Genomic DNA, 127,368 nt, shown 5'->3' with positions numbered 1-127,368 from the left:
AAAAATTCTCACGGAGTATTTTGTTTATATGAGTGAGAGCACAAACTTGTAAAAATTGGAGGCAAAGGCAAAGAAAAATTAAAGTAATTCAGCACCTAAACTAAATTGGCCAAGATGAGGGAGTTTTGTGAAGAACAAAAGGAAACAATAATAAAAAAGAAAAATATAACAAAGTAAGGAAAGGATTTTTAATATGTTTTAGAGGTTTCTAATACAAGCATGACCACGAGATGAGAAATATAAAATTCAACCACTAATTGGCTTCAACTCAATATTTTTACATCAAGATCGATAAATGAACTAAATAAGTTTTCGATTTATTGATCAATCGATTTAACCAAACACGACAGACTTTTAACTTTTTTAAATTTATTTGATTGTAAAAAAAACTAAATAATACTGAATTTAATAAAATTAGTACTCAACTAGTACGGACATCCCGACTGGTAAATTAACCATATATTCTTAGTTAGTTCATTAATGTTTTTAAGTAACACTTTATTTCCATTTTTTGTTTCAAATAGAATTATAAATGACATAATTTACTCTTTTGTTTATATGACAAAATTTTTAGATAGATGTTAATCAATGGGAGGTTGTATGCCTATTAATTTTAAACAATAAATTTTACTTTTAGTCCTTATTTTTCAGTAAGAAAAATAAGCAAACCGACCTTTATTTTTCGACGAGAAAATTGTGCTCTTTTGACTCTTTCTTCTGATTTTATCTCAAAATATTTCGGAATTTCGAATTAGTTAAATAATGTAGTGTCATAATTTGATTCTCTATGAGTAAACTAATACATTTTTATTATGTAAATCACTAAGGCGAGCACATGTTTCATAAGATGACAAACATAACATTTGTCTATAATTTAATGATATAATATTTTTCAGATGAATTGCTACACTGGCAAAATATATTAGAGCATCATAACTTGAATTTGAGTTTCACATTTAATATGCACGATATGTATCTAGACCCAATAGTTTGTATATATAGTCAGTACAAGACATATTTACCCATATTTTTTAACATAATAGATTTAAAAGACCAAATTGAAAAAATTTCTCACTTTTATGAGACTAACCTGAATTATTTAGTTCCATGCTTCAAATTGAGATTTTATGTTAGGGACCAAATTGATACTTGTTTGAATTAAGGGATTTGACAAATGATTTGAAATCTTTTCAAATCTATCTAGCAGTTAAAATTATTTAGGAAGTATTTACATTTGTAAACTACTAATTATTCTAATATTTAAAATATATTTTAATAATTAATGTATTACATATCCAAATTCCTATTAAGCAATCTAAATAGTACTAGAGTATGTCAAAGGACCAAATTGAACTTTTCCAATTTGACTGACCGAATTAAAGTTTTGGAGTTCAAACTTCAAAGGACCAAATGAAGTTTACCAACCCCAAATAGCTGTCTTTTATTACTCCACTATTTTTGGTCATGTGGGTCCCTGACACAGCACCCGGGTGTGTAAATGCCACGTTCGCATCGTATATGAATCAATTGTGTCGGCTAGTTTCTACCGCTTCTTGTAGTTTCTGGCGAATGTGTGGTCTTAGACTTATCGATACTTTATCGTCTTTGTCATCCGGATGGTAAATCCTTAGCCGAGCTCCCCCGGCCCCTGTAATTCCCACCAGCCCCCCCGCTCGCCCACAAACATGCCCCCTCCCCCGCGGCCAAAAGAAGCAAAAAAAATTTCAACAACGTGAAAGCTTGGTGGCCTTTGGCTGACTGAGGTGGGTATTTCCAGCTCGGTTAGAGCTGTTCCGACTGCTTCGGCCTCCCACCATCGAGCCTTGACTTCGGCCTAATTATTGCCTCGGCCAAGGCTTTCACTCAGCCAGCCGAGGTCAAGTATAATGACCTGGCAACCGGAGTCGACCTCTGACACGTCTGACACCGCTGACACTTCTGTTAAAGCTGCTCTGACATGCGCCGCCTGACACAACTGTTCCGGCGCACCTTTCCGCAGAGTCCATTAACTCACCTTGATATACTGACACTGCCGGATCTCTGGGGACCTGTGCAAGCAGTCCCTCTCTCCTATCTGACCCCTATAAATACTCAACGCCTCCACTGAGAAAGGGGACGACCAAAATTCTGGTAAAGGCGTATTAGTCTTCTCTACTCATTACTCTTTCATTCCCGAACTGACTTAAGATTCGGAGTTACACCGGGGACTCTAGTCCCTCCTACAATTTAAGCAGGTTACCTCGTCTGAGATAACCACCCAGGATAAGAGGCCTTCTCCAGCTCGGGTGACTCACTCCAGCAGGACAAAAACGACCTCTTCAATTGGCGCCGTCTGTGGGAACACAAAGACATCAGAGAATGAAGCCTACGCGTTCTAGGAGCAGGAAAGCTCTCGCTATTGGGGCTGAGCAGAGTAATGTAGCTCAGCAAGAAGGTATCTCTGAAGGGCAGGAATCCCCAAGGACCCAGCCCGCAAACGAAGAAGCCATAACCCGCATGGCCGAGTTTGTGACCGAGAATCCTAACATTTTCGAGGAGTTAGGGAGGTATTTCAAGAGACAAGGCAAGCAAAAGGCCGAGTCCTCTAAAAGGAAGTCGGACGGATCCCCTGAAGTTTCGTCTGAAGAAGAGTCCGATGGGAGACGCTTGAGCCGAAGTGCGTCGAAGAAAGCATTCTCCAAGGCCACCTCTAAGGTAGCCTCCCTGACCAGGTCTCTATCAAGAGGGCTTTTGGGCCGACGACCTGAGGAACCTCGGCCCACTGAGAGAGCCGGGGTGGATTACCAGAGGGCTCCACCCTTCACCGATGACATCAACGAGGAGAGACTCCCTCCCAACTTCAAGCTTCCCTCGATACCGTCTTATGACGGCCGAGGTGATCCGGAAGACCACATTCATGCCTTCATCTCGGCCTTCCGCCTATATTGCATCCCTGATCCCGTCATATGCCGGGCTTTCCCGGTATTCCTCCAGGGAACAGCTCGAAAATGGTTCTGGGGTCTAGAACCTAGGAGCATTTCAACCCTGGGGGAATTAGTGGAGAAGTTTCTTCACCGTTTTGTTTCCTCCCGACCGACGACCCGGACCTCGGCTTATCTGTTGAACATGCAGCAGAACCCGGGGGAATCACTTCGGTCGTATGTCCAGAGGTTCCACGAAGAAAGCGTGCAGATACCTAACCCTAATGAGCAGGTCACCATTGCCGCTTTCACCCACGGGCTCGTTGCCGGGGTATTCAACACGGGGATCCATAAGAAGTATCCCCGTTCACTTCACGAATTATGGTTGAAGGTCGAGAAGGGCATACAGGCCGAGGACCTCAACCGTATGAAAAAAGAAGTCCAAGCTGCTCGCCCGAGGACTGACGCCCGAAGAGGGAAGGAGCCTAGCCGAAGTGAATCGGGGACAGGAACTGGCTTCCAGAGTCCCGGCCGAGATCGCCGGAGTGTGTTCGACAGGATCTCAAAGGGAAAGTCACATATTCCTGAATCCGAACTGACTCCCTTAAACACTTCCCGATCTCGCGTACTGTCTGTAATGGAGCAGAACAACCTCGGGAGGGCCCCTCCCAAGATGTTCGGCAACAAAGACAAGAGGAACTCGAACCTCTACTGCCTGTACCACCGGGACATCGGGCACGAAACTGAGGACTGCAACGATCTCAAAAAAGAGATCGAGAACCTCATCAGACAGGGCCACCTGAAGCAGTTCATCCGCCGAAGTGGCGGACAGCCACGAAATGAACCCCGACGTGACCACCGGGGTGACCCACGCCGGGATGAAAGGCGGACATCAAGAAGCAGTTGTAGGCCCCCGGAAGATCCTAGGGAGACAAAAAGGCCTCCCCGAGACGGATCCCCAGGCCATGGGCTGGGGTATGGATCCAACATTGCCGGGGTCATCAACACAATTGCTGGAGGTCCGACGGGAGGAGACAGTCAGAACTCCCGAAAGAGGACCTACAGGCAAACCAACCCGGATCAGGCCGAGACAAGTGCTCGCCTATCCGAGGTGATCACTTACGGGCCTAGTGATCCAGTCCCGGCTGCCTCCAGCAGTCACGAGGCCTTGGTGATCGAGGTTCTCGCCAATAACTACATCGTGAAAAAGGTCTACATTGACTCGGGGAGCTCCGTTGACGTCATGTACCTCCGCACCTTTGAAAGCCTTAAACTGGCCAGGGAGTGCATGACCCCGGTGAGAACCCCTCTTGTCAGGTTCGGGGGACACATTGTGCACCCCGAAGGGATGGTGACTTTGACGGTGACTATAGGGCGTCACCCCCGCAGCAGAACCATTCCCGTCAATTTCGCAGTAGTCAAAGCTGACTCCCCGTATAACTTACTACTCGGCCGACCTACACTTAATGCTTTGCGGGCAGTGTACTCCACCTACCACTTAAGCTTCAAGTTTCCTACTTCTGCGGGGGTGGCCGAGGTCAGCAGCGATGTCTGCGCTGCCCGAGAATGTTACCTCGCCACTCTGCAAGCAGCCTCCCCATCAACCTCCGGGGCAAGGTCCGAGAAGAGGTCAAATATCCTCTCAATAGATAGCATTGATCCTCAGCGAGCTGAGAAGATCCCAAGGCTGGAGACTGGGGATGAGGTGGAAGAACTCCCTCTGGACCCCACGAAGCCTGATCAGACAGTTCGCGTTGGTACCCGACTGCCCGATCCTGTTAAAAGAGGCATGACAGACCTCCTCAGAAAGTACCGGGACGTCTTCACGTTGGCCGCGGAGGAGGTTCGAGGAGTTCCGCATCACCTCATGATACATGAGCTGAATGTCGATCCCCAAGTCCGCCCGGTCAAACAAAAAAGGAGGCACCTCGGCCCTGAGCGTAGCCGAGCTGTGGGCGAAGAAGTGGATAAGCTCCTCCCTGCAAAGATCATCCGGGAGGTCCAATATCCGACCTGGTTGTCCAACCCGGTCATGGTGAAGAAGGACACCGGGACCTGGAGAATGTGCGTCGACTTCACCGACCTCAACAAGGCTTGCCCCAAGGATTGCTACCCATTGCCTAAGGTCGACACTTTGGTAGACTCGGCAATGGGATATGAAGTCCTCTGCTTTTTTGACGCTTTTAAAGGGTACCACCAGATCGGGATGAGTCCGGAGGATCAGGAAAAGACCGCCTTCTACACTGACAAAGGCACATATTGCTACACCACCATGCCTTTCGGACTAAAGAACGCCGGGGCCACATATCAACGCTTGGTCAACCAAGCCTTTAAATCTCAAATCGGTCGGACTGTCTAGGCCTACGTAGATAATGTCCTTTTGAAGAGCCAGACAACCTCCACATTCCTTGCTGACCTGAAAGAAGTCCTGGAAGTCCTGCGGGAGACACGAATGATGCTGAACCCCAAGAAATGTGTTCTCGGGGTCACTTCGGGAAAGTTCCTGGGCTACCTCGTCTCTAGGCGGGGTATTGAAGCAAATCCGGACAAAGTTAGGGCAATCCAAGAGATGTCCCCACCACGGTGTGTCCGCGACGTCCAGAGGCTGACGGGGCGGTTGGCAGCCCTGAATCGGTTCTTATCGCAGTCAGCCTCCAGGGCGTTGCCATTTTTCAAAGTCCTTAAGAAAGCTGATAAATTCTCCTGGACGGAAGAGTGTCAACAGGCATTTGAGCAGTTAAAGGATTACCTCAACTACCTCCCAACTCTCACTTCACCTCGCCCAGGGGACAAGTTATTCTTGTACCTGTCTGCTGCGGCCGAAGCTGTGAGTGCCGTACTGATAAGGGAGGAAGGTGTCCAAACACCCGTTTATTATGTCAGCCGAGTTCTCCGAGGGCCGGAGACGAGGTACACTCAGGCGGAGAAACTTGTGCTGGCCTTGATTCATGCAGCTCGAAGGCTTAAGCCCTACTTCTTAGCTCACCACGTCTGCCTGAGGACGGACCAACCACTTCGGCAGGTCCTATCGCGACCGGAGGCCTCAGGACGCCTCACCAAGTGGGCCATCGAGTTGGGTGAGTATGACTTATCCTATAAGCCTCGCACGGCAATTAAAGCCCAGGCTCTCGCGGATTTCCTTCCCGAGCTTACTTTTGAGGAAGTCAAGGAGACTATCCCGGCTACAACCCAGGATGTCACCCTGGCCACCCCAGAGCCTCAGCGATGGACCTTGCATGTGGATGGCTCGTCCAACAGTGAGGGCAGTGGAGCCGGTTTGCTCCTCGAAGACCCCCAAGGAGAGATATGTTCATATGCCTTGAGGTTCGATTTTGCCGCTTCCAATAATGAAGCCGAATACGAAGCAGTCATTGTCGGTCTGCAAATAGCTTGTAAGCTCGGGGCCGCACATATTATGGTCTATAGCGACTCCCAACTCGTCGTGTGCCAAATACTAGGCGAATACGAGACCAGGGAAGAGGTGGTGCAGCGTTACCTCTCCAAGGTACTCCAGCTGGCCACACACTTCGAGTCTTTTGAAATTCAAAGGATACCGCGGTCACAAAACCGAAGGGCTGACGCCCTCTCCCGGCTTTCTTCCACCTCTTTCTCCGATCTGAACAAAACGGTTCTCGTAGAGGTCTTAGCTGAGCCGGGATATTTAACTGAGGTCGTGTACCCTGTCTACCCTGGGGACACCTGGATGGGGCCCCTTACCCGGTATCTCAGCCGGGGTGAACTCCCGGAAGACCGAGCTGAATCACGGAAGCTCCAACGAAAAGCAGCTCGGTACACCCTCCGGCAAGGTCTCTTGTACAAGAGGTCCTATCTCGGCCCCTGGCTACGATGTATCACCCCGGAAGAAGACGAGAGAATCCTCGAGGACATTCATGAGGGACTCTGTGGTGCCCACGTCGGCTTTAGGATGCTCGTGAAGAAAGCTCTGCTCCTCGGGTACTTTTGGCCCACCATGAGGGTAGATGCCCAGGTCATGGTCCTTTGTTGTCCTTCTTGTCAACACCATGCCCCTGAGCACCACCAACCCACTAACCTTATGATCCCCATCACCTCACCATGGCCATTCGAGCAATGGGGGACTGACATAATCGGTACATTCCCCAGGGCCCAAGGCAACTATGCCTACGTGGTAGTGGCGGTGGACTACTTCACTAAATGGGTCGAGGCTGAGCCCCTGAGAAGCATCACTGGAATGGCTGTCCAAAAATTTTTCTGGAAAAACGTGATCTGTCGCTTCGGATTACCTCGAGTGGTGATCTCGGATAATGGAAGGCAGTTCGCTGATAACCCTTTCAAGGCATGGTGCGAGAACTTGGGAATTAAGCAACACTTCACCTCGGTGGGGCACCCTCAGGCGAATGGACAAGCCGAAAACTTCAATCGAACTCTCCTCCATGGCCTCAAGACCAGGCTTCACCGGGTTGGATCGTCATGGATGGAAGAGCTCCCCAGCGTGCTGTGGTCCTACCGGACTACGCCGAGGTCAGCAACTCAAGAAACGCCGTTTTTCCTAACTTATGGGTCTGAGGCCGTCGTTCCGGCCGAGTTCATCACACCCAACCCGCGAATGGCTGCGTATGCTGCCGAAGTCAATGAAGAAGAGCGGCGAGTTGACCTCGATCTCGCCGAAGAGAAGCGTGATATGGCCGCGGCCAAAGTTGCGATCTACAAAAATATCCTAGCTGGCTATTACAATGCTCGGGTCAAGAATTTAAGATTCAATCCGGGAGACCTTGTGCTCCGGAAGAACTCGGTTAGCCGAGCTGAGTCTCAGGGAAAACTCAACCCAAAATGGGAAGGACCATATCGTGTTGTTGAGTCCAGCCAAAACGGATATTGAAAACTAGCCTACCGAGATGGTTCGCGGGTGCCCCGAACCTGGCATGCTGAGAATCTTAAGTTGTATTACCCTTGAGAGGTACGTATTTTTATATCTCATTACTTCTTAAAGTTATTTCTCACTTATTCTCATTTTATCCTAAGTGAAAAATAAGGGGACAAAGAAGTAGTCAAAAAGAAAAACTGAACTCAATTGAAGAAAAAAGGCAAAAATATGCAAGACTGAAAAAGGCCAACTTTATTGAAGTTCGAAAAGCAAAAGACCGAGATCATTCATGACCTCGACCCCCAATTACAAGAGCTAATGGCCGAGGTTATCTACGACCTCGGCCCATCTATTACAAAAATAGACGCTTCTAAGCATCTCCTCCTCCGGGGTTCTGGCCCCCCGTGGTCTTGCCGCCTGCCTCGGCATCCTGCTGTTCTTCATCTCCTCCACCGGCCTGGTCTCCTTCGGCACTATCATCATCCAGCTCGAATTCCTGGAGCCACTTGTTGAATTCAGCTCGGACCTCAGGGGTTCTGGCCCCCCGTGGTCTCGCCGCCTGCCTCGGCATCCTGCTGTTCTTCATCTCCTCCACCGGCCTGGTCTCCTTCGGCACTATCACCATCCAGCTCGAATTCCTGGAGCCACTTGTTGAATTCAGCTCGGACCTCAGCCAGGTCCTTTCCAGTCCGGATGTCCTCACCCACGCGGTCGCATAATTCCTTGGCATCCTCATTGTAGTGTGAGGCACTCTGGAAGGACTCCAGCTGCTCAGAGAGAAGAAAGGGTGCCGCATCATTAATGGCCGACGTATACCCGAACATGAAGCTCGGCCGAGTGAGTTCACCGAGGTCGCGAATGAAAGACTCCGACTTCCGGAATGCTTCCACGGCGGTGGCCCCGGCTGTGTCTATGGCCACTTTGGATGATTGCTCTTCCTGAGCTCTCTTCTCCCTCTCCTCATCAAGAGCAGTTATGAGGGAGTTGTTCGAGACCTCGGCCTGCTTCTTCGCCGCCTCGGCCTTGTCACGTGCCAGCTCGGCGGCCTTTAGTTTCCCTTCCAGATCGGCGATCTTCTTCTGGAGCTCGGCAGGTGATTCGTAAGTCTCTACGAAGTCACCGAAGCGTTGGTACATCTCAGCGAGGAACGCCGTGGTGGAAGCCCAAGAAACCGAGGCGCCCTGCATCAGCTCGGCCAGATTGAGTTTTCTGGTGTAAGTATTGTCCTGTGGCAGGACTGAATTCACCAGGAGCTCGTGCGCGACCAGGGGATTCTTGCAGCGGTCATTGACATTGACCGACCACTCCGGGCAAAATTGTGCCCCGGAGTGCCTCTTGTCCTCCCCGGCTGCTAGAGAGGGCACGTGGTGGAGGTTGAATAATGAGTTCCCCGAGATGGAGTCACCCTGGACAACGGTCGCACCTCGACCTCGGCCCCGAGGTTGAGAGGCTATTGTTACTCCATGGGATGAAACTCCCACTGGAATGGACGCTTTGGACCTCCCCGGCGTGCCCAAGGTGTGCGACCCTTCGCCTATGATCACCACGGCAGGGTCGTGAGTGACTGCCGCCGCGGTGGTCTTCTTGACCGGCCTGGAAGAGGACTCACCAGCGTCCTTGCGCTTTTTTGCTGGCCTCTTCGCCACCTCGACCTCTCCCGAGGTAATCAGGTCGGAAACCTTCACCACTGCAAAGAATGAAATAGAGTCAGTTAGAATTCAAGAAGAATAAACAAAGGAGGGGAATGGAAAATTACAAGGTATTTTTAGCCTAGTAGAAATGAGGATGGTGTGATCCGAGCTGATCAAGGCTCGGCTGAGCTCGCCCTCCACGAGCACCCTTTCAGGGAAGTCCCAACAGTTAATCTTCAGGCCCGACCCCGTCAACTTTTGGAAGTTACGTTCTTCCAATTTGCCCGGGGAGGTTTCTTTGACCGAAGTGGGAGGTCTCCACCAGAATCCCCTGGGGAAGTCCTCAGCCGGGACGAAGAAGAAGTTATTCTTCCACTCCTTTATTGAGCTCGGGGCATCATATACCAACTTGGGAACCTTGTTCCCGAAGTAGAACCACCCCTTCTCGTTCCCACTGTTCTTGAGTGAATAACAACGGCGGAAGAGGTTCACGTTCGGCTCTATCTCTTGATGTTGGCAGAGTAGCTGGAAACCGACAAGGATACGAATTGCATTTGAGGTGAGCTGAGTAATCCTCACCCCCCAGTACCTCAGGCAGTCCCGAAGAAACCTTGTGGTGGGCACCCTGAGTCCGGCCTCCAGCTGTTCTATGTAGATAGCTACCCTACCCTTTGGAGGCAGAGCGGCGGACTGATGTGGGCGCGGCAGGTAGACACTGTAATCCCTCCTCCACGGGTACTTGCGGATCACTTCGGCTATGGAATCTTGGTCCATCGCACTGATGAAGGCCGGCATCTGACCATAGTTCAGCGTGGCCACGTTTGGAGGAGTGGAGGGCTCCTGTACACCTTCGTCCCTAGGAACTTCATTCCCGAGGTCATCATTGTACAAGACCTCGGGCTCTACCTCAATCTCTTCGGCCTGTTCCTCCGGAGACTCGGCTCGGCGAGATGTCTCTGCACCTCCTCCCCGGGCTTGGTAAGAAGCTTCCGCACCTCCTTCCTCGGCGTCGGATGCAGTTCTCTCTTCGGAAGGGCCGGGCCTCTCTGCCTCGGTGAAGTCAGGCCTCACCGTCTCTCTGTGTGTGCGAGCTGTTCTAGCCATTAATACAGAAAGAAGAAGTGAACTTACTTAGAAGATGCGAAGTGAGGAAGTTGCTGAGGAAGATAGGTTGGAAAGATTGCCGAAGTGAAAAAGCAAATAGACAGAGCTCTGAGGTGATTTCAAATTTTGGTAAAGAATGGAACGGTGAAAAGAAACCCCTATTTATAGGCAATAGGGGGGGAACCGAAGAGACGCGATCTTTGGGATTCCCTAAAGCTCTCTCTCCCCTCATTAATGAAGGTGCTGTTCACCTGACAATCGATCGTATTGATCCGACGTTAAAGCTGCCAGCCCCCGTTCCACCTTCCCCCAGTCACATCTACACAGTCGTGACGTGTCCTTGCCATGTTCCGTGTTCCACACGCGCGTCAGCCTCGGGAAGTGACGACTTCGGGTGACCACGACCTCGCCCTTCCCAAGGCTGGGGGGCTTAGTGAGGTGGGTATTTCCATCTCGGCTAGAGCTGTTCCGACTGCTTCGGCCTCCCACCATCGAGCCTTGACTTCGGCCTAATTATTGCCTCGGCCAAGGCTTTCACTCAGCCAGCCGAGGTCAAGTATAATGACCTGGCAACCGGAGTCGACCTCTGACACGTCTGACACCTCTGACACTTCTGTTAAACCTGCTCTGACATGCGCCGCCTGACACAACTGTTCCGGCGCACCTTTCCGCAGAGTCCATTAACTCACCTTGATATACTGACACTGCCGGATCTCTGGGGACCTGTGCAAGCAGTCCCTCTCTCCTATCTGACCCCTATAAATACTCAACGCCTCCACTGAGAAAGGGGACGACCAAAATTCTGGTAAAGGCGTATTAGTCTTCTCTACTCATTACTCTTTCATTCCCGAACTGACTTAAGCTTCGGAGTTACACCGGGGACTCTAGTCCCTCCTACAATTTAAGCAGGTTACCTCGTCTGAGATAACCACCCAGGATAAGAGGCCTTCTCCAGCTCGGGTGACTCACTCCAGCAGGACAAAAACGACCTCTTCACTGACAAAGATCTCTAGCATGGGAGAGGGGCAGAAAAAGTTACTAATGTAACTGTTCTGAAGCATTTCATATCTTTCCAAAAAAGGCATGTCAAAGCTCTTTAACAAGCTACTCATATTTAATTACTACTGTTTATGTGGACAAACAACTTGTACTACATCTTTATTAATATATAGGACATTATATTTAACTACCGTTTATGTTAATTCATATAAGATAGTTATGTTAGAGCTACATGGCATGTGTTTGACCCTTGTAATTTAAATTTTACTTTGTTGATAAATTTGAATTCGTAAATTGATATGAGGTAGCATTAACTGAAGGTAAGAGAGAATTAAGGAACAATTCATTTCTTGTCATTTCATCCTTAATTTTGGGGGTTAATTATATTTACCTCTCTTGAGGTTTATCCATATTACTAAATAAACCTTATGGTTTGGCCAAATAACCGATACCCCCCTTCATAGTAACTTCTATTAATTGAGCTTGACGGATTTAGTGAAAAGTCGAAATTGCCACTTAAGATGTTCTTAATTTAGGGATAAAAAAAAGGAACAAAAATCTGTTTGCCTAGCTCTGGTGGCAATTTCACCTAAATCTCTTCCAAAAATGATAAGATATCATCACTTGATTGTACATCAACGGTGTCAAAAATTCACATGACGAAAAGTTAAAGATTTATAGCTAGTTTGGGAGTTTAGGAAAGAAAAGAAAAGAACAGAAACCTTAAGTTAGAAAAGAAAAGAAAAGATTATATTATCTTTTCATGTTATTTGGGAGTTTTGGAGAAGAAAGGAGATGAAATAACTTTCCTTTGTTTGGAAGGGAAAGAATTGAAAAGACAAGATTCAATTTTATGTAAAAATCCTTAAATCTTAAGATACCATGAGAATTTTATTAGGTTATATAGTTATATTTTAATCTTTTAAGGGTAAAAATGGCATATGGTATAATTCATTTAACTCACTCCACTTTCTCACGTTTTCCGCCGATTTTGGGCAGAAAGTTTTTCTGGCGTGGAAGGGAGCTGACAGCCTGCCGTTTCTTTTCAATTCTTTCCTATCCAAAGTCCCAAATGTGAGAAAGATTCAACTTTCCTTTATAATCTTTTCTTTTCTCACCAAATCTGCTCTTCCAAACTAGCTAAGGGTCATCATGGGAACTGCATCCAAAATTCAACTTCAATGCAAGGATCCATAGTCCAGGCCCTATGATTCCGACTCTAGATTTCAGGTTTGGGGAGAAAGGGAAAAAAAGAAAAAGAAAAAGAAAAAAAAATGCAATCTTCATCATCAATGACTCAGGGAACAATAGAACATGCTACCCAAATACTTGTAGTATATGTGGAATTACTAGAAATCCCATTTGAAGAAACCACACATCACTCCAATTCTCCAAACTCACAAAAACTTAAGAAAACTATAATTTCACAAAAGCCATCTCCCTAAACCCAAAGACCACTTCTATGCGGCATTTCGTCGAGTAAAGAGTAGATGACCGCGGTTGTAGCAGCATTGACAGCTAGTATTGGTAGGTATTTTTAGTACCACCATCATGTTCTTCTGGCCTCTAATCTGATTGCTATTTTCACCCATTCACTACTTGCAGAATTCTTATCAAAAAGCGAGCAAACAAATGCACTTTCCTTTCTACGATCTTAATCTATCTTGCAAGAATTAAGAGGGGAGAACAATTTGGGCAGATTGTCTTGCAAAGGGATTTCTTATTGGCTTGGTTGGGAAAATATGGAGTTGAAGTTTAGAATTTTCTGGTGGATGTTGATAAAGATGGGTAATGGAGAATACGATATTGTGGGGGTAGGATTGATAAGGATTGGTCGTGAGAAAGAATGGAAGAAGATTTTTATGGGTAAAATAAAAAGTTAGGTAGAAAAAAAAGGCCATATATTACTGGAAAGATAAGGGCATTATAGGACTCCACAACTTCTTCTTTGTTGATGTCACTATAATTATTAACGATTGATAATGGTAAGGAACTTATTGATAAATGTTTGGGCAGTCAAAGGAGTTGAATGTTATTTGATTTAACTATAAGGTTTGTTTGGTAATATGGACAAATCTCAAGGGAAGTAAATGTAATTAACCCTAATTTTGGATACAGCACAAAGTTGTCTTTGTGGCAGTTCCACCAATTCTCGGAAGAGATGACCAAAACTTTGAAATTTTTGACATTTACTCTAATAATTCATAGTTGGAAATGGTTTTGCTAGCATGAGGTAATTAATTTATTAAATGTTTGTGTCCACATAATATGACTACTCTTCTAATATTAAACTGTACTGTGCCGTAGCTATTCCTCATTCGTCCCGTGTGGGTCGTTTCGTACTCACACAGCTCATTTCATTACGTAAATATAGTAAAATTTTCTATAAATTAATTTCATTTATTAAATAATAAATTTTCTTAATTTTTATTTGGACTAACGAGCTAATTAATAATGTCGGTAAAAAAATAATAAGACAACAGATTTTTAAAACCTTACATAACCCTTTGATCCTATTTTTATCATAAATTAATCGTTCACTAATATTATGTATCATATTTGAATCTATTATTATTTATTTTTTTCTCAAAATTTGAATCCACCTGAATCTCAATTGGACACCCAAAACCTAATTGGACACTATGTTATTTGAAGCGGGCCTCCCCAGTTACAAAAAAATGTTATGGTTATTTTTTTGCTAATTTTATTATTTAAAAACAAAAATTGGATGATATATATGTTATTTTTGAACTCTAATATTTATAAAAAAAAATTTAGTTCAGAAAAAGGAAAATTTGCCAAATTGGTCCCTAACATTTGCCCAAAAAACTTTTTTAGTCCCAAACATTTAAAATCAGCCATAATTATCCCGAACATTTAAATTATGATCCATTTTAGTGCTAATATTTGCTCATTTTTTCAACTGAAAATAGCACGTCTCTTTCACGTGAGTATATTTTCAAGGGAAAAATCGAAACATACATTTTATTTTCAGTTGAGTAAAGCCATCTTTCCTTCATATTTTTTCATTTGTGTCCTAATTACCTCACTGAAAGAACGAAATTGAAGAGAAAAAACGCAGCTGCAACTAGATGACTGTGTAATGAAGGAAGAATAGTAAGAAAATGTGAAGAATAAGCTGACATATTGAAGAATAAAATGGATCCGAACAACGAGCGATGTCTTTGTGGAAAGCAGCCCATCATTGTGACTTCTTGGAAATCTACAAATCCGGAAAGAAGATTCTATGGTTGTCCAAATTATGGAGTAAGCTTTATAAACATTTCAAATCAGTTTGGGTTTAGGGTGTGGAGTTAAAATTTCGTCTTGATATGTGATGTTCTTTGTGCATTTTAGGTAACTCGTGCTTGTGGCTACTTCAAGTGGTATGACCTGCCAATGTGTAGTAGATCTGTGTCAATAATACTTGGTCTATTAAGAACAATCAACCGGCTGGAAGCTGATCAAGAACGGAGAATCCGAAGAGAGAAATTGCTTTGGACTGGTTTGGTTGCCTATTGGATGTGCACTTTGCTATTGTTAATGAGTTGGAGTTGAACTAAAATTAGAAGATAATTGTTGGTGGGTCTAATATGTTAATGAACTGTTAATGAAGTGTGTTTTTCGCTTTTGCCCTTGAAAATATACCCGCATGAGAGAGGCGTGCTATTTTTGGTGGGAAAAATGAGCAAATACGAACATTAGAACAAAAATGGTTCATAACTTAAATGTAAGGGACAATTCTGGTTGATTTTAAATATTAGGGACTAAAAAAGTTTTTTTGACAAATGTTAGGGACCGATTTAGCAAATTTCCCTCAAAAAAATATTCATGAAAGGGTCTGGGTCTAGTCAAATTTAATGGTAAATTATCAATAACCCTCCTATAGTTTTATCTATTTCCACATATTTCTCTTAACGTTTCAAAATTTCAATTCACCTCCTTATGGTTTAATGTGAACATGGAAATTTAAAGAAAAATAACTTATGTAACATCATTATTGGAAATAACAGTGGTGCCCTTACTTAAATGTTAACCAAATAACTACTTAATAACTTTGTACAACTGTAGGGGTTATGTGAATAAATACAAAAATTATAAAAGGATAAAGTGGATATCCATGCAAACTATATGATTTCATTGCACGCATTCTTACTGCGCATGTGGTCTAATCGCCATAACTAATTATGCATTCCCTCTATTTTTCATTTTACATAAAATTACAAGGAAATTATGTGACTATTTTAAAATTACTGGAAGTCATCTAGCATTAGACAAAATTATAGGAGATTATATATAATTTACTCCAAATTTAATTGGTCTGTATGGAGCAAACGAATCGACTCAGACCCTATCCATCGATTGATAGGCCACCTGCAATCAATCTCGTAACGTGTTGACCTGTCACGCCAACTTTGTCAAAACTTTGGCAAAGTGAGCTATCAGGGTGGGACGGCAAAATCGGCTAGCACCCGTAATAACTCTCTGTTTTGGCGTAGCAAATGATGGCTAAAGACGACGTTTAAACTCAATTGCATGCTGCCAAAGTACAATGTCAATTGTCAAGCAACCTAAGCAGTGAGGTCACGTTAGGGAATAGGGACTGGGATACGTTTTTCTGAAGGTTCGCCAACGAGAAGCGTCCAAGCTAATTTACCTGTCTTATTCACTGGAAAAAAAAAAAAAAGAAGAGATGAGCAATTGAGCACCTCGTTTTTCCTCCTACCTAGGTAATTGAATAGGCACGTTTGGACTCTGGAGGAGCCAGTTTTTAATCTATTTATTATGGAAAGAAGATGTGAGAAGAAACAGCCAGAGTGAGCGTCAGTGCCGGGCATCAGCAGAATTGTAAGCATATCCATTATTGGAGTTGGAAAACACAGTAGTTACTCCGCCAAGTAAAGAGATGACAGAACATGTTAGGCCAAGCTGCTCAACTGGGAAGCTACGCATTCTCATTCGATCCTCTCTCTTCAGCTACCTGATTTTGCCGCTAGTTCTTGTGCAATTATGTTCAAACCTTGCTTCGGCTGGTTCCCCTGTTAAGTTTCTCCCAGGATTCGAAGGACCTCTGCCATTTGAACTCGAAACCGGGTGGGTAACTCAATATTTTTGTAACAGTAAGTTAATTTCTGGTGCATTAATGTGGATTTAAACTTGGGAAAGATTGAAGTTGTTTTGAGATTGTACAACCAGGTATATAGGAGTTGATGAATCAGAGGATGTGCAGCTTTTCTACTACTTTGTCAAGTCAGAGTCCAGTCCTGAAACAGACCCTCTTGTGCTCTGGTTGACTGGAGGCAATTGCTGCACCTCATTCTCTGGGCTTGCTTATGAGATAGGTAGATTTAGTGCACGCCGATAATAAGTATGGAGTGTGAATTAAGAGCATGGATGATACGTAATCCCTTTTCCTGATTTCTTCATAATTCCACCATACCCTTTCATCTTTGACTTTTGCACAAGCTTGAAATCTTGAAAGATCCCTTTTTGCCAGTTCAGAAACTTAGCTTCATAAATTATGTACTTTGCGATTCTATATTAGGCCCCTGTATTTTTTTCTTCTTCCTTTTGGTTGTTTCACCAGACATATATCTAGTTGGGGAGGCCCGTATATTTGTATACATGTTTTAATTAATGAATACAAGCAAGACTCAGTAAAACATCCTATTCAAAGGATTCAGGATTGTTTTCAATCGTACGTCCAGGAAAAGAGCAAAAGAAACCATTTTTCTGACAATAGATTTTGGCTTCATCAATATCCACCCTTTTTCCCATCAGTGTTTCAAACCCAATCCTCTCTGTATGAATGATGTATGTAGTGGAGCGGAAACACGCCAAAACCCAACCAATTCCTCGTTGACCTGTGATTTTGCAGGGCCAATAAAATTCGAGCAAGTGCTGTACCATGGGACTTTGCCCAAGTTGCTGTTAAATCCCTATTCTTGGACTAAGGTAAACTCATCCTCGAGTGTCTTTCTTCCTTGTTGGTCAAAAGATATCAATGATATACTGGTAGGGTAGACTCCTCTGAAGTAAAAATAGAAAGTTCATTGTACAGTAGATTACTGATCTATCACTAGTTCACTACTGATAGTGTTTGATAATGTTTCGATTTTCTGGTGTTTAGTTGAATGCTAGACTGACCATAATGTATCGTTACTTTTCAGGTGGCAAGCATAATATTTGTCGATTTGCCAGTGGCAAGTGGTTTTTCTTATGCAAGGACTGCAAAAGCTTCTCAGTCTACAGTTTTACAAGCCTGTAACCAAGCCTATGAATTTCTTAGAAAGGTACTCTCCTACCATTAAATGATCATTAGTCATCATTTTACACTGGAGAGTGCAATTGATCAAAAGCTAGAAAGTTTCCACTTTTATCTTGATGCCACTGAACCAGAGATTTGATCCCTGCCTACGTAGACCTGGACAAGACTCCAGTACCTTTGGACCAAACTGCCAGTTATAGATGTCACCTCTAATTACTACTCAGGAAAATGCCATATTCGTAGGCAAATCTTTTACTTTAAGTGACTGTGTATATCAATTTTCTCTGTTTATATGTCGTTATGTACTGCATAAGTATCCGTAAAAGAAGTTAACAACCGCGTCCATTATTTTGGTGATTGAGAATTCGTTACATCTTTACTGATTTAGATCATAAAATAAAGCTTGCTGGTGACCTAAGCTTTAATGATCCATGTATTGAAGCACGTAGACTTCTCAATGACATTAACATGAAAAGAGTGATGATAAATGATATTCATCTTTGCTAAGTGCCTCTCAACTGTTGATTGCTTTACAGTGGCTGGTTGATCATCCAGAGTTCATTTCCAGTCCAGTCTATATTGGTGGAGACTCATACTCGGGGATTACTGTGCCAATTGTCACTCAAATTATATCAGATGGTAGGACCTTAATTTGGTTCTTTATGCAGGCACCTCTTATTGATTAGGCTCTAGTACATTCCGATGATAACAGTTATTTACTAGCCTTTGTAAAAGACTTGAAGGTATTGCAAATGCTTTTGAAATTTTAGATATCCCAGGCATCTTTAGTAGACATACTGCCTGCTTACACTTGAAGTCAATGTTTAGCAATTTAATGACCGAGCTTTGAGAGAAATAGAAATAGAAAGTGCCTCCAGAATCTGCGTACAGTTTATTTATCTTTGAAGCATTACTCTTTGGAGTTGCACTGTTCAATGTCCTTGCACTTGCTCATGTTGAAGAATTCTCTCAAAGGATTCAATGGCTCTAAAACTACTGTTCTGGTGTCTCTGCAGGAAATGAGGTCGGTATTGAGCCACATATCGATCTTAAGGTTTGTATTTTTCACAGTCTTCTCTCTTTCATCTAGGGATAGCAAGATAACTATTTTCCTGGACAAATTTTCCTCATAATGAGGTTGACCATTGTTTAAGAGATGCGCTTCATTTACCAATCTGGCGTATCAACACCATGTTTCAAAGGCTCGGCCGAGTCGTCACCGGAACGGGGCTTTCCATTCCAATACCGGGACGAGATGAATCCGAGATAATGGATCACCAAGAACTCGGTTGAGACGTCTCTGAGACGGATAGAAACGGCCGAGTAGTCTCGAGTCAACTTGATTTTTTATTATTTTTGCTAATTTTTTAATTATTTTTGTTTATCATATTTTTTTACAATTTTTAGAATATTAAATATTTCAAAAATTTGCGTCTCGCCGAGACCGATGTGGAACGGTCCGGACCACAACCGCAACTTTCAACCATTATCAACACTATACTCATATTTTGTTATTTATGCTTCACTGCTAACTTGTCACAACCCTCAAATGGCTTCAGGGATACTTACTAGGAAATCCTACCACCACTCCAGGGGATGGAAACTATGCAATCCAATTTGCTCATGGGATGGGGCTAATTTCTGATGAGCTCTATGAGGTTGTTTATTCTTTGAATACCTGAGGTCTTTTAGAACTTTCTTACGTACTCAGTACTAAATAATTTCCATAGTTTTCTAATGGGCCAAGATAACTGTTGTACAGTCCTTGAAGCTTTCCTGTAAAGGAGAATATCAAAATATAGATCCCAGCAATGCCCTCTGCTTACAAAATATGCAGGCATACAATCAGGCAAGCAACCACTTTTCTGCAAGTTTTGTGCTTCTCTATTTTGAGAAATTAGTCACTATCCAAGTCCATATACTCAACTTCCCAAACCCCTCCCCCTCTCCAAGAAAAGGGGATAACTAAAAAACTTGTCTTCAATTTCAAAATTAATGTAATCAATGCGTTTGTGCAGTTACTTACTAACATTGACACAGCACATATTCTGGAGCCTGACTGTCCTTATGCTTCCCCAAAGCCAAACAATTTATTCATTGGCAGGAGATCGACCATTCAAGTGTTCTGTAAGAAGACTCGAGAGCTGAAAATTCAGGAACTTACTGCACCATTTACGTGTCGTGTAAGATAGTAATATCTTCATGAACTTCTGCATAAACACATTGTGATTATTTGCAGCAACTCTTGTGGTTAATTTGAGTTCTCGCAGCAATTATGGATTTGTTTCTATGCTTGTTTTAGATGGATGGATATAGACTTGCTTATCATTGGGCTAATGACGAGAGTGTCCAAGAGGCCCTCCATGTCCGGAAGGTATGTCAACAGAAAACAAGCAGCTAAATATGCGTGTTGTGTTTGCTTGTCTCTGTGTATGTAATTTTGTGAAATCACATGGCAGGGGAGTATTGGAGAATGGATAAGATGCAACTGTCGCTACCCGTACATAAGGAATATAGGAACTAGTTTGCCATACCATGCAAACCTCAGCATTAGAGGCTACAGATCGCTCATATACAGGTTTGATACCTATGCTTCACAAGTTCAAGTGTTAGCACGTAGTGCAATCATTGAGTAAACTCTCAATTCTGTTAATTGTTATTAAGTCTTTGATGAAAGTAAAAATTTGTGGTTCAGTGGTGACCATGATATGGTTGTGCCACATTTTGGAACTCAAGCATGGATAAAATCTCTTAATTATTCCATAATAGATGATTGGCGCCAATGGATTCTACAGGGCCAAGTTGCCGGGTTCGTTCACAAAATGGATCTTTTACTAATTGGAGATAAATCTGCAATAGAAACAACTCACATGGATTTATTTTTCTTGAAGTGCAGTTATACGAGGGCCTATGCAAATAAGATGACGTTTGCAACAGTAAAGGCAAGAAATTCTCATCTTCCTTTGCTTCAATGCACAATTTAACAGTAAAAATTGAGAAAATACCTGAACCAATCATACTGAATTTTCACCAGGGAGGAGGCCATACTGCTCCTGAGTACAGGCCTGCTGAATGTCAAGCAATGTTTGAAAGGTGGATATCTTATCAGCCTCTATAAGCAAAAACTCCAGTCCTAAGTACGGCTGCAACTTGCATCCCAAAATTCGCTGTCTAAGTTATGTTTATTTTCAAGGGGCTGCTTTCTTATCAAAATAGTCTGAAAAAAGAACACAAGTAAAATGTAGTCGAAGCTCGAGTCAGCAAGAGGTGAGGTCGCGCGAGGTTGGAGTTCTAAGCTAAGCCAGCCCCTGCAATTCCTTTATAGATTAATTAACAAGGCGTGGATATATGAAACACGTCTTATCTATGTAAAGAATTTCCAGATTGTGCTGATGATATACGTTGATTAACACACTGCTTTATTCAGCTAAATATTGCTTGTACTCGGTTACGGCTTGAAAGTTGGAACTGGGGATCATGCAATTTATATGATCAACTGCCAAGAGGGTTGTTTAGCATTTATATGTTCCGAAAGAACGTTGGCATAGAGCAGCTGCTTTGTCCTTTATAAATAAATGGTCAGATTTTAGGGCCCAAGACTTTACAGTTTTACCTAATTCCATATTATGTGATACCCTGAACTTCAAAAATCGATAGCAATTACCATCCACCACCACCATCCCCTCCCTTTTTCTTTCTCCTCCCTCTCCCTTCTCCACTTCTTCCTCCTCTTCCCTCTTCCTAGGAAGGAGGAAGAGGGAAGAGGAGGAAGAAGAGGAAAGGGGAGAAGAAAGGAGGGAGGGGGTGATGGTTATGGTGAGTAGGAGTGGTGGTTGTTGTGAGTGGTAGTATTAATTTTTAAAAGTAATTTATTTTATTTAATTTTAAAAGTTATTCGAATGTATTTTAAAAAAAAATCTCTCCAAAAACGCTACAAAAAATATCTACAATAAAAACTTTTTATATATTTTGTTATAATAAAATATTTTAAAAATACTTTCAAAAACAACTAATGTAAAACGATGATACTTTTTGGTGCGTGCCTTTGTATATGCAACTTATTTTTATGTGTTCCTTTGTATTTTGTCTAAATTTCATGACGGGAGTATTTAAGATTGGATCTGGTGCAACTATGGCTTGCCATACACAACATTAGTAATCTTAATCTTTATACGTATTCAAGGCAATTATATGTATTGAAAGTACAATATCTTGCAATTCAGTGGTGACCATGGCATGCTTGCACCGTACCTCGCAACTCAAGCGTGGATAAGATGTGTAAATTACTCAATTGTTGATGATTGGAGACCATGGATGCTTCAAGGCCGAGTTGCTGGGTTCGTTCAAATATAATACATTCTGTTAATTACTATTGGCTTGAGATATAACTTCACAGAAACTCTTTCTGTTGGATTTATTCTTGTTTTCCCACGTGCGGTTATGCAAGGACTGGCGTGAATAAGATGTGACATTTGCAACAATAAAGGCAAGAAATGACAAATGACAATAGTGTATTATAAAAATGTTGACTTTTAACACATCTTTGTTTAGCGTGGCAAATGAAGGCCAAACTACGTTTAAGATCAATTGCAGGCTCCCAAAAGTACCATGTCAATCGTCAAGCAATCTAAGCAGTGAGGTCATGTTAGGAATTGGGATCCGTTTTTCTAAAGGTCCGCCAACGAGAAGCATCCAAGCTAATTTACCTGTCTTATTTCACAGGTAAAAAAGGGAAGACGAGCACATTGTAGGGAGGCACATTTGGATTCTAGAGGAATCACTGCTAAGTAGGTAATTGTACAAGTTAGAGTTGCAAACGAATCGAATCGTTTGTGAACTAATCGCTAGCGGTTCGAATACGAGTTCGGTAACATGAGTTCTAATCGAGTTTGAGTTGACCAAATCAAACTCGAATTCGAATTGAATTCAAAAATACTAAATTCGTTAGCTCGTGAGTCGGTTCGAATTCGATTATATTTATATATATTTTTTTTATTTTAATAGTAAAATGACATATATATCCCTAATATTTCATTATTTATTAAAAAATTATTATTTCATTCATTTTTAAAAAATAAAATAATAATTATTGAGCTCAAATTTGATACTTTGAACTGTCGAGTTCGAGCTCGATTTCGAATTTCGTAAAATTATGTTGAGATTTAGCTCAATTAGGGTGAAAATCGACTCGATTCAACTCGTTTGCACCCCTAGGATAGGCACATTTGGACTTTGAAGAAGCCACTGTTTTTAATACTATTTAGGGATAATTTTAGAAACCTCCCATGAAGTTTTTGATTATTGCAGAAAACTCCTCTCTAGTTTAAAAAATTACACCTACCTCCCTTATGATTAGTATTTCAGTAACAATATAGACTCAATCTGCTAAATTTGTTCTTCAAAATTCTAAAATACCTCTTTGTTACTTAGAAGGGAGAAAACACACTAACTTAATCCCCACATTCTCACAATTTTGACAAACCTACCATTGCTGCTCCAAAGCTTCCCATGCAAATCAACTGTGACAATTAAAATTTGTATTCAACCTAATCTTTAGCCTCAATTTTTTTTGTCTAAATTTAATGTTTAAGTTGACCAATATCACTATCTAAACTCAATCTAAATGGCTGCAACCATGTTGATGCTAAAATAATCTAACCCACCAAAAATACCAATACGGAGCAACTAAAAGCAATACTAGAGACCATATCCCATGTCTCTAGGTAAATCGGATTGCAATTTTTATCCCAAAATTTTTTTTTTACATAATTGGCATAATAACATAACCTTTCTCAATCTAGGTTTCCATTTTAACTATCACTTTTATTTTCTTGTCTATGCTCTATATCACTACCATACTTTTCACCTTCATTTAGTTTGACAACAAATTTGATCCGATAACTTGACATTTGGCAATTTCAATTCAATAATACTTACAAAAAAAAAGAAAAAAAAGATAGGAATTATTTTCATAATAATGAGAATTCGAGATGTATTAGATAGTTGTGTAAGATGCATGAGAAAGAAAGTAGGAGAAAAAAATAAGAGAGAGAGAGAATAAGAATTTAATTTATGTGGCAACCGTAACTTTAAAATGAAAGGGCAAAAGGCTAGTTGTAGTTGTAGGGTTTCTTTTTTCTGCAGGAATTTTATGGACAGTGCTACAGTGCCTATAGTTATGGTAACGATATTAGGGAAACCTGCTATTATAGGTTTCTATTACCTTTAGTGACAGATCAAATCTTTTAGCGACTTTTAAAATATTATAGTAAAATAATTAATATTAACTTTAGTAAGTTTTTAATTAAAACTAGTAAGTATATGCCTGAAAGATAAGTTTTAGTCAGAAACAGAAATTTAGACCTTGAGTAATTTAATTTACTTATTATTTGACAAAATTTACTTATGTTTAAATTAAACTTACTAATACTAAAAGTAAAAAATGTACATATTTAAGTAAAAAAAACGGTTTGGGTTCCTGAAAACGGTTTTGGGTATCACCTTTCTCTTTAAAGTCATCTACCTTCTTCTTATTCAGTTCTCAGTTCCAATGATACGATTGAATTCCTAGGCAATGGTTTTCACTTTGGTCCACACTTTCTCTTTGTTACAATTGAATAAATCTTCTCACTTCAAAATTTTCATCTTTAGTTCACACTTTCCCTCTATCCTTTCTCATTGTTCGGTTGGGTTTGAGTGCTGCCATATGCAGACACAACAAAAGGGTTAGCGACGGTGGTAGCCAGCCAAAGAGCATATGAAAAATAGCAGTGACGAAGTTAGATCATCATGTTCTCTTGAAATCGTTTGATTATATTGCTGTAATTTATTTATATTTCATTTGTTTTGTTTGTCAAGATTTTCTTGGGAAATCAAGGCTGAGAATTTGAAGATTTTATTGCAATTTTGGGGCCGAAAATGTCCGTTGAAACATCGAGGAAATGGTTGTAGTTTTGATTGTCTACGGGTAAAATATGCTTAATAGCCATGTGAAACATCTAGAAAAGGACTTGAGACCAGGCGTTTAAGTTAAATGTGATTAATTTGTGAATGCATGTAAGATGTTTGGTGAAATGTCAAAGAGAAATTTGTATGTTGTGATTGCTACTTTGTGCGGGTGAGAATTACTAATGTATTAGTAACTCAACATGAGCTTTATAACTTGAATTCTTCAGGCAAGAGAGATTTCTCCCGTTTTGGAATTCTAAGTTGATACGCTTGATGGAGCAAATGTTATTGAACTGAACTGATCTAGAATCATTGTTGTGAATATGTTGTTTCTATGGAAATTTATTATCAGCCTCTTGAATTTTTTACTCCATGTTAACGTCTGCAATGCCACGGAAATTTGGCCATCTATGGAAATTTATTATCAGCCTCTTGAATTTTTTACTCCATTGTAACGTCTACAATGCCACGGAAATTTGGCCATTATTACTCTTGTAAATCTGTGTTGCAGAAGCAATTCTTATTACCATCCTATGATACATGTAGATTTTGTAGAATCACATCTTCCCTCTTCTTCAGTCAGGAAAGGAGAGAAAATTCATAGAACAGTTTCCAAATGTAAGCAGTTAAGATTTCAAAAATAAGAGGGATCACTAAAAGGGAGATGATATTTCAAATACTAAAGGAGTATATGAATAAATTCAATCTTTTTGTTTATGGATTGTGCTTGGCAATTTTTTTCCCGCAGGTCATTTGGACATGATAGACGAAAAAGTACTAAGGTGTGCACAGATGCATATGAAACTCACAATTATGATCATGTTGGGGCACCCAATCATGTTGAGAATGTAAATTTGAATCTGATAGGATCATCCGATGGCCTATTGCAATCAGATTCACAGCATGGAAGCAATAAGGAATTAATGGATAGTAATTGGTTTCAGATCATTCCTCCTGGTCAGGTAATGTATAGCTTGCTTTTATTTATTTTTGTGTGAAGGCATGAAATATAATGGTGCTCTATTTGCATTTGTATAGGCATTAATGTGGGCATGCAATCCTTCATTAATCCAAAGTCATGTACAAAACACTAGCTTGTTAGGAGACGAAAAGTATTCAGGTACATTTTTCCTTCTTCACGCCTAAGTTTTATGTTATTTATTTGCTATGATTATGTGTTGTTGTGGCTTTTTTTTTAATACAAATCTTGTGATGGTTTTGTAGTGAATGAACCAGATTTCAGCCAAGACCATTAAGGAATTTTATTCTTGAGAGAGTACAAATGTTTTTTCACGTCTTTGCTCAAAGCTTTTAGGATGATTTTAGTTTCTTCGAAGATAGTTTAATGCGTTTTGATTGTAAATCTGAACATAATCTCCTTAGTTTGTAATTTCTGGTGTTTACTTGTTTTAATGTGAATAATTTCAGCTTGCTTGGAAAAAAGTTTGGTGATTAAATTTCAGATATTGTTAGCATCCAAGTGCTCTTGGGTTTGTAAACCAGAAATTTCAATCCAAACTGAAGCTTTTGATAGTGATATCAGAGCCCTTGATGCTGGTGATCAAATTCTCAAATCAAGTTACTAGCCTTTTGATTGCTTCAGATTTCTGAAGCCAAAGTCTTTGTGCTCTAAATTCAGTTCTTGGCCATGTAATCTTGTCATGCTTAGATAGCTATATCTAGTGTCCTGCTAGCTTAATTTTGATGCGTAAGTATCAATTATTAAAAGCTAGTAAATGATATTAAATCTCAGGTTGCTATTTTTGTTAGTGGTTAAACATTCAAACTACATGCATGAACCTGGACAAGCAATAGAGACATAAGCCGATGCAAGCATCAAATGATTGATTTTCCTTATGATGATATGCTCTGATTCTCTACCAGCTGTTGCTTCTTTCAGATTAATCTAGTTGCTGCAAGTGCGGTTCATTATAATTAGGCTGAAATTCCGATATTATAGGCCTTAGGTGGAAGAACACGTTGCATGGAAACTTTAAATCCAGCATTGCATTTCAATGTAAGGAGGTGAAATCCTATTTTCTAGTGACTTGTTGGCCAATTTGAATTAGATGGACCTTTGTTTATTCCAAGTACTAAATAAATAGGTGAGTAGATTCATTCTGATGCTCAAAATGAGCTGTTTTCTCCTATTTTGAAATACCAATTTCATATCAAATGTCTTGTGCATGTAGATTTTGTTGTTTACTTCAAATTGGACTGGCTTACTTGATGAGCAGAACTCGAAAAGCAACTCAAATACTCCATGTTATACAATACTCAGCACACGGTTTTTAGGCTTTAAACTGGATAGATCTCAGAAAACTTGAAGATGTGTTGTGGAAGTGTTGTGACTGCTATACTATACTAATAGTCTGCAATTTCCTTCTAAGAAATAAGCACGACATGAACTTTCCCGTGGAGTTTTTTGCTGTGTTAACCAAGTACCTGTGCGTTTATGTGATTTGCTTGTATCCATAAAGCAAGAATTTCGAAACTCTGGAGCTTTCGAAATGAGTTTTTGAGTTTGAAACCAAGCATATGGTTCGTTTCTAATTGTGATTTAAGTTCAGGAGGATGCCCTTACCACATTAATGGCGGTGTAACATACATTCTGTTGTAGGAGCACGTACTCTTATTTATTTCTGCGAGCATTAGAAGTTTTTACTCCTAAACGACAATCTGCCTTTCTATTTAATGACAATCTGCCAATTAGGAATAATGGGACAAACTTTTAGCTAGGCACCTGCCTCATATTAACAGTTAATTCCTGCATCCATGGACACAGAAGAACCAAGCAGGTCAACTTTCCAATCCCGCCGAAAAGAGGTGGATGGATCACTGTTCCCTTTAACTAGACCCATTTCGGGTTGGCAGGTTAAGTTCGGATCAGCGGGTTTTCTATTATACCCGATCTCAACCCGACACACCAATACGATTTGGACCCGATTGCCACCCCTAACTATATTGGTAAAAAAATAATATATTTTACAAATTGTTCCAATTAATTTAGAAAATGTTACTAATTTCATTACAAATTATGAAATGTAATCATGGTTTACTAATTTTGTACTAAACATAAATACTGCATACAAAAGGAAAAGATATTTGACTTTGTTTTACTTTGATTAGAAAAAACTTGTGGTAGTAATAACGAAATAGTGACTTTGGTGCAAATTTCAAATCAACAAACTAGTAAATTTATGCCACAAACTAGTAAGTTTTGATGATTAACCAAATTTACTATTCTTTCAACAAGATTTACTATTAATCTATAAAAACTTACTATTACTTGAACTAAACTTACTCCCCACAAAACTAAGTTTCGAATGTAGAGTAATAATTTAATTTTTAAAAAAAGTAACTTTCATTCATTTTTATTTCGATTTACTTTTTGAAACATAAATAGGATAACACTTATATGACCATTTTTAATTTATTTTTTATTTACTTTTAGCGGCCATTTGATTATTTGATAGGCCTATCCACCTAAATAGGATAATACTTAAAAATAAAAAAGTAAGTTTTTCATCTAAAATAGTAAGTTAACAGTAATAAATTAGTAACTTTTATACTTCAAAATGTAAATTGGAATAAACATTAAACTTACTTTCTAAATAAATAAATTACTACTTTATATCCCAAACTTACTTTTTATAGTGTAAGTTTAATTCAAGTAATAGTAAGTTTTAATACATAAATAGTAATTCTTACTGATAACATGGTAAAAATGATTAATAATCAAAACTTACTGATTTATGAGACACATGTACTATTTTACTTTAAAACATATTTCAAACTAGTGTTAGGGAATTTATTTGAAATAACGATAAGATGTTTTATTAATGATTAATTTTTAGTACCTTAGTTAGTAAATACTCATAATATACCTGTATAATACAAGATTATAGTTATCATTTAAAAAAAATTTATTTACATATTTTAAAATACTATGGAAAAAAGTTTGACTTTTCACATAATCTCGTAAAATATGTAATAAAATTTTGTCCTATTATAAGTTTTTAATTATTTTCAATTTTTGAAAAGTTTGAAAGTTTGGATAATAATAACAACAAATCTTCCTAGTTATATATAGAATATTACTTGTTTATGTATCAAAATTTTTATAAATTAACACCTATGAATACAATAAGATGATAAAGTTTTAATAAATTTACATTTGAGACACAAGAAATAATAAGAGTAAAAGCCTAAACAAAATGAGAAATAATATAATAACAAAAATGATAAAATTAGTATAACAATTAATATAAGAAAATTAAATTAAATTTAGAAGGTAAATTAAATAACGATGTCAAGGTTAGAGGTCATGTTAATGTTACAAATTTTAGGAGAAATTATGTATTATAAAAATGGTTTAATTATTTTCTATTAAGCATAACTACTACATACAAAAGGAAAAGATATTTGATTTTATTTTGCTTTGATTAGAAGAACTTGTACTAGTAATAAAGGAAATTTCAATTCAACAATCAACGTGCACATTATTACAGTAATTTTTTAGTCATTTAGACTAATATGTGCCATAAAGTAGTCAGATTTAGTCGTTTGTGAATTCATAATTTTAACAGTTTATATAAAATTCATCTATTAAAAATTATGATTATTATAAAATGCCCTTTTATAATAATTTACTTACCATTTGCCAATAAAAAAAAAGTTTGATAGAAAACATATGGATACAAATCCATAATGTAAATGACACAAAGTATGTTTGAAAGTCACAGAACTTAACATATGGGTAATTTTACTATAATTTTCAAAGATTATGCTATGTTAATACAACTTTAATTTTTATACTTGTGACCCAGAAAATAAATTTATTAAGATTTTACCATTTTATTAAATTCATACGCATTAATATATGAAAATTACGTACCATTTTATTATATTCATCGGTGTCCATATATGGAAATTGTGATGTATAGATAAGTGCAATTCTATATATAACTCGAAAGATTTTTTTTTACTGTCATCCAAACTTTTTAACCTTTCACAAATTCAAAAATAATTCAAAATTTATAATATGACAAATTATTCTTACATATTTTATAAGGTCATATGCAAAAAAAAAGTTTTCATAGTTTATTTAAAATGCTTAAAACATATAACATTTATAAATGATACGTACAATTGTGTATCATACATTTACATTACGAGTAATTACTAACTATAATATTAAGTTTCAATTATTAATAAAAAATCTTAGCATTATTTCAAATAAACTTCCTAATACTTGTTCCATATAAGTTTCTTTAAGTAAAATAGTAAATTTATGCCATAAACTAGTAAGTTTTGATGATTAACCAAATTTACTATTCTATCAACAATATTTACTATTAGTCTATAAAAACTTACTATTATTTGAACTAAACTTACTCTCCAAAAAGTAAGTTTTAGATATAGAGTAGTTATTTACTTAAAAAAAAAAAAGTAAGTTCCATATTTCTTCAAATTTACTTTTTGAGACATAAAAGTTACTAATTTCTTGAGTTAATTTACTATTTTTAATGTAAAACTTACTAACCATATTTTTAGGTACTATTTTATTTAGATGACCAGTACAACAGGTAATCAAATGGTCGCTAAAAGTGTTTTTACCTGTTATATCAGGTCAAAACAGTTTCGTTATCATAACGCTCGTTTCAAGTTTGGCCTCGTTTCAAGTTTTTTGATCAAATACTCTTCTTGATCTATAGTAAATATTCTGTACTCTTGACTCATTTTTCATTCTTCCATTTCTTTTTCTTTTTTGTTGCATATCCATTTTATTTCTACCCGCTTTACTTTTTTTTTTTCCAATGCATTTTCTCTCCACTAAATTTTCATTTTGTCTCCACGCAACTTATTTCCTTTTTTCCTTTATCCATCTCTTTAAAAATCAAATTTTAGCAGCATTTAAAAATCATATCTACTTTAGTTACTTAAGTGTACGAGTCTGTCAATTAGTTCAACATATATATTTATAGCTAATTGGTTTGGAGAAGAGAGTGTAAGTGAAAGGTTTTGGATTCGATCCCTCCTATTTATACTAAAAAATGTTAAAAAATGAATTGGAATATTATAAAAATTCTCACGGAGTGTTTTGTTTATATGAGTGAGAGCACAAACTTGTAAAAATTGGAGGTAAAGGCAAAGAAAAATTAAAGTAATTCAGCACCTAAACTAAATTGGCCGAGATTAGGGAGTTTTGTGAAGAACAAAAGGAAACAATAATAAAAAAGAAAATATAACAAAGTAAGGAAAGGATTTGATATGTTTTAGAGGTTTCTAATACAAGCATAACCATGAGATGAGAAATATAAAATTGAACTACTAATTCGCTTCAACTCAATATTTTTGCATCAAGATCGATAAATGAACTAAATAAGTTTTCGATTTATTGATCAATCGATTTAACCAAACACGACAGACTTTTAACTTTTTTAAATTTATTTGACTGTAAAAAAAAACTAAATAATACTGAATTTAATAAAATTAGTACTCAACTAGTACAGACATCCCAACTGGTAAATTAACCATATATTCTTAGTTAGTTCATTAATGTTTTTAAGTAACACTTTATTTCCATTTTTTGTTTCAAATAGCATTATAAATGACATAATTTACTCTTTTGTTTATATGACAAAATTTTTAGATAGATGTTAATCAATGGGAGGTTGTATGCCTATTAATTTTAAACAATAAATTTTACTTTTAGTCCTTATTTTTCAGTAAGAAAAATAAGCAAACCGACCTTTATTTTTCGACGAAAAAATTGTGCTCTCTTGACTCTTTCTTCTAATTTTATCTCAAAATATTTTGGAATTTTGAATTAGTTAAATAATGTAGCGTCATAACTTGATTCTCTATGAGTAAACTAATACATTTTTATTATGTAAATCACTAAGGCGAGCACATGTTTCATAAGATGACAAACATAACATTTGTCTATAATTTAATGATATAATATTTTTCAGATGAATTGCTACACTGACAAAATATATTAGAGCATCATAACTTGAATTTGAGTTTCACATTTTATATGCACGATATGTATCTAGACCCAATAGTTTGTATATATAGTCAGTACAAGACATATTTACCCATATTTTTTAACATAATAGATTTAAAAGACCAAATTAAAAAAATTTCTCACTTCTATGAGACTAACCTGAATTATTTAGTTCCATGCTTCAAATTGAGATTTTATGTTAGGGACCAAATTGATACTCGTTTGAATTAAGGGATTTGACAAATGATTTGACATCTTCTCAAATCTATCTAGTAGTTAAAATTATTTAGGAAGTATTTACATTTGTAAGCTACTAATTATTCTAATATTTAAAATATATTTTAATAATTAATGTATTACAAATCCAAATTCCTATTAAGCAATCTAAATAGTACTAGAGTATTTCAAAGGACCAAATTGAACTTTTCCAATTTGACTGACTGAATTAAAATTTTGGAGTTCAAAGGACCAAATGAAGTTTACCAACCCCAAATAGCTGTCTTTTATTACTCCACTATTTTGGGTCCCTGACACAGCACCCGGGTGTGTAAATGCCACGTTCGCATCGTACATGAATCAATTGTGTCGGCTAGTTTCTACCGCTTTTTCTAGTTTCTGGCGAATGTGTGGTCTTAGACTTATCGATACTTTATCGTCCTTGTCATCCGGATGGTAAATCCTTAGCCGAGCTCCCCCGGCCCCTGTAATTCCCACCAGCCCCCCCGCTCGCCCACAAACATACCCCAGGCCCCGAGAAGCCCTGGGAAGCGATCCCGCAGAGGGCGGGGAGAATCCCCTCGGCACGGGATTGAGACTATTCGTGACAGGTCCCGAAACGTACGGAAGTCGGACTCACAAGCAGGTATAAATGGTAACGCACATCCACTGCACAAGGTACGCTCACTATTCGCCAATTACTCTGGACCATTTTACTTCCCGTGAACCTCATTCATCGGAAAACTAATTTGATCGTCGGAGTGCCCTCGGGGACGACCTCGGGGCTCCCCTGCGAGATCATTCTCTTGTTCACTTTGCAGGTTTGTGACACGCTCTTCTCATCAGCACGCCGAGCTCGTCAGGTCAGCTCGGTCCGGGCAAGTTCATTGCTTCTTCAATGGCTAAAAACGACGTTTAAACTCAATTGCATGCTGTCAAAGTACAATGTCAATTGTCAAGCAACCTAAGCAGTGAGGTCACGTTAGGGACTGGGACACGTTTTTCTCAAGGTCCGCCGACGAGAAGCGTCCAAGCTAATTTACCTGTCTTATTCACTGGGAAAAAAAAAAAAAAAGAAGAAGAGAAGAGCACCTCGTACTTCCTCCTACCTAGGTAATTGAATAGGCACGTTTGGACTCTGGAGGAGCCACAGTTTTTAATCTATTTATTATGGAAAGAAGATGTGAGAAGAAACAGCCAGAGTGAGCGTCAGTGCCGGGCATCAGCAGAATTGTAAGCATATCCATTGTTGGAGTTGGAAAACTACAGTTACTCCGCCAAGTAAAGAGATGACAGAACATGTTAGGCCAAGCTGCTCAACTGGGAAGCTGCGCATTCTCATTCGATCCTCTCTCTTCAGCTACCTGATTTTGCCGCTAGTTCTTGTGCAATTATGTTCAAACCTTGCTTCGGCTGGTTCCCCTGTTAAGTTTCTCCCAGGATTCGAAGGACCTCTGCCATTTGAACTCGAAACCGGGTGGGTAACTCAATATTTTTGTAACAGTAAGTTAATTTCTGGTGCATTAACTTGGGAAAGATTGAAGTAGTTTTGAGATTGTACAACCAGGTATATAGGAGTTGATGAATCAGAGGATGTGCAGCTTTTCTACTACTTTGTCAAGTCAGAGTCCAGTCCTGAAACAGACCCTCTTGTGCTCTGGTTGACTGGAGGCAATTGCTGCACCTCATTCTCTGGGCTTGCTTATGAGATAGGTAGATTTAGTGCACGCCGATAATAAGTATGGAGTGTGAATTAAGAGCATGGATTATACGTAATCCCTTTTCCTGATTTCTTCATAATTCCACCATACCCTTTCATCTTTGACTTTTGCACAAGCTTGAAATCTTGAAAGATCCCTTTTTGCCAGTTTCAGAAACTTAGCTTCATAAATTATGTACTCTGCGATTCTATATTAGGCCCCTGTATTTTTTTCTTCTTCCTTTTGGTTGTTTCACCAGACATATATCTAGTTGGGGAGGCCCGTATATTTGTATACATGTTTTAATTAATGAATACAAGCAAGACTCAGTAAAACATCCTTTTCACAGGATTCAGGATTGTTTTCAATCGTACGTCCAGGAAAAGAGCAAAAGAAACCATTTTTCTGACAATAGATTTTGGCTTCATCAATATCCACCCTTTTTCCCATCAGTGTTTCAAACCCAATCCTCTCTGTATGAATGATGTATTTAGTGGAGCGGAAACACGCCAAAACCCAACCAATTCCTCATTGACCTGTGATTTTGCAGGGCCAATAAAATTCGAGCAAGTGCTGTACCATGGGACTTTGCCCAAGTTGCTGTTAAATCCCTATTCTTGGACTAAGGTAAACTCATCATCGAGTGTCTTTCTTCCTTTTTGGTCAAAAGATATCAATGATATACTGGTAGGGTAGACTCTTAAGTCAAAACAGAAAGTTCATCGTACAGTAGATTACTGATCTATCACTAGTTCACTACTGATAGTGTTTGATAATGTTCAATTTTCTGGTGTTTAGTTGAATGCTAGACTGACCATAATGTGTCATTACTTTTCAGGTGGCAAGCATAATATTTGTCGATTTGCCAGTGGCAAGTGGTTTTTCTTATGCAAGGACTGCAAAAGCTTCTCAGTCCACAGTTTTACAAGCCTGTAACCAAGCCTACGAATTTCTTAGAAAGGTACACGCCTACCATTATATGATCATTAGCCATCATTTTGATGGAGCATGGAGACCATGTGCAATTGATCAAAAGCTAGAAAGTTGCCACTTTTATCTTGATGCCACTGAACCAGAGATTTGATCCCTGCCTACGTAGACCTGGACAAGACTCCAGTACCTTTGGACCAAACTGCCAGTTATAGATGTCACCTCTAATTACTACTCAGGAAAATGCCATATTTGTAGGCAAATCTTTTACTTTAAGTGAAAGTGTATATCAATTTTCTCTGTTTATATGTTGTTATGTACTGCATAAGTATCCATAAAAGAAGTTCACAACCGCGTCCATTATTTTGGTGATTGAGAATTCGTTACGTCTTTACCGATTTAGATCATAAAATAAAGCTTGCTGGTGACCTAAGCTTTAATGATCCATGTATTGAAGCATGTAGACTTCTCAATGACATTAACATGAAAAGAGTGATGATAAATGATATTCATCTTTTGCAAAGCGCCTCTCAACTGTTGATTGCTTTACAGTGGCTGGTTGATCATCCAGAGTTCATTTCCAGTCCAGTCTATATTGGTGGAGACTCGTACTCAGGGATTACTGTACCAATTGTCACTCAAATTATATCAGATGGTAGGCCCTTAATTTGGTTCTTTATGTAGGCACCTCCTATTGATTAGGCTCTAGTACATTCCGATGATAACAGTTATTTACTAGCCTTTGTAAAAGACTTGAAGGTATTGCAAATGCTTTTGAAATTTTAGATATCCCAAGCGTGTTTAGTAGACATACTGCCTGCTTACACTTGAAGTCAATGTTTACAATTTAATGACCGAGCTTTGAGAGAAATAGAAATAGAAAGTGCCTCCAGAATCTGCATACAGTTTATTTATCTTTGCAGCATTATTCTTTCGAGTTGGACCCTAATGACTCGAAGTTGCACTGTTCAATGTCCTTGCACTTGCTTATGTTGAAGAATTCTCTCAAAGGATTCAATGGCTCTAAAACTAATGTTCTGGTGCCTCTGCAGGAAATGAGGTCGGTATTGAGCCACTTATCAATCTTAAGGTTTGTATTTTTCATAATCTTCTCTCTTTCATCTAGGGATAGCAAGATAACTAGATACCTGGACAAATTTTCTTCATACTGAGGTTGACCATTGTTTAAGAAATGCGCTTCATTTACTAATCTGGTGTATCAACACCATGGTTCAAAGACTCACCCGAGACTAAGATGACTCGGCCGAGTCGTCACCGGAATGGGGTTTTTCGTTCTGATACTGGGACGAGATGAATCCAACATAATGGATCGCCAAAAATTCGGCCGAGACGTCTCCGAGACGGATAGAAGCTGCCGAATCGCTCCGAGTCAACTTGAAATTTTATTATTTTTGCTAATTTTTTATTATTTTTGTTTATCATATTTTTTTACAATTTTAGAATACTAAATGTTTCAAAAATTTGCGTCTCGCCAAGACCGCGACCGATATGCCAATACTAAAGTGGAACGGTCCGGGTCACACGACCGTGACTTTCAACCATGATTCAACACTATATTCGTATTTTCTTATTTATGCTTCACTGCTAACTTGTCACAACCCTCAAATGGCTTCAGGGATACATACTAGGAAATCCTTCCACCACTCCAGGTGATGGAAACTATGCAATCCAATTTGCTCATGGGATGGGGCTAATTTCTGATGAGCTCTATGAGGTTGTTTATTCTTTGAATACCTGAGGTCTTTTAGAACTTTCTTGCGTACTCAGTACTAAATAATTTCCATAGTTCTCTAATTGGCCAAGATAATTGTTTCACAGTCCTTGAAGCTTTCCTGTAAAGGAGAATATCGAAACATAGATCCCAGCAATGCCCCCTGCTTGCGAAATATGCAGGCATACAATCAGGCAAGCAACCACTTTTCTGCAAGTTCTGTGCTTTCTCTATTTTGAGAAATGAGTCACTATCCAAGTACATATACTCAACTTCCCAAACCCCTCCCCCTCTCCAAGAAAAGGGGGATAACTAAAAAACTTGTCTTCAATTTCAAAATTAATGTAATCAATACGTTTGTGCAGTTACTTAGTAACATTAACGAGGGACATATTCTGGAGCCTGACTGTCCTTATGCTTCCCCAAAGCCAAACAATTTATTCACTGGCAGGAGATCAACTATTCAAGTGTTCTGTAAGAAGACTCGAGAGCTGAAAATTCAGGAACTTTCTGCACGATTTACGTGTCGTGTAAGATAGCAATATCTACATGAACTCCTGCATAAACACATTGTGATTATTTGCAGCAACTCTTGTGGTTAATATGAGTTCTCGTAACAATCATGGATTTGTTTCTATGCTTGTTTTAGATGGATGGATATAGACTTGTTTATCATTGGGCTAATGACGAGAGTGTTCAAAAGGCCCTCCATGTCCGGAAGGTATGTCAACAGAAAACAAGCAGCTAAATATGCATGTTATGTTTACTTGTCTCTGTGCATGTAATTTTGTGAAATCACATGGCAGGGGAGTATTGGAGAATGGATAAGATGCAACTGTCGCTACCCGTATATAAGGAATATAGGAAATAGTTTGCCATACCATGCAAACCTCAGCATTAGAGGCTACAGATCTCTGATATACAGGTTTGATGCCTATGCTTCACAAGTTCAAATATTAGCACTTAGTGCAACCATTGAGTAAACTTTCAATTCTGTCAATTGTTATTCTCTGATGAAAGTAAAATTTTGTGGTTCAGTGGTGACCATGATATGCTTGTGCCACATTTTGCAACTCAAGCATGGATAAAATCTCTTAATTATTCCATAATAGATGATTGGCGCCAATGGATTCTACAGGGCCAAGTTGCCGGGTTCGTTCACAAAATGAATCTTTTACTAATTTGAGATAAAACTACAATAGAAACAACTCATATGGATTTATTTTTCTTGAAGTGCAGTTATACGAGGACCTACGCAAATAAGATGACGTTTGCAACAGTAAAGGCAAGAAATTCTCATTTTCTTTTGCTTCAATGCACAATTTAACTGCAAAAACTGAGAAAAACCTGAACCAACCATACTGAATTTTCACCAGGGAGGAGGCCATATTCCTCCTGAGTACAAGCCTGCTGAATGTCAAGCAATGTTTGAAAGGTGGATATCTCATCAGTCTCTATAAGCAAAAGGTCCAGTCCTAAGTATGGCTGCAACTTGCATCCCAAACTTCGCTGTCTAAGTTATGTTTATTTTCAAGGGGCTGCTTTCTTATCAAAATAGACTGAAAAAAGAACACAAATAAAATGTAGTCGAAGCTGGAGTCACCAAGAGGTGAGGTAGCGCGAGGTTGGAGTTCTAAACTAAGCAAGCCCTGCAATTCCTTTATAGATTAATTAACAAGACGTGGATATGAAGCACGTCTTATCTATGCAAAGAATTTCCAGATTGTGCTGATGATATTCGTTGATTAACGCTCTGCTTTATTCAGCCAAATATTGCTTGTAATCGGTTACGGCTTGAAAGTTGGAACTGGGGATCATGCAATTCATATGATCAACTGCCAAGAGGCTTGTTGAGCATTTATAATTTGCGAAAGAAGGTTGGTATAGAGCTGCTGCTTTGTCCTTTATCATTATCATTATCATTATCATTATCATTACTACTAGAGAGAAGGCCCATGCAAAGCATTGGAGTTTATACCTGTGGTGTTGTTAAATAATTTGGTAATGTTGGACAATTTGTTTTTACCTTAAGTAAGACATATTATTATGGTAGCCAAAAAATGTCATGCCATGTGTGGATAAAACATTGCATACTATTATAATAGATAATCAGTTGAGAGAATTATAGAAGTTTACGCAACCATAGTTAAGGGATAATAGACATGGTTGTAGTTTAGATTGAGAGTTGATGCTGAATGGTTCTACTATTCAACCTCATATTATTCACATAGATAGATAGACAAAGTAGTAGTCCTGAGATGTAATTAGGTAAATAGCTGAGATAGCAGTCTCGCAATCCTTTCTATTGAAGAGTAGGTGATACAGGAATGAGAAAGGACACGATTAGATTTTTGCTTCTCTAGCTACGGTATTTCTTGGTTGGTGGCTAAGCAGCTTCTGCAGAGTTTTGAATTTTAGTAATTGTGGTCGGAGCTTGGTTTTGTGGTTACTTCTGAAGATTTATGTTTCATGAGTTCAACTAAATTTAGTAAGAAAATAACATAACATATGAATATAGAGACTTGTCTATCCAAATAGCAATTTCAATCCACACACAGCGACTCATGCACTTAACTATTGATTAAAAAATTGCATCACCTGTAATGTAATTTTAAAATTGGATCAATCATTCACACACTTATTAATGACGCAACATAGTTGTAATCAATGCAATAAAATTGTAATTACATATAAACAACAGATGAAATGCAGTAAGTGGAAATACACAATTACCTTGTACCTTGAGGAACAAAATGCAATCTGACAAGAAAATTTGCCTACACTTCACCCAATTGCAATAGTTATGACAAAAGCTAATTCAAGAATTTTATTGTGCAAACAAAGCTGTACAGTTCACGAAGCGAGAAGCACGAGTGAAAATGAGCATACCTCTGCAAATCTGACTCTGATGGTGTGAAAGAGAAACATCTAAACCCACAATTTTATATATTAATGACTACCATTACTGCCACTTAGTTCAAAAACTAATTTCCAAATGGTGGAGAAGATAGGGGGTCTTCAGTTACAGTTGTAATGTTGAGTTCAAATGATTGTTAATCTCCCACACTTTAATGGACTCTTCAACATGCTGCAATTACTGGTCCAAATGAGTGTGTTATGTTGGAAGAACTCAATTAATGTTTCTTGAGCTTTAACGATGAAGAGCACAAAACTGCCTACGATTACAATTCACAAGTCGTCTTCAAATGGTCCTTTTCCTTTAGCCCATTAATATTGTCTTAAACACATTCAATTCAATGGGATGGCTTTACCCCTACTTCCTTTCTGTCTTACCATTGTACTCAGTAGGTTGTTAAAAGGATGAAACTGTCACTAATAACGCATAAGTACCATTTGCCAATGTAATCATCATCTCACAAAGGGCATTTTAGTAAACTCATACTCCAATAAGTATGGCTTGCTTGTATTCTAAGATGGATTACTTGTATGATACTTATACAATCCCCAAATTGCCCTTAAAATGTCAGATGTAGACCACCCAACAGACAAATTACAACTCCATTATATATATATATATATAGGATATAAAAAATATGAATTTTGGTATTAGAAAGTGCAAGTGTAAGTACTTTTTTATCTTAATATTTGTTATCCCTAAATTACTCTTGTGTTTTTTAATTAGAATTATTGCATTTGAATGTGGTACTAATTAAAAGAAATAAAACATTCCAATTGATTACATCTTAATAGTATTGGTAATTATAATTAAAAATTGCTCACTAAAAACTATTTACCTACCATTGGACTCCATCCCCAATTATTATACGTATCAAAATTTCTTAATTGAATTATAAAAAAAATCAATTTCAAAAAATAGATGCTCTCTAGAAAGTGGAGCAACATACAAGGAGAAGAGAAACCTTATTCATATATTTATATTTTCATACAAATATCACTAGTAAATTTTACAATTATGCACTTTTTACCAATATAAAGAATTTTTCATGTTGCACCCAATGGAATTTCAATATACAAAAAATGATGATACCTTTATAACTAAAATAGCAATATTAAACTGGAAAAAGGAAATCCAAAATCGCATCATACAAACCACTATTATCATTAATAGTAACCGATCGAAACAAGAAAAACTGAAAAAAAAAAATTGAACACTCTTTATAAAACGACATAAAGTAAATAGCTGATGAATTAAAAAGTTAGAATACAATTCAGATAATACCAAAAACAACATCCAAATCATTGATATCTAGAAGAAGATAAACATTTTATTGACAATAATATAGTTATGCTTCATTTGTATTGGTTTAAGCAAACCAAATCCATCCATCAAGTCAGAAGCCATCTCCAATGATAAAATAAGAATTATAATAAGAGTAATTTTAAAATGAAGAATGATATCCAAATTATTTTCGGTGATGTGCAAAATACCCTTATTTTTCTAATGATTACATATATTTATTGTATTGCAATATTAGTGAATAATGGAAGTTGTTATGAAATGAAAATATTTAAAATTAAGTAAATTTCATTTATAGTGACAATCGTAATTGGACAGATTTAGTGCATTTCAATAATTAATAATAATGATAGTGGTTATGGATTAAAAGTTGCCAATTAAAAAATAAAACACTGTAATATACAAAAAATTAGTATTAAAGTTTTTAATTAGCCACAATTCTCATTCTAATTCCACGATCATAAAAAAACTAATACTAAAACCAAAAATATTGTGCTCATATGAAAAAAGTAGACTTTTTGCTTTTGTTTAGCATTTGATTGTGCTAAAAATATGAATAAAAAAAAGAAAAATAGAAAAACTCCAACTATCTCTATCTATAAAATTTTAATTGTCAGGAAGTACAAGCCAAAAAAACTTTAAGTGGTGGATCATTTATACTCCATTATTGACAAAAATAGAATTAACATAATACAAAGAATTCAAATTACATGTATGTTTATTTTTCTAACTTAATTATATTCGTTGTTTATAAAAAATTGTGATGATTGTGGTTTATATGCAATAGAATCATGAATATACAATAATTTTGGTAAAACATGATATTATCAATATTTGATACGTTAGAGTTCCAGTCATAAATCAAAAAGTATTTGGTTCATGATTAGGGCTGGAGCTGAACCAAATAGCTCGGCTCGAGCTCGAGCTCGGTTGATCAAGCTCGATCTCGAGCTCGAGCTGCTCGTTAGAGCTATCGAGTCGAGTTCAATCATGGAAATATGATACTCGAGAGCTCGACGAGCTCTATCGAGCTTTTTATAATATATATTTTAATTTTTATTATTGTGAAATGTCAATAATATCCTTTATTTAAAATTATATATAAAATATTAATTTTTATTACTTGAGTTTGATTAGGCTTGATTGAGCTCGAATAAGCTCGATTGAGCTTGATTTGAATTAATTACATTTAATTAAACTCGAGCTTGAGTTTGAGCTCAAGTTACATTTAATTAGTTATTTTGCCTCGAGTCGCACTACTCGAGCTCGACTCGACTCGACAGCACCCCTATTCATGATTCCAACTTCAATCCTAAGGAACATGTCAACTACGTTGAAATGTTTTCTATCTCTTTTCATTTAATAAAATTTTTAAAAGTAACTAGCTTAAAAAACTAAATAACATAAAAATACTATATTATGATGTTGATGATCAAAATTTCATAAAAAAATTTTAGTATCTAACAAACAATATATTTTAAAATATTACAATCAAGGGCAAAGCACATGACCTAGTACTAGTATAAATAAATGGTCAGATTTTAGGACCCAAGACTTTACAGTTTTACCAATTGCCATATTATGTGATATAGATTCCTGAACTTCAAAAATTGATAGCAATTATCACAAACCATCTAATTACGATGTGTCATAGATGACAAATTCAGCCAACTTTAGCAAACCCATGCATTTCAAAGATTAGCCACAAGAGGCTGACCAAAAAACGGAGGAGAATCTGGGTAAAAGATACTTGAATATAGAACTCTTATAAAATGAACTCATGTAAAACTATAATAAATTCTAAAGGGAGCTGAAAGTTAACCCCACAAACAGTTTACAAGTGGGTAAAAGAAAAACAACCATAACAATCAATGCTCAAATGCAAGAGCACGAGGCATCCATAGAGTTGGAGTAGGAATTCCATGTTAAGATAAGAGACGGGAAAACATGTGCACTTTAGGGATTCTTTGATCTGGAACCTGTTTTTGCTTCTAGTTCTAGCACTTCTTTCACAGGTATGTTCAAACTTGCTATGGCTGGTTTCAGGGTACTAAGGTTGATCAAAGTTCTAAAAAAAAAAAAAAAACTGGATTCCTTGTGTGATGTTACCAGGTGTATAAGATTAGATGAATCAGAAGATGTGCACCTAATCTGCTACCTCGTCAAGTCAGGGTCTGATCCTATGGACCTGCTTGTGCTTCGGTTAAGTGGAGGTCCTGGCTGCTCTTCATCTTCTGGGCTCGCTTATGAGATCGGTGAACTCCTTAGCCACTGCATTGCACTGTCGACAGCCCTTCCCCACCCCGTTTTTGAAAATGGCATTGGCCCTTACTATTTGATCAGTCCACCACATAGTAAGCCTGTGAAGGTGATTTTCTGTGACTTTGAAAACAGTCCTTCTCAGTTTTCCAGACTCCTGCACGTTAAAAACCAACGTGGTAACTGGTTTAAATTGAGTGAGATTGGCGCTTAGGTTCCGTTGAACAAAGTTTGGCCCATCTCCTGCAAATTCCAGAAACAGGCCCCAGTACTTCCCTTTATGATTTTGGAGCTTCACCTGAAATTTGTCATCGTATAAGTGCAAAAGAAAAGTATGAAGTTTTGATCCTTGATTGCATGATTTACGACTTGCTACAGTACTATTCTTCGACCATATCTCCTGGAAACTTAAAAAATAGAAAGGAAACGTTTTCTCTAGGCAAAATTTTACTTAATCTGTATTTGTCCCCGGTCTTTTTGAGTAAAGGAACAGATGGTAGACTGGAGTGGCAACATCCCACTAAATCACTGACCTCTGAATTTTTGGTGGGCCAATAAACTTCGAGCAAAGCTTTGTACTATGGGACTTAATTTGCATAAGAATAAAACATAGTTGAAGCACGACTGCACGATCGAGTCACCAGGACATAAGGTAGCGCTGGGTTGGCGTTCCAACCTGTGCAAGCCCCGGCAGTCGCTGCATAGAAAAATGAACAAACAGTAGATTTAGGCAGCCTTACTTGCATCTGCCTAAAGAACTTTCAGGATAAATGAGCAGATGATATATGCGTTGATTAATACTCCGCTCCATTCAGCCAAATATTGCTTGTATTGAAGTCTACGGCTTGAAAATAGGAACTTCGTCTCATGCAATTTACATAATCAACTGCCAAGCAGGTCGTTTAAGCACTTGTGAGAGCAAGAGAAGGTTGGATAGAGCAGCTGCTTGTTGGACCCGGTCATAAATTATGATTAAAATTCAGATATAAACAGGTTTTAATGCCTGCTGCCTGAGACCTTAACATGTCCTTTAGATTGCTAAACGTACAGATTGGATAGAATCTGATCAAAATATTGACTACAGACAAAGATAGTGGTTTTTAATCTATTTCTAAAAATTCTTTTTTTTTTCCCCTTCTCTAGTTATCTATTTCTTGACTTGAACAGCACTTACCTGAAGTTGAAGAAACACCATATAATTATTACGTGTTATAGATACCGAATTCCGCCAAACTTTACTGGTGATTTTGAAATTAGTCATACATAAGAGGTTAACAAACCAATAATAGTCCGATCTAGACTAGGAGATCATGCATATTAGGACATGTTATATATCGTCATTAATTGTCCATGAATAAAATATACCTCCCAGCCAATTTATTGTCCAAACGAGAAAAATAAACGACCAGTCTTATTGACCAAAATCATAGAAAAGAGCTACCCGTCTCTTTCTCCCATCTAATACTCGCACGTTCAGCGGAGCCACAATTTTTACATATAAAAAATGCTCGTCAGTATGCTAATATTTTCCAAATGAACCTATTCTAGGTCCCTGCACTGTCCCCAACATCCATCCCTCAATTTCTTTTTTGCTTGTTAGTTTCCTACGAGTGGATCACCATGGCCAAGACATTTATGCTGCTTCATCCTCACTCACTGCTGCACGAGTAGATATAAGTTTTCTTGTGTTCTGACAGCAAAAGATGTCAGAACAGAAATGGAAAGGAAGGCCGTTTTTCATGTTCTTCCATCAGCCTCTTTACTTCCGCTTGTTCTTTATTCTGATGTTATTACAAGGTTGTTCCAAGTTTGCTGTTGCGGGTTCAGCAGTGAAGTTTCTTCCAGGATTTGAGGGACCGCTTCCTTTCGAACTTGAGACTGGGTAAGTACTGATACTGATCATAGAAACATGTATGTGGTTCATAGTTTCTGAATTTTCTTGATCAGACAAGCTGGTGACGATTGAATTAATGCGTGATCAGGTATATAGGAGTGGGTGAATCAGAGGATGTGCAGCTGTTCTACTACTTTGTTAAGTCAGAATCAAACCCTGAGGTAGACCCTCTGGTGCTTTGGCTAACTGGAGGCCCTGGCTGCTCTACACTGACTGCACTGCTGTATGAATTTGGTAAAAGCTCACATCTTGTTGAAGTCGTTGTTTCAGCTCTGCAAAACATGGGTTGGTGTGGCAATCTAGTTAGTCAAAGCAATAATTTCAATAGTAGAGAATGCAGTGACGCTCATGGTTTTGTTTTGACTTTCCTTCCCAATATTAACTACTACTTGTCTGAATTTTTGGCATGATAAATATTAAAAAAATATATAGTGAAGGCAAGACTGGCATGTTGGAGTTTTTGCACACAAAAAAAAAAAAAAAAAGAAAGAAAGAAAAGGTTAAGAACTCAGCAATAAAAAATAGATGACTTTGATGTTAATTTTTAATACTAATTTAGCTACTTTTACAAAACTAACTTTACATTTTACACAAGTAAATTATGTCAATACACATGAACAGATAATATGAATAATATGATTATATACCGCTCCCGAAATCAAATAAATAACTCGTGGTTTTTTTTTTTTTTTTTTTTTGGGCACATCAATTTTTTGGCATAATAGGGAAAACGAAAATTAGCGCTCCAAGAAAAGTAATAATTTTACCAAATTGTTTAGACAGTTTTGTACCAAAGCTCCAAAAGGGGATTTTTCTTTTTAATTTCTTTTTCAATTTTCCTCCTTAAGTATCCGCCAAAAAGTTGCTCAGAGGACACTGAGACAACTGTTAACAGTCAACCTCTTCAGGACCCATAAAGTTCGAGGAAGTTGAGTACAATGGCAGCTTACCCAGATTAATTCTGAATACCAACTCATGGACTGAGGTAAGTGTCTTCTGAATCATAGAACTTTTCACCTTATGCATTGTCATGGGAACTGAATTATACTTGGAAGTGCCAATAAACTTTTAGGTGGCAAGCTTTATTTTTCTTGATTTCCCAGTTGGTACTGGATTCTCCTATGCAAGAACTCCAGATGCTCTACAATCTAATACTCTGCAAGCATGTAATCAAGCTCTCGAGTTTCTCAGGAAGGTAAACCTCTTGACTGCACGTCCGTAATTATGTGAGGATCATTTCAGACTAAATTTTCTACTATGTATTATCTAAGCAAACCCCAACATCCCCTGTTCCCAAAAAAGAGAAAAAAAAACAATCTTTTTTGTTTTTTTTTTCTTTGTTTCTCTTGTGGCCAACAGGCATTAGTTTTGTGTGTTTTTTGCTGTCTGGAATTTGAATGTAGCTTTTTTAATATACCTAATGCTAGATTTCACCATACAATCATATCTGTGACAACAATTGAATTGAAACATTTTGACCCTAATGTTTCCACGATTCAGTAATCAGTTTATCATCCTTCAATGCATTTTGGCAGTTCCTGATTGATCATCCAGAGTTCATCTCGAATCCTTTCTATGTTGGTGGAGACTCCTTTTCGGGTCTTATTGTTCCAATCATTACCGAATTAATATCCGAGGGTAAGAATTTTAAGAGGTTATTTTCACAAATTGTGCGGCCAAAATCAGTTGATCCCAGGCATGTAAAAGAATTCTTGCCTCTTTGGTCTGATATGCATTATAATGTGTATTACCATCATGGATTGTGAGATATTGTGCTTTTTCCTGTATCAGTAATCTTCTTGCATTCCTGGGAAAAAAATCTGCTCATACCAATTGGCAATCTCTTTCAACTGCTACTGTGGAGAATTTGCTTTCGTATTGTTTGCACACGTTCTGAGCTTTTAACACGTTATCTGGCTTCTCCTGTTTGATTATTTTTGATACAATGGTCAAATAAGTAGACAACAGACTGCATCAATTGGAAAAGCAGGTCTTTGAAGGGAGTGACAAAGAATTAGTTGTTGGTGCAAGATTAAATCCAGTTTACTTCCTCTGAGTGAGGAACTTGCTATCAGCGCATAAATGTCGAAAAAATATTGAGCACAACTGTTGTACTTGGAACCAGTTTCCATATGTTTCCCATATGTATCCAGCTATACCCCATTTTAGGTATTCCAAGGGAGTCTTTATGGGATGTGGACTAAGTCAACCTGTTGCTCATTCATGACACTTGGAAAACCAATAATATCAGATTCTAATTCTTTCTGTTTACAATTTGACATTGCATTCTGATGGTGCTGTCAGTTTCCTTTTCTCCTTTTAGCGTGAGTTATAAAATTTTATTAGTAGAGGCACTAGCATTGGAATGTTCTCATGCTTTTGTTTTTTTGATAATGCAGGGAATGAAAATGGAATTGAGCCATCAATTGATCTTAAGGTCCTAATTTTATTATCTTTATCACTTTATCTTTAAATGTCTGGAATTTTATCATGCCTTGGTCCTTTAAATAGCACTTTTAGATTGGAAGGTCATCCGTTAAGCAAGTTTCATCCTGTCAAACCAATTGACTAAATGAGTCCATGTTTGGATTTGCTAGTTTCAAAAACACTGCCATATTTCCTTGCCTTAAAAGATAAGGAGACCACAAAAAAGCTTCAATTTTGCTGTTTGTGCTTTTTACCTAATTTCTCTAATGTGGCATAGGAACACAATTTCCATGTCTGATCAAAGTATTCTTCTGAAAGTTTCTAATGTGGGCCTCAAATATCTCCAGGGATACCTAATTGGCAACCCAGTAACAACTCCAACTGATGACAACTATAGAGTGCCGTTTGCTCATGGGATGGGACTAATTTCTGATGAACTATACGAGGTAGCATTTTGATTAATTTCCCTCATTGTTTCTCCTATGGTGTTTTCATTTTGGATGTTAAGTAGCTTATGAGTCTATGATTGTCTTGAACAGTCCCTGAAGAGGAATTGTAAAGGTAAGTACCAAGACATAGATCCCAGCAACTTTCCATGCTCACAGGATTTGCAGGTTTTTAATAAGGCCGGTATTTTTCCTTTTGGATACCTTTTCTCTACTTTCCCTTTGTCGTTTCTGTATATTTATTTTATTGAAACCAATCCTGTACTTATTTTGCAGTTACTTGACAATATACAAACTGCAAATATTTTGGAACCAACGTGTGATTTTTGGGCACCAAATCCACTAAATCTCTTCTTAGAAGGATCTCTTGATAAAACGTTCCTGGGGCTGAACAGATTTGAGAGATTTCTTGCATTTAGGTGTCGTGTAAGACCTTACTGAAGATTCTAAGAAGCTAAATCAGTGGTTTATTTTACTTCTGTGGAGCCTGATAATTCATATAATTCAATCAACTATAACATATTCATTGTTCTGCCTACATTATTAGGCTGACGGTTACAAGCTATCCTACGCATGGGCAAATGATGATAATGTCCATGAGGCTTTGCAGATTCACAAGGTACATAATGCTTCTTGAGAATTACATACTAACTAACAGAAAACGTAGACATTCTGCTCTCAGTTACTCTATGGGAAAGGTTGAATGCTAGTGGTGCTTCTCCTTTTGCTCTCTTGTTGAAAGTGGCCATTGATAGATATAGTTAACACTTAGGATTTGTTTTAACTTCCATGACCTGTTGGGAAAAGTAAGAGAACAAGCATCTATTGTTCCAGCCTTCCAGGTGTATTTGGCTGCTATCAGGGAAGATGTTCAGTAGGATTCCTGCCCAAATAGCACTCGAAGTTGAGGGAGTAGGGGCAATAGGTTTATATATTGGTTTCAAAAGATACCTACCAAATGCTAGTGGTGCATCTCCTTTTTCTGCCTTGTTGAAAGTGGCTATCTTTAGATATAACTAACACTTTGGATTTGTTCCATGAAATACTGGGAGAAGTAAGAGAACTAGCATTTATTATTCCAAATGTAGTTAGCTGCTATCAGGAAAAATGTTGGTTAGTGGGATTTCTGCCCAAATACCATTCAATGTTAAGGGAGCAGGGACAACCGATACATACGATGATATGGGAAGATACCTACAGATTGAGACACTTCATCAACATTTTGATAAAGGAAGCAAAAACTCTATTTGCCAGTTAGAATACACAAAACTGAGTTGGATGACGAATTAAGGGACTTTGCATGTCCTACCTTGGATATGTACAACCTAAAATCATGGCTTCTGAGCTCTTCGCGTGAGAACTTCCTAAATTTGGTTAAATTTAGAAATTTAATTTTGCAGCTGGATTTGGTAATGCTGGTCGAATGCAGAGTATCAAACACGGAGTGTGTTCCACTTTAAATCATAGTACTGATTATGCAAATGTATCATTGTCCTTTTGTTCAAGCATACGTGTCAGTGTAGTTGTTTTAAGGCTGTGACTATTTGCAGGAAAGCATTGGGTATTGGCGACGATGCAACAATGGTTTGCCTTACACCACAACTGTTCGGGACTGTGTACCGTATCATGCAAACCTCAGCAGTAAAGGTTATAGATCACTGATGTACAGGTTGAGTAACTTTGGTCCACGCCTACTAAACAAACAAGCTCATTAGTCTATTGACAGAACTGAATTAGCAATTCAACCTTTTCCTGAGAGTATCAATTTTGTGATTCAGTGGTGACCATGACTTCATTGTTCCATTCTTTGCAACTCAAGCTTGGATTAGGTCTCTAAACTACCCTATCATTGATGACTGGCGACAATGGGTGGTTGAAGGGCAGGTTGCAGGGTTGGTTGCAAAACTTTTTTTTTTTTTTCAAAAATTAACTTTAGACATTAGCCCTTTTAAAGTTAAACTGATTAACATGAAATATCTATCCTTGTAAATGTGATAGTTATACGAGGAGTTATGCCAACCGGATGACATTTGCCACAGTGAAGGCAAGAGACTTGCTCCTGTTAATTTGCTGATTAGTGGTATGACCTGAATCATGATTGAGGTCTAACTTGCACTGCTGATTGCAGGGAGGAGGCCACACGGCTCCAGAGTACAGACCAGCAGAATGCAAGGCCATGTTCAAAAGGTGGATATCTCATGAACCTCTGTAGGGTGTAATCAATTGGTGAATTTTCACACATCTAATCCATCCCTCAAATGTCCTGTGCTTTTAATCGTGTATAGGCGACCAATATGTACTTTTTTTTGTGTAAGATTGCTTACAGATACTTGTCCAACAACAAATACTTAATTTACCTAATATTGGTGAAAATGTCTTAGCCATGCTGTGGAATACATCAAAATAAAAAAAAAAATTTCTTGTTACTTGTTTTTTTTGGAGAGTGCATACTTTTATATTTTAGAATTCTTAACTTATTTCAAGGGCCTTTGACCATAACGTCTTAGTTCTAGCTTGGATAGACTGTCCACTGATGGTTGTCACATTTTTATCTAGTCAACCCCGCATAGAATGAGGCAGCCACTGGGCTTTCTTTGTGCTGCTCTCTGTTTTGTCCACCTTCTTGCGTACAATACATGTCTATTTTGATAGGTAGACAAGAAAAATGTAATGCGTGTATATACTTTAGTAAAACCCAACTCGACTTAGGTGATTCGGCCATCAGACAAAACAATGCATACGATGCAATTCAGAACCAATACTGTTGCAGTTAAATTTACAGTGCGTGTAGTAGTAGCACCCTTGGTTCAGGTGACTCTCTTCCTAATATAGATTAGCAAGGTGTCAGGTAGATGTTATCAATTGACATTAAAAAAAAAAAAAAAAAGAGTTATCTTATAATAAATCCTAGTGATGGAGTGGGGGAGGAGGGGAGGGCGAGAGGGTTGGATTGGATAGTAAAGTGAGAGAAATTATAGATAGGAAATCTTAAATTTAAAACCTCCCACTTACTAAAAAAAAAAAAAGTTTTTTAATATGGACTGGATATATAATGAACTTGAAACAAGGTCCGTAAGTTGGGAGCGACAGCATTATGTCATCGGGCCATGGCCATAAATATATTACTTATCATAAGATATGGTATCACAAAAGTATATTATTTTATCATAAAAAATGATTATATATTATCAACAAACAGTAATTGATCCCCAATACGTAATTTATTAAGGACTTTAATCAGATGACGACAGATTCTTCCCCTTTGCTGCAGGACTTAGAATCTCCTTTAAATAATAATAATAATACCCAAAACAATTTAAACATTTGTTTGTGAAAAAGCTCTCATCTTTTTCCGTTTCCCTGGTAAGATTTAAAATATAAACACAAAGGTTGAACAATAGTTTGTTGTGAAAAAGCCATTAAAAGTCATGTTTAGCAATAGTTAGGAACAATAACTTCTACGTACTTCATTTATCAAATAAGAAGGGAGAAAAAAGCAACTTTAACTTCATTTTGAATTTGAATACTTGTCATTGACACGAGGATTGCCAGCCAAGCTCTCACATACTTCCCTATAGCCCATCAAAATGTCATTAAACAGGAAATACGAGTTCTAATTGTGGAGAAAATAGAAAATTTTTGCAATAATCTATTCTAAACCTAACGCTGTGTAGATAAGCAACGATTTGTAAACAGGCTTCTCCTCAGTCCTCACCACGGCTATGAAATTTCGTCCATCTGACACGTCACACATATTTAGTCGCTATATATATTAGATTAATTGGAGTAGAAATATTTGTTGTAATTTAAAGCTCAAGTTCATACTTCATTACAGTCCTTTATCACAAAAACAAAATTTGGAGCTGGACTGTTAAAACAAAAATTTTTAAGCCAGCGCCAAATGGTTGCTTTAACTAGTTAGTGCATATAATCTTATATCTAGTTTAGCACTTAAATGCAAAAAGACACATTTATTCTCATGTTATATTCAAGGGAAAATTGCACTCACCTCCCCTCTGGTTCAAGAAATTGTATTGACCACCCCTGAACTTAAAGAACCCGTTGCAAATTCGGTTCAAGCTAGAAAGAGTCCCATTAAAGAATTGTATTAAAGATTGAGATGAGAAATTTATGCCAGATTTGCCCTTCATCTTGCTTGCCTAATAGTATTAGCAAAGGAAAGACAAAAGTTATTAAGGATCAACAAACTTCAGAAGGTATAAGTGCAAACCATTTCAAATGCACCTGTAACAGTTTAAGTATCATGTGAAAGTAATGGCCAGTTAAATGGCTAAATGAGGTTTGAATTTGCACCAGCTTATAAATGAGATCTGGTTTAGCAATCCACTACTCAAAACACAGCTGGTTTCCTTGACTTTAATTTGGTAGTTGGAGGTGAAGTGTTTGACTTTAATTTCTGAAAACGTTACAAGTTAGACTTATTTATAGCCTTACAAGATACAAAAATCTAATCCAAGATGAAAACAATGCAAGTTCCCTAATTGGATTTGACAACTTTACTTGACACAATTTTCTAAACTTTAACAAGACTCAATTAACGTGCTACATAGATTAGATATGCCTTAGTAGACTTACAAGATCCAAACAGACACTAGAAAGTAGAAAATAACTTAAAATACAAAAATCGTTTAAAATTAAAACAACGAAGCCCAACACATAATGGATTCTGCATTTTCTCCACTGATTTCATCAACCACTTACAATCCGTTCTATGGTTAGCTCGGATTGATCCACCAGATTTGTCCAATGGTTTAGGATCAGAATATTGGTTACTCGGTGGATTTTCCTATAATCAGTAACTGGCCGACGGATTGAACACTTTGTCCCCCATAGGGCTGCAAACGAGCCGAGCCGAGTCGAGCTTTGAGCTAATCGAGCCGAGCCTCGACTAAATTTTACCAAGCTCGAGCTCGAGCTCGAGCTCGACGAGCTGGCAAATTTCGAGCTCGAGCTCGACTCGAATCAAGTCGAGCCGAGCTCGAGCTCGAGCTCGAGCTCGAAAAAAAATAAAAAATAATTATTTTATTTTTAAAAAAATAAATAAAATAATATTTTTTTCTTAATAAATTATAAAATATTAAGGATATATACGTAATTTTACTATGAAAATAAAAAAATAAAAAAAAATATATATAATATACGTAATTTTATTATTAAATAAAAATAAAAATAAAAAATATATATATATACCCAAGCTCGCGAGCCGGCTCGCGAGCTAACGAGCTTAATATTCTGAGCTCGAGCTCGAGCTCGAGTTTGACTCGAGCCGGCTCGAGCTCGACTCGAGCTCGATTAATAGCGAGCTCGACTCGAGCTTGACTCGAGCGGCTCGCGAGCGGCTCGATTCGTTTGCAGCCCTAGTCCCCCAGTTAGGTCCATTGGTTACATTTCTTCCAAACTTGGATTCGTCCACATTTTTTAAAGGGTAATACTAAACAATTTGTTTAAGTTACTAAACATTTTTTAAAGGGTAATACTAAACAACTAGTTACTCAATTTGTTTAATTAGTAATTAATTAGCTTATTTACTCCCTTAATTCGTTCACAAGCAACATTCATTCTTTTGTAAAATTCGTTCATCAGATAACCACAAATAATTGGGGATAGCTAGGTTAATTCACACACTCTTTTGACAACAATAAGGCCCAGTTAGTTCCTAGAGGAGGTCAGTGCTATTTTGTAAATCATAGGGGAGGTGAGTGCTACTCAAAGAAATCTCAAGGGAAGTTTCTGCAATTATCCCTTGCAAAATTCCTTCATCACATAACTACAAATAATTGGGGATTGCTAGGTAAATTCACACACTCTTTTGACAGCAACAGGCCACAATTAGTTCCTAGGGAGGTCAGTGCTATTTTGTAAATCATAGGGGAGGTGGGTGCTACTCAAAGAAACCTCGGGTGTGGTTTCTGCAATCACCTTTTCAACGCGGCCGCCGAAACAAGAAAAAAAAGTTACGAGGGCCCGAGACGATGACAAAAAATGTACTTCGTCGTGTGAACTGACACGCGTCTGCACCCTAACTCTGCATTATGACTGAATCAATGATTGTCGGCTGAAGCCCGGAAGCTCAGATAGATATTTGTGCCCGTAAGCCGCACTGCAAATGTAATTGACAAGCAAAAATGGCGGAACCGAAACGGAAGTCGAAGGGAGAGTTTGTTGATTTCATAGTGCTGCTGCTTTCGCTTGTATTGCAAGTTTGTTTCAACTCAAACTCGAAGCTTCAAGTATGGGCCGGTTCTGAACTCGAGTTTCTTCCGGGTTTTGATGGAAAACTGCCTTTTCATCTGGAAACAGGGTCAGTGCGTACGTGTTACTTGTAATGATAGATCTTTTTTTCTTCTTTTTTGTAGCTCCTTCTGTATACCCTGCTCATTGCTAATCTATGATGGCTCTGTGATAATTGGATGATATATATATATATATACTTCGGCTACTTGTGAGCATCAATACAAGCAGATTAGAATTCAATATCATTATAATGAACTAAAATACAGTGAAATATACACTAACAATTAATTAAGCTAAACTTAGTACGACTTCTAAATTCCGAAACTCCAATCATGCGAGTTTTTAGTCTCTAAATATTAAGGGGTAGAGATATGTCTGAACTCAAGATATGTTACTAATGTGTGAGAATGCTTACATCAAGTTGTTAGATTGAACTTTACATATCTTTTTATAGTTTTAGAATATTTTTGTTAATTCCTATCTGGAATGGTTGATCATTATAAATCCTGGAACTTTACGATTGTTCTATCACATGATGGAGCCTAACTAGCAGTAGTTATGTTAGCCTTTCTTTGCAGTTTAAAGATGAGAGTTTGAATCTTACTCCTTCCCTCACCTTATCCCTTGCCGTTTTTTTTTCGAAGTTTGTAGGATCAGCGCATAATTTACTTGATCAAACTAACAGGGTGAATTTTTAAAGCTCAGGTACATAGGTGTGGACGAATCAGAGGATGTGCAGCTCTTCTACTACTTCATTAAGTCCCAATCAAATCCAGAAATGGACCCTCTGGTCCTTTGGCTTACCGGAGGCCCTGGTTGCAGTTCAATTTCCGGTCTCGTCTATGAAATAGGTATACAATCTTTAACTGAGAGTGAATTTGTGTATGCAGGGAAGTTCAGTATTGGAGTTTATGTATGTCTTGCAATACACGCAATGTTTTGAAAATCGGACCGGACCGGCCGGTTCGACCGGTTGAACCGCGAACCGGCCATGACACCGGTCCGGTTCTATACTCTGGTTGACTTTGCCAGAACCGGTGAACCGTGTTGAACCGATTTTTGAGTTTTCCTTTTTTTTTTTTACTTTTTGCAAAATGCTTCTTTTTTTTTACTTTTTGCAAAATGCTTCTATCAAGATTCGAATTCAAAACCTTTGTAATAAAAGACCAATGTAGTAACCATTGCACCATCACATCTTATTTGCTTTTTTTGATAACTTATTTATATAAAACAAACATCTATATTTCATTTTTCCATTTTTCTTACAAAATCTCATCCTCTCATTACTCTTTCTTTTTAATCTTCAACTCTTTCTTTTCTCTCTCATATTTTCTTTTGTCACTCCATTTTTAATCAAACCTCATTAGTTTTAATTTATTGATGTTTTCTTCTATCTTTTAATTTTGTTTTTACCCATTAAATTGGAAAAAGTTAAAAAAGAATTATTTTTCTTTAACCCAAATTATTTAATGTCACAACCACTCACTTTTATCTCATTTTTTGTTTCTTATCAAGTTTGCATTTCTATTTTCAATTCTCTTAATTTCTTTCGAACTCCAAACTTTCTTTTTTAAATTACAATCTTTAAATCTCAAAGACGTAAATTAAAATTTAAGTTCACAATATCAAATTCTCATAGACGTGAATTTGTATAATTTCAAAATATTGTGATATTTTTGGGTTGGATTTAAGATTTTTTTGGTAGATATAATTGAAATTGAGATGAAATTTATTTGTTTTAACTTATAATTTAAATAATTTATTCTTGAAAATCCAAATTATTCAAAAATAGTGAACTTTTCATCATATAAAATTTTAAATTAGTCCATTGCATGTCTTATTTTGTGCATATATATATTTATATAAATTATTTTTAAAAAAATTCATTGAACCGAGATTGAACCGGTCCGACCGGTTGAATCTCGACCCTTTCACCTCACCGGTTCAATTGACGGTCCGGGTTTTAAAACATTGCTTGCAACTGATAATTTGCTTTTGTATAATCAGAATGTTTAATTCATAATGCTCCCTTCAACCATTCATGATTGGCTTTCAAACTGCCTTTTCCACATTCAAAAATGACGTGAATATAAAAACTCTTTTGCCATTCTTCAGAATAACTCCAGCAACCTGTCATGGCTGTCCACATCTCAGCTTTTCCTTATTCAGATGGTTACACTGTACGCTGTTCATCATAATAGGAATTAAAACTCGATGAGATAACATCATTGTAAATTTCATTTTCTGTATGTTGCATTATGTCTTCAACTGCAGAATCAGTATGGGGGTATTTTTCTCAGTCATTTAAATTACTACTACATGCTAATTACCTACCAAAAAATTGACAGGACCATTTACTTTTGAGGCAGTGGAGTACAGTGGCAGTTTACCCAGATTGGTCTTGAAACCTTATTCCTGGACAGAGGTTTGATGTGTTTCCTTGAAAGGAAATCAGATACATATATGTATAATAGTAGTATAACTTTGTATAAATCATGACATTGAGATTGGCGGATTTCATGTTTAGGTGGCAAGCATAATTTTTTTGGACTGGCCAGTAGGTACTGGATTTTCCTACGCAAGAAATCCAGAGGCTCTTGAATCTACTACTTTGCAAGCAAGCAATCAAGCTTACCAGTTTCTTAGGAAGGTGAGCCTCTTTTACTGTCAATTCTTCTGGTACAACATCCACCATTATAAGGAATTCGTAAGGTTATGGTCTCCCAAAACAAATGATGCAAATATTTTTAAAGAAATCTTCCATCACTTTGTAATTCGGGTTCCAACTTGGATTCACAACTCAATAATTATAAAACATGTGGGATTGCATACCATCAAGGTGGAAAGAATGCTTATGATATTGAAATTGCCTGCATAATATATTTTATTTCTGATGTTACTGGTTCTATTTAATTTCCAGTTTCTGATTGATCACCCGGAGCACTTGTCAAATTCTTTCTACATTGGTGGAGACTCGTATTCAGGTCTTCCTGTTCCAGTCATAGCACAATTAATATCAGATGGTAAGAACTTTTGACGGATCAATATTAATCAGTTGAAAGACCGAAATCACCTAAAATTTGGCCCTGGTTTTGCGAGTGGTTTATAACTTGCTTCAGTTTTATACTTGCTTGACTGCAACTATTATGTCAGTTCTCTCCCACTGTGAAATATGATACTTTTTGCCTAAGCCATAGTGGTTTGTCTACCTCCTCCTTTTAATAACTTCTGCTAATTTTCTACAGTAAAAGAAACTTTCAACTGGATAACAAATGAAAAATGTTGCGAGCATGAGATGAAATTTTTGTTATGCTGCTCAAAGATTGTAAGGGAGATTTAGATTATTGATGGTGTACATTACATCAGCTGCATTTACTAGAGGATCGAATGTCATGTTCCTACTTGGAAGTCAATCCCTAAAAGTTCTCTCAAGACATTGCATCTTTGCAGCCTTTTAAATATGAGATATGAAGGGAGTCTTTTGTGGAAATCATCTCTGTTGATATGATATGTCATGGTGCAGCCAGTCTCTATATGTATCATGAGTTAATTTAGACCTCATTTTCATGAGTGGAGGTGGTTGCTTTAGACGGTTCAAACACTTCGTTTTCTTGGCACTGCAGGGAATGAAAATGGAAATCAGCCACTGATTGATCTTAAGGTATCAAATATTCATATGCCAATCATTGATAGAGTGATGATGGCATTCAACAAGATAACGTAACCAGTGTCATAGTAATTTATCGGAATGGTTTTCAGGGATACTTACTTGGCAATCCAGGAGCAACTCCATTGGATCACAACTATCGAGTGCAATTTGCTCATGGAATGGGGCTTATCCCTGATGACCTCCATGAGGTGGCATATTTCTTGATTTCCTTGATCATCTTTTCTCTTGTACTCCTCCTGTTGATCATAATATTCATCATTCTTAAACAGTCCTTGATCAGGAATTGTAAAGGAATGTACATAACTATAGATCCTGAAAACTTTCTGTGTATGAAGGATATGCAGAACTTTAATCAGGTACTAGCAACTGTTACCTTTTACGAGTCTTCAACTACTACATACTTGTAATATTCGATATCAAGATAATGACGTCAATTATGGACCTCTGCAGTTAGTTGAGAGCATCAAATTTTCGAACATTTTGGAAAATTATTGTGGTTTACGAGCGCCAAAGCCTCAAAAAACCTATGCTCAGAGAAGAGATCTGGATGAAACATCCCAAGAACTTAGTGGACATGACCTACTCCTTGCATTCAAATGTCGTGTAAGATCTTGTCATCTGCCACAACTCCCATAGCAATAGCTTCATATTCACCAGTTAGTTTTCTGGATCCTTACGATTCATTTTAACCCATTTTTTGGAAGGAACAAGCATTTGTGCTGGCTGAAATTTGGGCTAATGACCAAAGTGTCCGGGAAGCCCTCGACATCCCGAAGGTACTTTCAATCACCTTAACTTTAGATGCAGTATGCTTGCTCACTCAAGCTAATGCTTCTCCCTTTTCACTTCAGTCTTGACGACATTATGCATGCGGATGCAGGTTTTACTTTTACTGGGCTACTGTATTGAGTGAGAATTTGACATAATGTTTTGTGGTTATTTACAACATCACAGGAAAATAAATTCACGGCAAATGGAGCACTCTAGTTTCCTAATAATGAAAGATATCCATGTTGGCTTATTAGAACGTAATCCATGTTGAGACATATTTTTCTTACGCAGAGAGGAAAGAACGAGTGAAAGTGCATCTCAGTAGAAGAAACAAAAACAAAAAAGAATCTTCCGAAAAAGAGCATGACGACATTAGCTATCCACTGTTGGAGATTGATACAGCATGTGGAATAAATCCGATTGCTGTCTCATTGCTCCTAATTTCTGGTGATGTGAAACTTTCAACCATTAGTAAGTAAACTAGGCTGCAAAAATATGTGATGAAATTTGGCGAGGAAATAAAATCTGTAAATGCAGGATGCAATAAAAGAAATGGGCAACAGGTACTATAATGGAAAAATTGCAGTGCCAAACAGCTTTGGCTCCTAAATTTATTGCTCTTACACAATTCCGCTCCTTCTAGTCCATGAACCAGATTTCCTCTGATATCGCATCACAAACTTTTGTACACTTCACGCAGAAGCATGTTGGATATTGGCATCGATGCAACGACAACTTGCTTTATACAAAGACAATCCACAGCAGCGTACCTTATCATGCAAATCTCAGCACCTTAGGCTACAGGTCACTCGTTTACAGGTAGAGCAATTTTATTTCCACAGATGCCTTAATCATGACTATATTTAGAAGTGAATCCTTATAAGTTAAGTTAGCCAGCAGAGCAGTACTGCTATATGCCATGAAAATTCTTTTTTTTTTTTTTTGTAAATCAGTGGTGACCATGACATGGTTTTGCCGCATTTTGGAACTCAAGACTGGATAAGATCTCTAAACTACAGCATTGTAGATGAATGGCGACCTTGGTTTGTTGAAGGTCAAGTTGCTGGGTAGGTTCCAAGAATTAGCTTCTTATGCATTTTTAACTCGACGTGAAGCTCTTGACAAAACCCTAAATTTGAGGCTTTTATAATATATCCTGTGATTGTGTAGATATACGAGAACTTATGCCAACCGGATGACATTCGCGACAGTCAAGGCAAGAAATGGACTCTCTCTTTATCCCTCCCTTTTAACTAGAATAAAAATTCCCTGGGGATAACATAAAACTTTGGAATGCACATCTCATTACATTTGATTTGAGGTCTTATATGCTCGAGTTCTTGCTCAGTCTTGCGTCTGCCTACAGGGAGCTGGGCACACGGCACCAGAGTACAAGCCAGTTCAGTGCAGAGCCATGTTCCAAAGGTGGATATCCTACGAACCTTTATGATTGACCCCAGTGGAGGAAAGGAAACTAAACTATAATAAAATCTCCTGTCGTCCGACTCCAACTCTGCGATGATGGTCAGACCGACGGCTATGGTGGTCGTCCTCTTCTGAATTGAATGAATTTTATTTTGTTTTGTTAAAAATAATAAGAGAAGCTGACGAGCAGTCCGCCGCCTTTTCTCACTTTTATTTGGGTTGATAATTTAATAACGGGTCGGGGCGTTCTTGATTTTCATTTCTCTTTTCCTTTTTTTTCTTTCCTCAAAGTAAAAGATATTTTAAACTAATGTAAATATTAGATGTATCCGTATACTCCAAATAGACATACGTAGTAATGATTTTTATACTCCACTTACGGATTCACATACATAAACCTTCTCTTTAGTTAGGCAAAAAGTTTGGAAGAATATTTATTGTTTACACTCGCCAGTTGATTATTATTATTATTATTATTTGATATGACAACTTCTAACCTGCTTCGATACCATGTGGATGAAGAAGACGCAAAAAGAGTCACCACGGCATTTTACGTTGTCAGGGACCCAATACCCAGAAGGGCTTTCAAATCCTCACTGGTGGCAGCTGAATTGCATATGAAAAGTTGAAAAGTTTAGAACTCATGGGCAGTTTAGTTTTTTTACATAGTAAAAAAAAAAAAAAAAGGAATTATATGAAGCTAAATGTGGAATTGTACGAAAAAATTTTAAAAATGTCGAATTAATAAATCATTTTTCTCTACATGTCCAATTTGTATTCTCAGAAAATAATCATGGATAAGGAATACTTGAAACTCCCCAAAAGGGAAGGAAGAATGAATAACGCTTTATAACTTGGAAAATTATTGTGCCATCAGTAATTTTGCTAGTTCCGAGATATAATTACAATCAATTCGCTCCGATCCCTGGAGCGGTCACCCACCAAAACAGTCAACTTCTTCCGTAACTGGTCAAAATTGATGCGGAGAAGTGTAGCTTTTCCAGCTCTCCTCTTTGTGGTTACAAAACTACAGGGCTTTCGAACCATTAAAACTACAGTATAATGGATATCCAGAGCTCAGATGAAATCCCTTGCAATACATAATGCAAATTCCAATTCGCCTGCAGATGAGAACATAAGCAAGTCATGTATCTGAGATTAGATCATACGCACTCACAGCTGTATGCAACAGAAAAGATGCAAAATACCTCCATCAGAAAACTTAGGAGTTGGCCAGCACTCTTTGTTACTTGTCACGCAACTCCTTTTTTGGAAGTAAATCTCCTCTCCGAAATCTAAAGGTGAACCTTAAGCCTGAACCAATCGAAACAACAGGAGGAATATGAAAAATATTAATGATGTATCAAGAATAATACCCTACCATAGAAAATTATATCTCAGTCATTAGGGAAGACAGAAAAAGAAAAAAAAAGAAAAACGTGAAAACAATACTACCAGAATTTCTTGAGAAGAACTTCAGTATCTCATCAATTATTATAACCTGAACCAGAGGGAAACTCTCATTAAAAATGTGGAATGCATGTAAACTGATAGCAAACTTGCGTTTTTACGTTTATGAAAGGTTTACACTAGTCTAATATACAGTTTCTAGCACTTTCTTAGTAAGTGAATCTTATATCAACTGTTACCACTAATATGACATCAGAGTAAATGATGTTAGCCAGGCAACAACAGTCACAAGGAATTTGTTGTAAGCCAATGAAGAGGTTCTGTTCAGATGCAAATTGAATAAGGATGACTTAAGACCCCCTTTCTTCTCTTATCTTTCCAAATTGATGCCATCCCCCTCTCCCATAGAATGCTAGTAAAAACACAACTCTGCTTCATATGTACAAAGCATCAAACTAACTCAATTCACGCTATTCATTTGTCCCTGGAATCATGCATCTCTAATTGCTTTTTTTAATTATAATTAAGAAACTGAGCTTGAAAGGAACTGTTAAAGCATACATGTCCAGTCAATTTTTGTACAATTCCAGAAACTATGCAAATTGGTGCTTCTTCTTGTCTACACTCTGTATGGTGTGAAGGAAAACTAAGGGCATTAACATGCAGTACCCAAGAGCTAACACAGCTAAGAAGACTTTTTGTTGATCCACGGACAGACTTAACAATCAGTAATTAATTTAGTGAATCTGTTCTAACCTTGTGGCCATTGAGGACAAGGAATTACATGATTAGTTTTACTACTTCTGAGATATTCTTTACCGAAAAAAAAAATGGAGATCAACGTTCATCCAGTTTATAAGATCATAAGCGAAGGTGGAAGTTCGTAATATACATAATTTTTGCATTCCCATCTATATAAAGAAATTAACCATTCATGCATAAATATTTTCAAGGTATGATTGCTCACAGGAAATGAAAGGTACAACACAACTGTCCACTCTGACCAACTTAATGGTGTAACCTGCAAATAGAACGGGTAAAAATTAGAATATCAAAAGCCTACATGAAAATGGAGGAGCATCATCAGTTATAAATCACTTGAAATTGTTGGAACAAGAAAAAAATCGACTTACAGAGAAAAGGACTTACAGAGAAAAGGACTGCTAATGGCTGCACATATAGAATAAGCATGTGGAGGAGTATTGTCAGGACAATCGAAGCAACTAGCCACAAGTTACTCCAGGGAGGAATGACACTGACAATCATAAACAGCATTTGAGCCTCCATTGCAACCAGCGAAACGAAAATGCATTACAAGATCAAGAAACAGAAAGAGAGTACCATTCGAAACAAAGGCAGCTCAGAACTGAAGGTAAATATAAGTTCATATAACAAAACAAACTTTCACATATTTCAGCGAACTCACAGGAGGGACTGATTTTCACTAAGATTATTCAAGGCATTGAACATCTCGACCACAACAAGCACTGTCATTGAAACAGTTGATGGATGCCGATCGCCAAATATGCTGCATGGATAAGCAGTTTCCCTTGTTGAACAGCTATCAAAATTCATCTGAAATAATCAGATACAACAAAGAAGTGTCAGTCAAACAATTTTTGGACTTAGTACATACCAGAGTCTCCTAGTTTTAGCAAATAATTGTAAAACATACGATGTGCACAATCAAAATGGATAAGCAAAGCTTAAAGAAGAACACTAGTGAAAGTGATAAATGCAACAATTATGAAGATATTAGGAGCTAAAAAATGCTTGTACACAAAATAGGAAAATAAAGTATACAGGTCTGCTTTAGTGTCTATGATACTTCACACTTCACATTTTGAAAACAAAAAATCTCAAATAGAAAGCTTACCAATTCACTGTATGGAATTTTAGGCCCACTATCAGAGTACACAAACCACCATATGAATCCAGCAATAGTAGCAAGTCCAACATATGCTGCAGTAACAAAGATCTCAATAACAACAAATAGGACGAATAAGGATAAAGTTTAGAATTTAAAAAATGCATCATCTGTCACATACTATGACTTACATATACAGCTTGACTTTAATGCAAGTTATTTGGACTCTTTCTACAAGAAAACATTATATATGACATTCCAAAATCTATCAATGTGGTACTGAGTTGGACCTAGAGAATGGGCTAGGTGCATGGCAACTCTGGGTGAATTCTAATCCAAGTTGCATAATTTAATGAGTAAACTGGTCAGATGAAAACATTAGTGTACATGTTATTGGAGTAAACTCCCAGATTTAGGACTTAGGACCTCTCTGAGGGCAGATCCCGACCACTCAGAAAAGGAGGATGGGACGGAGGTAAGGACAATGATCTCTCTCCTACCTAAACCTGTTTCCTCTCTTCTAATTGCTCATTCTTAGTTACTATAAAACTATCAAAGACAAGAACTAACCTGACATACAGGTCAAGTAATGCAGTAAATTAGGAAAACTGTCCCCAAGCAGCACTTGGTAACTTGCAGTATACTAGGAAAACTGTGCCCAAGCAGCAATTTGTAAAAATATTTTTTAGCAGCAAAAATATCTGGAAAAGATGTTAACCAATAGCACACCATAAGGGGACATAAGGAAGAGGATTTTAGATTATTTCACCAGAAAGTCCAATAGACAGCTGATAGTAAACCTCATGTGCTAGCAATTTGAAACATAACTAATCTCCTAGGTTTATATGTAAGAATATCATCTGCAAAATGCTAACCACTTGAAACACAAGCAAGCACAAGCTATGAACACTCACAAACAAAATGCATAAACAAAGACTTGTTAAGCTATTTATTTCTACCTCCAATAACCAAATAACGAAAGAACAGCCATCCAGACACCACTGCTTCATTGACCTGCCATTCAAACAAAGTTGAGATGAACCTCCGATGCTCATAAAGAATAAAAAGAAAAGATAACAAAACATAAGATAATAACATCGGAAACGTGATCTCTCATCCTTCACAAATCAGAGGAGTAAAAATTAATTTCCGTCGCTTCTCCTACATAAGGAGTGATTTACCCCTTTTTTGGGATACTAAAGTTTTTGCCACACATCAATAGGCGAGATGTTAATTAAATATCTTGAACATTGCAAAAATTCCAAAAAGAAAAAACAAAACACACATACTGCACTGACAGCATATTTACATCTGATCTTGAAAGAAAAGTGAAGATTGGGATCTCATTGGTTACAATAAATATTCGACAAAATTAACCTGTTTGCAAAAGCAAATTAAATATTCGACAAAATTGTGCCTTTTCTATTGGCCAAAAAAAGGAAAAAGCATTTCTGGATAGACATCCTCAATTAAACAGCTCAAGTAACTAAATCATACTTGATATGATCCTTGCACCACAAAAGGGTAATACCATGCTAATTACTATACAGACAATGGCCAATCAATCTTTACCCAGTGCAAATAACCATCAACTAGAGTAATACTTCAAAAACGAAAAGAGAGGAAAGATAAAGCTACCTCAACGAGCTTAAATTTTGTAACATACTAAAGATATAACCTAAAATTCATACCCCCCCCCCCCAAAAAAAAAAAAACCTAAAAGGGACCCAAACAAGAAAATATGAAGCCCCCTTGCCCCATGCATAGGCCCATGACCAAACAGGAATCTAGACCAAAGAACTTATTTTTAAGCAAACTCATTGTAAATACCTTACGGGGTTTAGCCTTCATAACATCCGAGTCTTGCTTATTGAATCCAATTGCTGTTGCAGGCAGCCCATCAGTGACCAAATTTACCCAAAGCAGCTGGACCTGCAAGATAATGAGCCATCCAAAAAATGATTTAGCACAAGTTTCAAACTTTTGTTGCTTTTTACAAATGCAAACTGAACAATGACAAATGAACACCAAATGATCATTCAATATTCCATGAATTTTGCCAGTAAAAGCACAGTCTCAACTTTCAGATACTATTAAACAGCCCACTCGCCAAAATACTTGTTTGCCTTTAGGATACATTTAAGAATACTGATAAATGAAATATCACAAATTAATGAATCTGTAGAATTCTCTCAGCTGACATTCCATCTAGGATCAATTTGAGAAATACATCAGTCAATGTCGGCTTTATTAGGTCCATTTCAATACCCAAACCATCTTAAAAGATCTCTACTTTTCTGTTATAGGTGCTATTTGTGACATATGGTTGTCCCCATCTTTTCGAGCTTCACAATCCAATTTTAAAACCTTAAATTCAGCTGCACCATCTCCGTCAATGCATTGTTTCTTAGTTTCTCAGTGCTTTTTGTAATCTAGAATCTTAATTTCTGTTTACAGATATGTCTTGAACAAAATCCGCTCACACTTCTCCACCTGCTTTAGTCCTGTTAGTGAACACTTTTTTCATCTGCCACAGTGCATAGAAGAATCATGAATTATGAACAGGGTGTCCAACAAATGTCAAGAAAGCATTGTAACGTGAAACAGACATTTAAGCGTGTAAGGCAAGTCATCTTTGTTATTTGTCACAAGCCCAAAGTGCAGCACCATGAACATCAACTGGTCAAGGACAAACTACTGTAACCATGCCACAGAGAGAGAGAGAGAGAGAGATTTGGTACAACAGAAAGCAAGTTTTGAGGAGATAAACCAGGGGGGTGGGGGAGCATTTTCCTTGACTTATATATAAAACTCAATAGAAACATGAACATGCACTTGACCAACTATTGAATCAAAAGCAAGGGCTTAGCAAAGTGATAATCTATTTAAAAAGCTGGAAAAAAGGAACTTAAGAACAATTGCTATGAAAACTTAAAAAATGTAGCAACCAATTGAACTCACAGGCATAAGGGTATCAGGTATCCCAAGTACTGCTGCAAAGAAAATACAAACTACTTCACCAATATTTGAAGATATCATGTATCTGATGAACTGCTTTGTGTTGTTATAAATAGCCCTTCCCTCTGCAACAGCCTACCAATGAATAAAAAAGGTTAAATAGATAATCAAATTTATGGTGTAAGTTTTGCAATATTAACTTAATGTCTAAAATCATTCAGTACGCAAAGCATAAAACCGCAAGTCTATTAAAAAAACCGTGAAAAGCAAGGAAAGAAAAACTCACTGCAATGATTGTTGCAAAATTGTCATCAGCCAAAACCATATCTGATGCACTCTGAAAGGCAACCATAGAAGCAAATCTGACTTAATGACAAAGGTCTCTGAAGATGCACTCAGAATGTGCAATGCTGTTGTACAAAATAAAGCTTGGCCAATTGCAAGTAAATCCGGTTAAGTAGAAGTATCAAACTAACCAGACATCATCCAAGTTTCAGTAAGGCAATTGTAATAAGCACATGTTGATGTGCTTATTACAATTGCCTTACTGAAACTTGGATGTTCCCCTGCAAGCCCCAAAAAAAAAAAATGTTCCCGTACAAGGGCACCTACTCAGACCATCAGGTTTATATGAGTTTCGTCGTTCGAGTAGCTGTGAATTTCAAACTGAACTTGGTTTACTATGATGGGTATATAAAACACAGTTCGAAAAATTTTGAACTTCAGATAATTAATGCTGCAGCAAAGCCAATTTTGATATTTGAGACAGGACTAGTGGTGCAATTATGAAACAGAAATCCAGCAAGAAAGAGAAGCATTTAGGTCATGGAAAGTAATAAAGCAGAGGTAGAAAAACAGAAAGCCATTTTGTATTTTTTAGAATTGGAAATGGAGAGAAAAGCTTGAATTTGGCTACAGAAAGAGGCCCACTACTATATTAGCTTCCAAATCAAAAATAAAAGAAACTACACTAGAACAGTCCAATTTTCATTCTGTAGGATTGCACTGACAAACTGGCAAGGTTAGTCTGTTTAAGGACATTGAAGAAATCTGAAGCAGGATATGTAGCACATTCTGTTTCAGAAACCTAAACACTTAAAGGATTGCTTGTTTTGTAGTGAATAAAAATAGTAGAACAGGATAGGCAGTCAAATCAAAAGCAAGTAGCAACAGCAAGTATAGGCCAAAACAGATATTGCCATTACTCTTGCTCTCTGTAAAGGGATATGCCGTTAGTCTTATTCACTCTCCGTAGAGGGATATTATACGCTAAAATTTCCATCGCTGCCAGCAACTTCTACAGCTGGAAATCTAGTTGCTATTTCTCCATCAGGACATAGTCAAATCATTAGGTCCACACAGATGGTAGCAAGAAGTAAATAAGCATAACAGTTACTTCAATTTTCTTCATTTCTCATATAGACAGCTAAAAGTCAAGTACCTTGGCAACAGCTGTTCCTGATCCCATTGCAATTCCAATGTCTGCTTTCTTCAGTGCAGGGGCATCATTGACTCCGTCACCAGTCATAGCAACCTTAAAAATTATGGTTTAGTTCGTTTTGCACAGGATAAATATTCAGAAAGATATGTTGAAGTGCAACTAGTGTCTGCTTTCTACACTGCAGGTGCATCATTTACTCTGTCAACCAGTCTGCCAACTTAAACTTCAGGGCTTAATTTCTTTTGCACAAGATAAAGATTCAGAAGACATCGTAGCACAATTAGTTTCACATGCTCACATTCATGTGTTCACTAACTCTACTAAGGCCAAATCTGTGATACTTTATTTGTCATATTCCTAAATTAAAGTGACTATGCAAAGGAGACAGGAAACTTAATCCACTAGAGAAGGCGGAAAGGTTGAATGGAAGAAGATTAAGCCTGCAAGGAAAACCAAGTGCTCTTAAACAGGTTTGAACAACTACATGCTTTACTCTAAACAACCTGATTGGGCCAGTTAGTCAAAAGTCATGATAAACTCGACTCACAACCACTACAATCACGGTAGTAGTGATGGTAGAATGCCTTGTAAACATCATCTTTTCCCTACTAGTCAGAAATCACGGAAAAAAAATTACCACAATAGAACTCTTCTATCATGTTATTGGAAAATATCATGTATTAACAGTTGCACTAATCGACCATCCAAAATGGGTGGCTGCAATAAATGCCATATCAAAGAGTTTGGTCAAGGCATTAAATTCGAGACCCGATTCCTAACTAAAAAGTCGCCTCAATGACATGAACGTTTTTTTATATGTACAACCCAAACCACCCCCCTCCCCTCACTGGAAAAAGGACATATGAAAGCGAGAAAGATCCTATATGGTTAATCAAAAAATGCAGGACTCAGGAGACTACCAAGCTTTATATTAAGAGCCGAAAAAACAAAATCAAATATATAAAATAAAACAAAACTGAATTCCACAAGCAACAATTTCTTGATGAAGTCCAAACTAACATGGTAGCAGTGAAACTTTAACCTCCCAAGCTATAAAGAGGCCAGTGACTCTCAAGCATTATGACCATGACAAGTAGTAACTTCCTTTGTTCAATTCATGAAAACAAAACTTCACTGAAGTAGTCATAGTAGTCATGTGCATTACAGGATACTAACCACCTCATTTTGATGTTGCAAAGCTTCAACAAGTATCCTTTTGTGAGATGGTTCAACCCTGACAAGGAAACAAACCAGAAAATGTCAGTTAAACATATTAAACCCCAACTAGTACTCTCTTCAAACAGATTTTAAAGAAGATGCAGCTCAAGATAAAATCTGAGAGGACCTGGTAAAAAGTGACATTCGTTGCAATGCCATGGTTTTTTGCAATGCTGGAAGTTGTTCAAACTCAGAAGCAGTGTAAGAGTGCCCTGCAAAATCTTCTAAGTGATTGAAGGCACCAATTTTTTGGCACACAGATTCTGCAGTGGTCTAACATTGCATCCCAAATTAAAATCAGTTCAAAAACATATGACCTAGCTCAAAGACATCCAAAATAAAACCAAAACAGTGGAAATAGAATTACCTTATTATCTCCAGTGACAACAATAACACGTATACCAGCAGTCATGCACGAAGCTATAGCATTTCTTACTTCCTCTCTTGGTGGATCAAGCATTCCAACCTTCATTTTAACAAGAAAATCAAAGATGAATCTTGTAGAGGGAATATACTGTTCGAAAGGGAAAAACAGTGAGCAATAGAAGCATCTTAACCATCCAGCTAATGCTGTTACTCCTGTCAATTTGTATGCTAATAAAGCAAGAAACACAAAAAACAGGAGGGTGGGAAGAGAGAGAGAGAGAGAGAGAGAGAGATGCATCTTGTAAGTTAACAAGAATGGAGAAATGGTGATATGACTAGACATAATGACTGTTGGAAACCTATGCCCCTATTTCTCCACACCTAATATAACATTTACATAGAATCTAGAAGAACAGACTCATTGAGTTTGCAACCATCCTGAATTTTCAAATTATTAACATAACAGATGGCATATACAGATGCTATAGCTTTTATCACAAAAAATTACAAAATTACTGATTTCCCTAGGATGTAACAAGTGCAGTTGATCACAAAGTTGACTACATCACAACCAGTTGATAAGCAAGAGACACCAACATCTGGTCTTACAGCATTGCGAGTGGTACCAACAATTCACATTTTCAAAGCAAACATTTCTAATTTTTTTCCAGCAAAAATATCAGGATAGTGAACAAAAAGTCTGGTTATCAGGTCAGTTTATGGACATGAGGGTTGAGATATTCTAGTCTAGAGATTAGTAGTATATGACGAAGACTGGAAGAAATGTTAAAGACATTACTGAACAGAAAGCATACCAACCCAATAAATGTAAGTTCCTTTTCATCATGAAACGAGAGAGCCTGTTGACCCGTAGGCATCTTTTTCCAGGCCAGAGCCAAGCATCTTAAGGTTTCTTTCCCTGCAAAACTGGTTGAAAGAAAATCTCTCAGCACCAGGCCAAGGTTAAGGTAGAGTACTTAAAATAACTAGTACCCCACTTATAAACGGGTCCTAGTACAACAGAGTAAACTATAAACAGGTAGAAGATCAAGAAAATCAAACATGACTCCAACATTTACAGTATATCCCAAAGTTCATTATTCATTTCCAGACCACAAGACAAAACTCATATTCATTGCCGGACACATTTTACTATTGAGGCAATTCAATAGAGCCACTTAACAATGAGTTTAAACTCAGGTTTAATGCAAATTTCCACTCTTACTGATTTAGTCAAATTCTCAAGTTTAGTTGTTAAGATCATTAGTAAATCAAATGTTAGTGCAATACGGACTAGTTACAAAGACCAACATATTAGACTATCATATAGACTAGTATATTCACGCAGCAGCCTGATTTAGTGCAGCACATCTGGATGGATTCACAGTTGACGAGGGCTGTACGTCATTGTGTACAAAAAATCCATTCAGAAGTTAAAAAAGTTGGCTGTTGAAGTATAGTCTATCATCTTTGGCAACAGAACCAAGAGATTTACAATTCACAGAATGTTATTCTTTAGTATGACATGCAGCACACTCATCATCAGATACAATGTAGGAGTGGAGAAGGAACAAGGAAAACCAGATCTTAGTGACTGGTCTTGATCTTAGGAAAACCGGAGCTTTAAAATTCCCTCCCTCGATGCACTAGTATAACTGGGTGTGTGCCTTTCTTGTCTGCCAAATTTGCTTTCCTATCATTAAACTAGAGCCAGTTTATATAAAAAGAAACAATTGTGGCAAAATAGCAACAACAAATTTATTCAACCATGTGTCATATATTCCGGGGTAGTTCTAAGTTGTTTTCTCAATGTATAAACAAGAAGACTCAGATAGGTGAGAAAGCCTATGGCCCTAACCTATGGAATCTTGATTCCAGCTCGGCTCTTATTGCTGCGGTTAGAGGAACAGTGGAACCATCATCATTGCATAGGATAGTTGTACATCGAGAAAGTATACTCTCTGGAGCACCTTTAGTGAGCATGATATCCATCTGCTTCCGGCTACAAAGGGCACTCATCATCTTGCGATCACGAGAAAATTCCAACACAGATATCTGAAGAAATATCCCAAAGAATCACTCCCTAGAAGTGCATCCAATGACAAATCACAAAGGCATGCTTTAGGAACTAATGGTAAACAGTGTGTATACCATATACAACTGACCAAACATCAACTGAGAAAGGAGAATTGGTATTCTATGAAACATGTAATCATTCTCAGTTGGCCAATCCCTTGTCCACTAATTTATGATCAAATAAAAAGGTATTAGCTGACCAAATGGCTTTAAAAGAAAGCAAAAATCAACTAGAGTAAAAAATTATGTCTCAGAGATAGCATACCAACAGGCAAGAGGTATGAAGTAAGTAATAGCGATTTTTCAAAGCTTTCAACTGAACATTAGTCATTGGGAAGATGGATAGGCACAATTATAGTCAGGATATTCCACTTGCCTTTTTACCCCCCTCCGGGGGGAGACTTTTGACCTGGAAAATTCATCAATGGCATTTTGACGAATTTTACCCTTACATTTAATTATACTTAATCCTCTTGAACCCACCCTAGTATCACTTTACCTGCTCAAATTTTTCAGAGAAAATTTACCATATATTTTTGTTTGAAGATGCATTTCATGCCATATTTGCTGAATTTTGACTCACTGTATCCGAAACCAACAGTTAGAATTGGTGAATGAAACTTTTCGTGTAGTTGGCAACAACATGGTATTTTCTTCTTAGAGTATATGAGGCAGTAGTTAAGGGTTTTTTATACATGATCTAGAATGAGGGGAAGCATGAAACCAGGAAGGGAGAATGAAGACTTTGACAACCAGTTCTAAATCCTAATACAATGAAACAATGCTCCTGACTACTTTATATTTAAATCTCATATTAAAACAATATGAAAACTAGAAGTACGGGTGAAGCCTTCAAGGTAGAAACAACAAGAGTTGGCCAAGCATATAACTGCAGTTCATGATTGAGCAAAATTGCAAAAAAATAAAATCTCTATCTTCAATGGTCAAACTATTGATCTAAATTTTTACAAGGCAGATAAGTGGCTAGTATAGTTTATAAAAATTACTATTTACTTAAACACTATAGGATGAATTTGCAAGCATACACTGGATTGCCTCAGAATAACTTGACAAATTCCAGACAAGTCAGCACTAAACATCTCGGCCCCAATCCTCACAGACTCAAAATAAAGTAATCCATATCAATGCAACATGTTCACCAAAGACATCAGTTGGAGAAATAAAAAAATCCACAAAACTCAAGGAAATAATGACTATCAAGTAAAACATTGTATTGTTTGAGGTAACTTAACAATTTCCATGAAAATAAGAGCTACACATTTTCCCCCTAATGCCATAAAGACTCCGAGTTTGGTAACTACTAGCAATGCTACATATTCACCAAAGATGCCAGTGGAGAAACTAAAAGACACATAAAAGTCAACCAAATAATTGTTATCATGCAGTAAAACAGTATATTGTTACCGGAATAAGCTTTCAATGCCACAAACATGATATAAGATGACACAACATCAACAAAATGAGTCCAAACCTTTTTGAATTGGTTCTCCCAATAACGGTTACAATAAGATGCCCTTTCATGCTTGCTTAGCATATTCAAAGCAGAAGGCATGGAATCAAACCCAGGAAGACCAATCTGATGCCAGGATAAACAAAGTTCAAACTCAATATGGAGTTCAACAGAAGATACAGCTGCAGGTTTTGGAAAAACAAAGAGAACAACCTTTTCTGCTAATACCCGGAGGGCGACTTCGGTTGATTCACCAATTTTTTCATAGTTCCTCTTTTCAGGATTGTATTGTATCACAGACTCATTACAAAGAGCTGAACACATTGCTATGTGGAGGAGACAATGATACTGGGCGGGAATCTCAAGCTGCAGAACAATATAAATGAGTAAATCCAACAGTAAACAACAGATCCTAGAAGAGCCACAATTTCCCCCAATGACAGTTCCAAAGAAAAATCCAAAGTCCACTGCTTGCTAATAAAAATAAACATTGTCACGTTCTTTCAGTATTGTCAACAGGATATTGACTCAAAAAAAAGTAATCTTGGCAGACATGATACATACAATAAAGTTGGGTGCTGAGATGAAACCTACTTGTGCTTTTACAAAGTTGCACGCGAGATGATCAGTGAGGGCAATAGATATTTCATTTTTACCTTTTTACTAGATAAATCCTGAATTTGTAATTTAATAAAGAAATTGGTGCCTCTCCAATTTGCTAAACAGCATTCATCCAACGAGCATATGCCTCCCACTACTCCAAATTTCTGCTGCAGACTCAGCAGAGTTTTTAGTTTACATGAGATAGTCCTCAGCTAAATGAAACTCTACTCCAACATTCAACTGTCTTGTGTTATCTGTAAATTAATAGGCATTGATATACTTCTTCACCACTCAATTTGGTCATTTATGTTTCCCTGAAGTACAAACACTAAAGAAGGACAACTCTTTCTCAATAGCTCAATACACCAGCTAACCTTTGTCTCGTTTTGGTGCCACACTACGTCCAAGTTTGTTCCTATTCTTAGATGCACCTTTCTTGTACAATAGATAGCAACTAAAAGATTGCCCCAGTAGTACTTAATATTTTTTTAAACTGTATCAGATATATGCATTGCTAAAATCAGAAAGTCAACAAGCTCTCTGACAAACATTTAACAGATGAAAGACTATATTACAATAAAAGAGCGATATGGCCCTAAAGATATGTGAACATTAAAGCCAAAGTGAAGCATTGTTTATAATAACATTTACCTGAATACCATTGCTGTCAAAGATAAAACCTTCTGGGGCATAGGTTGTGCCACTCACACTATACTGGGCAGCAATGGGACCATGATTTACAGACTGAAGTACACATATCTGAAAAGGAAATTGACTCAATACCATGTTTGCTACATTTCATTCTCATTAGCATATATACATTAAAAAGAAAAAAGAAAGCTGGCTTCAATCTTAAAAATGTGAAACATATTTTAGCAAATAATCAGCAATAGCTAGAACAGCTAGGTTGTTTGGTGGACTGTTGAATCACTCTAAATTCAGATAGAGATCACACAGATTTCTCTCCCCCATATCAAGTACACTGGGCATTTGGTTAAAACTAAGATTCAAGTTACTCTACAGGTTGTTCAAGACATACACCTCCAATTGCTTCACAGGTTGGGTAAGTGTACTAACAAACCAAGAACGTAGTCTTTATTCTTCAAGGGGGTGGTGAGTGCTAGCAGGGGAATGAACTGGTCTTAAACTAAAGCAGATACATAAATTTGATAACTTATGCAGAAACAGAATATGCAATGCCATAATGGAGCACTAAAGAAATGCATTCATCTAATAGGAAAGCCAAAATGCCATCTGGTATCCTGTTTATGAAATGTAACATGTTACTCTCACTGGAAATGCAGAACAAGCAACTGCCAAGAATACACCACTAATCAAATTTACCAGTATGACTAGGTAAGTACTTCTAAAGCATCTATTTTGCTGATATTGTCAGCTTAAGGAAAAAATAACAGGCAGAAATACAAAACTGACGAAAAAAGACATGATGTTCACCTTTGAGACGGACATCATATTGGTAGTCAGGGTACCAGTCTTGTCACTGCATATAACTGTTGTGCAGCCCAAGGTCTCTACAGATGGCAAGGATCTTACTATAGCATTTAAGCGAGCCATTCGCTTCGTTCCAAGTGCTAAACACCTATGGAAGTTAGTAGGGAAACCATGAGAATAGTAGACAAGCTGCAGAAAGTTAATTCTAAAGGAGATTAGCTTATGGCAAGAAACTTTTACACAGTAAATATATGTGTCCTCAGAACGAAATATCAGAAGCATTACAAATAACTTAAATAGGAACTGAATATCATTTCAGGCCTACGCTACCTGCGATAAACCAATGCAGGCATGTGATCCTATGATTGCATGAAAATGAAAACTAAAATTAAATCTATGCATTCACGATATCATAAACTACGTGAAACTGTCCTGCTTTTAAAAAGAAAAAAAAAGTAAAGTTTATAGAAGTCATTTACTCCCACAGACGTTAAAACCAGTTTCAGGCTTTAACAGAAAATGCAAAGGTTCATTTCTTTTATCCATATTAACAGTGCTTACACCAATTCTATTAAGTACATTTATGAGTATCAACACAGACAAGACATGTAAAGCATCATAAATATCTTCAAAAACTCAAATAGGAAGCCATGATAACTCAGACCTAATACAGTCTTACATTAAACAATGCCTATGATGATAGAAGTGCATCAACAGTTCAACAAACTCATACAAAATCTCACAACTAAAAAGGTCCTAGACTTCAATTTTTATCGATGAATTTCAATGCAAAATGTGGATGAAGCAGAAAGTAAAAAGATTTAGGGTAATTAAAATTTAGCCCCCTGTGGTTTAGTGCTTTTTCACATGACCCTTCTATGGTTTCTAAAAGCTATACATAACTCCCTTGTGCTTTGAACTAAAGTGTCAAAGTGATGGATATCGTCCTCCAAAAAGGCACCAGCTATAATGTCAATGTCCCCCTATTTAAAAACTGAAATGACTACAGTGGTCAAGATATATAAATTGTGTGAATTACATTTTAGCCCCCTCTGGTTTAACTCTTCTTCACCTGACCTTCCTATGGTTTTAAAAACTATACATAAACCCCCAAGCTTAACAAAAATTTTCTATCTTGACCTAAGGGTACTCTTAACATCAGCTGGCTCGGTTACAGAGAATGATTTCTGTAATTTTGAAACTTAAATCTAACATATGGGGAGGTTATGTAAAGCCATAAGAGGGCTATGTTAAAAAGCATTTTGAAACTTAAATCTAACATATGGGGAGGTTATGTAAAGCCATAAGAGGGCTATGTTAAAAAGCGCTAAACCACAGAGTGCCACATTGTAATTTTCCCAAAGATTAATATTCCATAATAATTGCAATTTGCAGTACTAACATTTTACATGGAATAAACATAACAAAAAGGTCTACCCATAAAAATGAGTATACCTGTTCAGATGAAGACGGCATTGTATGAACAGTGGTATCAAGTAGAGTAATTTATCAAGCTTTATGATCGGAAAATATGCCAAAAGTTTTTAAATTAAGCACTCACGTTGTAACAACAGCAGGAAGCCCTTCAGGAATTGCAGCCACTGCAAGTGCAACAGCAATCTGTGCAGTCCAGACGTGTGAAAAACAAAATGTAAGTGACATGAATCATAACTTTAGACAGAAAGTGATCATTTTAAAAAAAGAAACTCATCCACAAATATTACCTTAAAGTAATGTATAGCACCTCTCAAAAGACCGCCATGGGCAGGATCCCGAAAATGACCAATGTTCACAATCCAAACCAATACACATATACCAGCAATAACCTAAAAGAAGAGAAAAGAGCAAATCTTGGACAAACTCAAAGAAAAAATGACATAAAGAAAGTTCAAAGATAAGCTTTCATTTCTCTCATACAAGAAACAAGTCATACGATTTTAGAAGATACTCTAATCTAATTTTCATATTCTAAGGCATGGGAGCAAGACTAGTCAAGATAACGGATTCTGTATGTCTACGAGCAATAATGTAAAAAAAGTTGATACATTGTAAATATGCTCAAACCAGAGTACATGTAGATTATATGATCCCCTGATACATTGCATATATGCTCAAACCACACCATTTGTAATCCGAATATGAATTAACACACCATTGAAATGATAAGCACATACCATTTGTATCCCGATTATGAAATGACACGCCATTGAAATGATAAGCACATACCATTGGTCATGTTTACTAAGATTTGTCTATTGAATTTCATTGTATTCCCTACTTTAAAATATTAACTGACATAAATCAAGGCAAAGTAAATAATTTCAAATAAAAAAAAGTGCATTTTCTTGTTCCAAAGCTGAAATCAGAAAGAGAAAAGTTTTGCTGATTATATGGTTTGAAGTTAAAAAAAAAATTATGTCCTGCGAATTTCAAAGGAAAATGTAGTTCAGGAAAGATATCTAACGGGTGCAGTGGTCTAAATAGCTCTATGGAGATTTTTAAATCTGAAAGTAAAGTCAAGTGGGAACACAGCAGCTTTTCTTAAAGAAAATCTACAGCAAATTGAACTGATACAAACAGATATAACAAAGAAAACACTGAAAGCCAACTAATAAAAACTACTGGAAGGGGTAAGAAGCAACTGGAAATTCCATTGCAACAAGGTGATAAAAAAAGAGCACATATGTTCAGTCCAAATTGGTATTTAAATGTTCAATGTGCAAACACAACAAATACAAACAACATTTGGACCATCTCTACTCGTGACTCTGGTTGCTGCAGACATTTTCAGACAGTCATTCGCAATAAATCTTTAGATGCTACCAAAATTTTAAAGATAGGCGATTTTAGCTTCAAGATGATATTGTTCTGAAACTTCAAAAGAAAATTAAAAAAAAAAAGGAAAATATAGCCTGTAGCTCCAACATTATACCAAAATTCCAGAAAACTCTCTAGTCATTCCAGAAAACTACAACATAGTACTGTAAAGGCTTAGGCAGTAAGACAAGGAAACAAAAAATCAATGTTTATGCAAGTTTTGTATTCTAGTTACAGGCAGGAGGTACAATCTGCAGAAAGAAAGAGAAACAAAGACAGGCAAGAGATGCACAATCACCTTGGCCAAAAAAGTTCCAAATTCATCCAACTTCTTCTTCAATGGTGTCACTTCCTGCACCAAATAAAAGATTTTTTCAAAACATTCATCATAACACATCCTACAAGAATAACTACATGAGAAACAACTGACATCCTCAGTTCTCAACATGGAATCACGTATGCTTCCCATCGCAGTATTAGAGCCAACACCAACTACAACAGCCTTTGCCCTGCCAGCAACAACAACTGTTCCCTGGCCAGCAAAAACCTTGGATTCAGTTCTTCTGGCAGTATAAAAGGGGCTTTCGAAATGAATATGTTTGGAAGCCAAAGATCTTCGAACAGTCTTAATTCATGAATTGTCAAAATTAGTGTAAAGTCATGAACACTAGTGACCATGTGCAACAAATCACAGGCACATTGAATAAATCCAGGAGCATTTTAAGTCCCCATAACACTAAAATGATAAAGAGTTCAAGCGTTATATCAGAAATTCCAAAATAAGCTCGAGCCAGAAAACTTCTGCAGTGCATATACTTTCTGTTCTAATATGTATTTGATCCAGTCATGTTCATATGAACAGAATAGGAAGTCTCAGACTACCTATACAAGTCACATCAGAGTGCAAAAAACTTGACAGAACACCAGGAATCAAATGGAACAAATCTTCATATTATCCAAGCAAAGTTGATCTATCCACCATTTTGTACAGCTGAAGTAGGTAGTGAAGTTAAAAAATGTATCCATTGAGAACCCAGGCTGGTTGCAACGCAGGAATTTGCAGTTGAAAAAAGGTTGAACTGTTTTGCATGTGCTGTAACATCTAAGATACGTTGATTCAGTTTCTCTATTGGTGCAGGAGTTTTTACTCATATGAAACTTCAACATGCAGCACAATCCTGTCTACCATGCATAATGTGTGAATCATCATGCTACTGTACATGATGTAAGAGCACAGCTTGCTCTGGCATTCTGGCCATGCATGTTTTAACTACATCTTTTTGAGGATACAGAAATTTCTGAAGTATTAGCATCACCATGGTTTTGGAAAAACAAAAAAAAACTACCCATAGATCTTGTTACTTACTAATGGCATTTTACCTTGTAAAGAATTCAAAATTTGAAAGTCAAGAACGTATGGTAGTTGTACAAATATATACTTTAACAAAACCAACACACCACAGGTCTGCCCATCTTACTAGCAAGTACTGCACTAAATCTCCTCAGACTACAGTATATAGTGCAATTTAAAGTAGCTTCAGAATGTACCGAGAAAAGGATGTTTGTCTTATCCTGGTATACAGCATTTGTAGCAATTGTAGAATCAAGCTCTTTCTCCACAGAACAGCTCTCACCTGTAATGAACCACTAGAAGTATTCATTGCCTGTCATCAGAAAGAAAATGCAGGAGGAAAAGGAAGCAGCAAGGCAGATACAGACTGAAATCTTAGTAACTATGCAAAACCATTGGTACAAAAACACAAAGGAATCTACATATAACAGCACTTGTAACAAATCCAATCATTGGATACAACAATAAGGCAGCCAAGAGCTACAGGAGAAGACTCCAGTAAACTAGCTAGAAGAATGTACCCTGATGGTCTTGCAAACATCATCAATATAGAACACGGAAGAATCATGATTGATTTGAAGCACAAGTTTGACAAGGAAAAAATTGAAAGCTTGAAGAGACAGCAGTAGGTAGATAATAAACAGCCCATATCCACCAGATGGAAAAATGATGTATCAAAACAAGGAACAATTCGGCAAAGAACCACAGGAACCACAACAGTTTACTAAGCAATATGCTTCTAATGTACTCCTTCACAATACAACAAATAGCAATGCATAAAAGCTCGATTTGACATGACTTTAATGGATATATACCTGTCAGAATAGCTTGATCAACACGTAGATGATCACTAAGCATCTTTATCATTCTCATATCTGCTGGAATTTTGCATCCAACTGCTCTTCCAACAGAGAAAAAAGGGAAAAAAGGATATTTACTTCATAGAGAACATTGAAACAGAAAATCTCCTCTACAGTTAACTGAATTACTACTTAAGCTGCGAATATACCACAAACTTCCACAATATCTCCAGGAACAAGGTCTGTTGCAGGTAATATTGAAAAGCAACCTGATAACATCATTGCCATAAAAAGTTCAAAGAATTAGTAGATTCAAAGTCTCCTACAATAAAACACAAAAATGTGATTACCAAGACAAAGCATTCCATGAATTGCAAATGATTTGAGAAAGAAGCTTGATAACCAAGGGTGTCAGATGCATTACTTCACAATTTTACTAGGAATGTAGCATGGTGGTTTTAAAACAGGCCACACAAGCTTGAGATCATAATTCAATATCAAAAGGAAAAGTGGAAACAAGTAAAGATAAAGTTGTGATTGAGTGGATGGAAGATATGTCAATCTATACACATTAGGAAGTACCTTCCACCAACTTCTTGCTTATAATGGATAATCTAGAATTTTATCTTGCTTTGGTGTGGAACTAGTTTTAATCAAACATGCCAACAAAATAAAGCCACTGAATATACTAATATTAGATACTCATAGTGGAGTCAAAACAGGACCTCTTAAACCGTACCAACGGATAGTTTTGGCAACACAAAGGAGGCAAAATTTTTCTCATTTTCTTCTCTCCTCACATTAGAGGTCAGCAACCTAGTTTCATCTGCACTTAAATAAAACCCCTACCCTTCTTGAGCATCATTTATTTTTCGTAAATAAAAATTATTTGCAAAACAACAACAGCAGCAGCAGCTACTAATACTACATGAAAGTTTTCCATCTTCAAATCAGCCACCAGATTGAAATGTCAAAATGGTAAATCCAAGGGCAGTCTTCTCATTGTCAACAATTCATTATGTAAAACCATGCTCGGATATTACGGATGTTGCAAAGTTAATGTCTGCAAAGACACAATTCATGTCATTCAAATTAACAACTCAATATGAAAGACAAAATAACAACTCAATATATCCATTACTGCCTATCAATCTGAACCAAGACCTATTAGCTAAATCATAACAACCTAGCTAATGAGTACACCCAAGCCAACCTATGGTGGTCCTTAAGCGTTTACCCCCTTGTGTTCTTATCTCTATCTAAGGAACTAAAGCAAACAGCACCTGATTGGGGTAAAAAGAAGTGAAAGTAATCAAAAGGAAAATAAAAAAGCACAAGCTGGTTAAATAAATTAATCCTTGTTTATTCTCATTCATGAATTCTTTTACAGGTATAAACTGGAAATAGAATAATTAAAGATATCCAACCAACAAGAATTCATCAACATGGCAGATTAAAAAGAAAAACATCAGACTAGCTACAACTACTTCTCAAGAAAATTAAACGTTGTAGCAAAACCAGCATTCAACATTTTTGTGGGAGTTTTACAAATGCTTTCTTTTACCATTTCGCAGGACAGTGGCAACATCAGCTTGGTAAGCACGCAGTTCCTGCATCCAATTTTTTAAGCAATGAGCAAAAAGCAGGAAAGATGAACAGATTTGAACATCCAGTAAAATAAGCATATAATGTCCACAATGGAGAGATAGAGAGAGCTAATCCACCAAAGATATAACAACAGTATTTTTAAACTTTATATGCACCTTTGCACATGGACTTCAACACCTTTGCTTTAATATTACATAAAATTTCTTGAATTATGAAATATTCCAGATACTCCAAAACTTTCTACTCTATCCATCAATAGGACAATGTTTAAAAAGTTCCAAGAAGGTTAGTAGTGAAAATAAAAAGCTAAAACAACACTCTTACAACGAATATGCAATGCCCTAAATGCAGAGTACAAGACTGCCAAAGGAACAGAGAGAGTGAATACATTACGAACAGAATATCCAACTTCAAATATTTCCAGAACAGAAACAGGTAATTCCCTACAATAAACTTGCATATCTTGAAAAATGTAGATGATAATAGGTGAGAATATGACATTTTTTGTCATAATTTATTACCATTAGATGCTTAAAAAACCAAATCTCTTGCGAAGTAAGGGAAGTCTTTCACAAGCATTCGTTAATTTAGCATGCTTTGTAGTTCAGAAGACTTGTACAAGGGCAACAAAAGGCAAAACTTAACATCATCCACAACGAACTTATGCAAAAACCACTTCTTTCATAAAAAATAAACAAAACTAACAACTTGCGTCACAACCAATTGTCTATACGTGCAGTAATATTTGCATCAGACAACTGGTTTTCCACCATCTAAGGTTTCAAACCACGAGGGCCGAACAACACAATCCAGAAATATTAAAACAGTAAAACTTCAGTAAAAGGTCAACGATTCAAAGTACATCAAGCAAAAATGATAGAATAAAAATGAAACCCAGAAATGAAAACAGCAAAGAATGAGAAGGAACTAAAGCTCAACACTCCAACCACCAGTCTTTCCCATCCCAAGAAACTGCTCCATTTCTTTTCCAGATATCAACTGGTGAGACTTTTAAAAGATAACAATGCAATCCAACATGGAAATGTACTACCACAGGAATCAACAAATGAAGCAATATCAACCTTCAGGTACCTTTTCTATTTGCTACAGAGATGTTTCAGAATTATTCCTCCCTGCTTAACCACCCCCCCCCTCCCAAGGCACTGAAAACTACAAACTAAGCAAGCAATATATTTGAAATGGCAGAAAGAAAACCAAACCCACTCTGATGTTTCAATGATCATTCCTTCCGGCAAGTAAGAAACCTCACTCAGCTACCATGTTTAGCAGATATGACCTTCCACAACCTAAAGTTCATCAATATCTGTTCCTTGGAGCTTTAGCAAGCACCAAGAAAGCTTAGAAAATGCAGAACCTACTAACTTTATGACAAAGAACTTATGCAAGGAAATTCATATTCTATGTGGGGATGCAACATATGCATTGAAATCTGCTCTATGGAGAAAATGACTCATTAACAATAGCAGCTGGAAAGTCACTAGGCACAACAGATCAATGAAGTTAATATAAGCAAAAACCAAAGGTTGAGCTGAAATACATGCCGAGCAAAGAAAAAACAAAGAAACCATGATGACATTTAAGTAGTACATGCAAAAGACAAACTTGTAACAGTCCAACTCAATGTATCTGTCCAAACTTCTCTATGTTTATGACAGTGATCAAATACTCAAAGATGAAAAATGACCTCAAGAGCCTTTTCAGCATTTGTTTCTGTAATTACTCCTACAGCAGCATTTGCAGCCAATATCATCAGTATCACCTAAAAGACGAAATTGTTAGATCACAAAATGCAACAAGGTGTAGCAGAGCATGATAATCCGATCCATAGAAGCATATGTAAAATATGACATAACCTAAACATCGAATTTCAACAGGAATATTGCAGCCCTAGAATATAGGTAACAGGATCCTCAGCAAGCATTGTCTTTGTTATAGAAGCAAATAAAAAATGAGAACTGTAAAACATTTTGCAATCAAACAACAGCATGAATATCATGCTTAATATCGAAGGGGAAAATGGTAGGAAACTGAGTAGCTGGAAAGTTCAAGAAAAATGAATGCAAAATAGATAGAGAAGGTATATCTTATGTAGAGTGGACGCAAAGTTCAAGCAAAATAAATCAAAACCCATAAAGAAGCTTCATCTTACAGAGGGCTCCACAAAGGCTGATAACCCTGTCTCTCCATTCATCAATGCCAAAAGGAAGGATACAGCAGCAGATGCAATTAATATTTTAACCAGCAAATCGTCAAACTGCTTCAGCACTAATCTCCAAAAAGGAGTGCCTGGAAAAAAAATGGATACACATGAGAAGGTATTACCAAGAGTGATTTACCCTTTTTTCAATAAAATAAGGACGGCAATAACTAACTGGCAATGGAAACATTGAAACAGATGGTTTAATTCTCAATGACAGTCATGCACTTATACCTTCCATATGGTAGAAGCCTAAGAAATAAGCATCAACCCATCAAAAACCTAAAAACCTATCAGTGAATCAAGTACCTAAAAGAGTTTATCAGTAGTGGCAAAAACTAAAGATGCTGCAGAATTGCAAATGAATATGTGCAGCTTTTGAGGATACAATTTTATTTTCAATTATGGTGCTTATCTTTTTCTTCCCAGTAAATATTATGGATGATGAGGAATACCCAGCCTTGCTATACTAGAGAGTTCATATTATTGCTCAATGGAAGTGCTTACAAGAAAATATGAGGCCTTACAGGCTGAGCCAGCCAAATATTCATGCTCAAACTATGGGGGTTAAGACACTGAAATATTCTGGGAATGACTGAATCATGAACAAAAAGTGACGTCCAACATCTCTTTCAACAAATGAGACAGCTATTAAGCATTATTGGGAGTCTGCTCGTTAACTGTCTCTCTCACTCTCCCTCTCTTACCAGCCCCTCTTTCCTACATTGATAGGATTATAATTGATAATTTAAAAACCTTGAATGCTAGTGGAAGCACAATTGGGATGCACACATCCTGACGAGAAGAAAACATATGCTAAAGCCAAAAAGTCAGAATGACCTGCAGGATCTCCTTCCAGGTTTCATAGATATGATTCTATAACAGGTATTGGTCATTTTTCTTTTTGACAAAGTGACATGAAGGATATATTTCTGACACTACGTGTGAAAAAACTAGTATTTACTTCAAATATACAAGATTTTAACATAGTAACAGGCTTTATTGTATAAGATATGTTTTTGCGTGACGTATATGTTTCTTTTTAAGGAATAGCTTTTCAAGCCAACTTTTGAACCACGGCAAGATATAGCTTCTAAGATAATAACAGAAGTGCCAAGATGAGCCATTATACAAAATAATTTTTAAATTAAGGGGAAAAAAAAGAATAACAAGGGAGAACTCCTGCACTACATTCAGACTATTGCAAGAGCATTGCTCGAACTTACTTTGTTCTTGAGGCAGCACTGGACCATCCATGACATGTCAAAAAGTGAAACATGCGTCAGAATATATTTATTAGAAATAATAAAAATTTGGCAAGAAATACTCTAATGAAAACAGTATGAAGCAAACAAATGTGCATTTTGCAAACACCATTTGAGGAACGAGCACCTCCACCACTTCATGACTCCAATAAAAATCATTTGCAAAAAAAAAATGTAAATGTGGTTGGTTCTCAATGTACCTGGTATCTAAAACAGTATTTGAAGAAAGAGGAAGAGTATGCAGCTATGCTTTTCATTTCTTTGTTAGGGAAATTGAGTTTTAGTCTAACAGCTAATATCAAGTATGTATCAATCCATGCTTTTCATTTCTTCATTAGGGAAATCAGGTTTTAGTCCAACAGCTAATATCAAGCATGTATCAATCCAACCCATACCACCCTACATGTCCAAGTAAACCCGAGTCCCTTCTTTAGCTCATAGTGCACATCAAACAATTAATTTTCTATTTTTTTTAACTTCATTAACCGAATTGCCAATCATGCACTTGTATTCAACAACGATCCCAGGAAAAATTCGAACTTTATATCCAGCAAAAACAAAGCAAAAATGAAAAAAAAAAAAAAAAAACAGTCTCAATTAATATAACACAGCCTACCATTTCGACCATATAATCTGGCATGCTCTGCAACCTATAGAACCAAATAATTTGAAAAAAAAAAAAGTAAGCAAAGTGAAGTAAAATATACTTAATCACCTATATTTAAAGCAAGAATTGAACTTTGAATTACAAAAAAATTGACAATTGAACTTCACATTTTCCAAAAGAGTGCTACTAGTAATTAACTGAAATACCTGAGAATCCGTAAGACCTTTGCTTGGGTCCACTGCAAAGAACTCCAGAACCTGCAGAAGCAATCAATCACAAGCTTCCTTATTAAATCAAGAACATCAAAAAAAACCGACACAACACAATACGAATGCAAGGAATGCTTAAGAACCTCGGAGACGGATCTAGCGAAGGCGTCCTCCATTGAGGAGGAGAGTGCAGGTTATAGAGGGAGAAAGTATGCACTTGATTGAGCCAATTAAACGACAACTCAATACAATTAGGTGATGAATTTGGAGCCTTCCTTCGTCTTCGTCTGTCTATCTCTCAAATTTGGTGCTAGTAGTGCTCTTGAAGAAGCGTTTTGTGATTACGAGCTTCTAGAGAAGAGAAACTGATGAATATATATATATATACAAGCCGTTTAGTCGTACTTTACTGGCAACTGGCAGAATTCGGATCTGATGTTGAAGTCTTGTGCGTGCTTCTTGTGTAAGTGTCACGTTTGTCCTCGTAGTAACTGGTTGAAGAGAGCGTGTTACGGTTTTATTTTTCTTTCGTTTTTTTACTATTAACTAATATTGTACAATGTTTTTATTTTGGGGGTTAATAACTCAGATTAACATTTGAATTAGCTGCTTACTAGATTATTGTGTGTGATGACTAGCCTGTCATTATCTTGGTATTCCCGTTTGGGATAGTCGATTAAAAAAGTAATTCTCTCTGTATTTAATTTGAATATTCTTAGGCACTTAAAAGCATTTACCAATTTGACAATTTTCATTGTATCAATTGCTCAAATAAAATATTCTTTGTGAAAGCTTAAAAGGTTCGTATATTAGTCCACAATCAAATGAATTAAGACTGTGATGAAGACTTATGGTCTTGTTTGGTTTGTAGTTTTTAAAGAAAAATTTTTACGGATTTCATAAACATATTTTTATTTCACATATATTAAATCAATGCAGTATGTTTTTATATGAAAATTCCAAAAAATAACAATCAAAATAGGGTCAACACCATGTATATATTTTTCTATCTACCCAACAAATGAAATCTGTGAAGTGATTATTGCTTGGTCAAATTATATATACTTGCCCTGGCTACAAATGCACGTAGGTTTAATGGCATGAAAATAATTGGTCAAATTAAATATTGATAGCTAAGGTGATTATTCAAATTTACAAGATGCACATTTGATCCATGACCCCGTTTGGCAAGTGAATTTTTTGGGTGTTTGTCTAAAATTTTACTGTAGTTTATTGTAGAAGTTGTAGAAAATTTTTCTGAAGTGTGTAAATTTTTTAATATTTTAAAGTGTATAGTTTAAAAATTTTTAAAAGTTTTTTGAGATTACTGTAACTACAGTTATTAAAAAAACTTGTAACAGACAAATTTGACAAAAAACTTGTTTACCAAATAAGGCCCATATGTTTGATAATATCCATGATAGATTAGATTTCACATTTCACATAAAAATAAAACACCGAGTATTGTAGTTTCATCCCTTAAATGTTAGTCTGAATACTATTGAAGTTTGCACTATTTGAACTCCAGTGGAATTTGTGACATTTATGAATTGAAAGCATCAAGATTCTTAAGGCTTTTATGACGTCACTCCATAAATTTATAAAATTTTCACATTCATTGAAACATTGACCAGAATAGTTACCATAAGTTAAATATGAGAATATATTCATAAGAAAGTAAGAAGTGTTAAACCTTAAATTCATGTTTTTGTACTCTTTTTAGGGAGAGATCATTGTTGAAGCTGCCATACAAAAGAATATAAAATAAAACAATTTACAGCATAAATATGTCTACGGCCTTTCGTTGCTCAAGTCATGCACAAATACGATCTCAGTTAAAAGAATTTGATTTAATGATATCTCATATAAATTACAACTGCAATTGTATTGTTCATTATTCTTAAGTCAAAACAAAAAGGGAAAAAAAGTTATAGCATTCAGATTTGTATATAGAATCTCTAAATAGATGTAAAAAAGTTCCTTTTTGCAAAGATAATAAATTTATTACATGGTAGATTATACGAAATAAGCGGCATTTGAAAATAGCAGAAACGTACAATTATAGTGAGTTCGTTCAGTATATAAATTTTTCATGTTGAATTGTGATGATTAGTATACTAGAAATACGATGTAATGTTTTTCTGTTGAATTGTAATGATTAGTATACTATAAGTATATTGATTTTAGTTGCATGAATTCACTTTTTAAACTGAATTAAATAACAAACAAAGAGGACTTGTTATCAATCATCCTCCATTGCACTTTATAGGATTTTTTTGGATTTATAGGACTAAACTTGCTATTTTTTTTTATTTAAATTCAACAAAAATCTAATCCTTACCAAAAAAAAAAAAGGAAATGGAGAAATGAGTGAGATCGAGCAAATGTAGGGCTTTGGCTTGGGCTCCCGGTTCAGATTACACAAACAGGAGCGGTCCAGATATTGGCCATCTGGATCCAGGACCGCTCCATGATCCAGGGGAATCGTCTTCACGCACAGTCACACACCCATACCCGAACCAAAAACCCGCAGGGAGCAAAGATAGCGCTTAAACCCTCGTCTCCAGTTCTATTATATTCCCGAAAAATACCTAACCCTTCTCTCAATCGCCTACCTTTTTTTTCATATGCCTCCTTCATCCCCTTTTTCTTCCTCCGCCGCGTTCCCTTCACTTGTTTCTCCCTCTACTGCCCCCCTTCTCTCTCCCTTTGACACCCTAGGAGAGAGTTTAGTTGAGCCACCGAGATGCCGGAAGTCTATCGGTGCAGCTCGGTAGAGTGGCGGCCGTCGCCAGTGGTAGCTTTGGCCACCAGTGCCGATGATTCTCAGGTGGCCGCGGCTCGGGAAGACGGAACTGTTGAGATTTGGCTTGTCTCTCCTGGCTCCGTTGGCTGGCACTGTCAGCTGGTACTTTCATTTCTTGTTTACTGTTCATTTTCTAATTCTTTCTTCTGTTGAAGAAGGAGAATTTAGTTGTTTATTAATTTGATTGAGGTTGCCACAGACGATACATGGAAGTCCGAATTTGAGGGTATCGTCTTTGGTTTGGTGTCGCCCGGGGTCGGAAGGTGCACAGTCTGGACGGTTGTTTTCGTCAAGTATCGATGGATCAGTTTCAGAATGGGACCTTTATGACTTACGGCAAAAGGTGATACTAGTTTGATTCAGGCCCTGAATATTCTAAGATGTAAATGTGTTGTTTTGAATGTCCCTGCTTCTTACATATGTTTGGTGTTTATTTAATTCTATGGGTGGGTTTTCAGATGTTCTTGTCTTAACACTTAGTGCCACGTATGTTTCTTGTCTAAGAAGGTTTTATTGAAGTATTTGTGAGGAAATAAGAGGCTATTGCAGTAATTGCTTAGCTGGTAGGTCTAGAATAGAATAGGAAGATGTGTAAATGCTGGTGATTATCTGTTATTGTGATTAGTTTAGACTTTAATAATATAGCTGGAAATGATGCATACTGCACTTTACTATTTTGTTGTCTATCGAATAATCAGTCATTTATGGATGATCATGATTTGCTGGGAGTCAATGTTTAAAATACAATACACACTTTGCTCTTGGCGGTGACACGTGTAATAAATAAACCATTCATGGATGGTAATGATTTGCTGGGCTTAATTGTTCGCTGAACAGAATATAGAAATGCGTTCGTTCTTATGGCACGTGGCCTTAACCTTGTATATTGGTGCTTCTCATAAATGCAGCTGCTACTTAAATATGAGTTCTTTTAGATATCTTATGCGCAATTAGTTTGCACAGCTTTGTAGGTTTCAATGTATTGCTTAATATAGTGGTACGTCTTCTAATGATAAGTAATGCATATGTTGTTTTATTTTGTCTGCAGACTGTGCTAGATTCTATTGGCATCTCAATTTGGCAGATGGCAGCTGAGCCTTGTAATAATCTGAAGCTTCAGTTAAAGCAGGACTCTGGTTCTCATGAAAATGGCCATGTTAACGATATGACTAATGGTGTTGATGATGATCGAAGCAGTGACAGTGAAGAGGATGATGATGATGATTCGGTGAACCTTCATGAGCAACCAGTTTCTGACAATACACGTCTTGCAGTTGCTTGTGATGATGGGTGCGTGCGGATCTACACTGTTTCAAGCGCAGATAGACTTACTTATAGTAGATCATTACCAAGGGTCAGTGGTGAGACAGCTGCCCTTGCTGAAACTTTATGCTCACTATTTCTGCTTTGACAATGAGAATATTAATTTGCATTTGATATGGCTAGGGCGTGTGTTGAGTGTAACATGGAGTCCTGATGCTAGCAGGATATATTCCGGGAGTAGTGACGGGTATGTCTTATTCTTGAGATGGTAGAACTTTTCATTGAGTATTTTAAACTTCTTCTGGTTGCTTTATGGGAATCTTAAAGAGTCTTTCAAATGTTGAAGCTTTATATATGCTTTTTAGTTTTTGAGACACAGTCATGTTTTTTGCAGATATATTAGATGTTGGGATGCTAAATTGTATCATGAAATGTATCGTATAACAGTTGGCCTTGGAGGATTGGGCAGTGGACCTGAACTCTGCATATTGTCATTACTTGCCTTGAGGTAGATGCCTGGTGTTTTACCTATTATGATGTCAGAATGAAGGAGTTGCCGTTGCTCTGGTGAAATAATGGTTTTTTAATCCTATTTCTTGTTTTGCTTTTCATTTTGCTTCAGATGTGGGACCCTTGTTAGTGCAGATAGTACTGGCAGCGTTCAGTTTTGGGACATTAAGCATGGGACTCTTCTCCAAGCACATTCCTACCATAAGGGAGACGTGAATGCTTTAGCTGCAGCTCCTAGTCATAACAGGGTGTTTTCTGCTGGATCAGATGGTCAGGTAGTGTCTCTCCACTCAGTCTTACAGCAGATACACTGAATTGGGTATTAAATGGGAAGAAATTGTGCTCTTGCTTCATATTATCCCAATTTGTTTAAGACGTGGGATGACACATTGAGAAGTATTTTAGCCTTGTGACGATGTAAGCATTAGTAATTGAATAAGTAGGATTCATGTTGGTGGGAGTATAGGTTTAGGAGTTCAGGGATTCTTATTTTGGTTTGCTTATTGTGAAGCCTAGATTACTATTTTCTTGATTAGTATTGATAGAAATTGCTAGTAAAGTGAGTGTAAGAAGGCAAGTAGATGGGCCAATTAATCTGACCTTTACCGACTAGATAAGGGGAAGTTGCTCATTTGTTCGATGCAGACTTCAAGATGTGTAGGGCAAGGCTCGGTGTTCTTGTTTGTGCTAGACCCTTTAGCAGTTTAAGCCTCTTTGGCTTTGTCCCAATATGATACTTAATAGACAGCAACTTTGGTGTCACAGCCTTGAAGTCTTTTGAATGCATGGTTTAGCAGAAGAAGTGAATTAATTCTTCTTGGGCTGAAGCAGATCAATGTATCTCTTAGTCCTCTAAATTCTATAGGTTCTTTTTTGCACTCTGGAGTTGATCTTTTGATTGCAAAATTGAGGTGTTTGATTAAATGCTTTTCATTTTTGGGTATTATAGAGACTATATGCGGGTTGGACAACTGAGGTAATGCTAATAATCATGTACTCTTGGAAACAGGTTATTTTGTATAAGCTCTCTGGTGAAGTAGTTGGTTCTGGTGAAGTGATGAAGAAGTGGGTCTATGTTGGTTATGTAAGGGCCCATACGCATGATGTGAGGGCCTTGACCATTGCAGTACCCATTAGTCGTGAAGGTAGTTCATCTTTGTTTCTCTTTTTGTTTTTTGGTTTTTCCCCCTTCCTGTGTTGCTTGGCCCATTGGGAAAGTTTGCTCAACTCTCCTTTGTTGGTTGCTAGGTTAAATTGATGTTTCTCACATTCTAATGGCAATCTTCCTATTGACAGATGCATCTCCTGATGAAAAGTTGAAGAGACCTCGTGGTAAGGAGAAGCCACTTGAATTTAGTTACCATAAATGGGCTCACTTGGGTGTCCCAATGCTTATATCAGCTGCTGATGACACGAAGCTTTTTGCATATTCTGTCAAGGAGTTTACAAAGTTTTCTCCACATGATATATGTCCTGCACCGCAGAGAGTACAAATACAGTTAGTGCAAGATACGGTTTTCAATCAAACTTCTTTCCTTTTGGTTCAGGCTTCTGAGTGGTTGGATATTCTTTCTGTTCGTCCGAAAAATGGTACTGTTTCTGACATTGGATTTGGGCCTTCTAGTGGACCTACACCAACCGATCTGGTGGCCCGAGTTAAGTGTAGGGCTTCCAGAAAAATCATATGCAGTACAATTGCTTTTTCAGGCTCGTTATTTGCTTATTCTGACCACGTGAAACCAAGCCTATTTGAATTGAAAAGGACGAAATCTGGAAATCAAGCATGGACTGTCAGCAAAAGGCAGCTACCCTTGGATTTACCATATGCTCATTCTTTGGCTTTTAGTTCCGATTCTTCTCGGTTGATGATTGCTGGGAATGACAGAAAGATTTATGTAAGCTGTGATATTTTTCTCTTTTAGCTTAAATTTTTTGCTGGCGTTCCTCCTGTGCGTCTTCGCTGTCTTCTGTTTCATTTCAATTATTCTTGCAAAGGTCTCATGTGGTGCTTTGATTTCAATATCTTGAGATCTGCCTAACTAGATGCATAGAAGTATCTTCTTCTGCACAAGGGTATGCACATGACCAGGTTTTGAAAGTTTCAGTCTATATAGAGAGCGTAATTGTATGGAACTGTGATGAAAGCACATTAATAGGTTCTTGAGATTGACCAAGTTGAGGATGTTATCTCCTTTGTTTGGGAGATAGAAATACTAATGTACCAAATTGTACCTATACAGAGATACAACTTTGTTGTGACAAGTTAAGACCTCAGTCAGTAGCAGTTCAGTGCCTTGATTCTGTTACATGATGACCAGTTGAATTAGATGGAAAGTTTGTGTAGAAGTCTTGGTGTTACATGTTTTGAAAAGTTGTACTGCAGGTCATGGAATATCTCCATTAAAGAGAAATGGGGTGTTATTGGATCTAAGGGAGTTTAAACTAGTGGGGTGGTGATTACTTGTCAAAATTTTTGCTGCAGATTGTATCTTTTGCTAGATATTAGTTTCATTTTATTGATTATCCTCTTTCCTTGATGCTGTTGGTTAGTTTCTGTAGCATAGATTTGATCTTTGGCTTCTATGATCTTTTTCCTTTTTTCTTTTCTCTTTTCATATCAATCCTATGTTCTTGGTGTCTGTGAAGTAAAATGTTATGCCTCTTTTCAGCCACAATTAGAGAGTTGCATAATTTGTTGAATTTTCTGCTATAAGAGGACTAACTGTTGAATCATAATGTTGCATTTCGTGTGATGTATGCATCCTCCCATTGTTTACTTTTCCATGATTTTACGTATATTGCATTCGTCTCACTCTGATGAGTCAGATATTTCTGGGGTTAATTTAGCTATATAAGATATTTAAAATTTTACTAGAGTTCTTCCTTGAGAATGCCTAATATTGGGTACACAAGTGTACTCCTTTTTGGATTCGTTCCTACTCTCCTCTCCCTCCCTCCCTCCCTCCCTCCCTTGGAACTTTCATATAATTTCTTCCATGTCTGCTGCAGGTTGCGGACATTGAAAGTTCGAAGCTGGTTCACACCTTTGTACCTTGTCGTAAAGAGTGTGGAGATGGATTGCCCCCAAGTGAACCTCCCATCACAAGGATGTTTACCAGTTGTGATGGGCAATGGCTAGCTGCTGTCAACTGCTTTGGAGATGTATATATATTCAATTTAGAGCTTCAAAGGTGGGAAACACCACTATACAATTTGCATATAATTAAATTTTATGGTATACATGATTTTAAAATGCTAGTGTACCCTAAGTTTCAGAATGTGAGTTACGTGTTTGTCTGCTTCTTTGCATGTACCCTATGTACCTTCTTTTAGGTAGCTATGGATAGCTTAGTTGTGTTATTCTAGTTTTGACCGTTGAAGTTGAAATATTTGTGCTATTGCTGTCAGTTACCTTTAATTCTGGATTTATTTTTGGTTACCAGGCAGCATTGGTTCATAGCAAGACTGGACGGTGCTTCTGTCACAGCTGGTGGTTTTACCCCACGAAGCAGCAACGTGCTAATAATTTCAACTTCTTCTAACCAAGTTTATGCATTTGATGTGGAAGCTAAGCAACTGGGTGAATGGTCTATGAGGCATACATTTTCACTACCAAGGAGGTATCAAGAATTCCCTGGGGAGGTTATTGGGCTTTCATTCCCGCCTTCCCGTAGTTCATCATCGGTTGTTGTTTACAGTCCCAGGTACTAATATGAGAGAAACTATTTTTTCTTGTTCCTTGTTTCTCTCTTTTTTTTTTTTTTTACTCATTTTCATGATTATTTATTGGAGTGCTAAATGTACAAGGTTTTTGCCAAAACAAGGGGAAAACATAGACACAAAACACACAGAAAGAAACATCAGTTGAGGGTTGTTATGTAGAAGACTGAATTACATAGAAATGGTTTCATCTTTGATAGTTGTTGAATCCCTGAAGATTAATCACATAGAAATAATATGTAGGACCACCTGCAAAAGTGTTTGCAGGGTGCAGGAATTGACGTGAGAACATGTGTTAAGTGCAACTGTAAGTGTACCGTGTTAAACTAAAAGCTGACGTCTTTGCATTGTTTGGATTCAGGGCAATGTGCTTGATTGACTTTGGGATGCCAATAGATGGAGATGATGATACCGATCTGGCAAATGGCCAGGACATAGCGTTAAGGAAGTTGCAAATTGGAAAATTAAAGCGGAAGTTGAAAGGCCATGAGTCAGAAACTAAGTCGAATGGTAGAAAGAATTTCGAGTTCTACGCTTTTAGAGATCCCGTTTTATTTGTTGGACATCTGTCAAAACACTCTCTCTTGATCATAGACAAACCGTGGATGCAAGTGGTTAAGACACTTGAAGCTCCACCTGTGCACAGACATATATATGGAACATAACTGCTTTTTTTATTTTTTTTTTTTATCCTGGCCTTGAGGAAATGTTCCAACATGGCTGAGGTTTGAAGCATGTTGTGCAATGTATTCCCAAATTAATTTTGTAGCCCGTGAGAGTAATGTTTTTTAAATGATTTTGTTTTATTTATAATTTTTATTTTTTTTTCTCCGTGTATGTTGTTTTTTCTGTAGTAAACGTTACATGAAAAATGGAATCCTGCGTAGTTACATTTCGAGTACACTGAAGTTTGCTAGGGGCTCTAATTTCCTACTATTTTTTTTTTTGGCCCAAAGGCGTTTAAGGTAAGTTCTCGTTTGTCATGACACACTTGCTGGTAGCATTCTTTTCTCTAAGGATAACGGTACCGTGAAAATGATTTTCAATACTAAGTTATTTGTTCCTAGACTTAATCAATGCTACGGTGTTGGCTGTACTGGTAGTTGACGAATGAACGAATAAGAATGCTAAAGACGTGTATTTGTTTTATTGTTTTTTTTTTTTCTGTTCCCCCTTTCTTCTTCCATGTTCCTTTCCTCTTCATGAATCTCGAGTTGAAGAAAAGACGTCTTGTGGAATTTTGCGTGTGAACTAATTTAATATATATGGTGGTGAAATTGATTTAACGACAAAGCCGGCCGAGGCCAGTGACTGTGAAGACTTCGTTGCCTGTCCGTTTTCAACATTGGCTGTCTTGCCCCGGGGATAGGATATGGGGTCTAACTCCCGTACCTTAGTTAAGAAACACACACACACCGGATATAAACTAAACCCACAACCCAAATCAAAAGGCATATGCTGACTTATGGGTTGAGCTGAGGAGCTTATATCTAACACACACACCGGATATGGGTCTAACTGATCCGTCTAATACTCGTTCGAGGGAGAAGTCATTGTGTCCACTAAAAAGTTAGTAAAACAAATGGAAACCAATCATGACATCCGGGTGGAGATGTGGACGGCTACGACAGGTTTTTGAGTAAGGTCCACCTCCAGCCTTCAACGTCTTTCTTTCCTACGAGGCAACTTCAAAACTTTTTGGGACTATCTTTTTCAACTACGCCTGAATGTCCTGGGCTATTTTAGTTTACAAAGGAGGAGTATTTAAAGAATGCCCTTTGCTGGAACATTATTTTTCAGCTGGAACATCGAATGGGACAATTTTTTACCATGCCATCCATCCGTTGGAGTCTATTTTGTATTGCATGTCTTTTGTCTTTGTCGAATTTGTTTTCCAGCTCTCCCGGATGTGGTTGATGTGGAAACATCATCAATTTCGGATCATACAATTCATAGTCGTTTCTTTCTGGACTTAAATGGTCTATCAAGTTGGCTTTCTAATTTCCGCGGGCCACTGCTAGATCTGCAACCAAATTAAAAGACCACTGCTTGAAGAAGTTACTTGGACGAATTTATTGTGAGATTTTGTCTCGCTGAATCTGATCACTAGTCTCAGATAAAGCCCCCCTTTTTCTTATGCATATTCTTTTTCTGTGAAAAGAGATAAAAATGGAAAGATGATTACGACCTAAACTTTCCTATACTGTTGCATCACCAGAAAGACTTGCAACTTATAACGGACTTACACTTGAGAGTCCTTACAATGGTAGTTTATATGTGCTCTTTATTCTTTCCTTTTTGTTTTTTTAATCTCCCACCCTTCCCCACAGTCTTCCTGTTCCCGACTGCTAAATATAGAATTCGAACCCTGAACCTAACTGTGAGAAAATTTTAAAAGCCTCCCTTAGTCACTGGACCAACCCCAATGATTAGTTTACGTGTATGGAGTTTTTTGTTGCTTAGGCAACGTATGGGTATATTTTTTAGCAACGTATAGGTATTTCAGTTTATGCATGCTGCAAATCATATGAATAAATGGGCCCTTATTCCAGAGCCAGAGACGTAGGTAGATGTAACAGTGTTAGAAAGGACGGATTGTTTTTCTTTGTCAAAACCACCTTCATCCAAGTCAAAGTTTCATATTTGTTTCGTTCTGAAACCGTGAGCTTATTATTGATTGGCTTTTCAATCATTCAGTTGATGATGAAAACGAACAAAAGCAGATGATAAAGAGATGTGACCTGAATGATCTGATGGGGAAAAAAATGCCTGATGAAGCATGTGAAGAAAGTTAGAAAAGGATTGTAGTTAGAATGCAGTCAAGAATGACGACGACGACAAAGTGATTAAGATATCAGCTGCATACGAGTTGACTGCAGTAATTCACTAATTTGTCAAGAAAAATAAGAGCTTCCTTTACTGGGGAGATGGCCGATATTTCAGTCCTTAGCTCTGCAGGTCTAATGTCTTGAAGAACTAAGACATCAGTATAGCACATGAGGAGGGTCCATGTCCAATTCCGTTAGCATCTTTAGGACCAATTGTAGTACTATCCTACAACTTCTCCATTCACGTTAGAATCTGCAGAATCAGATAACAACTGGACAGCAATATTTTTTTTTTTGTCGATGTTGTATTCTGAATTTCCAATTTTATGCATATGAAATAAAAAATAACTACTGTTGAAAATGTAAATATATTTTGGTTCCCTTTGATCAGAACAGAGATTAAAAAGAAAAAGCATTAGGCCCTTAAAAGCTTTCTACAATTTATTCAATAAATTGTTAGGATTGAGTGCATTGGGATTGGTATTTGGTAATGCAGAGTTCAGATTTGATGCTTCTTCTAGCTTGTACAGCTTTTGATTTGAGAAATTAATGTGATGACCTAATGTACATAATATCTTCAACGGTCCTGTGCGGATGTAGAATTTAGACATCTTCCACCAATTAGCATAGACGGGGGACGCAGTCCGAAGATTCCTTGCATGGGATCTCCAAACCCGCCCTAATGTGCGGATGTAAAGGGCACGAGTATGTTCTGCAACTAACTATTGGCAATGAATTTTAATCTATTTCTTCTTTTCAATTTCCATAAGATACTTAACGGCGGCTATAGAATTGTGAAAGATTTTGCAGCATAATACTCTCGGGAGCCTAACCTTCATGTTTTAGCTTAAACAGTGACAAAAGTACTATCCTCCCTTTCTCAGTGTCTGCCTTTGTGAGCGCACAATTTAAATGCACGTGTGCTCATGGAATTATTCAATTATTGATCCCAGAAAAAGGAGAAAAGACTAATATGTGGAGTTATTGGTGAGACCGAGCTCTTATATTTTAACAGAATGTGGACAAAGATTTCTGTCAGTGTGGAAACATGGTTTGACTTAACAGGAAATATCAATAAATTATCCATTCAAGTGCTTGATTTACTTAGGTTAGGCTAATTACAGGCTAAAAGCTGTAGTTACAAAGGGGACAGACATAAAATAATGTACGACTCTAGCTTATAGGGTTTTAGACTGCGTCGGAATGGTAACATTTTTTTTGATTAATACTTTTCAATACGTTTCTGGTTTTGAACATCAGTCTCATGCATGCAACTTTGCAAGATTAGGAAGATTAGTTTTGCCTGCAATGAGTAATGGCTCTAAGGAGGAAAAGGATAAAAATTATGGGCTTTTGGTAATGCTTATCAATAAATTAACTCAGAACCCTTTTTTTTTTTTTTTCCAAATTCATGGGCTTTTATTTGATGCCGGTATATCTTACCGTTGCATCCTAAATTGCCATTCAAGGTGATTCTTTTGGAGGAATTATTCTCTAAGGTATTCACAATTACTACTGTACTAGAAAAAAGAGTGTCAGGACACAGGACACATAGCTGGAGGACTCGTCTTTTTCTTGGAATGGGTGTAACTCTCCGAGATATGGGTTCATTCTAAGGATGGTAAGATCTTCAATGAAGATTTGAAAGAAATCCCACAAGAACAAATTCAATAATTTGGACTCCTTTAACATATATGTGTCTTATTTTATTGAGTAGCTGTCACAAGAGGTGGGGTTTAAGTTTTTGGTCCGTTTGCTAGAAATCAAGAATAAAACATCAGTTTTCATCATAGATATTGTCCTCTTTGAGATTGAAGAGATTATGTTACCGGATTCATCCATCTCACTCCACCTCATGGAGTTTTCTCTAGGCTGGCGATCCTCAGGAGTATAGCATTGTTGTGGCTTCCTTAATGTCCCTTGAGCTTTGTCTGTGCTCGATGATGGCCCTCCACTGGCCCCTTTTTTTTTTGTTGTTTGTGGGTGCTTGTCCTTGTACACAGCTTAAAGTCGCGAATTAATATCTGCATGTGGCCCTATAAAAGGCATTAAGCCTTTAGCTAAATCGGGTTTTCAGTGGTAATAGTACGACCTGGATCTGTTATTTACTCCGAGCCGGTCCCCTAATAAATATGGCATTTACAAAATCACATGATTATAGCTTTTCTAAAGCTAAAAGCTGTGATTCTTTGTCATGATACTATCCCTGCTTGATCACTATGGATTCTGACCATTGGAGCCCCGCAAACTTTTTGTTGTATCAAGCAATCAATTAATTCTTGGCTACGGAATGAAGTTCCACTCTTGCAAATCCAATGTAATAATATCTTGTTCAGACAGGAAACAAACTCTATGTGCTTTGATTTCTCTGTGCATGTATTCTTAGGAAAATAATCTGTAGGATCAAATAATGCACGAAATTGTTAGATTTCTAACCGTTCAAATTGCGTTAATAATTAATGGATCCGCTGGAGGCTGATTAATTATATTTGGGTGCTGTCATTATCCAGAGCAAATGAAAAATAGATAGAAAGAAAAACTACTATTGACATTTATGTTCTGAGGTTGTTTCCCACTGCATAGACAGGAAGAAATAACGAAAAGAAGAGTAAATAAAGGTGGGTAAATACAAGATCTGCAGATATATTCTGTCTTTTACTTTTACACGGAGAAATTCTCTCTTGGTAACTCTTGCTTCACATACAGAAAACATACTTTGCCTCCTCCTTCCTTTCGAATCTCCTGTTTACTCCCACAAAGATAAACAGGCACAATTAGGATTAAAGCAGGCATGAAATCGAGAGATTGACTGTATATAAGATGACTTACTGGGTTCTTCTTAATCATCTTTTTCAGTTATAGATGGCTTAAAAAATCCAAAGTGCTTGCTCAGAACCGATTTGCCCTGAAAGAACATAGAATATGCAGAAACACTTGAAAAGAGAGAGGAAAAAAATTGAGGAAGAAAAAGAGAATTCAATAAGGAAGATCACGGATTGTTTTTATTTTTCAGAAACTAAACAAGCAAGAACCTTGAAATGTGTTGCAGAAAAGCCTTGAGACAAGCATGAATCATGCTCCGTCGAATAGTTGTCGTTATAATTAAGAGCTGCATTGTTCTCAAAGAAAGTCCCATGAGAAGCCTGGAACATGAGAATTCAAGTCAACTCAGTTATACTAGCATCAAAATGAACTAGCATAGGTCCATTACCTGTGCTTTGGACTTCTGTGGAACATATGCGCTGAAGAAAATTAAAAGGGGCTTCTAACTCTACCACATTATTGTTTTGTTATATGTACTACTTGCCTTCGAGAAGCTCAGTACTGGGGAGCTAGCAGTATCATCGAGATGAAGATTCTGTTGCTTCTTCCTCTGCTGTTTGGCTTTCTTTTTATGCTTGCTCTTTTTTGGTTCTGAAACTGAAATACCGCTAGCATATCTGGTCTCTTCAGAGCTGTCTTCATCCTGATGGATATGTGGAGGTCCAGACGATGCATCTGACAGCATGGACAAATCTTCATCTTCTTCATCCTCATACAGGTATGCCCCTTTGCCTAGAGAATAATCATTAAATGGCAAACTTCTGTTGCATTGATCTGCAGAACTTGAAAATGGATCCAAATACCTAGTCCATCCAGACGCACATCCATTACTATATTCAGAAGCTGATAAGTTCATGCTTAACAGGCCTCTTGGAAACACAGTTGGCGATTTAATACAGATTTTTATGATGAAGAAGAGCCAGTAACACTCAGAGAATGACCTTTCTGTTCTTCCTTTGTTGGTTCGATATATATTAAGTAAGAGAGTAGAAAGTATAGAGTGATATTAATCCAAACAAAACGTGTATTCAAATCCTAGACCATTTTTGTCCTATGCTCCATCCTTTTGCCTTTATTTTTTTATCTGATTTTGTGGAGAATCAAATTGCCAGTTGGCTTGTCATTTATTTGGTAGGGTGGGGAAGGACTCGAGGGGGAAGGGGGAAGGGTGGGGGATTGATTATTGGCAATTGGTAGTGGTAAATTATGGTAAGGTCTGTTACATTTTTTCTTTCACACCTCTTTAGACGATACCAAGAAATCTTTCGCGTTTTAGGGGAAGGCAAATTGTAAAGAACCCCAGTTGTCAGGAAGCCATCGTCTCTTCCTGAACAAGTCCACAGACAGTTTTCCACCAGCCAGCACCAAACCACTTTTCAATGATATTATGTCAACCTTAAAATAGTTTTAAGCGAATTAGTACTCATCACTCATTTTAAAACTTTGATCGACAGTGTACGTGAATGTTAAACTCTGAATGCATCAGATACGGCTAATTAGTTCCCCACTTTTTTAGCATTTATCTACATTGGCCTCACTGACTGACTGTCAGAAATCCCTCATAAAATGCTAAAAAAAATTTGAAGTTTTTGGTACATTTTTTAGGTATTCTGACAGTGCAAGTACTTATCTGACTAGTCAATTCAGTTTAAGATTGCTTTAAACGTCTTGCATGAGAGCATGGATTAGCTTAAAAAAATCTATCTCTTCATCTACAAAATAGGATTGTATAGTTCAAAAAACCGACAGTGTCTTCCCTTAGTTGCTAAAGGAATTTACCCGTTCAAACTCTTGACTATGTCTAGTGTCTTTCTCAAAAGGGTTTTGAACGCAGCAATCTGTCCACTCAAAAACTGCATCATATCTGTCCGTCTGGATAAATGGCCATAAAGAACACCAATAGAAGAGCTTGGATTCACCAACTACTCTTGTAGCAATCTGGAATCTAAAAGTCATGCAGTTTTCTTGATTGTGCATTTCTGATGTTTGGTCTTCTAAATTCTAATGCGTGTTTTCTTGATTGTGCAAAGAAAGCTTTTCTCTGTCGAACATAATATACAACCTACAACAGGTGCTATGCAGTATAAATTACCACAGCTCAAAATTCGGGTTGGTGGTATTAGGATGCAAAAAAGTAGATGATACATTGTAGGCCGAAATTGGGGAGTGCAAGTCTCAGTAGTTGAGTGCTTCATGGGGCGGTAGTAGGGTATATTTCCGAGTCAGCTGGTCCCAGACCCTAAAATCATATGCACATGCCCTTTTGCTGGCTTTGTTGTAATGCTGAAAGCCGTTCCCATTCGTCATATGTACAGTGAAACCTTAGTCTGTCATGATACATGATTGGAATATTTGTGATGAAGATATTCCAATAGTCATTTTACGAAAGTATAAATCAACACAGCTAATTGATGGACTGTAAAGTGAAAAATTGCCAACTTGATGATCATAGAGATGAATGATGACAAAGTTAGGAAATTTGGTTTAATTTTCCTTTAGGCAAGTAATTATTTTCTACATTTATGTGGAATATTGACTATTGAGTATGCTGTTTTGAAATGGAAAGTCCTACCCTAAGCTACATATGGTTTAAATACATAAACTAAAAAATTACTAACTTACTTCATGGTTTATTTCTTGATTTTTATGAGTTTCAGTACTTGCATTCGTGGCATAAGCATATCATGTTTTGAAAGTCGTTTTTTATAGGTGAATTTATGTGAGGTTAATTCCTTGCAGGACTAATTCCACTTGACTTGGCAATGAAATCACTGGTTTAACTGATAACCTGTTGATTCAGTGGCCTTCATGGGTCATTGTCCGCCGGGTTTTTATTAAATATTATAACTACTATATGGTTTTTGACGAGAATACCAGGAAATTGTCGCTTCGCCTTGAGTTGGAACTTGGATGCCCGTTGACGTCCCTAACGCTTGGCAGACTGAGAAGTTCTGATATGACAACTGAAGAAATTTAGGTTGTCAACTTGGCTTTATCCGGACAAAAGCGCAGACCGGGGGATTGGGATAAGATTCGTTGCAGTTTGTCAAGAAAGAACTGAAATCCTGTCTTCATTTTAACATCCAAAAAGCTAGGAAAACCTCCATTTGACTGTGAAATTTTAGAATTGCATGTATCACTTCTTAGGGCAAGAAAGTCAACCGCCGTTTGGTACCCATTCCACCGTCTTGTAAAGTGTTCAGTGTTCGCTCATCGATCTGCTGTAAACATGTCTGTACACTAGCAATCTTCAACTTGACCTTAGCTTGCTGCAGCTAATTGGGATTTGGGACTACACTAGAAGAGAGTACTCGCTCCATAATTAGGGTGGTGCAGAGATCTGCAGTCATGAACTTGCCAACGTGGTCCCTTTGCATGCACAGGTAAGGTTGAATTTGGCTGTTTGTTTGTTTACTTCGTCATGAGTTCAAACTTCAAACCTGTGGAAGAGTCCCCTCTCTCACAAGAAGACATCTTGAGTTGAATCTTGATGTCTTTCGCATTCAACACTATTTAAGACCACATCATTTAGTCAAATCTCCATCCCCCACTGTTTATGTCAGAAGAAAAACACGTCCCTTTTGTAAATTAATGTAGCTGCTGCTAATTTTCCATGCTTTACATATCAGCGAGGCCCAAAATGTTTCCTCCATGTAAGAACTAAGAACATGCATATTGGTTAATATAACGGTCATTAGAATAAAAGAATTTGCTTTACATTGGTGAAGTTAAAAGCAATTTATCATCAGCGAAGAAGGGCCAAAATGCCCAGTATATATGAAACAGGCAGATGTGTAATGGGATGAATTGGTCGCTCAATAATGCAAGCCATCTGAATGGACGACGAGCGGTATTATTAATATTTGAGTGGACCAAACAGAAGAGAAAGGACTACCGTTCTCTCTCTGTGACAGCCGATCTCGTGTCCCGTTCCGTTTATTGTCCATACAAATGCCCAGAGAAATGTTCATTCATTTGTGATCACATCAACGTCAAACTGACACTTCCATACAAGCATCAAATTTGCTAGCAAACCCTGTATAGCTCATTTCACCTGGACAATGGTTGTCATTGTTCGGCATTAAATGGTTCTAACTTTTACACTTTTTAGGTGGAAAAAAAAAACAGAAAGAAGAAAAAGATTCAAGAAACTGTCTCGTGAGGTACAACATGGATCTTAACTTTCCGAATAAAGAGCTAAATAGGTAAATATTAAGTTAGCCCGTCATCACTTTAGCTTAATTAAAGAATCCATGACAGAATGATTGAGGAAGAGGAAGACAACATCCAAGAATCATTAACGTGTGGTGTGGGGAGAAGTTGGACTAGAAACAGCTAGCAGCTCTTTTGGGGCTTTTATTCTGACAGCAGTAAGAGCATTTACATACAATCTGGGGCATTGTCCTCCTGCATTCTTCTTAATTTGTCCTTTAATTTTGACTTGTTCTAGAGATCACGTGAAAACTTTTTATGGGTTTCGATTGGATTTCTGATTTTAATTTGACAATTGTAAGCAGCGGCAAAAGGGCGCGGCATGATTAATTGTGCGTCTGATTTGTATATGTCAAAAAACTCACGAGGACAGTGGACCAGCATCGTACTGGGCTACTAAACTCGTCTTAGTCAAGCGCCACACGTGCGCTGTTTGAAAGCCGTGTGCCCTACAATTATGTCTCGTTGCTTCTCAATCAACCCTTGCTGCTGCAGCTGCAATTTGCTCACAAAAACTGAAAAGTAAAATGAAGAAAGAAAGGATTTCAAGGTTGCTGCTGCAGAGAAGTTGTTGGGTACAAAAGCACATTCATGGTATGCATAATTTCACAAAGCAAAACCTCAGATTCCGGCCCCAGTACCCCATTTTTATGACAAAGTTACTGAATTCAAGCGTTCCTACTCAGGAATGATTGGTGGATATCAACTTTTTCTGGTGACAATTGAATCCATCATGTTCATCCATGATCCAATTATCGATCATGTTTGCCTTTTCAGTTTTCTCCCATGCCTTTATTTTTTTTTGGCCACAGCTTGTTCAGAAGTAATGCAGGAACATATAATTTGTGTTACGTGAATTATTTTAGAAAGCAAGAGCATGACAAAATGTTGAAAGAGGTTTCTAAGCTACATAATTATATGTTCTTTTCAAGAACTAATCACACACATCTCATGAAATTCGAGCTACCTTCTTTGATAAAAAGAACTAAAAGTAGAGACTTTAAATTCTAGATTATCGCGAGAGTTTTGTGCAAAATGTGTTGCATCGAGGCATTAAGCTCACGTATTTATCAGTAAATCTCCTCATAGGAATCGCATGAGAGTTCTCCTCCATTTTTCATTAGAGCTTTCGATTATGGTTGTGATTGTTATTCACCCAACAGTCAAATTCTCAAAGTTGGTTTAACAACACTTATACCATAACTTAATTCATCTATTTGTTCTCGCCCAAGTAAAAATTAATCCAAATGATAGTTCTTATTCTCATCGCTAGTATTGCAACCCACAATTCCAGAATTCCCTCTTTTTTTTTTATTTCAACGGACACTGTATAGTGCATCAGTTATGTAATACTTGGAATAAATCTTATATATATTGTTAATGTATACACTACTCCCGTTAGATCCATAACACATGTACAAAAGTTAGATTTAAAATTCAAAATTTGCATAATTGTCATTGATTTAAAATTAATAATGTTACACTATCTATATATAGATGATTAATCCATATACTTATTATTATTCAAGTAACATATGGTGCCTTTCTAGGAAGTGAAATTGGACTGTTACTATTGTGGAAAAAAAAATGGACTGTTACAATTTATAATTGATTATAATATTTGGAAATATCAAAAAATATCTGCTTTCTTAGCTCAGTTGGTTAGAGCACCCGTTTAGTAAGCGGGAGGTCTTGAGTTCGACTCTCAAAGAAAGCAAAGGTATTTTTCGTTCTGGTGTAGTTTTCTTTAAGCGTGGTATTGCTTTTGCTAGTCTGTTTTTCTTGGCGTTGGGCGCAGACTATATGCCTTTGTATATTTTTTTGGTGGGGTTGCTTTTGCTAGTCTGTTTTTTGCGCAGACTATCTGCCTTTTTTTTTTCTCTTTTTGTTTGGGGGTGGTGTGGTGGGGAGGTGAGGAAGTGGAATATGGTGTCGGCAGAATGTCGTGGCCCTTTCTGAGCACGGACAAAATCAAAATCAAGGCTCTACTCATATGGTGAGTTGTCATTCTGGAAAATTATGAACATCCAAGAAATGTTCTCTGAGATAGCATTTATGATTCCAGACGCGGATGAATCCTGCAGAAAGGTCCAGAGTCGAGAGTCGAGACATTTATTCTCTTGCCAACTCCTCCAATTCAATGTCTAGCTCATTTACCTTCCCTCTTAGATGCAAACTTAAGTCCCTAAAATCAGAAAGAAAAAGCTTAGGATCATAAATGCGACTTCAAACAGAACCCATTTCTGAAATGCCAGGTTTCTCTCAATCAGCCGTGTTGGCAAAGCTTTTGCTTTATAGCTGTCTTTAGAATTTACCATCAAAGAATTACTCCTATCAGTTGAATCAGAAGTGTGATTAGCTCTAGTTACAACTTTAAGTTACTCGTTGCCTTCCCAGATAAGCTCTTTTGGATGATTAGAAGAACCGATTATTTGGATGCCGTTTATTGAGTCTGAAATGCTTTAATCAGGGGCTTCAAGAGCGGCCGTCGAGTGCCTGCTAGAGGAGAGACTATTGTCTATTATTATACTCTGGGCTGGCACCTAAGGATCTGGTTTACTTGTCCAATCTCATTACTACTGCCCAATTCAACGCGAAGATGCGCTTTACATGGACTCCACAACAGCTGTTCCTTTAGTCCATTTTGTTTTGGGCTTGTGTAGATTGTGCCTTTATCCTCCAACTTCTTGCAATATTTAAAACCCAACTCAGTTGGTTTGTTTGTTTACCATCATCATAAGATTCTTGGTTTAGGTTCAAACTCTTCCTTTATCATTTTTCTATAAAAAAAAAAAGAAGAAAATCTTACATTTAGTCACCTATTTATCTAGTATTTAGTTGTAGATGTATTTCACTTGGTCTCAACAGATATTCATAGAAATTAGAACATGTAATATTCTTATTCTCCTGGACCAATTCTACGTATTAATTAGCAGAAAATGAATAATGGTACATGAAGCCAGAAAATTCCTTGTTCTTTCCGACTCCAAAGCCTAGTTCATTAGTTTTTAGGACATTGAGAATATGATTTGGTCTTGATCAGAGAGTAATAACTAAAAAAATCGCCTTTGAAAGCGGCTATCTGAATCCCAAAACGTCATTGGTCCCTTATTCCCTCAAAATATTTTCCATTCTAAACTTAAACTAAAGGGTCATTTTCCAAGTGTTTTCTGTTTCTCGACTCAGCATTTATGCAAACCACTTGGGGCTAACACCGTGACTCCGGCTGGAATATTTGTAGTTTCTGCATGGACTTGCTGTCATAAATCTTAATATGTTCTCCAATGACGGTTGAGTCTTAGTTCCCATCGAGATTTCGACATTTGGCGTTTACTCCCGTCTTCTTGCCTTCCTTGAATCCAAAAAAAAGGCCGTGGTCATGTATCCTTGTACCCCTTAGTTACACAAATTCTTGAAACATCATTCTTCTCTCTTTCTCATTGTTCTGTAAACCAGATTAACAACGGCTATGGAGCTCAAAGAAAATGATCCAACGCTTTCCAGATTAAGATCAGCCTGTGATGATCTCAAAAAACTTGTTCATACCTCGGTTAGTGTAGATGCAAGCTTAGAAGAAGCGGATAAGAAATTTGCTGTGATGCATGAATCTCTAAGTATGGCATCAAAAAGAGTTGCTCCTTTACAAACACTTTCAATTGCTAACAAAGCTCTTGATACCAGAATAAATCGAGCAATTTCTCCTGCTCTTACCCTTCTTCAAAGCTTCAAACTCTCCGAGTCCCTGCAACGTAAGCTCCTTGAGCTTGCCGCGAAATTATCTAATGAAACGGTACCGAAGAAGAGGCTTAAGAAATTGATCAAGTACGTGGAGTGTGTGGAAAAATTGAACGGGTCGATCGATTCTATTAGTCAAGAGTGCGAGCCAGCAATCCAGAAGTTGCAGGAAGTGGTGGAGTTTCTGAGTAGGACTAAGGCCACAGATCAGTACAGGACGCAGCAACTTAAGGAAACTTTGATCACTCTAAAGGCTCTTTATGAGACAGAGGTTGATGCAATGAAGTTTGATGGTTTGCTTGATGAGGCTTTACTGAATCTGCAAGATGAATATGAAAGCTTGTTGCTGCAGCTAAGGCATGAGGATATAGGCCAAGCAGAGAAGGATGATGTGCAGGAGATTGTGCCTACAGTGTTGGGCAGTGAGCTGGAAATTGAAGTTCTTGAACGAATTTCAAGGACCCTGGCTTCCAATGACTGTATGGATATATGCATCGATATCTATGTGAAGGTAAGATCTATCCCTCTCCACGACCATGTCCATTCCATGGAGGGCAAGAAGCAGAAATCCAATGAAACCATTAACATTTATTTCATTTAAGACTTTCATCTAACACACAAAAATGCTTGTTTATAATTCTGTTGCTCTTTTGCTTCGTATTTTGGCCCTCATAAGAGCCCCATTTAGGTAAGGAATTTGTAACCAGCAAGGAGTTTCAGCATAGTCATTCTCATTTATCCATCTCAACCATAATTTTTGTACTCAACTATTTCTCAAATTCTTTGCAATGATGAATTACAAACCATAGAGCTCAAGAGACCTGAAATACAGGATAAGAAAACTGATATACTTCGCGTAGGATATCTCAGAGTGGATCTCCTTGGAAAAAGAAAAAAAAAAGAGTTGAAAATGCAAGGATGAGCGCTTGTTACAATTATGATGATAACAGAGTATTTAATTCAGAGGATATGGTGTGTTTGAGTTGGAGTAAATCCGAACCAGATTGTGTAGATTTTAGGGCAATAAACAGGAAACACGTTTGCGTTTCAAAGTGACAGCTTTGAAGAAGCAAAATAACTCCATCAATATCAGAATACTGTAATTGATTCTAGTCTCAAGTTTTAATTACTATTGCATTATAATGCTGTTCCTAAACTGATCCTAAGAATGCGTTTCACTTCATCACTAGGCAAGATATAGAAGAGCAGCCAAAGCATTGATGAGACTGAATCCAGATTACCTGAGGACTTACACTCCCGAAGAAATTGATGAGATAGAATGGGAGAACCTAGAGACAGCAATATCCCTTTGGATCCAACACTTTGGACTGGCAGTGAAATCTGTTCTTGTATCAGAGAAGAATCTCTGCAGTCAAGTACTAAGAAGCATTATGGAGGGAGTTATATGGCCTGAATGCTTCACCAAGATTGCTGACAAGATCATGGCTGTCTTCTTTCGGTTTGGTGAAGGGGTTGCGAGATGCAATAAAGAACCACAGAAGCTATTCAAGCTCCTAGACATGTTTCATTCCTTGGAAAAACTAAAACCTGAATTCTCAGAGACTTTTGATGGTGAAGCTGGTGCTGATATCTGTGATAGATTCCGAGAACTTGAAAAACTTTTAGTTCATGCTTCAACAAAAGTCTTTTGGGAATTTGGCCTTCAAATTGAAGGTAACCAAGACGGTCTACCTCCACCACAAGATGGCTCAGTTCCAAAATTAGTTCGATATGCCATTAACTATCTCAAATACTTGGCATCAGAAATTTACAGTAAACCCATGGCTCAGGTATTCAGGATTGAGCAATCATGGAAAGCTGGCATTCTTTCAAAGCCAGAAACAGACGAGAACTTACTCAGAGATGCTATTGCCAATGTCATGGAAGCGATCCAGAGGAACATTGAGTCAAAGCGATTACGTTACAAGGATAAATCACTTTCCAATGTATTCGTCATGAATACTTACTGGTATGTTTACATGAGGACAAGAAATACTGAACTTGGGAAGCTTCTGGGAGACCAGTACATGAAAAAGCAGTACAAAATCGTTGCAGAAGAGTCCGCATATTTGTATCAAAAGCAAACTTGGGGAGCTTTAGTGAGACTACTTGATAAAGAAGAACTCAACAGAGTTAACAAGGATGGTATTGGAGCCGTTGCAAGGGGGAAGATGGAGGCCTTCATGAAAGGATTTGACGAGATGCTGCAAAAGCATAGAAGTTTGTACAACATTCCAGATGCAGACTTGAGAGACCAAATGGGAGATGCAACCATCAAGCTTGTAGTTCCTGTATATGAAGAGTTCTTGAGCACTTATTCTTCTGTTTTACAGGCCAAATCCTATCTATCTCCGAAGACAGTCAAAGGATTGTTAGGACAAATCTTTGAGGGTGGCAACCAGCAAATGGGTAACGGGAGATCATCTCTCCGGCAGCGCGATCAAAGAGATTATATAGGTGGAAGGCTGTCAGTCTCACTCGAGAATTCTCGTGAGACGAAAGTTGGAAGGCCATCAGTCTCACTAGAGAATTCTCGCGAGATGAAAGGCTATAGCCGCTCCAGATCAAACAGCAGTGCCGTGTGAAAGCAGTCAGAGAGATAGAAGGCATCGTTACAAGACCGTTTTGCAGATACCTTCCATCTTCTAAAAATTTTGATTATGGAGATGCCAAAAAGACTAGTGATGAGATTTGACAGGGTTCAAATTTTCGCATCCTAACCAAAAGCTTGTTTTGTATTAAGGTTTGATGGGTTGGCTTTCCATCAGAGTAGGAGCTCGGTTTCTTCAATAACTGCTAAATAGCTCTATGTGGTTATAGAGGAATAGGTAAGACTGGAAACGCTTCAGCTAGACATTTGCATCTGTGCTTCCAAGGATCACTGAAACTTCTTTGCTTGCTACATCGTATACTTGTTACAAGCCATGGAATTTTTGTGCAAGATTTGTGATATTTTGTACGGAAAGGATAGATTTAAAGTATGCATGAGAAATCAACTCAAGCTATCTCTACATACCCTATTGGTTCCGGATCAACAATCAAGAAAAGGGTTGAATCCTCATCATCCTAAACCATTATATAGTGCTGACTAAAAGTAACTGTAAACACAATTATGCTGTTACATGATCTTAACGAAGAAGAACAAAATCCGCCCGCCCATACGGTAAATGCTTGTGGGAGCCTGATTCACCGTTTAATCAAGCAAAAACATAAACAGAACATATTAACAGAATTTAAACTTCATTCATTTTCGAACGAGTTCAATTAGCATAAAATTTATAGGTTATATACTAAAAAATTCAAGCAATTCGAGCTCCAAATTATACGAAGATTACAGACTAAAAAATTCAAGCAACTTGAGTTTAAATCGATGAAAACTTGTTTGAATTACTAAACAGATAAGCTAATATTGAATAAAATTTAAATATCATTAAAGTAAATAATTTTGAGCATCAAATTTGACAGAGGATTAGGGCGGTAAACGAGTCGAGTCAAGTCGAATTTTGGTTCAATCAAGTCGAATCTCGGATTAATTTTATCAAACTCGAACTCGACAAGCTTTCAATTTAAATTCAAGTTCAATTTCAAATTCAAGTCGAATTGAGCTCGAACTTGAGTTTAAAAAATAAAAATAATTATTTTTTAAAAAAATAAATAAAATAGTTATTTTTTTAATAAATAATAAAATATTAAAAATATATATAATTTTAATATTAAAATAAAAATTATATATATATATATGGAGACACATATATATTTATATACACACACAATACACATACATACATATATTTTTACACACACCCATATATATATATATATATATATATGTATAATCAAGTCGGATGGCAAATTAATGAAGTAAATATCTTTGAACTCAAGCTTAACCTTGAGCTCGACTGCGATTCGGGTTCTGTGTTAATCGAGCTTGAGTTGACTTTTGACTTGAGTTGCTCCGCTCGGTTGAACTATTATGCAACCTAGAGAGGACAGAGCCAGAACAGGGCAGGGATGTTTATTACGTGTATCGGGGTGGAAGCCCAGGTGTTCTCAGTTACTTACTACTTGTGAGTCTTATTGCTATGGTTTTTGAATCCATCCAACTGCCAACTGCCAGTCAGCTGTCCCAAAGGTAGGAAGCTTCTCTCTAAACGCAGGAATAATCCATTCCCCCCTGAAGAATCTTCTCTCCTTCACCTCATCCCACTTCTCTCCCTAACCTGCCCCCTTTGCCTTCCAACCGCCTTCCCTAATCTCCCAGCTCCAAGGGGAGGCAAAAAACGTATATAAGCAAAAGCAAGGAAGTGAAATACCCAGCCCAAAAAAAAAAAAACGGATGGCATCAAATGGAAATGATGGGGACATAAAATCATCATTTTCTTTCTCAGATTTCCCAGAAGATGTGCAGATCTGCATCTTATCATTCCTCGACCAATCAGAGCTCGGCACGTTCGCTTCCACCTCAAAACGCTTCCTTTCTTTGTGCCGCCACGACCAGCGGCTCTGGTTCTCTATGTGCGACCGCAGGTGGGGCCGCTCTAAAACCCTCATCAATAAATGGGGCAACGGTAAAATCTCTTATAAACTTCTCTACAAAACCCTTCTTGAATACGAAAATCTAATTGGATTTTGGCGCCGGTGTGGCACCTCGGCCGGCACTGCCGTTCAACCCTCGTCGCCGCTGGTTTTCTTCGAGTGGGGCCCCTTTTATATCACGGGTTCAAGGGTTTCTCCCTCGAAAACTCGTACTTATGAGGTAATAAAGTTGCCTTTCTTATGGATTAGTTTAACATCTAAAGGTGAGTCCATAAATTATCTTGATCCCGAGGGCAAGCTGGAATTATCTGAGAATTTAGTTGATTCAGGCGAATTGTCGGTTTTAGATAATGATTTGATTCCTGTGAATGTGAGTTTTATGGGGAAATGTCATGTTGTGCTTGAGGAAAGTGTGATTTCTATTGGCAATAGTTTGAATTCAAGTTCGAGTCCAAATGGGAGGTTTATTAAGGTGCATAGTTCAGGGAATGTGAGGGGGAAGGAGTATGAGGATGTTAGTGGATCCCCTGGGAGCTTACCAGATCGTTTAATGTCAGAAATTTACCAGCATTTTGCAAATAGGACGAGTCCAGGTGGTAATGGTTCGTCAAGGAGGCAGAGGAGGAAGGAAAAGGAAAAACAGGGAAGGAGAAAGTTGGAGCCAGAGCATTTTGTCAAGATCGTTAATTGCTCGCCCACACCTGCCCGACCTTTGCAGGGTTTGTGGAAGGTGGTCTTTTGTCCTCTGTATAATTCATTCTTTAGAAGTTAACATGTGTTGTGTTTTTTATATTGTGCGTTTAGCATTTCAAGTATTGTTTAATCAGAAGCAGTTTCAGTTTTCTATTAAAGAACTAAAAGATTCGAACTCTAGAGTGACTACTGATTTTCATCAAGTTTGTTTTTCCACCTCAATTGTAGTAGTTATTTGGCATTCCCACTCATGCCACACCCAAAAGACTCTCTTTTTTCTGACATGATAGTTGAACTTGGTAATGATGTATGACTTTGGTTTCCTCTGTCCACTGTTTTAGTGGTGCATTTCCATGAAATGTAGTAAATTATTTCTTGTTAAGGTAGGACTTTTCTTTTCAATCAAAGCCTTGAACTTTGTATTAACTCTTTTTTTTTTTTTTTGGCCCCTTCCATTGTCTTAATGCTGCAACTCGTTTGACTTAGTTTTTAGAAGTGGTTTACTTTTTCAGGTGAAGGATTAGCTAGTAATGATCTATGACTAAGTGCTTTCTGTATCCATGTTCTCGATGCCTCACTTTATTGGATTTGGTTAGTACTGTATCATATAAAAAAATTTGCATCTTCAAGAAAAGGATCCAATTGGTATGTACTACAAGTTGCTTGGTAGATGAGTGTGGGAAATACAAATTGCTTTGTCTATAGCCTTGTCATCATCTGTGTTGCCTTGTTATGTACATCAGCTGGAATTTAGTGCACCATTTTAATTTTAAGTGACATCTGTTAGTAGAGATGATTGCAGATGTAGGATTGAACTGGACTACCTATGATTCTTCTTTTTTGAGTGGATATTTCTAACTTACTTTGGTAGAGTGTATAATGCTTTCTCCTATTTGTTGCTGCAGGGCATTGGTGATGATATGAGTTTGGAATTTTATTTGACAAGCTATGATGACATTGGGGGTATAGCATGCCGAAGGATTGAAGACTCATCTAGACCATTTAATGGTTATAACCCAGTATTTTGGACGTCAAGTACGGCATTGATTGAGCCTCCCTTTTCTGCTGAAGAAGAATATGAGTATCATAGTCGTGTACATCTGAGGCCACCTGCGGAGGTTGATGACTGCCATGATCATCTGCAGCGTTCAGATCATGGTGCTGTGTCACGCATGCTTCACATGACCTCAAGTTATGATTTGGTTATTCCAGGCACCACTATAAATCCTCGGCAGGTTGAGGGAAGAATTTGGCAGTATAGAAATGGGACGTATGGATTTGGATTTCTTCGCAACAATTATGTTATAGATCTCAAACATATAGCTCAAGATGGGCACCTTCTTGATACAATGGAATTTTCTAATGATTGATCCTTCATGGATCACCCCAACTACAGACAATGAAACGGGATATGTTATGCTTCATTCAATTGTCATTGTACAGATTTTTCTTGCTGTTATTAGGTGCCCAATGGGCCTTTGTGACGACTTATTTACTGGAAGAATCTCTCTTCTGAAACTTTTCTAGTTTTTGCTATTTTGCACTGTATAACACCCCACTATTTTGAAACATGTCCTTTTATTTCTCTTTATATTCATCGATTTGATTCTTCCCCTTCCCTCCCTCCCTCCTAACCCCTTTCTCTTCCCATTTTATTCAAATAACAACCCATTAATCTGAAGCATGTTCTTCTACTTCTCTTTGTATTAGTTGATCTGTCCTCAACTGCGCACCCTCAAATGTATGTTGCAAAGTATGTGCTACTAAATTGCTGTGAATCATGAATTATTTACCATGCTTCTCACATTGTCTCTACATCAGTATGATGTAACTTGGTACTCTTGTCTCGTTCAGTTCTCTGCAGTAGTATCATGTAACTTGGTACTCAGTATTGTTCCCAAATAGTAAAACAAGAAGCTGCTTTCAGGAGTTAAGCTGTAATAGTTGAATAACCTTGAATCATGTGTAGCAGCTAATTGCTCCTGGATCAGTTAAGACTCTTGCTACAAAGGTAAAGTTGCTGCTAAAAAAGCTTATTATATAAGCTGTAGCTCTGTTTCTCTTTTTCTTTGTGTCATTTAACTGGGATTATTAAGCTTGTCATTTTTCTCTTGAATCTTTCCCTGTTGAAGTGGTGTCTTCCAAGTTGGAGCTGGTGTTAATCATTCCGAACAAGAAGCTCCTTCTCTAACCAATTCCCTGATTAAGTTTTGTTATAGATAACCAGGCTTTAGAAGGGTGTATCGGTTGGTTATGTTCACATTATGACAGCTGCAAGATCATTTCCTGTATTAATGCATGAGCAATCACTCTGGACTGAAATTTGAAGCCTTCAGATATCAGTTTTCAACGGTTTACAAGATCACAACACAAAGCCAAGATTAGCCATCAAAGGCCCACGAACATCCACAAAAGACATTGACAACTCCGACTTTCTTGTGCCTGTAATCAATATTCTTAACTTGATGAAAATGCAGGCTCTAGAGAACCAAATTGATGTTGAAGAGAAGGAAACCAAGAGGTAAAGCACTGAAATTCAAAGTCTGCAGATGGTAAATTATGATTCTGCAGCTACTTCTGTGCCTCTGGCTGAATTCTTCTCATGGTCACCCTCAAGCTGGCTCAGGTTGCCTTTCTCCTTGATGAGTTGAATGTGATGGTGTTTACAATATAGGCGCCCTTCGTGGGCAATGTAGTTGGATGGGCTGATGACACATCCTCCATGAGTACATTTGAAGCAGCTCTTGTGGTATGCAGTCCCATTTACAGAGACCTTAAAGTGAAATTCATGTTGAGTAAAAAAAAAATTATGTGATATTATTTGAGGGTTTATTAGCTAAGCATAGAGGAACAGGTAGAAAATAAGAACTATAGAAAAGAGTATAATACTACATGAATATGTAATTAGTTCAGTAAAATAATTACTCCAAGTTTTTACCTTTTCAGTTGGATAGACAGTCTTGTTGCAGCCGACACATTTATCTCTTGTTCCAACAAACATGCTTGAAACTTTATTCGCCAGTGGTTTCTGTTTCAACAAATAAGTTTAGAGGAGGAAAAAAGATTGCATGTGGTGGAATAAAAGACTATCAAGTCTTTTGATCATTCCTGGACCAGACTTACCTCAAAATCAACAGGTTTCTCTGGTTTTGCAATTTTTGGTGTCCCTGAGAAATTGTTAAATGAAATTAGTTCCTTTGGCCGTTCCAAACGTTCTTGTTTTTACTTTGGTTAGTTCGTGTTTACCTTCAAAGCTTTTCTCCAGGCTGCCAGTTCTTTTGAAGAGCTGATCAAAATGTGGCCTGCAATACAGAACTCCCTCGAAGGAATTGTAGTTGCCAAGCTGGAATTTTGATGCATTGATTAAAAGAGAGCCATGAAAAACTACAATTACATATGAGGTTATCCTATAGTTGATGGAAAAAGATTTCTGAATGAAACAGAATAGATTTAATAATTGAAACTAATTGTAGAGAATATCCGAATTTGCTAAAATGAAAACCTTTCTGGACACAAAATGAAAGCAGTTTGAAAACTACAAGTCATAATCAGCCACTGATTCGGAAACAAAAACTAAACAGGAAAATTTCACATTATTGTTAGCCAATCTAAAGAACCGGCGAGACCAAAGTTGGAATCTGAATCAAAGAATTGTAAAATCAGATTTGCCTGATTATCAGTTTATTCTAAACACAAGAATCTTGACCGACAGTGAAGATCTGTGTAGGAAACCACGATCAAGGAAAATGAACAAATAATGCAAGAAAACTTCAACTCTCTGCCTACTGAATTAGGAACATGAGGAGAAAAAAGCGAACCGAAGAACAAAACTATGAAAGAAGTGGTGTTTCAAGCAACAACCTTAAGGGTGCCCTTGCAATGGTGGCATCTAAAACAAGCCTTGTGGTAGATTCGATTGTCTGCAGTTAACTTATCCACCAAATACACAGTCTTGTCGCAAGCCATGCATTTCTGGGTTGTGCCTGCAAATGCCATTGGCTATGGAGGTATGGATATTTCTCTGTTTCTACCTCTTCTCTCTGCTAAGTTTCTTTCAGTTTAACAGCTAAGAGCTCCCTGGGACACTAAAGCAGAGGAAAGGCGGTTAGATAAGGATTGAGACGGAGGAGGTAGATAGAGTAATGTGGAGGTGACCAAAAGCTAAAATGTAAATAATTATACCACAGTTGGAATGGCGACAATCATTTCCACCATGCACCATCCAACTACCTCTTGCCAGATACTTACTTTGTTTCCCCTTTTTCTTTTGTTTGCGTGGGGTGGGGAGGGGTGATAGGGGTCGTTGGGAACAATATGCTTTTAATGTTTTCAATTAATTTCTTTACCATTTGGATTGAAGAAGCTAAAAGTAGTAAAAGAACAGTACTCCCTGTGTTTTTGTCATATTTCTGAATTCCAACATTTTAAAAAAACAGTGAATTGAAGGTGATGCTAATGAATTTGTTTTCAAAATTACCCTCAAAAATTAAATTTTAAATTTGAATTTAATATGAAATATAGATAAAAGTGGAGATAATATTGGAAAAAGAGATCAAAAGTAACTTTGACTTTAATAAATTAACAAACATTTTGGAACATTCTAAAATAAGAAGTATGATACTTTTAACAGGGCAGAAGAAATATTTATTTCTGCCTTTCTGGACTATTTCTAGAAACTTATGCTTAACAATTAACTTAAAAATAAAAATTATCTTACATTTTTCTTAAAAGGTTGTTAATCCAATTGATGAATTCAAAAATTCCAAGGTACTTCAATTTCCCGATTGAATATTGTTTTTTCTTTATTCTTGTAAAATTTTACTACCAAATTTTGGATTGGTAGTTTTGCGGATCTGTCTTGTTTGAATTATCATTTTTCTCCAAAAAAAAAATTTACATTTTTAATGAATAATATTTTTTAATTATTTTCATACTTCACGTGCGTCAAATCACTATAGTACACTTTTTCTACAAAAAAAAATTCTAGAAAATCACAATCCAAACGCACTCTTTTTTGCGAAAGTTGCACGGAAATTAGTTGCCTTTGAACCAAACTCATAATTGTTCCTTACGAACCCATCAAGGTCACATGCCTGCTGGAGCCCAAGTTTGTTTGACAATTGACGTTGTTGTTATAATGTTCAGTCACATGAGCAATCATAAAATGTCCCTATTCTAGTGAGATTTTTCCTCTGGGGTGTGCTTGTAGTTGTGGGGTTTGGGGGTTCTCTAAGTTGTGACAAATGATAAGATGCTTAGCCAGTACCAGAGAGGTCTGTTTGGATTGTAAATTATTTGAGATATTTTTACTGTAGCATTTTTTGTGATGTGATGTATGTGAGATAAAAAGGTAATTGGAAAGATAAAAAGGTGTGTTGGAAATTGTAATGATGATGTAAGCAAATAAATTTTGGCAAATAATGATCAATCCAAACAAACTTTAATCATTTTCAAATTCAAATTGGAAATAAATGTATGTTCTCCTCCCAAGTACGCCATGCACCACAATTTCTACAGCCCCTCAATGAAAAGGACTGCATTCATGCTTGAATTTCCTTTCATTTTCTGTCCCAAACTAAGGTCACAGCTTTAGATTTTGAATTAGGCATTACTATTCTGCCAATTATTGATAGTCTACTGGTTTAATCTAACCAATCTGGACATAATGAACTTATTCTCCATCAACTCTACATCGAGATCGACCCTAGTTTGCCCTGCAATGTTTCATGCATTGCATACAAAAAAAAAGGGGGGGATAAGGGGAAAGGTTTCCTAAGTCCTAACATCTGCAAAAAAGTGATATCACCGTTGGGTTGTAGATGGTACTACATATATGAATTGGAAAGCCATTTTCCGTCAAAATTTTTTTTTACGTTTTTCGTGAATACATTTTTCAATAATTTTTTTACCTCACATGTATCAAATCATTACAGTACATTTTCTATAAAAACTTCAAAAAATTGCAATCCAAACAGCGACATTTGCAAATATTTCTATGGAATATTTTTGAATCTAATATACTACATTAATATTATCAATAAACTCATTTCTCTCTCCTGTACGGAAGAGAATTCATAGGCAATTGATTAATTGGATCTACCCATTTAGCATTCAAAAGTTTTCTTCTAACAAACCATTCAAAATCAATCTCTCTCTTCTAAAAATTTTTACCCCTTCATTTAATTTTTTTTTTCATTCTAACGGTATAAAGGCACTTAATTTGGTAGATTTGTATTGAATAATTGAATGTTGATGTTTATGATACATTTACACAATGATAAATAATTGATATTCACTAAACTTGTACGTTTAGCTAATTTTGTGACAAAATTTCTTCAATAGATTAAAATTATTAAAACCCGACATGGTTATTATTTAAAATTAAATAATTTTTTAAAAAAATTCATGGACATCCTAGATGCAACTAAAACAATTTCATGCTTATCCATTAAATTTTGTTGCCCTGTGAATATATCAAAATCTAGTTAATATTTGGATCCTGGCTTCCCCAACCGAGTGAAGTATGTACTATGCAGTACTTCAAGAATTGCAATGTAAAAGGCAATGTTTTTAAACTCGGACCGGTCAGTGAACCGGAGAGGTGGCCGGTTCGCGGTTCGACCGGTCCGACCGGTCCAACCGGCCGGTTCAAAGGTTCACTGTTTTTTTTTTTTTTTTTTTTTTTTTTTTTTTTTTTTTTTTTTTTTTTTAGTGTTAAGTACTAAGCAGGTTTCATTTTACACTTGAACTTTACCAACATAACTTAATTTAAGTTATGATAATAATAAATTTTCTAAAAGTTATACACAAAACATGGAATGATAAATATAATTAAAATATCATAATTCACCACAAGTTTTCATAAATTCATTATAAACATAAATAGATACAATCCAAATGTGCACCAATTATCACAAATAAAAACACAAAAAATAAATAAATTAAATATTGAAATTCTTTTACAACCCTTAAAAAAATCTATAAAAGAGTTCAAGTTAAAACAAACTATTTGAATAGCAAACTTTTATCAGTGGCATGATAAGCAACCACACCACCTTCACAATTTCATCAACTTAAGCTGAAAAAGTTAAAATTTTATTATAAAAATATAAATCTAATTGCTCAAACTAAAAAAAATTAAAATTTTTTTAAAAACAAATATACAGTTAAACTCATAAAAAATTAATTGCTACTAAACATTACTAATTAACATGTTATATTAAATTCAATGATCCTGTACCATTAATTATTTTAAATTCAATTATCAATAGCTTCGATTATGTGCCAACTACCATATTTTTGACCAACCCAATGTTATTATTTGTAATTCCTACCCAATTCCTACACGGATGTGCACTACTTTTGCAAAAATTTCATCCTTAATTAATCGAATAAAAATAAAACAAAAATGAGGGAAACATATGAAAATTGAGGGGAAAAAGAAGAAAATGCAAAAAATCAACTAAAGATAATAATATAGAAAAAAACCTTGAAAAGAAAAAAATTAAACTTACTAAAATGTTGGAAAACAAGAAAAGTTGAAATTTTCAACTTGTTTACAATCTGCTAAAGATAATATCCTGATAATAATGGTGAAGACTTGAGAAAATCTTGTTGTGGATATTTGGGTTAAAAATGGTTAAGAAGAAAAAATTGAAAAAAAAAAATAAGAGAAGAACTTGATGTTTTAATATATTTTTTAGTCAAGTAGAATTCTCAACAAACTTAAGTACAGTCTAGCGGTAAGATTGTCATATTTAAACTTGGAGACCCAGGTTCGAATCTTAGCTACACCATTCTTGATATTTTGTTGAAGGATTTAAAAAACCGCCGGTTCACGGTTCTTAACGGTTCGCACGGTTCGTCCGGGTTTCAACGGTTCTCCATGAACTTCCGGCTTTAACATTAGACCGGACCGGTGACATGGCCGGTTCGCGGTCCAACCGGTCGAACCGGCCGGTCCGGTCCGGTTCTGAAAACATTGGTAAAAGGACGTCATTTTGCCGTCAAGAAGTTAGATGGATGTCATTAAATTTCCAAAAATTTGCGCGCTCTCTCTCTCTCTCGTGTCATCTTTGTTTATTTATAAAAAGGACATCCTTTTGCCGTCAAGAAGTTAGCCGGATTGAATTTCCAAAAATTTGGTCCCTCTCTCTCTCTCGGGTCATCTTTGTTTTTTACTCGAATAAAAGCAGCAAAAGGATACAATATGGCCTAGCACATGTGTAAGAGAGAACTTTCCAAGCATACTTTTTCGGGGCCGAGAGCTAAATCATCAGATCAAACAAGTGCGTATACTATTGCATTCTCTGAATTTTTAATAACAACAAGCATTATTTTTTTGTGTGATGCACTTCGCAGAGTTTGATCATAAGCACTATATTTTTTGTGTAGGGGCATTCTCTGAATTTTTTAAGAACAAGAAGCATTATATTATTTGTGTGATGCACTTGGCAGAGTTTGATCATAAGCACTATACTTATTGTGTAGGGGTGCAAACGAGTCGAATCAAATCAAGTTTCAACCTAATCGAGTCGAGTCTCAACCTGAGTTTATGAAATTCGAGCTCAACGAGTTCAAAATGCAAAGTTTGAACTCGAGTTTAAAAAAATTAAAAATAATTATTTTATTTTTAAAAAATAAATAAAATAATAATTTTATTTTCTTAAAAAATAAAATAATAATTTTTCTTAACAAATAATAAAATATTAGAAATATATATGTAATTTTACAATTAAAATAAAAAATAATATATATAATCGAGTTCGAGTCAAATCGCGAGCTAACGAGCTTAGTATTTTTGAATTTGGATTCGAATTCGAGTTTAACTTGATCAGCTCGACCTCGATGTTGACCGATCTTGAGTTGAACTCGGACTCAAGCCGCTCGCGATCGATTCGCGAGCAGTTAGATTCGTTTGCAATTCTATTCTTATGTGATGCATTATGCGGGGGTTTGAACCCATGCACTTTCTATTTTTTTAAGAATAATAAGCATTATACTTCTTGTGTGATATACTAGACGAGTTTGAACCCTTAACTTAGTGCATAAGAGAGTTTTAAAAGGTCTCTTCTTGCACATAGGATCAAAACTAATGATTCTTTTCAAGTTGTATGCTATGATAGGTTTCCATGTTATCAATTGTTAAAGTTTCATTAGCCCCATATATTTTAAGTGCGACATTTAAGTCAAGCAAAAACAGAGTGAAAATAACCATATACCTGCTAACTTTAATGCATTTCATGGTGGAGAATGTGAGGCAACTTAGAGCTCACCTTGATGAGTAGAGTTAATGGATTGAAATATTCGTGACCAACTGCAGAATTTCTTCTTTTAAAAAACAGAGAAATTGATTCTCACAATTTTGAGTTAAATTTGTCCAATCAAGTTGATTATAAATAGCTAAACTTGGTTTGAAATTAAAGTCAAACGTGACTAGTTATGATTGAACTTGAAATCAATCTGAATAAATTCAATTAATACTTGACCTTGAATTTTAGCTCAGAGTTTTTTAAAATAAAATACTAGTAAATATGCTCCCGTTTCTTTATCGACTAGGCGATTATTCCCAGAGGGGAAACTCAATTAAGATCAAGGAGGATACATGCTAGAATATTCAAATACTAAAGCACTACTCGAATAGCATGATCCGCCCCTCCTGGGGTAGCTCGTGTGGTTTCGGTCCCCCTTTTTAGGGTATGTCGACTACGGTTCGAGTCCCAGGTGTATCTCGTTCGGAGTTTAGGTTGGGCACCTTCCCCCGGGCCCTTACGGCCTAGACACCCCTAGGTGAAAAAAAAAAAGAAAAAAGAAAAGCATGATCCGAATTTGGCCAAAGCCAAGTGTCCATGAAAATGCTGCTTGGATAGCTTGAAATGAATTTGGCGTAACTAGTGCTGCAAACGAACCGATCCGCTCGTGAGCGACTTGAGTCAAGCTCGACTCGAACTCGATCAATATCGAACTCGAGTTGACTCGAGTCAAAATCAAGCTCGAACTCGAGTTCAAGATATTAAGCTCGTTAGCTCGCGAGTTCGAGTATATATATATATATATTATTTTTATTTTAAGTATGTATATTTTTTATTTTTTTATTTTAATAGTAAAATTACAAGAAAAAATATTATTTTATTTATTTTTTTAAAAATAAAATAATTATTTTTTATTTTTTTCGAGCTCAAACTCGAGCTTTAAATTGTTGGCTCGTCGAGATCGAATTCACTAAAATTAAGTTAAGAATTGGCTCGATTAAGTCAAAACTCGATTTGGCTCGACTCGTTTGCAGCCTTAGACGTAACCATCTTAAAAAAAAAAAAAAAAAGAAATGGCGTCACCGCCAAATGGATTAGCCAAAATTATTTTCGTCGGCTCGACTTATCTAATGGTATGATTCTAGGAAAAGGTGGGCACTTGGTCTAGTGGTATGATTCTCGCTTTGGGTGCGAGAGGTCCCGAGTTCGATTCTCGGAGTGCCCCTTTTTAAGTTTTAACCTTTGCTCCCCTAATTCAATAAACAGAACCTTGGAAACTTCCAGCGATTCGATTCCAAACCAATTTGGAAACCCGAAACCCGGAAACTTCTGCTGCTGCTCCTTCTTCTTCCCATCTCTTTATTGCTTCAGACTCCACCTTTCTTTCTCCGGTTGTACCCTATTGGCTTTCATCCTTTGACACCCTTTCGACATTAATCCCTTCAAGTTTCTATTAAGAATAGAAAGAGAGCAGAACCCCAAAAAGGCAAAAACGAAAAAAAAAAAGAGAAGAAGATGGTATTTGGTCAAGTGGTGATCGGCCCACCTGGCTCAGGCAAGACTACTTACTGCAACGGCATGTCTCAGTTCCTAAATCTCATCGGACGGTAATTTCCCTTTCTCTTCTATACCCTTTTGTACGACATAATAATTCTCCTTGCAGTGTTTCCCATAATCGATTCCTCCTGCTGTTATTAGTGGCGTACGGTGAAGAGCAATTGTATTATTTTTCTACCAAAAAGGTTACATTTTGCTGCTCGACAGTAGAAGAATGCAATGTGGTAGTTAATTCTAGATGGAATACTTGTTGATTGTACTGTTTTGGCGAAGAAAAAGAGTTTTTTTTTAGCTATGGTTTTATAGTTAAAAGGTGCCCTGATAAGTAAGATAACGTCCATTTTGCTTCATTGCAGAAAGGTTGCTGTTGTCAATCTAGATCCTGCAAATGATGCTTTGCCGTATCCTTTTCTACTTTCTCGTGTTTGTTCGAATTGTTTATGAATTTACCGAGTTTGTTTTAGTGGTCATCTAATTCGTGGAGTGAGATGTTATTTAATCAAGTTAGTACCTTATGATGTAATGAAGATATGAATGCGCTGTGAATATTGAGGATCTTGTAAAACTTGAAGATGTTATGGCTGAGCATTCTCTTGGTCCGAATGGAGGTAATGGCCCCAACTGCTTTCTGTTGCTATTTTCCTGATTCTTCTACAAGATATCAGTTAAATTGTAAAGATATGACGAAAACAGTGGGCAAAGCTATCTATTGTCAACAAGGGATATTGTTATATAATGCTATTTGTCAAGGGCTCCATTGTCATAAGAAATGAGGGAGATGGAGGGGAATAACGAGCACTTGTGTGAGTCAATTGTGGCTTACCTGACCTTTATGTATTTTACATGTCAAATTGATAGGTCTTGTTTACTGCATGGACTATTTGGAGAAGAATATCGACTGGTTGGAATCCAAATTGAAGCCGCTTATTAAAGGTTTCTGGATTATGCTTGTCTCTTGTTTTGAGTTGCTATCTCTTTGTCTCGGTGTCTACTTCAGCTAGCGTTGATATTCACTATTGTCTTTTAGAAACTTGTGTTTTCTAAGGTTTTGTACACAGATTGTTAAGCTATATAAAATCACTTTTTCTGTGATTACTCAGCATCTGTCACAAATAATTGCTAAACTATTTCAAGGGACTGCTTGCTTCTTGGTTCCATTTAGATTTTATAATTCCTTTGGTAGATGTAGAAACATTAGTCAGATTAGACAACAATCTGCGTAAACTGGACGATAAACTAGTCTCATGCAGCATTACCATTGGGTCTTCTACCTTCAAAATCTATACATGTTTGGGAGCAATTCATGGGGTTGGCACATTACTAAGGGGGTAAATATGTCTAGTTGAACTACTTTGTTCTTAATCTGATTTCTTTTGTCTTGGCAACCCTGACATTTCTAAAAGTATAATCATCAACTTGCAGATCATTATCTTCTGTTTGATTTCCCTGGTCAAGTGGAGTTATTTTTCCTCCATGCGAATGCAAAAAGAGTCATCATGAAACTCATAAAGAGATTAAACCTAAGGGTATGGTTATGTATTTAAATGATATACCATAATATTAACATGCTTGAAATGCAAGGATTGTCAACTTCATCTTCTTTTTTAGCACATAGAGTTGCCTGCTTCCTCAATGGATTCTACTTTTTGCGCAGTTGACTGCAGTGCATTTGGTTGATGCTCATCTTTGTAGTGATCCTGGGAAGTATATCAGTGCATTGCTTCTGTGCTTATCGACCATGGTGCACTTGGAACTTCCTCATGTTAATGTCTTGTCTAAGATTGATCTAATTGAAAGCTATGGAAGGCTAGGTTGAGCCAATGAAGTTCACTTTCCGCTGATTTCAGGAAGTAACTATTTCTGTTGTCTCTTCTGACACTTTCCGTTTGCTGGTGTTTACAGCTTTCAACCTGGACTTTTATACAGATGTACAAGATTTATCTTATTTGCAGCATCACCTTGATCAGGATCCCAGGTCAGCTAAGTACAGGTGAGTAAAATTTTTCATGCAAGGGCTTATTTATAAGAGATGTTGATTGAGTCTGTACTGGTGCTGATGGTATCGTAAAATTAAAGGTGTGCATTTTTCTACTGTCTAGACCAAGTATGAGACATGCAAGTTAGTGGCACAAGTTGGTGATCTGAGTAGTTATTTGTTGCGATAATATTATACATAAGGTTATAGCGTACCTTGGTGCATATAAAAGGAAACTAATGTAGCTTGGTCTTGGTATATTCAGGCAAACTTAGTGCTTGTTATTCCCTGTTAGAATTTAGCATTACTATTATTCGCTACTAGTGTAACCATCTAGTACCTTACAGCTTGAGCTCCAATTCATCACTCAAATAATTGATGACAACAATAACTTTGTTTAGAGAGCTGGAAGCCTTTTCTAAGTTTTGTGTGCAAAAGCATAAGTTAAAAGAAAGCTGAAGGCTTTTGGCTATTTGTTTTTTATTGATTTATTTCTGATGCAGAAAACTTACAAAGGAGCTCTGTGAAGTAATAGAAAGTTATGGACTAGTCAATTTCACGACATTGGATATTCAGGTTTGCTGGTATTTTTGAAGTCAAAGTGACTTGTGATTCTAAGTTTTGGCTTCCGTCTTACTCAGTTTTTTTTGCCTTTCCAGGACAAAGAAAGCGTGGGTAATCTAGTGAAGTTGATTGATAAGAGCAATGGTTATATTTTTGCTGGCATAGAAGAAAGCGCTGTTGAGTTTAGCAAGATTGCAGTTGGCCCTGTTGATTGGGATTACTATAGATATCCTTTTTCATGAGGTTATTTATTTTATGTGGTTAGTACATACTAATTTGAGATGATGGATTTCAGTTACCTAAAGGATATTGCATCATTAATGAATGAAAAATCACTTGAATTGGAGATGTTGCTAGCTGACGGGTGGTTGGCTGTCCAGTTCTAATTGACTTGTCTCAGAACTAGTTTTGGTTTTTACATCCCGGCCTCCACCAAGGAAATTGAAAGAACTGTTATCCATCTCATACCATCATTTGCAACTCTATACTTTTTGTGTGCTGTACATTCTTCACAGTTTTTTAACTATTTGCAATTCATAGTAAATGCGCTTTGGTTCTCTTCATCCATCAAAATAGTACCGTTCCCTTTATGTGCGTGTAAGTCCAGATTTTCTTCTCTGTGTCTTGGGAGTTGTTAGATTGGTTTCGCTTAACACACTTGCTACAGTTGCAGCAGTGCAGGAGAAATACATGAAGGATGATGAAGATTTAGATCTTGGCAACAACAAAGACTGAACCAGTTGATGCTAGCCTTGACTGAACATATGGTATATCCAAGTGTTTCCCTTTTCTTTTCTTATTTTAGCATTTGGTGAACCCTTTTCTTTTTTGCACCCACTTTCTTGAGCGATATATGTGCTTGCACTTTCTACATGGTCGCAGTTTCACTTCGTCAGATGATGCGAACGCCCTCAAGTGGTGGATATGTAGCTTTTGAATTTTGAAGCTGCTTTATGCATCGGTCGAAAAGTTAAACATCCTAACTTCAGGTGGTGTAGTTGTAGAGTGCAGAGATCTTTGCAGTCTATGCACATTCTGTATCAAAAGTGTTCTTAGATGGTGTGATGCACAATGCTAGTTTTGCATGTTACGAAAGCAACAGAAGCTCTTTCAAATCAGAAATCTCAGAACTCTGGTGATCACACATGGATTTGCAAACTAGTCTTAACATGGACCCCCTTGTATATGCGGATTATGAAGGATGAAATATGTGTAAGATTTGCACGCAGAGTTGTCCATCAAAGAATGGACCACATAATATTTAAAATCGCAATTCTGAGTTATGTTCAATGTGATCATCAATGCTAATTACAGAACCATTAAGAGCAGCGGTCAGAGTCTTCTTGTGTAGGAATGCCAAAACTAACTAGTATGGCAGCAAGGAGGGAAAATATTCATGTATGGACTATGGACGTGATTGCCACAAAGGAGACCGCTAAACCTACCCCTGTTTATTGAAAGAAACTACAAATTCTGAGGTCAATTTCTTGAGTTGGTCGGGTCCAGAGA

General features: G+C 37.1%; 11 protein-coding genes, 1 long non-coding RNA gene and 2 other non-coding genes across 29 annotated transcripts; 11 read left to right on the top strand and 3 right to left on the bottom strand.

Moving 5' to 3' along the window:
• Positions 1-2,358: 2,358 nt before the first annotated feature.
• Positions 2,359-5,259, top strand: LOC113715002 (uncharacterized). Its single transcript, XM_027239150.2, has one exon. It carries the CDS (start codon positions 2,359-2,361, stop codon positions 5,257-5,259), a length of 2,901 nt encoding a protein of 966 aa, XP_027094951.1.
• A 10,984-nt stretch (positions 5,260-16,243) lies between these two features.
• On the top strand, positions 16,244-21,263 carry LOC113714934 (serine carboxypeptidase-like 7). 6 transcript variants are annotated; one of them, XM_027239082.2, is made up of 15 exons: positions 16,244-16,571; positions 16,674-16,819; positions 17,356-17,432; positions 17,648-17,770; positions 18,282-18,384; positions 18,762-18,799; positions 19,305-19,403; positions 19,508-19,594; positions 19,764-19,928; positions 20,048-20,119; positions 20,205-20,323; positions 20,441-20,554; positions 20,642-20,687; positions 20,780-20,838; positions 20,939-20,985. In XM_027239082.2, exons 1-15 carry the CDS (start codon positions 16,384-16,386, stop codon positions 20,964-20,966), a joined length of 1,464 nt encoding a protein of 487 aa, XP_027094883.1. In that variant the 5' UTR covers positions 16,244-16,383; the 3' UTR covers positions 20,967-20,985. The 6 variants fall into 6 exon arrangements, 5 of the variants coding, with proteins under 5 accessions (XP_027094883.1, XP_027094885.1, XP_027094884.1 ...); XR_003453810.2 differs by having other exon boundaries at positions 16,245-16,571; positions 20,541-20,554; XM_027239084.2 differs by lacking the exon at positions 20,441-20,554 and having other exon boundaries at positions 20,939-21,263.
• A 2,981-nt stretch (positions 21,264-24,244) lies between these two features.
• LOC140016200 (uncharacterized) lies at positions 24,245-26,469 on the top strand. Of its 3 annotated transcripts, none has more exons than XR_011822543.1 (4): positions 24,245-25,311; positions 25,442-25,655; positions 25,732-25,813; positions 25,918-26,469. It is a non-coding gene; the product is annotated as an uncharacterized lncRNA (long non-coding RNA). The 3 variants fall into 3 exon arrangements; XR_011822542.1 differs by having other exon boundaries at positions 24,245-24,523; positions 25,918-26,467; XR_011822541.1 differs by having other exon boundaries at positions 24,245-25,655; positions 25,918-26,466.
• A 6,527-nt stretch (positions 26,470-32,996) lies between these two features.
• On the top strand, positions 32,997-38,169 carry LOC113714935 (serine carboxypeptidase-like 7). The gene is made up of 14 exons (XM_027239087.2): positions 32,997-33,398; positions 33,489-33,634; positions 34,172-34,248; positions 34,460-34,582; positions 35,104-35,206; positions 35,604-35,641; positions 36,188-36,286; positions 36,391-36,477; positions 36,649-36,813; positions 36,933-37,004; positions 37,090-37,208; positions 37,322-37,435; positions 37,523-37,568; positions 37,660-38,169. Exons 1-14 carry the CDS (start codon positions 33,211-33,213, stop codon positions 37,741-37,743), a joined length of 1,461 nt encoding a protein of 486 aa, XP_027094888.1. The 5' UTR covers positions 32,997-33,210; the 3' UTR covers positions 37,744-38,169.
• Positions 38,170-44,321: 6,152 nt separating this feature from the next.
• On the top strand, positions 44,322-59,785 carry LOC113715101 (uncharacterized). Its single transcript, XM_027239270.2, has 28 exons — positions 44,322-44,643; positions 44,744-44,889; positions 45,564-45,640; positions 45,728-45,850; positions 46,191-46,293; positions 47,055-47,092; positions 47,430-47,528; positions 47,622-47,708; positions 47,805-47,954; positions 48,076-48,147; positions 49,079-49,197; positions 49,307-49,420; positions 49,527-49,572; positions 49,657-49,736; positions 53,668-53,850; positions 54,489-54,634; positions 56,132-56,208; positions 56,311-56,433; positions 56,704-56,806; positions 57,407-57,444; positions 57,543-57,641; positions 57,723-57,809; positions 57,904-58,056; positions 58,158-58,229; positions 58,868-59,043; positions 59,178-59,291; positions 59,395-59,440; positions 59,591-59,785. The coding sequence occupies exons 1-28, from the start codon at positions 44,465-44,467 to the stop codon at positions 59,672-59,674; spliced, it is 2,934 nt and encodes a 977-aa protein (XP_027095071.2). The 5' UTR covers positions 44,322-44,464; the 3' UTR covers positions 59,675-59,785.
• A 669-nt stretch (positions 59,786-60,454) lies between these two features.
• Positions 60,455-85,875, bottom strand: LOC113713782 (calcium-transporting ATPase 3, endoplasmic reticulum-type-like). Of its 7 annotated transcripts, XM_072069248.1 has the most exons (36): positions 85,530-85,875; positions 85,384-85,434; positions 85,187-85,220; positions 84,532-84,549; positions 83,258-83,394; positions 82,793-82,867; positions 81,044-81,089; positions 79,689-79,748; positions 79,495-79,575; positions 78,877-78,962; positions 77,759-77,860; positions 77,627-77,680; positions 76,236-76,337; positions 76,073-76,131; positions 74,515-74,659; positions 73,711-73,818; positions 72,670-72,822; positions 72,478-72,582; positions 71,061-71,150; positions 70,768-70,964; positions 69,725-69,836; positions 68,911-69,009; positions 68,671-68,816; positions 68,502-68,559; positions 67,326-67,418; positions 66,171-66,221; positions 65,888-66,019; positions 64,757-64,858; positions 63,886-63,940; positions 62,936-63,021; positions 62,486-62,634; positions 62,209-62,314; positions 62,027-62,080; positions 61,105-61,150; positions 60,858-60,963; positions 60,530-60,770 (listed from the first exon to the last, which is right to left on the bottom strand). In XM_072069248.1, exons 1-35 carry the CDS (start codon positions 85,560-85,562, stop codon positions 60,896-60,898), a joined length of 3,093 nt encoding a protein of 1,030 aa, XP_071925349.1. In that variant the 5' UTR covers positions 85,563-85,875; the 3' UTR covers positions 60,530-60,770; positions 60,858-60,895. The 7 variants fall into 7 exon arrangements, with proteins under 7 accessions (XP_027093372.1, XP_071925349.1, XP_071925351.1 ...); XM_027237571.2 differs by lacking the exon at positions 71,061-71,150 and having other exon boundaries at positions 60,455-60,770; XM_072069250.1 differs by lacking the exon at positions 77,759-77,860.
• Positions 85,876-87,834: 1,959 nt separating this feature from the next.
• Positions 87,835-94,516, top strand: LOC113714820 (WD repeat-containing protein PCN). 2 transcript variants are annotated; one of them, XM_072069081.1, is made up of 11 exons: positions 87,835-88,294; positions 88,382-88,535; positions 89,241-89,553; positions 89,639-89,702; positions 89,850-89,963; positions 90,078-90,240; positions 90,975-91,110; positions 91,262-91,860; positions 92,975-93,156; positions 93,409-93,669; positions 94,047-94,516. In XM_072069081.1, exons 1-11 carry the CDS (start codon positions 88,206-88,208, stop codon positions 94,348-94,350), a joined length of 2,379 nt encoding a protein of 792 aa, XP_071925182.1. In that variant the 5' UTR covers positions 87,835-88,205; the 3' UTR covers positions 94,351-94,516. The 2 variants fall into 2 exon arrangements, with proteins under 2 accessions (XP_071925182.1, XP_027094710.1); XM_027238909.2 differs by having other exon boundaries at positions 87,837-88,294; positions 88,392-88,535.
• Positions 94,517-99,042: 4,526 nt separating this feature from the next.
• LOC113713858 (protein SOB FIVE-LIKE 5) lies at positions 99,043-100,362 on the bottom strand. Its single transcript, XM_027237667.2, has 4 exons — positions 99,821-100,362; positions 99,546-99,656; positions 99,343-99,418; positions 99,043-99,255 (listed from the first exon to the last, which is right to left on the bottom strand). Exons 1-3 carry the CDS (start codon positions 100,190-100,192, stop codon positions 99,353-99,355), a joined length of 549 nt encoding a protein of 182 aa, XP_027093468.1. The 5' UTR covers positions 100,193-100,362; the 3' UTR covers positions 99,043-99,255; positions 99,343-99,352.
• A 4,829-nt stretch (positions 100,363-105,191) lies between these two features.
• Positions 105,192-105,265, top strand: TRNAT-AGU (transfer RNA threonine (anticodon AGU)). The gene has a single exon. It is a non-coding gene; the product is annotated as a tRNA-Thr (tRNA).
• A 1,598-nt stretch (positions 105,266-106,863) lies between these two features.
• LOC113714353 (exocyst complex component EXO70I-like) lies at positions 106,864-110,307 on the top strand. The gene is made up of 2 exons (XM_027238156.2): positions 106,864-107,794; positions 108,474-110,307. The coding sequence occupies exons 1-2, from the start codon at positions 107,018-107,020 to the stop codon at positions 109,866-109,868; spliced, it is 2,172 nt and encodes a 723-aa protein (XP_027093957.2). The 5' UTR covers positions 106,864-107,017; the 3' UTR covers positions 109,869-110,307.
• Positions 110,308-111,407: 1,100 nt separating this feature from the next.
• On the top strand, positions 111,408-114,103 carry LOC113714433 (F-box protein At3g12350-like). The gene is made up of 2 exons (XM_027238261.2): positions 111,408-112,549; positions 113,418-114,103. The coding sequence occupies exons 1-2, from the start codon at positions 111,620-111,622 to the stop codon at positions 113,880-113,882; spliced, it is 1,395 nt and encodes a 464-aa protein (XP_027094062.1). The 5' UTR covers positions 111,408-111,619; the 3' UTR covers positions 113,883-114,103.
• Positions 114,104-114,824: 721 nt separating this feature from the next.
• On the bottom strand, positions 114,825-116,647 carry LOC113714434 (LIM domain-containing protein WLIM1-like). Its single transcript, XM_027238262.2, has 5 exons — positions 116,374-116,647; positions 115,759-115,855; positions 115,636-115,679; positions 115,451-115,540; positions 114,825-115,285 (listed from the first exon to the last, which is right to left on the bottom strand). The coding sequence occupies exons 1-5, from the start codon at positions 116,506-116,508 to the stop codon at positions 115,070-115,072; spliced, it is 582 nt and encodes a 193-aa protein (XP_027094063.1). The 5' UTR covers positions 116,509-116,647; the 3' UTR covers positions 114,825-115,069.
• A 6,269-nt stretch (positions 116,648-122,916) lies between these two features.
• Positions 122,917-122,988, top strand: TRNAP-UGG (transfer RNA proline (anticodon UGG)). Its single transcript has one exon. It is a non-coding gene; the product is annotated as a tRNA-Pro (tRNA).
• A 40-nt stretch (positions 122,989-123,028) lies between these two features.
• On the top strand, positions 123,029-127,149 carry LOC113713396 (GPN-loop GTPase QQT1). Of its 2 annotated transcripts, XM_072069650.1 has the most exons (11): positions 123,030-123,370; positions 123,677-123,721; positions 123,849-123,928; positions 124,179-124,253; positions 124,743-124,846; positions 124,975-125,131; positions 125,223-125,310; positions 125,799-125,871; positions 125,955-126,086; positions 126,526-126,626; positions 126,742-127,149. In XM_072069650.1, the coding sequence occupies exons 1-10, from the start codon at positions 123,279-123,281 to the stop codon at positions 126,592-126,594; spliced, it is 915 nt and encodes a 304-aa protein (XP_071925751.1). In that variant the 5' UTR covers positions 123,030-123,278; the 3' UTR covers positions 126,595-126,626; positions 126,742-127,149. The 2 variants fall into 2 exon arrangements, with proteins under 2 accessions (XP_071925752.1, XP_071925751.1); XM_072069651.1 differs by lacking the exons at positions 124,743-124,846; positions 124,975-125,131 and having other exon boundaries at positions 123,029-123,370.
• The last annotated feature ends 219 nt before the right edge of the window (positions 127,150-127,368 follow it).

The sequence above is a fragment of the Coffea arabica genome, chromosome 10c (genome assembly GCF_036785885.1).
Source record: "Coffea arabica cultivar ET-39 chromosome 10c, Coffea Arabica ET-39 HiFi, whole genome shotgun sequence".
In the NCBI taxonomy this organism is placed as follows: Eukaryota; Viridiplantae; Streptophyta; class Magnoliopsida; order Gentianales; family Rubiaceae; genus Coffea; species Coffea arabica.
This window is presented reverse-complemented; position numbering and strand designations above follow the sequence as displayed.

Bases quoted from the DNA above. Each gene is read 5' to 3' on its own strand.
- LOC113714935 (XM_027239087.2), top strand. From the start codon at position 33,211: ATGACAGAACATGTTAGGCCAAGCTGCTCAACTGGGAAGCTGCGCATT. The intron at 34,249-34,459 runs GTAAACTCATCA...ATTACTTTTCAG, and splicing joins ATCCCTATTCTTGGACTAAG to GTGGCAAGCATAATATTTGT. The intron at 37,436-37,522 runs GTTCGTTCACAA...CTTGAAGTGCAG, and splicing joins CTACAGGGCCAAGTTGCCGG to TTATACGAGGACCTACGCAA.
- LOC113714934 (XM_027239082.2), top strand. From the start codon at position 16,384: ATGACAGAACATGTTAGGCCAAGCTGCTCAACTGGGAAGCTACGCATT. The intron at 20,120-20,204 runs GTATGTCAACAG...ATCACATGGCAG, and splicing joins AGGCCCTCCATGTCCGGAAG to GGGAGTATTGGAGAATGGAT. The intron at 20,324-20,440 runs GTTTGATACCTA...TTTGTGGTTCAG, and splicing joins TACAGATCGCTCATATACAG to TGGTGACCATGATATGGTTG.
- LOC113714353 (XM_027238156.2), top strand. From the start codon at position 107,018: ATGGAGCTCAAAGAAAATGATCCAACGCTTTCCAGATTAAGATCAGCC. The intron at 107,795-108,473 runs GTAAGATCTATC...CTTCATCACTAG, and splicing joins GCATCGATATCTATGTGAAG to GCAAGATATAGAAGAGCAGC.
- LOC113713858 (XM_027237667.2), bottom strand. From the start codon at position 100,192: ATGAACTTATCAGCTTCTGAATATAGTAATGGATGTGCGTCTGGATGG. The intron at 99,657-99,820 runs GCAAGTAGTACA...CTCATGTTCCAG, and splicing joins CAGTACTGAGCTTCTCGAAG to GCTTCTCATGGGACTTTCTT. The intron at 99,419-99,545 runs GTTCTTGCTTGT...ATGTTCTTTCAG, and splicing joins TTTCTGCAACACATTTCAAG to GGCAAATCGGTTCTGAGCAA.
- LOC113714434 (XM_027238262.2), bottom strand. From the start codon at position 116,508: ATGGCATTTGCAGGCACAACCCAGAAATGCATGGCTTGCGACAAGACT. The intron at 115,680-115,758 runs GTAAACACGAAC...ACAATTTCTCAG, and splicing joins CCTGGAGAAAAGCTTTGAAG to GGACACCAAAAATTGCAAAA. The intron at 115,286-115,450 runs GTAAAAACTTGG...TTTCACTTTAAG, and splicing joins CTGTCTATCCAACTGAAAAG to GTCTCTGTAAATGGGACTGC.
- LOC113714433 (XM_027238261.2), top strand. From the start codon at position 111,620: ATGGCATCAAATGGAAATGATGGGGACATAAAATCATCATTTTCTTTC. The intron at 112,550-113,417 runs GTGGTCTTTTGT...TTGTTGCTGCAG, and splicing joins CTTTGCAGGGTTTGTGGAAG to GGCATTGGTGATGATATGAG.
- LOC113714820 (XM_027238909.2), top strand. From the start codon at position 88,133: ATGCCGGAAGTCTATCGGTGCAGCTCGGTAGAGTGGCGGCCGTCGCCA. The intron at 89,964-90,077 runs GTAGATGCCTGG...ATTTTGCTTCAG, and splicing joins TTGTCATTACTTGCCTTGAG to ATGTGGGACCCTTGTTAGTG. The intron at 93,157-93,408 runs GTGGGAAACACC...TTTGGTTACCAG, and splicing joins TTCAATTTAGAGCTTCAAAG to GCAGCATTGGTTCATAGCAA.
- LOC113715101 (XM_027239270.2), top strand. From the start codon at position 44,465: ATGTCAGAACAGAAATGGAAAGGAAGGCCGTTTTTCATGTTCTTCCAT. The intron at 45,641-45,727 runs GTAAGTGTCTTC...ATAAACTTTTAG, and splicing joins ATACCAACTCATGGACTGAG to GTGGCAAGCTTTATTTTTCT. The intron at 49,573-49,656 runs GCAAGAGACTTG...TGCTGATTGCAG, and splicing joins TGACATTTGCCACAGTGAAG to GGAGGAGGCCACACGGCTCC.
- LOC113715002 (XM_027239150.2), top strand. From the start codon at position 2,359: ATGAAGCCTACGCGTTCTAGGAGCAGGAAAGCTCTCGCTATTGGGGCT.
- LOC113713782 (XM_072069248.1), bottom strand. From the start codon at position 85,562: ATGGAGGACGCCTTCGCTAGATCCGTCTCCGAG. The intron at 85,435-85,529 runs GTTCTTAAGCAT...TTGCTTCTGCAG, and splicing joins TCGCTAGATCCGTCTCCGAG to GTTCTGGAGTTCTTTGCAGT. The intron at 67,419-68,501 runs GTTAGTATCCTG...ATAATTTTTAAG, and splicing joins TGCAACATCAAAATGAGGTG to GTTGCTATGACTGGTGACGG.
- LOC113713396 (XM_072069650.1), top strand. From the start codon at position 123,279: ATGGTATTTGGTCAAGTGGTGATCGGCCCACCTGGCTCAGGCAAGACT. The intron at 123,722-123,848 runs GTATCCTTTTCT...GATGTAATGAAG, and splicing joins CCTGCAAATGATGCTTTGCC to ATATGAATGCGCTGTGAATA. The intron at 125,132-125,222 runs GTTGAGCCAATG...TGGTGTTTACAG, and splicing joins TGAAAGCTATGGAAGGCTAG to CTTTCAACCTGGACTTTTAT.